The sequence below is a fragment of the Pseudopipra pipra genome, chromosome 5 (genome assembly GCF_036250125.1).
Source record: "Pseudopipra pipra isolate bDixPip1 chromosome 5, bDixPip1.hap1, whole genome shotgun sequence".
NCBI classification, from domain to species: Eukaryota; Metazoa; Chordata; class Aves; order Passeriformes; family Pipridae; genus Pseudopipra; species Pseudopipra pipra.
The window spans coordinates 1,844,890-1,984,888 of record NC_087553.1 but is presented as its reverse complement, the minus strand read 5'-3'; the positions used below and the strand labels follow the sequence as shown (position 1 = coordinate 1,984,888).

The following is a 139,999-nucleotide window of genomic DNA, read 5'->3' as shown; positions in this document are numbered from 1 at the left end:
GTTTGTGGTGCAGTGTGTTTGCCAAGCTGGGGCGTCCATGAATAGCGAGTGCTTTCTGTGCTGTCATCTTTGATGTGGGAGGAATCTTTGTTTATATGCAATTTTGGGAGTTGGGCTGGCAGTTGGGAGGCAGGTGTGAAAACAGGAAATGACAGCGCTTATCGGCAGGAAAGAAAGCCTGGAAGCTTTGGCTTTGTGGTGCTTTTGGTTTGACAGCCTGGAGACTCCATAGGGAGCAGGAGCTTTCTCTGCCTACATCTTCGCTGTGGGAGGAATCTTCCTTCGTATGCAATTTTGGGAGTTGGTCTGGCAATTGGGAGGCAGGTGTGAAAACATGAAATGACAGCGCTAATCGGCAGGACAGAAAGCCTGGAAGCTTTGGCTTTGTGGTGCTTTTGCTTTAACAGCCTGGAGACTCCATGCGGAGCCAGATCTTTCTGTGCTGTCATATTTGTTGTGGGAGGAATCTTTGTTTATATGCAATTTTCAGAGTTGGTCTGGCAGTTGGCAGGCAGGTGTGAAAACAGGAAACAATAGCCCTTATCCCCCGGAAAGAAAGCCTGGAAACTTGGGTTTGTGGTGCAGTGTGTTTGCCAAGCTGGGGCGTCCATGAAAAGCGAGTGCTTTCTGGGCTGTCATCTTTGCTGTGGGAGGAATCTTTGTTTATATGCAATTTTGGGAGTCGGTCTGGCAGTTGGGAGGCAGGTGTAAAACCAGGAAACAATAGGCATTTTTCCCCAGGAAAGAAAGCCTGGAAACTTGGGTTTGTGGTGCAGTGTGTTTGCCAAGCTGGGGCGTCCATGAATAGCGAGTGCTTTCTGGGCTGTCATCTTTGATGTGGGAGGAATCTTTGTTTATATGCAATTTTTGGAGTTGGGCTTGCAGTTGGGAGGCAGGTGTGAAAATAGGAAATGACAGCGCTAATCGGCAGGAAAGAAAGCCTGGAAACTTGGGTTTGTGGTGCAGTGTGTTTGCCAAGCTGGGGTGTCCATGAACAGCGAGTGCTTTCTGTGCTGTCATCTTTGCTGTTGACGGAATCTTTGTTTATATGCAATTTTGGGAGTCGGTCTGGCAGTTGGGAGGCAGCTGTGAAAACAGGAAATGACAGTGCTTATCGGCAGGAAAGAATGTTTGGAAGCTTTGGCTTTGTGGTGCTTTTGGTTTGACAGCCTGGAGACTCCATGCGGAGCAAGATCTTTCTGTGCTGTCATCTTTGATGTTGGCGGAAACTTTGTTTATATGCAATTTTGGGAGTCGGTCTGGCAGTTGGGAGTCAGGTGTGAAAACAGGAAACAATAGCCCTTATCCCCAGGAAAGAAAGCCTGGAAACTTGGGTTTGTGGTGCAGTGTGTTTGCCAAGCTGGGGCGTCCATGAACAGCGAGTGCTTTCTGTGCTGTCATCTTTGCAGTGGGAGGAATCTTTGTTTATATGCAATTTTGGGAGTTGGGCTTGCAGTTGGGAGGCAGGTGTGAAAACAGGAAATGACAGCGCTTATCGGCAGGAAAGAAAGCCTGGAAACTTGGGATTGTGGTGCAGTGTGTTTGCCAAGCTGGGGCGTCCATGAAGAGCGAGTGCCTTCTGTGCTGTCATCTTTGTTGTGGGATTAATCCTTGTTTATATGCAATTTTGGGAGTCGGTCTGGCAGTTGGGAGGCAGGTGTAAAACCAGGAAACAATAGCCCTTTTCCCCAGGAAAGAAAGCCTGGAAACTTGGGTTTGTGGTGCAGTGTGTTTGCCAAGCTGGGGCGTCCATGAATAGCGAGTGCTTTCTGTGCTGTCATCTTTGATGTGGGAGGAATCTTTGTTTATATGCAATTTTGGGAGTTGGGCTGGCAGTTGGGAGGCAGGTGTGAAAACAGGAAATGACAGCGCTTATCGGCAGGAAAGAAAGCCTGGAAGCTTTGGCTTTGTGGTGCTTTTGGTTTGTCAGCCTGGAGACTCCATAGGGAGCAGGAGCTTTCTCTGCCTACATCTTCGCTGTGGGAGGAATCTTCCTTCGTATGCAATTTTGGGAGTTGGTCTGGCAATTGGGAGGCAGGTGTGAAAACATGAAATGACAGCGCTAATCGGCAGGACAGAAAGCCTGGAAGCTTTGGCTTTGTGGTGCTTTTGCTTTAACAGCCTGGAGACTCCATGCGGAGCCAGATCTTTCTGTGCTGTCATATTTGTTGTGGGAGGAATCTTTGTTTATATGCAATTTTCAGAGTTGGTCTGGCAGTTGGCAGGCAGGTGTGAAAACAGGAAACAATAGCCCTTATCCCCCGGAAAGAAAGCCTGGAAACTTGGGTTTGTGGTGCAGTGTGTTTGCCAAGCTGGGGCGTCCATGAAAAGCGAGTGCTTTCTGGGCTGTCATCTTTGCTGTGGGAGGAATCTTTGTTTATATGCAATTTTGGGAGTCGGTCTGGCAGTTGGGAGGCAGGTGTAAAACCAGGAAACAATAGGCATTTTTCCCCAGGAAAGAAAGCCTGGAAACTTGGGTTTGTGGTGCAGTGTGTTTGCCAAGCTGGGGCGTCCATGAATAGCGAGTGCTTTCTGGGCTGTCATCTTTGATGTGGGAGGAATCTTTGTTTATATGCAATTTTTGGAGTTGGGCTTGCAGTTGGGAGGCAGGTGTGAAAATAGGAAATGACAGCGCTAATCGGCAGGAAAGAAAGCCTGGAAACTTGGGTTTGTGGTGCAGTGTGTTTGCCAAGCTGGGGTGTCCATGAACAGCGAGTGCTTTCTGTGCTGTCATCTTTGCTGTTGACGGAATCTTTGTTTATATGCAATTTTGGGAGTCGGTCTGGCAGTTGGGAGGCAGCTGTGAAAACAGGAAATGACAGTGCTTATCGGCAGGAAAGAATGTTTGGAAGCTTTGGCTTTGTGGTGCTTTTGGTTTGACAGCCTGGAGACTCCATGCGGAGCAAGATCTTTCTGTGCTGTCATCTTTGTTGTGGGAGGAATCTTTGTTTATATGCAATTTTGGGAGTCGGTCTGGCAGTTGGGAGTCAGGTGTGAAAACAGGAAACAATAGCCCTTATCCCCAGGAAAGAAAGCCTGGAAACTTGGGTTTGTGGTGCAGTGTGTTTGCCAAGCTGGGGCGTCCATGAACAGCGAGTGCTTTCTGTGCTGTCATCTTTGCAGTGGGAGGAATCTTTGTTTATATGCAATTTTGGGAGTTGGGCTTGCAGTTGGGAGGCAGGTGTGAAAACAGGAAATGACAGCGCTTATCGGCAGGAAAGAAAGCCTGGAAACTTGGGATTGTGGTGCAGTGTGTTTGCCAAGCTGGGGCGTCCATGAAGAGCGAGTGCCTTCTGTGCTGTCATCTTTGTTGTGGGATTAATCGTTGTTTATATGCAATTTTGGGAGTCGGTCTGGCAGTTGGGAGGCAGGTGTAAAACCAGGAAACAATAGCCCTTTTCCCCAGGAAAGAAAGCCTGGAAACTTGGGTTTGTGGTGCAGTGTGTTTGCCAAGCTGGGGCGTCCATGAATAGCGAGTGCTTTCTGTGCTGTCATCTTTGATGTGGGAGGAATCTTTGTTTATATGCAATTTTGGGAGTTGGGCTGGCAGTTGGGAGGCAGGTGTGAAAACAGGAAATGACAGCGCTTATCGGCAGGAAAGAAAGCCTGGAAGCTTTGGCTTTGTGGTGCTTTTGGTTTGACAGCCTGGAGACTCCATAGGGAGCAGGAGCTTTCTCTGCCTACATCTTCGCTGTGGGAGGAATCTTCCTTCGTATGCAATTTTGGGAGTTGGTCTGGCAATTGGGAGGCAGGTGTGAAAACATGAAATGACAGCGCTAATCGGCAGGACAGAAAGCCTGGAAGCTTTGGCTTTGTGGTGCTTTTGCTTTAACAGCCTGGAGACTCCATGCGGAGCCAGATCTTTCTGTGCTGTCATATTTGTTGTGGGAGGAATCTTTGTTTATATGCAATTTTCAGAGTTGGTCTGGCAGTTGGCAGGCAGGTGTGAAAACAGGAAACAATAGCCCTTATCCCCCGGAAAGAAAGCCTGGAAACTTGGGTTTGTGGTGCAGTGTGTTTGCCAAGCTGGGGCGTCCATGAAAAGCGAGTGCTTTCTGGGCTGTCATCTTTGCTGTGGGAGGAATCTTTGTTTATATGCAATTTTGGGAGTCGGTCTGGCAGTTGGGAGGCAGGTGTGAAAACAGGAAACAATAGCCATTATCCCCAGGACCGAAAACCTGGAAACTTGGGATTGTGGTGCAGTGTGTTTGCCAAGCTGGGGCGTCCATGAACAGCGAGTGCTTTCTATGCTGTCATCTTTGTTGTGGGAGGAATCTTTGTTTATATGCAATTTTGGGAGTCGGGCTGGCAGTTGGGAGGCAGGTGTGAAAACAGGAAACAATAGCCATTATCCCCAGGAAAGAAAGCCTGGAAACCTGGGTTTGTGGTGCAGTGTGTTTGCCAAGCTGGGGCGTCCATGAACAGCGAGTGCTTTCTGTGCTGTCATCTTTGTTGTCGGAGGAATCTTTGTTTATATGCAATTTTGGGAGTCGATCTGGCAGTTGTATGCAGGTGTGAAAACAGGAAATGACAGCGCTTATCGGCAGGAAAGAAAGACTGGAAGCTTTGGCTTTGTGGTGCTTTTGGTTTGTCAGCCTGGAGACTCCATGGGGAGCCGGAGCTTTCTCTGCCTACATCTTCGCTGTGGGAGGAATCTTCCTTCGTATGCAATTTTGAGAGTTGGGCAGGCAGTTGGGAGGCAGGTGTGAAAACAGGAAATGACAGCGCTTATCGGCAGGAAAGAAAGCCTGGAAGCTTTGGTTTTGTGGTGCTTTTGGTTTGTCAGCCTGGAGACTCCATGCGGAGCAAGATCTTTCTGTGCTGTCATCTTTGATGTGGGAGGAATCTTTGTTTATATGCAATTTTGGGAGTTGGGCTTGCAGTTGGGAGGCAGGTGTGAAAACAGGACATGACAGCGGTTATCGGCAGGAAAGAAAGCCTGGAAACTTGGGTTTGTGGTGCAGTGTGTTTGCCAAGCTGGGGCGTCCATGAACAGTGAGTGCTTTCTGTGCTGTCATCTTTGTTGTGGGAGGAATCCTTGTTTATATGCAATTTTGGGAGTCGGTCTGGCAGCTGGGAGGCAGGTGTGAAAACAGGAAACAATAGCCATTATCCCCAGGAAAGAAAGCCTGGAAACTTGGGTTTGTGGTGCAGTGTGTTTGCCAAGCTGGGGCGTCCATGAACAGCGAGTGCTTTCTGGGCTGTCCTCTTTGTTGTGGGAGGAATCTTTGTTTATATGCAGTTTTGGGATTTGGGCAGGCAGTTGGGAGGCAGGTGTGAAAACAGGAAATGACAGCGCTTATCGGCAGGAAAGAAAGCCTGGAAGCTTTGGCTTTGTGGTGCTTTTGGTTTGACAGCCTGGAGACTCCATGCGGAGCAAGATCTTTCTGTGCTGTCATCTTTGATGTGGGAGGAATCTTTGTTTATATGCAATTTTGGGAGCTGGGCTTGCAGTTGGGAGGCAGGTGTGAAAACAGGAAATGACAGCGCTTATCGGCAGGAAAGAAAGCCTGGAAACTTGGGTTTGTGGTGCAGTGTGTTTGCCAAGCTGGGGCGTCCATGAAGAGCAAGTGCTTTCTGTGCTGTCATCTTTGTTGTGGGAGGAATCCTTGTTTATATGCAATTTTGGGAGTCGGTCTGGCAGTTGGGAGGCAGGTGTAAAACCAGGAAACAATAGGCATTTTTCCCCAGGAAAGAAAGCCTGGAAACTTGGGTTTGTGGTGCAGTGTGTTTGCCAAGCTGGGGCGTCCATGAATAGCGAGTGCTTTCTATGCTGTCATCTTTGCTGTGGGAGGAATCTTTTTTTATATGCAATTTTGGGAGTTGGGCTGGCAGTTGGGAGGCAGGTGTGAAAACAGGAAATGACAGCGCTTATCGGCAGGAAAGAAAGCCTGGAAGCTTTGGCTTTGTGGTGCTTTTGGTTTGTCAGCCTGGAGACTCCATGGGGAGCAGGAGCTTTCTCTGCCTACATCTTCGCTGTGGGGGGAATCTTCCTTCGTATGCAATTTTGGGAGTTGGTCTGGCAGTTGGGAGGTAGGTGTGAAAACATGAAATGACAGCGCTAATCGGCAGGACAGAAAGCCTGGAAGCTTTGGCTTTGTGGTGCTTTTGCTTTAACAGCCTGGAGACTCCATGCGGAGCAAGATCTTTCTGTGCTGTCATCTTTGTTGTGGGAGGAATCTTTGTTTATATGCAATTTTCAGAGTTGGTGTGGCAGTTGGCAGGCAGGTGTGAAAACCAGGAAACAATAGCCCTTATCCCCAGGAAAGAAAGCCTGGAAACTTGGGTTTGTGGTGCCGTGTGTTTGCCAAGCTGGGGCGTCCATGAACAGCGAGTGCTTTCTGGGCTGTCATCTTTGTTGTGGGAGGAGTCTTTGTTTATATGCAATTTTGGGAGTTGGGCTGGCAGTTGGGAGGCAGGTGTGAAAACAGGAAACAATAGCCGTTATCCCCAGGAAAGAAAGCCTGGAAACTTGGGTTTGTGGTGCAGTGTGTTTGCCAAGCTGGGGCGTCCATGAACAGCGAGTGCTTTCTGGGCTGTCATCTTTGTTGTGGGAGGAATCTTTGTTTATATGCAGTTTTGGGATTTGGGCAGGCAGTTGGGAGGCAGGTGTGAAAACAGGAAATGACAGCGCTTATTGGCAGGAAAGAAAGCCTGGAAGCTTTGGCTTTGTGGTGCTTTTGGTTTGTCAGCCTGGAGACTCCATGGGGAGCAGGAGCTTTCTCTGCCTACATCTTCGCTGTGGGAGGAATGTTCCTTCGTATGCAATTTTGAGAGTTGGGCTGGCAGTTGGGAGGCAGGGCTGAAAACAGGAAATGACAGCGCTTATCGGCAGGAAAGAAAGCCTGGAAGCTTTGGCTTTGTGGTGCTTTTGGTTTGGCAGCCTGGAGACTCCATGCGGAGCAAGATCTTTCTGTGCTGTCATCTTTGTTGTGGGAGGAATCCTTGTTTATATGCAATTTTGGGAGTCGGGCTGGCAGTTGGGAGGCAGGTGTGAAAACAGGAAACAATAGCCATTATCCCCAGGAAAGAAAGCCTGGAAACTTGGGTTTGTGGTGCAGTGTGTTTGCCAAGCTGGGGCGTCCATGAACAGCGAGTGCTTTCTGGGCTGTCATCTTTGTTGTGGGAGGAGTCTTTGTTTATATGCAATTTTGGGAGTCGGGCTGGCAGTTGGGAGGCAGGTGTGAAAACTGGAAACAATAGCCATTATCCCCAGGAAAGAAAGCCTGGAAACTTGGGTTTGTGGTGCAGTGTGTTTGCCAAGCTGGGGCGTCCATGAACAGCGAGTGCTTTCTGTGCTGTCATCTTTGTTGTGGGAGGAATCTTCCTTCGTATGCAATTTTGGGATTTGAGCAGGCAGTTGGGAGGCAGGTGTGAAAACAGGAAATGACAGCGCTTATCGGCAGGAAAGAAAGCCTGGAAACTTGGGTTTGTGGTGCAGTGTGTTTGCCAAGCTGGGGCGTCCATGAACAGCGAGTGCTTTCTGTGCTGTCATCTTTGTTGTGGGAGGAATCCTTGTTTATATGCAATTTTGGGAGTTGGTCTGGCAGCTGGGAGGCAGGTGTGAAAACAGGAAACAATAGCCATTTTCCCCAGGACTGAAAACCTGGAAACTTGGGATTGTGGTGCAGTGTGTTTGCCAAGCTGAGGCGTCCATGAACAGCAAGTGCTTTCTGTGCTGTCATCTTTGTTGTGGGAGGAATCCTTGTTTATATGCAATTTTGGGAGTCGGTCTGGCATTTTGGAGGCAGGTGTAAAACCAGGAAACAATAGCCCTTTTCCCCAGGAAAGAAAGCCTGGAAACTTGGGTTTGTGGTGCAGTGTGTTTGCCAAGCTGGGGCGTCCATGAACAGCGAGTGCTTTCTGGGCTGTCATCTTTGTTGTGGGAGGAGTCTTTGTTTATATGCAATTTTGGGAGTCGGGCTGGCAGTTGGGAGGCAGGTATGAAAACAGGAAACAATAGCCATTATCCCCAGGAAAGAAAGCCTGGAAACTTGGGTTTGTGGTGCAGTGTGTTTGCCAAGCTGGGGCGTCCATGAACAGCGAGTGCTTTCTGTGCTGTCCTCTTTGTTGTGGGAGGAATCTTTGTTTATATGCAGTTTTGGGATTTGGGCAGGCAGTTGGGAGGCAGGTGTGAAAACAGGAAATGACAGCGCTTATCGGCAGGAAAGAAAGCCTGGAAGCTTTGGCTTTGTGGTGCTTTTGGTTTGTCAGCCTGGAGACTCCATGCGGAGCAGGAGCTTTCTCTGCCTACATTTTCGCTGTGGGAGGAATCTTCCCTCGTATGCAATTTTGAGAGTTGGGCAGGCAGTTGGGAGTCAGGTGTGAAAACAGGAAATGACAGCGCTTATCGGCAGGACAGAAAGCCTGGAAGCTTTGTCTTTGTGGTGCTTTTGGTTTGACAGCCTGGAGACTCCATGTGGAGCAAGATCTTTCTGTGCTGTCATCTTTGATGTTGGCGGAAGCTTTGTTTATATGCAATTTTGGGAGTTGGGCTTGCAGTTGGGAGGCAGTTGTGAAAACAGGAAATGACAGCGGTTATCGGCAGGAAAGAAAGCCTGGAAACTTGGGTTTGTGGTGCAGTGTGTTTGCCAAGCTGGGGCGTCCATGAACGGCGAGTGCTTTCTGTGCTGTCATCTTTGCTGTGGGAGGAATCTTTGTTTATATGCAATTTTGGGAGTTGGGCTGGCAGTTGGGAGGCAGGGCTGAAAACAGGAAATGGCAGCGCTTATCAGCAAAACAGAAAGCCTGGAAGCTTTGGTTTTGTGGAGCTTTTGGTTTGTCAGCCTGGAGACTCCATGGGGAGCAGGAGCTTTCTCTGCCTACATCTTCGCTGTGGGAGGAATCTTCCTTCGTATGCAATTTTAAGAGTTGGGCTGGCAGTTGGGAGGCAGGTGTGAAAACAGGAAATGACAGCGCTTATCGGCAGGAAAGAAAGCCTGGAAACTTGGGTTTGTGGTGCAGTGTGTTTGCCAAGCTGGGGCGTCCATGAACAGCGAGTGCTTTCTGTGCTGTCATCTTTGTTGTGGGAGGAATCCTTGTTTATATGCAATTTTGGGAGTCGGTCTGGCAGCTGGGAGGCAGGTGTGAAAACAGGAAACAATAGCCATTTTCCCCAGGACTGAAAACCTGGAAACTTGGGATTGTGGTGCAGTGTGTTTGCCAAGCTGAGGCGTCCATGAACAGCAAGTGCTTTCTGTGCTGTCATCTTTGTTGTGGGAGGAATCCTTGTTTATATGCAATTTTGGGAGTCGGTCTGGCATTTTGGAGGCAGGTGTAAAACCAGGAAACAATAGCCCTTTTCCCCAGGAAAGAAAGCCTGGAAACTTGGGTTTGTGGTGCAGTGTGTTTGCCAAGCTGGGGCGTCCATGAACAGCGAGTGCTTTCTGGGCTGTCATCTTTGTTGTGGGAGGAGTCTTTGTTTATATGCAATTTTGGGAGTCGGGCTGGCAGTTGGGAGGCAGGTATGAAAAGAGGAAACAATAGCCATTATCCCCAGGAAAGAAAGCCTGGAAACTTGGGTTTGTGGTGCAGTGTGTTTGCCAAGCTGGGGCGTCCATGAACAGCGAGTGCTTTCTGTGCTGTCCTCTTTGTTGTGGGAGGAATCTTTGTTTATATGCAGTTTTGGGATTTGGGCAGGCAGTTGGGAGGCAGGTGTGAAAACAGGAAATGACAGCGCTTATCGGCAGGAAAGAAAGCCTGGAAGCTTTGGCTTTGTGGTGCTTTTGGTTTGTCAGCCTGGAGACTCCATGCGGAGCAGGAGCTTTCTCTGCCTACATTTTCGCTGTGGGAGGAATCTTCCCTCGTATGCAATTTTGAGAGTTGGGCAGGCAGTTGGGAGTCAGGTGTGAAAACAGGAAATGACAGCGCTTATCGGCAGGACAGAAAGCCTGGAAGCTTTGTCTTTGTGGTGATTTTGGTTTGACAGCCTGGAGACTCCATGCGGAGCAAGATCTTTCTGTGCTGTCATCTTTGATGTTGGCGGAAGCTTTGTTTATATGCAATTTTGGGAGTTGGGCTTGCAGTTGGGAGGCAGTTGTGAAAACAGGAAATGACAGCGGTTATCGGCAGGAAAGAAAGCCTGGAAACTTGGGTTTGTGGTGCAGTGTGTTTGCCAAGCTGGGGCGTCCATGAACGGCGAGTGCTTTCTGTGCTGTCATCTTTGCTGTGGGAGGAATCTTTGTTTATATGCAATTTTGGGAGTTGGGCTGGCAGTTGGGAGGCAGGGCTGAAAACAGGAAATGGCAGCGCTTATCAGCAAAACAGAAAGCCTGGAAGCTTTGGTTTTGTGGAGCTTTTGGTTTGTCAGCCTGGAGACTCCATGGGGAGCAGGAGCTTTCTCTGCCTACATCTTCGCTGTGGGAGGAATCTTCCTTCGTATGCAATTTTGGGAGTTGGGCTGGCAGTTGGGAGGCAGGTGTGAAAACAGGAAATGACAGCGCTTATCGGCAGGAAAGAAAGCCTGGAAACTTGGGTTTGTGGTGCAGTGTGTTTGCCAAGCTGGGGCGTCCATGAACAGCGAGTGCTTTCTGTGCTGTCATCTTTGTTGTGGGAGGAATCCTTGTTTATATGCAATTTTGGGAGTCGGTCTGGCAGCTGGGAGGCAGGTGTGAAAACAGGAAACAATAGCCATTTTCCCCAGGACTGAAAACCTGGAAACTTGGGATTGTGGTGCAGTGTGTTTGCCAAGCTGAGGCGTCCATGAACAGCAAGTGCTTTCTGTGCTGTCATCTTTGTTGTGGGAGGAATCCTTGTTTATATGCAATTTTGGGAGTCGGTCTGGCAGTTGGGAGGCAGGTGTAAAACCAGGAAACAATAGCCCTTTTCCCCAGGAAAGAAAGCCTGGAAACTTGGGTTTGTGGTGCAGTGTGTTTGCCAAGCTGGGGCGTCCATGAACAGCGAGTGCTTTCTGGGCTGTCATCTTTGTTGTGGGAGGAGTCTTTGTTGATATGCAATTTTGGGAGTCGGGCTGGCGGTTGGGAGGCAGGTATGAAAACAGGAAACAATAGCCATTATCCCCAGGAAAGAAAGCCTGGAAACTTGGGTTTGTGGTGCAGTGTGTTTGCCAAGCTGGGGCGTCCATGAACAGCGAGTGCTTTCTGTGCTGTCCTCTTTGTTGTGGGAGGAATCTTTGTTTATATGCAGTTTTGGGATTTGGGCAGGCAGTTGGGAGGCAGGTGTGAAAACAGGAAATGACAGCGCTTATCGGCAGGAAAGATAGCCTGGAAGCTTTGGCTTTGTGGTGCTTTTGGTTTGTGAGCCTGGAGACTCCATGAGGAGCAGGAGCTTTCTCTGCCTACATTTTCGCTGTGGGAGGAATCTTCCCTCGTATGCAATTTTGAGAGTTGGGCAGGCAGTTGGGAGTCAGGTGTGAAAACAGGAAATGACAGCGCTTATCGGCACGACAGAAAGCCTGGAAGCTTTGGCTTTGTGGTGCTTTTGGTTTGACAGCCTGGAGACTCCATGCGGAGCAAGATCTTTCTGTGCTGTCATCTTTGATGTTGGTGGAAGCTTTGTTTATATGCAATTTTGGGAGTTGGGCTTGCAGTTGGGAGGCAGGTGTGAAAACAGGAAATGACAGCGCTTTTCGGCAGGAAAGAAAGCCTGGAAACTTGGGTTTGTGGTGCAGTGTGTTTGCCAAGCTGGGGCGTCCATGAACAGCGAGTGCTTTCTGTGCTGTCATCTTTGTTGTGGGAGGAATCCTTGTTTATCTGCAATTTTGGGAGTCGGTCTGGCAGCTGGGAGGCAGGTGTGAAAACAGGAAACAATAGCCATTTTCCCCAGGACTGAAAACCTGGAAACTTGGGTTTGTGGTGCAGTGTGTTTGCCAAGCTGGGGCGTCCATGAAGAGCGAGTGCTTTCTGTGCAGTCATCTTTGTTGTGGGAGGAATCCTTGTTTATAAGCAATTTTTGGAGTCGGGCTGGCAGTTGGGAGGCAGGTGTAAAACCAGGAAACAATAGCCCTTTTCCCCAGGAAAGAAAGCCTGGAAACTTGGGTTTGTGGTGCAGTGTGTTTGCCAAGCTGGGGCGTCCATGAATAGTGAGTGCTTTCTATGCTGTCATCTTTGATGTGGGAGGAATCTTTGTTTATATGCAATTTTGGGATTTGGGCTGGCAGTTGGGAGGCAGGTGTGAAAACAGGAAATGACAGCGCTAATCGGCAGGACAGAAAGCCTGGAAGCTTTGGCTTTGTGGTGCTTTTGGTTTGACAGCCTGGAGACTCCATGCGGAGCCTGATCTTTCAGTGCTGTCATCTTTGTTGTGGGAGGAATCTTTGTTTATATGCAATTTTCAGAGTTGGTGTGGCAGTTGGGAGGCAGGTGTGAAAACAGGAAATGACAGCGCTTATCGGCAGGAAAGAAAGCCTGGAAGCTTTGGCTTTGTGGTGCTTTTGGTTTGTCAGTCTGGAGACTCCATGGGGAGCAGGAGCTTTCTCTGCCTACATCTTCGCTGTGGGAGGAATCTTCCTTCGTATGCAATTTTGGGAGTTGGGCTGGCAATTGGGAGGCAGGTGTGAAAACAGGAAATGACAGCGCTTATCGGCACGACAGAAAGCCTGGAAGCTTTGGCTTTGTGGTGCTTTTGGTTTGACAGCCTGGAGACTCCATGCGGAGCAAGATCTTTCTGTGCTGTCATCTTTGATGTTGGCGGAAGCTTTGTTTATATGCAATTTTGGGAGTTGGGCTGGCAGTTGGGAGGCAGGGCTGAAAACAGGAAATGGCAGCGCTTATCAGCAAAACAGAAAGCCTGGAAGCTTTGGCTTTGTGGAGCTTTTGGTTTGTCAGCCTGGAGACTCCATGGGGAGCAGGAGCTTTCTCTGCCTACATCTTCGCTGTGGGAGGAATCTTCCTTCGTATGCAATTTTGGGAGTTGGGCTGGCAGTTGGGAGGCAGGTGTGAAAACAGGAAATGACAGCGCTTCTCGGCGGGAAGGAAAGCCTGGAAACTTGGGTTTGTGGTGCCGTGTGTTTGCCAAGCTGGGGCGTCCATGAACAGCGAGTGCTTTCTGTGCTGTCATCTTTGCTGTGGGAGGAATCTTTGTTTATATGCAATTTTGGGAGTCGGTCTGGCAGTTGGGAGGCAGGTGTGAAAACAGGAAACAATAGCCATTATCCCCAGGACCGAAAACCTGGAAACTTGGGATTGTGGTGCAGTGTGTTTGCCAAGCTGGGGCGTCCATGAACAGCGAGTGCTTTCTATGCTGTCATCTTTGTTGTGGGAGGAATCTTTGTTTATATGCAATTTTGGGAGTCGGGCTGGCAGTTGGGAGGCAGGTATGAAAACAGGAAACAATAGCCATTATCCCCAGGAAAGAAAGCCTGGAAACTTGGGTTTGTGGTGCAGTGTGTTTGCCGAGCTGGGGCGTCCATGAACAGCGAGTGCTTTCTGTGCTGTCCTCTTTGTTGTGGGAGGAATCTTTGTTTATATGCAGTTTTGGGATTTGGGCAGGCAGTTGGGAGGCAGGTGTGAAAACAGGAAATGACAGCGCTTATCGGCAGGAAAGAAAGCCTGGAAGCTTTGGCTTTGTGGTGCTTTTGGTTTGTCAGCCTGGAGACTCCACCCGGAGCAGGAGCTTTCTCTGCCTACATTTTCGCTGCGGGAGGAATCTTCCCTCGTATGCAATTTTGAGAGTTGGGCAGGCAGTTGGGAGTCAGGTGTGAAAACAGGAAATGACAGCGCTTATCGGCACGACAGAAAGCCTGGAAGCTTTGGCTTTGTGGTGCTTTTGGTTTGACAGCCTGGAGACTCCATGCGGAGCAAGATCTTTCTGTGCTGTCATCTTTGATGTTGGTGGAAGCTTTGTTTATATGCAATTTTGGGAGTTGGGCTTGCAGTTGGGAGGCAGGTGTGAAAACAGGAAATGACAGCGCTTATCCCCAGGAAAGAAAGCCTGGAAACTTGGGTTTGTGGTGCAGTGTGTTTGCCAAGCTGGGGCGTCCATGAACAGCGAGTGCTTTCTGTGCTGTCATCTTTGTTGTGGGAGGAATCTTTGTTTATCTGCAATTTTGGGAGTCGGTCTGGCAGCTGGGAGGCAGGTGTGAAAACAGGAAACAATAGCCATTTTCCCCAGGACTGAAAACCTGGAAACTTGGGTTTGTGGTGCAGTGTGTTTGCCAAGCTGGGGCGTCCATGAACAGCGAGTGCTTTCTGTGCAGTCATCTTTGTTGTGGGAGGAATCCTTTTTTATAAGCAATTTTTGGAGTCGGGCTGGCAGTTGGGAGGCAGGTGTAAAACCAGGAAACAATAGCCCTTTTCCCCAGGAAAGAAAGCCTGGAAACTTGGGTTTGTGGTGCAGTGTGTTTGCCAAGCTGGGGCGTCCATGAATAGCGAGTGCTTTCTATGCTGTCATCTTTGATGTGGGAGGAATCTTTGTTTATATGCAATTTTGGGATTTGGGCTGGCAGTTGGGAGGCAGGTGTGAAAACAGGAAATGACAGCGCTAATCGGCAGGACAGAAAGCCTGGAAGCTTTGGCTTTGTGGTGCTTTTGGTTTGACAGCCTGGAGACTCCATGCGGAGCCTGATCTTTCTGTGCTGTCATCTTTGTTGTGGGAGGAATCTTTGTTTATATGCAATTTTCAGAGTTGGTGTGGCAGTTGGGAGGCAGGTGTGAAAACAGGAAATGACAGCGCTTATCGGCAGGAAAGAAAGCCTGGAAGCTTTGGCTTTGTGGTGCTTTTGGTTTGTCAGTCTGGAGACTCCATGGGGAGCAGGAGCTTTCTCTGCCTACATCTTCGCTGTGGGAGGAATCTTCCTTCGTATGCAATTTTGGGAGTTGGGCTGGCAATTGGGAGGCAGGTGTGAAAACAGGAAATGACAGCGCTTATCGGTACGACAGAAAGCCTGGAAGCTTTGGCTTTGTGGTGCTTTTGGTTTGACAGCCTGGAGACTCCATGCGGAGCAAGATCTTTCTGTGCTGTCATCTTTGATGTTGGCGGAAGCTTTGTTTATATGCAATTTTGGGAGTTGGGCTGGCAGTTGGGAGGCAGGGCTGAAAACAGGAAATGGCAGCGCTTATCAGCAGGAAAGAAAGCCTGGAAACTCGGGTTTGTGGTGCAGTGTGTTTGCCAAGCTGGGGCGTCCATGAACAGCGAGTGCTTTCTGTGCTGTCATCTTTTTTGTGGGAGGAATCCTTGTTTATATGCAATTTTGCGAGTCGGTCTGGCAGCTGGGAGGCAGGTGTGAAAACAGGAAACAATAGCCATTATCCCCAGGACCGAAAACCTGGAAACTTGCGATTGTGGTGCAGTGTGTTTGCCAAGCTGGGGCGTCCATGAAGAGCGAGTGCTTTCTGTGCTGTCATCTTTGTTGTGGGAGGAGTCTTTGTTTATATGCAATTTTGAGAGTCGGGCTGGCAGTTGGGAGGCAGGTGTAAAACCAGGAAACAATAGCCATTATCCCCAGGAAAGAAAGCCTGGAAACTTGGGTTTGTGGTGCAGTGTGTTTGCCAAGCTGGGGCGTCCATGAATAGCGAGTGCTTTCTATGCTGTCATCTTTGATGTGGGAGGAATCTTTGTTTGTATGCAATTTTGTGCTTTGGGCAGGCAGTTGGGAGGCAGGTGTGAAAACAGGAAATGACAGTGCTTATCGGCAGGAAAGAAAGCCTGGAAGCTTTGGCTTTGTGGTGCTTTTGGTTTGTCAGCCTGGAGACTCCATGGGGAGCAGGAGCTTTCTCTGCCTACATCTTTGTTGTGGGAGGAATCTTCCTTCGTATGCAAGTTTGGGAGTTGGTCTGGCAGTTGGGAGACAGGTGTGAAAACATGAAATGACAGCGCTAATCGGCAGGAAAGAAAGCCTGGAAGCTTGGGCTTTGTGGTGCTTTTGGTTTGACAGCCTGGAGGCTCCATGCGGAGCCAGATCTTTCTGTGCTGTCATCTTTGTTGTGGGAGGAATCTTTGTTTATATGCAATTTTCAGAGTTGGTGTGGCAGTTGGGAGGCAGGTGTGAAAACAGGAAGCAATAGCCCTTATCCCCAGGAAAGAAAGCCTGGAAACTTGGGTTTGTGGTGCAGTGCGTTTGCCAAGCTGGGGCGTCCATGAATAGCGAGTGCTTTCTGTGCTGTCATCTTTGATGTTGGCGGAAGCTTTGTTTATATGCAATTTTGGGAGTTGGGCTTGCAGTTGGGAGGCAGGTGTGAAAACAGGAAATGACAGCGCTTATCGGCAGGAAAGAAAGCCTGGAAACTTGGGTTTGTGGTGCAGTGTGTTTGCCAAGCTGGGGCGTCCATGAACAGCGAGTGCTTTCTGTGCTGTCATCTTTGTTGTGGGAGGAATCTTTGTTTATATGCAGTTTTGGGAGTTGGGCTGGCAGTTGGGAGGCAGGTGTGAAAACAGGAAATGACAGCGCTTATCGGCAGGAAAGAAAGCCTGGAAGCTTTGGCTTTGTGGTGCTTTTGGTTTGTCAGCCTGGAGACTCCATGGGGAGCAGGAGCTTTCTCTGCCTACATCTTCGCTGTGGGAGGAATCTTCCTTCGTATGCAATTTTGGGAGTTGGGCTGGCAATTGGGAGGCAGGTGTGAAAACAGGAAATGACAGCGCTTATCGGCACGACAGAAAGCCTGGAAGCTTTGTCTTTGTGGTGCTTTTGGTTTGACAGCCTGGAGACTCCATGCGGAGCAAGATCTTTCTGTGCTGTCATCTTTGATGTTGGCGGAAGCTTTGTTTATATGAAATTTTGGGAGTTGGGCTTGCAGTTGGGAGGCAGGTGTGAAAACAGGAAATGACAGCGCTTATCGGCAGGAAAGAAAGCCTGGAAACTTGGGTTTGTGGTGCAGTGTGTTTGCCAAGCTGGGGCGTCCATGAACAACGAGTGCTTTCTATGCTGTCATCTTTGCTGTGGGAGGAATCTTTGTTTATATGCAATTTTGGGAGTTGGGCTGGCAGTTGGGAGGCAGGTGTGAAAACAGGAAATGACAGTGCTTATCGGCAGGAAAGAAAGCCTGGAAGCTTTGGCTTTGTGGTGCTTTTGGTTTGTCAGCCTGGAGACTCCATGCGGAGCAGGAGCTTTCTCTGCCTACATCTTTGTTGTGGGAGGAATCTTCCTTCGTATGCAATTTTGGGAGTTGGTCTGGCAGTTGGGAGACAGGTGTGAAAACAGGAAATGACAGCGCTAATCGGCAGGAAAGAAAGCCTGGAAGCTTGGGCTTTGTGGTGCTTCTGGTTTGACAGCCTGGAGGCTCCATGCGGAGCCAGATCTTTCTGTGCTGTCATCTTTGTTGTGGGAGGAATCTTTGTTTATATGCAATTTTCAGAGTTGGTGTGGCAGTTGGGAGGCAGGTGTGAAAACAGGAAACAATTGCCTTTATCCCCAGGAAAGAAAGCCTGGAAACTTGGGTTTGTGGTGCAGTGTGTTTGCCAAGCTGGGGCGTCCATGAATAGCGAGTGCTTTCTGTGCTGTCATCTTTGATGTTGGCGGAAGCTTTGTTTATATGCAATTTTGGGAGTTGGGCTTGCAGTTGGGAGGCAGGTGTGAAAACAGGAAATGGCAGCGCTTATCGGCAGGAAAGAAAGCCTGGAAACTTGGGTTTGTGGTGCAGTGTGTTTGCCAAGCTGGGGCGTCCATGAACAGCGAGTGCTTTCTATGCTGTCATCTTTGCTGTGGGAGGAATCTTTGTTTATATGCAATTTTGGGAGTTGGGCTGGCAGTTGGGAGGCAGGGCTGAAAACAGGAAATGGCAGCGCTTATCAGCAAAACAGAAAGCCTGGAAGCTTTGGTTTTGTGGTGCTTTTGGTTTGTCAGCCTGGAGACTCCATGGGGAGCAGGAGCTTTCTCTGCCTACATCTTCGCTGTGGGAGGAATCTTCCTTCGTATGCAATTTTGGGAGTTGGGCTGGCAGTTGGGAGGCAGGTGTGAAAACAGGAAATGACAGCGCTTATCGGCAGGAAAGAAAGCGTGGAAGCTTTGGCTTTGTGGTGCTTTTGGTTTGTCAGCCTGGAGACTCCATGGGGAGCAGGAGCTTTCTCTGCCTACATCTTTGTTGTGGGAGGAATCTTCCTTCGTATGCAATTTTGGGAGTTGGGCTGGCAGTTAGGAGGCAGGTGTGAAAACATGAAATGACAGCGCTAATCGGCAGGACAGAAAGCCTGGAAGCTTTGGCTTTGTGGTGCTTTTAGTTTGACAGCCTGGCGGCTCCATGCGGAGCCAGATCTTTCTGTGCTGTCATCTTTGTTGTGGGAGGAATCTTTGTTTACATGCAATTTTCAGAGTTGGTGTGGCAGTTGGGAGGCAGGTGTGAAAACAGGAAACAATAGTCCTTATCCCCAGGAAAGAAAGCCTGGAAACTTGGGTTTGTGGTGCAGTGTGTTTGCCAAGCTGGGGCGTCCATGAACAGCGAGTGCTTTCTGGGCTGTCATCTTTGCTGTGGGAGGAATCTTTGTTTATATGCAATTTTGGGATTTGGGCTGGCAGTTGGGAGGCAGGGCTGAAAACAGGAAATGACAGCGCTTATCAGCAGGATAGAAAGACTGGAAGCTCTGACTTTGTGGTGCTTTTGGTTTGTTAGCCTGGAGACTCCATGGGGAGCAGGAGCATTCTCTGCCTACATCTTCGCTGTGGGAGGAATCTTCCTTCGTATGCAATTTTGGGAGTTGGTCTGGCAGTTGGGAGGCAGGTGTGAAAACAGGAAACAATAGCCCTTATCCCCAGGAAAGAAAGCCTGGAAACTTGGGTTTGTGGTGTAGTGTGTTTGCCAAGCTGGGGCGTCCATGAACAGCGAGTGCTTTCTGTGCTGTCATCTTTGCTGTGGGAGGAATCTTTGTTTATATGCAATTTTGGGATTTGGGCTGGCAGTTGGGAGGCAGGGCTGAAAACAGGAAATGGCAGCGCTTATCAGCAGGATAGAAAGCCTGGAAGCTTTGACTTTGTGGTGCTTTTGGTTTGTTAGCCTGGAGACTCCATGGGGAACAGGAGCTTTCTCTGCCTACATCTTCGCTGTGGGAGGAATCTTCCTTCGTATGCAACATTGGGAGTTGTTCTGGCAGTTGGGAGGCAGGTGTGAAAACAGGAAATGACAGCGCTTATTGGCAGGAAAGAAAGCCTGGAAACTTGGGTTTGTGGTGCAGTGTGTTTGCCAAGCTGGGGCGTCCATGAACAGCGAGTGTTTTCTGGGCTGTCATCTTTGTTGTGGGAGGAATCTTTGTTTATATGCAATTTTGGGAGTCGGGCTGGCAGTTGGGAGGCAGGTGTGAAAACAGGAAACAATAGCCATTATCCCCAGGAAAGAAAGCCTGGAAACTTGGGTTTGTGGTGCAGTGTGTTTGCCAAGCTGGGGCGTCCATGAATAGCGAGTGCTTTCTATGCTGTCATCTTTGATGTGGGAGGAATCTTTGTTTATATGCAATTTTGGGATTTGGGCTGGCAGTTGGGAGGCAGGTGTGAAAACAGGAAATGACAGCGCTTATCGGCAGGACAGAAAGCCTGGAAGCTTTGGCTTTGTGGTGCTTTTGGTTTGACAGCCTGGAGACTCCATGCGGAGCCAGATCTTTCTGTGCTGTCATCTTTGTTGTGGGAGGAATCTTTGTTTATATGCAATTTTCAGAGTTGGTGTGGCAGTTGGGAGGCAGGTGTGAAAACAGGAAACAATAGCCTTTATCCCCAGGAATGAAAGCCTGGAAACTTGGGATTGTGGTGCAGTGTGTTTGCCACGCTGGGGCGTCCATGAACAGCGAGTGCTTTCTGGGCTGTCATCTTTGTTGTGGGAGGAATCTTTGTTTATATGCAATTTTGGGATTTGAGCAGGCAGTTGGGAGGTAGGTGTGAAAACAGGAAATGACAGCGCTTATCGGCAGGAAAGAAAACCTGGAAGCTTTGGCTTTGTGGTGCTTTTGGTTTGTCAGCCTGGAGACTCCATGGGGAGCAGGAGCTTTCTCTGCCTACATCTTCGCTGTGGGAGGAATCTTCCTTCGTATGCAATTTTGGGAGTTGGGCTGGCAATTGGGAGGCAGGTGTGAAAACAGGAAATGACAGCGCTTATCCCCAGGAAAGAAAGCCTGGAAACTTGGGTTTGTGGTGCAGTGTGTTTGCCAAGCTGGGGCGTCCATGAACAGCGAGTGCTTTCTGTGCTGTCATCTTTGTTGTGGGAGGAATCTTTGTTTATCTGCAATATTGGGAGTCGGTCTGGCAGCTGGGAGGCAGGTGTGAAAACAGGAAACAATAGCAATTTTCCCCAGGACTGAAAACCTGGAAACTTGGGTTTGTGGTGCAGTGTGTTTGCCAAGCTGGGGCGTCCATGAACAGCGAGTGCTTTCTGTGCAGTCATCTTTGTTGTGGGAGGAATCCTTGTTTATAAGCAATTTTGGGAGTCGGGCTGGCAGTTGGGAGGCAGGTGTAAAACCAGGAAACAATAGCCCTTTTCCCCAGGAAAGAAAGCCTGGAAACTTGGGTTTGTGGTGCAGTGTTTTTGCCAAGCTGGGGCGTCCATGAATAGCGAGTGCTTTCTATGCTGTTATCTTTGATGTGGGAGGAATCTTTGTTTATATGCAATTTTGGGATTTGGGCTGGCAGTTGGGAGGCAGGTGTGAAAACAGGAAATGACAGCGCTTATCGGCAGGACAGAAAGCCTGGAAGCTTTGGCTTTGTGGTGCTTTTGGTTTGACAGCCTGGAGACTCCATGCGGAGCCAGATCTTTCTGTGCTGTCATCTTTGTTGTGGGAGGAATCTTTGTTTATATGCAATTTTCAGAGTTGGTGTGGCAGTTGGGAGGCAGGTGTGAAAACAGGAAACAATAGCCTTTATCCCCAGGAATGAAAGCCTGGAAACTTGGGATTGTGGTGCAGTGTGTTTGCCACGCTGGGGCGTCCATGAACAGCGAGTGCTTTCTGGGCTGTCATCTTTGTTGTGTGAGGAGTCTTTGTTTATATGCAATTTTGGGAGTCGGGCTGGCAGTTGGGAGGCAGGTGTGAAAACAGGAAATGACAGCGCTTATCGGCAGGAAAGAAAGCCTGGAAACTTGGGTTTGTGGTGCAGTGTGTTTGCCAAGCTGGGGGGTCCATGAACAGCGAGTGCTTTCTGTGCTGTCATCTTTGTTGTGGGAGGAATCTTTGTTTATATGCAGTTTTGGGAGTTGGGCTGGCAGTTGGGAGGCAGGTGTGAAAACAGGAAATGACAGCGCTTATCGGCAGGAAAGAAAGCCTGGAAGCTTTGGCTTTGTGGTGCTTTTGGTTTGTCAGCCTGGAGACTCCATGCGGAGCAGGAGCTTTCTCTGCCTACATCTTCGCTGTGGGAGGAATCTTCCTTCGTATGCAATTTTGAGAGTTGGGCAGGCAGTTGGGAGTCAGGTGTGAAAACAGGAAATGACAGCGCTTATCGGCACGACAGAAAGTCTGGAAGCTTTGGCTTTGTGGTGCTTTTGGTTTGACAGTCTGGAGACTCCATGCGGAGCAAGATCTTTCTGTGCTGTCATCTTTGATGTTGGCGGAATCTTTGTTTATATGCAATTTTGGGAGTTGGGCTTGCAGTTGGAAGGCAGGTGTGAAAACAGGAAATGACAGTGCTTATCGGCAGGAAAGAAAGCCTGGAAACTTGGGTTTGTGGTGCAGTGTGTTTGCCAAGCTGGGGCGTCCATGAACAGCGAGTGCTTTCTGTGCTGTCATCTTTGTTGTGGGAGGAATCTTTGTTTATATGCAATTTTGGGAGTTGGGCTGGCAGTTGGGAGGCAGGGCTGAAAACAGGAAATGGCAGCGCTTATCAGCAAAACAGAAAGCCTGGAAGCTTTGGTTTTGTGGAGCTTTTGGTTTGTCAGCCTGGAGACTCCATGGGGAGCAGGAGCTTTCTCTGCCTACATCTTCTCTGTGGGAGGAATCTTCCTTCGTATGCAATTTTGGGTGTTGGGCTGGCAGTTGGGATGCAGGTGTGAAAACAGGAAATGACAGCGCTTCTCGGCGGGAAAGAAAGCCTGGAAACTTGGGTTTGTGGTGCAGTGTGTTTGCCAAGCTGAGGCGTCCATGAACAGCGAGTGCTTTCTGGGCTGTCATCTTTGTTGTGGGAGGAGTCTTCGTTTATATGCAATTTTGGGAGTCGGGCTGGCAGTTGGGAGGCAGGTGTGAAAACTGGAGACAATAGCCATTATCCCCAGGAAAGAAAGCCTGGAAACTTGGGTTTGTGGTGCAGTGTGTTTGCCAAGCTGGGGCGTCCATGAACAGCGAGTGCTTTCTGTGCTGTCATCTTTGTTGTGCGAGGAATCTTTGTTTATATGCAATTTTAGGATTTGAGCAGGCAGTTGGGAGGCAGGTGTGAAAACAGGAAATGACAGCGCTTATCGGCAGGAAAGAAAGCGTGGAAGCTTTGGCTTTGTGGTGCTTTTGGTTTGTCAGCCTGGAGACTCCATGGGGAGCAGGAGCTTTCTCTGCCTACATCTTTGTTGTGGGAGGAATCTTCCTTCGTATGCAATTTTGGGAGTTGGGCTGGCAGTTAGGAGGCAGGTGTGAAAACATGAAATGACAGCGCTAATCGGCAGGACAGAAAGCCTGGAAGCTTTGGCTTTGTGGTGCTTTTGGTTTGACAGCCTGGCGGCTCCATGCGGAGCCAGATCTTTCTGTGCTGTCATCTTTGTTGTGGGAGGAATCTTTGTTTACATGCAATTTTCAGAGTTGGTGTGGCAGTTGGGAGGCAGGTGTGAAAACAGGAAACAATAGTCCTTATCCCTAGGAAAGAAAGCCTGGAAACTTGGGTTTGTGGTGCAGTGTGTTTGCCAAGCTGGGGCGTCCATGAACAGCGAGTGCTTTCTGGGCTGTCATCTTTGCTGTGGGAGGAATCTTTGTTTATATGCAATTTTGGGATTTGGGCTGGCAGTTGGGAGGCAGGGCTGAAAACAGGAAATGACAGCGCTTATCAGCAGGATAGAAAGACTGGAAGCTCTGACTTTGTGGTGCTTTTGGTTTGTTAGCCTGGAGACTCCATGGGGAGCAGGAGCATTCTCTGCCTACATCTTCGCTGTGGGAGGAATCTTCCTTCGTATGCAATTTTGGGAGTTGGTCTGGCAGTTGGGAGGCAGGTGTGAAAACAGGAAACAATAGCCCTTATCCCCAGGAAAGAAAGCCTGGAAACTTGGGTTTGTGGTGTAGTGTGTTTGCCAAGCTGGGGCGTCCATGAAGAGCGAGTGCTTTCTGTGCTGTCATCTTTGCTGTGGGAGGAATCTTTGTTTATATGCAATTTTGGGATTTGGGCTGGCAGTTGGGAGGCAGGGCTGAAAACAGGAAATGGCAGCGCTTATCAGCAGGATAGAAAGCCTGGAAGCTTTGACTTTGTGGTGCTTTTGGTTTGTTAGCCTGGAGACTCCATGGGGAACAGGAGCTTTCTCTGCCTACATCTTCGCTGTGGGAGGAATCTTCCTTCGTATGCAATTTTGGGAGTTGTTCTGGCAGTTGGGAGGCAGGTGTGAAAACAGGAAATGACAGTGCTTATTGGCAGGAAAGAAAGCCTGGAAACTTGGGTTTGTGGTGCAGTGTGTTTGCCAAGCTGGGGCGTCCATGAACAGCGAGTGTTTTCTGGGCTGTCATCTTTGTTGTGGGAGGAATCTTTGTTTATATGCAATTTTGGGAGTCGGGCTGGCAGTTGGGAGGCAGGTGTGAAAACAGGAAACAATAGCCATTATCCCCAGGAAAGAAAGCCTGGAAACTTGGGTTTGTGGTGCTGTGTGTTTGCCAAGCTGGGGCGTCCATGAATAGCGAGTGCTTTCTGTGCTGTCATCTTTGTTGTGGGAGGAATCTTTGTTTATATGCAATTTTGAGAGTCGGGCTGGCAGTTGGGAGGCAGGTGTAAAACCAGGAAACAATAGCCATTATCCCCAGGAAAGAAAACCTGGAAACTTGGGTTTGTGGTGCAGTGTGTTTGCCAAGCTGGGGCGTCCATGAATAGCGAGTGCTTTCTATGCTGTCATCTTTGATGTGGGAGGAATCTTTGTTTATATGCAAGTTTGGGATTTGGGCTGGCAGTTGGGAGGCAGGTGTGAAAACAGGAAATGACAGCGCTTATCGGCAGGACAGAAAGCCTGGAAGCTTTGGCTTTGTGGTGCTTTTGGTTTGACAGCCTGGAGACTCCATGCGGAGCCAGATCTTTCTGTGCTGTCATCTTTGTTGTGGGAGGAATCTTTGTTTATATGCAATTTTCAGAGTTGGTGTGGCAGTTGGGAGGCAGGTGTGAAAACAGGAAACAATAGCCTTTATCCCCAGGAATGAAAGCCTGGAAACTTGGGATTGTGGTGCAGTGTGTTTGCCACGCTGGGGCGTCCATGAACAGCGAGTGCTTTCTGGGCTGTCATCTTTGTTGTGGGAGGAATCTTTGTTTATATGCAATTTTGGGATTTGAGCAGGCAGTTGGGAGGTAGGTGTGAAAACAGGAAATGACAGCGCTTATCGGCAGGAAAGAAAGCCTGGAAGCTTTGGCTTTGTGGTGCTTTTGGTTTGTCAGCCTGGAGACTCCATGGGGAGCAGGAGCTTTCTCTGCCTACATCTTCGCTGTGGGAGGAATCTTCCTTCGTATGCAATTTTGGGAGTTGGGCTGGCAATTGGGAGGCAGGTGTGAAAACAGGAAATGACAGCGCTTATCGGCACGACAGAAAGCCTGGAAGCTTTGTCTTTGTGGTGCTTTTGGTTTGACAGCCTGGAGACTCCATGCGGAGCAAGATCTTTCTGTGCTGTCATCTTTGATGTTGGCGGAAACTTTGTTTATATGCAATTTTGGGAGTTGGGCTTGCAGTTGGGAGGCAGGTGTGAAAACAGGAAATGACAGCGCTTATCGGCAGGAAAGAAAGCCTGGAAACTTGGGTTTGTGGTGCAGTGTGTTTGCCAAGCTGGGGCGTCCATGAACAGCGAGTGCTTTCTGTGCTGTCATCTTTGTTGTGGGAGGAATCTTTGTTTATATGCAATTTTGGGAGTCGGGCTGGCAGTTGGGAGGCAGGTGTAAAACCAGGAAACAATAGCCCTTTTCCCCAGGAAAGAAAGCCTGGAAACTTGGGTTTGTGGTGCAGTGTGTTTGCCAAGCTGGGGCGTCCATGAACAGCGAGTGCTTTCTGGGCTGTCATCTTTGTTGTGGGAGGAGTCTTTGTTTATATGCAATTTTGGGAGTCGGGCTGGCAGTTGGGAGGCAGGTGTGAAAACTGGAAACAATAGCCATTATCCCCAGGAAAGAAAGCCTGGAAACTTGGGTTTGTGGTGCAGTGTGTTTGCCAAGCTGGGGCGTCCATGAACAGCGAGTGCTTTCTGTGCTGTCATCTTTGTTGTGGGAGGAATCTTTGTTTATATGCAATTTTGGGATTTGAGCAGGCAGTTGGGAGGCAGGTGTGAAAACAGGAAATGACAGCGCTTATCGGCAGGAAAGAAAGCCTGGAAGCTTTGGCTTTGTGGTGCTTTTGGTTTGTCAGCCTGGAGACTCCATGGGGAGCAGGAGCTTTCTCTGCCTACATCTTCGCTGTGGGAGGAATCTTCCTTTGTATGCAATTTTGGGAGTTGGGCTGGCAATTGGGAGGCAGCTGTGAAAACATGAAATGACAGCGCTAATCGGCAGGACAGAAAGCCTGGAAGCTTTGTCTTTGTGGTGCTTTTGGTTTGACAGCCTGGAGACTCCATGCGGAGCAAGATCTTTCTGTGCTGTCATCTTTGATGTTGGCGGAAGCTTTGTTTATATGCAATTTTGGGAGTTGGGCTTGCAGTTGGGAGGCAGGTGTGAAAACAGGAAATGACAGCGCTTATCGGCAGGAAAGAAAGCCTGGAAACTTGGGTTTGTGGTGCAGTGTGTTTGCCAAGCTGGGGCGTCCATGAACAGCGAGTGCTTTCTATGCTGTCATCTTTGTTGTGGGAGGAATCTTTGTTTATATGCAATTTTGGGAGTTGGGCTGGCAGTTGGGAGGCAGGGCTGAAAACAGGAAATGGCAGCGCTTATCAGCAAAACAGAAAGCCTGGAAGCTTTGGTTTTGTGGAGCTTTTGGTTTGTCAGCCTGGAGACTCCATGGGGAGCAGGAGCTTTCTCTGCCTACATCTTCGCTGTGGGAGGAATCTTCCTTCGTATGCAATTTTGGGAGTTGGTCTGGCAGTTGGGAGGCAGGTGTGAAAACAGGAAATGACAGCGCTTCTCGGCGGGAAAGAAAGCCTGGAAACTTGGGTTTGTGGTGCAGTGTGTTTGCCAAGCTGAGGCGTCCATGAACAGCGAGTGCTTTCTGGGCTGTCATCTTTGTTGTGGGAGGAGTCTTCGTTTATATGCAATTTTGGGAGTCGGGCTGGCAGTTGGGAGGCAGGTGTGAAAACTGGAGACAATAGCCATTATCCCCAGGAAAGAAAGCCTGGAAACTTGGGTTTGTGGTGCAGTGTGTTTGCCAAGCTGGGGCGTCCATGAACAGCGAGTGCTTTCTGTGCTGTCATCTTTGTTGTGCGAGGAATCTTTGTTTATATGCAATTTTAGGATTTGAGCAGGCAGTTGGGAGGCAGGTGTGAAAACAGGAAATGACAGCGCTTATCGGCAGGACAGAAAGCCTGGAAGCTTTGGCTTTGTGGTGCTTTTGGTTTGTCAGCCTGGAGACTCCATGGGGAGCAGGAGCTTTCTCTGCCTACATGTTCGCTGTGGGAGGAATCTTCCTTCGTATGCAATTTTGGGAGTTGGGCTGGCAATTGGGTGGCAGGTGTGAAAACAGGAAATGACAGCGCTTATCGGCAGGACAGAAAGCCTGGAAGCTTTGGCTTTGTGGTGCTTTTGGTTTGACAGCCTGGAGACTCCATGCGGAGCAAGATCTTTCTGTGCTGTCATCTTTGATGATGGCGGAAGCTTTGTTTATATGCAATTTTGGGAGTTGGGCTTGCAGTTGGGAGGCAGGTGTGAAAACAGGAAATGACAGCGGTTATCGGCAGGTAAGAAAGCCTGGAAACTTGGGTTTGTGGTGCAGTGTGTTTGCCAAGCTGGGGCGTCCATGAACAGCGAGTGCTTTCTGTGCTGTCATCTTTGTTGTGGGAGGAATCTTTGTTTATATGCAATTTTGGGAGTTGGGCTGGCAGTTGGGAGGCAGGGCTGAAAACAGGAAATGGCAGCGCTTATCGGCAGGAAAGAAAGCCTGGAAGCTTTGGCTTTGTGGTGCTTTTGGTTTGTCAGCCTGGAGACTCCATGGGGAGCAGGAGCTTTCTCTGCCTACATCTTCGCTGTGGGAGGAATCTTCCTTCGTATGCAATTTTGGGAGTTGGTCTGGCAGTTTGGAGGCAGGTGTGAAAACAGGAAATGACAGCGCTTATCGGCAGGAAAGAAAGCCTGGAAACTTGGGTTTGTGGTGCAGTGTGTTTGCCAAGCTGGGGCGTCCATGAACAGCGAGTGCTTTCTGGGCTGTCATCTTTGTTGTGGGAGGAATCTTTGTTTATATGCAATTTTGGGAGTCGGGCTGGCAGTTGGGAGGCAGGTGTGAAAACAGGAAACAATAGCTATTATCCCCAGGAAAGAAAGCCTGGAAACTTGGGATTGTGGTGCAGTGTGTTTGCCAAGCTGGGGCGTCCATGAACAGCGAGTGCTTTCTGGGCTGTCATCTTTGTTGTGGGAGGAGTCTCTGTTTATATGCAATTTTGGGAGTTGGGCTGGCATTTGGGAGGCAGGTGTGAAAACAGGAAACAATAGCCATTATCCCCAGGAAAGAAAGCCTGGAAACTTGGGTTTGTGGTGCAGTGTGTTTGCCAAGCTGGGGGGTCCATGAACAGCGAGTGCTTTCTGTGCTGTCATCTTTGTTGTGGGAGGAATCTTTGTTTATATGCAGTTTTGGAATTTGGGCAGGCAGTTGGGAGGCAGGTGTGAAAACAGGAAATGACAGCGCTTATCGGCAGGAAAGAAAGCCTGGAAGGTTTGGCTTTGTGGTGCTTTTGGTTTGACAGCCTGGAGACTCCATGGGGAGCAGGAGCTTTCTCTGCCTACATCTTTGTTGTGGGAGGAATCTTCCTTCGTATGCAATTTTGGGAGTTGGTCTGGCAGTTAGGAGGCAGGTGTGAAAACATGAAATGACAGCGCTAATCGGCAGGACAGAAAGCCTGGAAGCTTTGGCTTTGTGGTGCTTTTGGTTTGACAGCCTGGAGACTCCATGCGGAGCCAGATCTTTCTGTGCTGTCATCTTTGTTGTGGGAGGAATCTTTGTTTATATGCAATTTTCAGAGTTGATGTGGCAGTTGGGAGGCAGGTGTGAAAACAGGAAACAATAGCCCATAGTCCCAGGAAAGAAAGCCTGGAAACTTGGGATTGTGGTGCAGTGTGTTTGCCAAGCTGGGGCGTCCATGAACAGCGAGTGCTTTCTGTGCTGTCATCTTTGCTGTGGGAGGAATCTTTGTTTATATGCAATTTTGGGATTCGGGCTGGCAGTTGGGAGGCAGGTGTGAAAACAGGAAACAATAGCCATTATCCCCAGGAAAGAAAGCCTGGAAACTTGGGTTTGTGGTGCAGTGTGTTTGCCAAGCTGGGGCGTCCATGAACAGCGAGTGCTTTCTGTGCTGTCATCTTTGCTGTGGGAGGAATCTTTGTTTATATGCAATTTTGGGATTTGGGCAGGCAGTTGGGAGGCAGGTGTGAAAACAGGAAATGACAGCGCTTATCGGCAGGAAAGAAAGCCTGGAAGCTTTGGCTTTGTGGTGCTTTTGGTTTGACAGCCTGGCGGCTCCATGCGGAGCCAGATCTTTCTGTGCTGTCATCTTTGTTGTGGGAGGAATCTTTGTTTACATGCAATTTTCAGAGTTGGTGTGGCAGTTGGGAGGCAGGTGTGAAAACAGGAAACAATAGTCCTTATCCCCAGGAAAGAAAGCCTGGAAACTTGGGTTTGTGGTGCAGTGTGTTTGCCAAGCTGGGGCGTCCATGAACAGCGAGTGCTTTCTGGGCTGTCATCTTTGCTGTGGGAGGAATCTTTGTTTATATGCAATTTTGGGAGTCGGTCTGGCAGCTGGGAGGCAGGTGTGAAAACAGGAAACAATAGCCATTATCCCCAGGACTGAAAACCTGGAAACTTGGGATTGTGGTGCAGTGTGTTTGCCAAGCTGGGGCGTCCATTTAGAGCGAGTGCTTTCTGTGCTGTCATCTTTGTTGTGGGAGGAATCCTTGTTTATATGCAATTTTGGGAGTCGGGCTGGCAGTTGGGAGGCAGGTGTAAAACCAGGAAACAATAGCCCTTTTCCCCAGGAAAGAAAGCCTGGAAACTTGGGTTTGTGGTGCAGTGTGTTTGCCAAGCTGGGGCGTCCATGAACAGCGAGTGCTTTCTGGGCTGTCATCTTTGTTGTGCGAGGAATCTTTGTTTATATGCAATTTTAGGATTTGAGCAGGCAGTTGGGAGGCAGGTGTGAAAACAGGAAATGACAGCGCTTATCGGCAGGACAGAAAGCCTGGAAGCTTTGGCTTTGTGGTGCTTTTGGTTTGTCAGCCTGGAGACTCCATGGGGAGCAGGAGCTTTCTCTGCCTACATCTTCGCTGTGGGAGGAATCTTCCTTCGTATGCAATTTTGGGAGTTGGGCTGGCAATTGGGTGGCAGGTGTGAAAACAGGAAATGACAGCGCTTATCGGCAGGACAGAAAGCCTAAAAGCTTTGGCTTTGTGGTGCTTTTGGTTTGACAGCCTGGAGACTCCATGCGGAGCAAGATCTTTCTGTGCTGTCATCTTTGATGATGGCGGAAGCTTTGTTTATATGCAATTTTGGGAGTTGGGCTTGCAGTTGGGAGGCAGGTGTGAAAACAGGAAATGACAGCGCTTATCGGCAGGAAAGAAAGCCTGGAAACTTGGGTTTGTGGTGCAGTGTGTTTGCCAAGCTGGGGCGTCCATGAACAGCGAGTGCTTTCTGTGCTGTCATCTTTGCTGTGGGAGGAATCTTTGTTTATATGCAATTTTGGGAGTTGGGCTGGCAGTTGGGAGGCAGGGCTGAAAACAGGAAATGGCAGCGCTTATCGGCAGGACAGAAAGCCTGGAAGCTTTGGCTTTGTGGTGCTTTTGGTTTGTCAGCCTGGAGACTCCATGGGGAGCAGGAGCTTTCTCTGCCTACATCTTCGCTGTGGGAGGAATCTTCCTTCGTATGTAATTTTGAGAGTTGGTCTGGCAGTTGTGAGGCAAGTGTGAAAACAGGAAATGACAGTGATTATCGGCAGGAAAGAAAGCCTGGAAACTTGGGTTTGTGGTGCAGTGTGTTTGCCAAGCTGGGGCGTCCATGAACAGCGAGTGCTTTCTGGGCTGTCATCTTTGTTGTGGGAGGAATCTTTGTTTATATGCAATTTTGGGAGTCGGGCTGGCAGTTGGGAGGCAGGTGTGAAAACAGGAAACAATAGCTATTATCCCCAGGAAAGAAAGCCTGGAAACTTGGGTTTGTGGTGCAGTGTGTTTGCCAAGCTGGGGCGTCCATGAACAGCGAGTGCTTTCTGGGCTGTCATCTTTGTTGTGGGAGGAGTCTTTGTTTATATGCAATTTTGGGAGTTGGGCTGGCATTTGGGAGGCAGGTGTGAAAACAGGAAACAATAGCCCTTTTCCCCAGGAAAGAAAGCCTGGAAACTTGGGTTTGTGGTGCAGTGTGTTTGCCAAGCTGGGGGGTCCATGAACAGCGAGTGCTTTCTGTGCTGTCATCTTTGTTGTGGGAGGAATCTTTGTTTATATGCAGTTTTGGGATTTGGGCAGGCAGTTGGGAGGCAGGTGTGAAAACAGGAAATGACAGCGCTTATCGGTAGGAAAGAAAGCCTGGAAGCTTTGGCTTTGTGGTGCTTTTGGTTTGTCAGCCTGGAGACTCCATGGGGAGCAGGAGCTTTCTCTGCCTACATCTTTGTTGTGGGAGGAATCTTCCTTCGTATGCAATTTTGGGAGTTGGTCTGGCAGTTGGGAGGCAGGTGTGAAAACATGAAATGACAGCGCTAATCGGCAGGACAGAAAGCCTGGAAGGTTTGGCTTTGTGGTGCTTTTGGTTTGACAGCCTGGAGACTCCATGCGGAGCCAGATCTTTCTGTGCTGTCATCTTTGTTGTGGGAGGAATCTTTGTTTATATGCAATTTTCAGAGTTGGTGTGGCAGTTGGGAGGCAGGTGTGAAAACAGGAAACAATAGCCCTTATCCCCAGGAAAGAAAGCCTGGAAACTTGGGATTGTGGTGCAGTGTGTTTGCCATGCTGGGGCGTCCATGAACAGCGAGTGCTTTCTGGGCTGTCATCTTTGTTGTGGGAGAAGTCTTTGTTTATATGCAATTTTGGGATTCGGGCTGGCAGTTGGGAGGCAGGTGTGAAAACAGGAAACAATAGCCATTATCCCCAGGAAAGAAAGCCTGGAAACTTGGGTTTGTGGTGCAGTGTGTTTGCCAAGCTGGGGCGTCCATGAACAGCGAGTGCTTTCTGTGCTGTCATCTTTGCTGTGGGAGGAATCTTTGTTTATATGCAATTTTGGGATTTGGTCAGGCAGTTGGGAGGCAGGTGTGAAAACAGGAAATGACAGCGCTTATCGGCAGGAAAGAAAGCCTGGAAGCTTTGGCTTTGTGGTGCTTTTGGTTTGTCAGCCTGGAGACTCCATGGGGAGCAGGAGCTTTCTCTGCCTACATCTTCGCTGTGGGAGGAATCTTCCTTCGTATGCAATTTTGGGAGTTGGGCTGGCAATTGGGAGTCAGGTGTGAAAACAGGAAATGACAGCGCTTATCGGCAATACAGAAAGCCTGGAAGCTTTGGCTTTGTGGTGCTTTTGGTTTGACAGCCTGGAGACTCCATGCGGAGCAAGATCTTTCTGTGCTGTCATCTTTGATGTGGGAGGAAGCTTTGTTTATATGCAATTTTGGGAGTTGGGCTTGCAGTTGGGAGGCAGGTGTGAAAACAGGAAATGACAGCGCTTATCGGCAGGAAAGAAAGCCTGGAAACTTGGGTTTGTGGTGCAGTGTGTTTGCCAAGCTGGGGGGTCCATGAACAGCGAGTGCTTTCTGTGCTGTCATCTTTGTTGTGGGAGGAATCTTTGTTTATATGCAGTTTTGGGATTTGGGCAGGCAGTTGGGAGGCAGGTGTGAAAACAGGAAATGACAGCGCTTATCGGCAGGAAAGAAAGCCTGGAAGCTTTGGCTTTGTGGTGCTTTTGGTTTGTCAGCCTGGAGACTCCATGCGGAGCAGGAGCTTTCTCTGCCTACATCTTCGCTGTGGGAGGAATCTTCCTTCGTATGCAATTTTGAGAGTTGGGCAGGCAGTTGGGAGTCAGGTGTGAAAACAGGAAATGACAGCGCTTATCGGCACGACAGAAAGCCTGGAAGCTTTGTCTTTGTGGTGCTTTTGGTTTGACAGCCTGGAGACTCCATGCGGAGCAAGATCTTTCTGTGCTGTCATCTTTGATGTTGGCGGAAGCTTTGTTTATATGCAATTTTGGGAGTTGGGCTTGCAGTTGGGAGGCAGGTGTGAAAACAGGAAATGACAGCGCTTATCGGCAGGAAAGAAAGCCTGGAAACTTGGGTTTGTGGTGCAGTGTGTTTGCCAAGCTGGGGCGTCCATGAACAGCGAGTGCTTTCTGTGCTGTCATCTTTGTTGTGGGAGGAACATTTGTTTATATGCAATTTTGGGATTTGGCCAGGCAGTTGGGAGGCAGGTGTGAAAACAGGAAATGACAGCGCTTATCGGCAGGAAAGAAAGCCTGGAAGCTTTGGCTTTGTGGTGCTTTTGGTTTGTCAGCCTGGAGACTCCATGGGGAGCAGGAGCTTTCTTTTCCTACATCTTCGCTGTGGGAGGAATCTTCCTTCGTATGCAATTTTGGGAGTTGGGCTGGCAATTGGGAGGCAGGTGTGAAAACAGGAAATGACAGCGCTTATCGGCAATACAGAAAGCCTGGAAGCTTTGGCTTTGTGGTGCTTTTGGTTTGACAGCCTGGAGACTCCATGCGGAGCAAGATCTTTCTGTGCTGTCATCTTTGATGTTGGCGGAAGCTTTGTTTATATGCAATTTTGGGAGTTGGGCTTGCAGTTGGGAGGCAGGTGTGAAAACAGGAAATGACAGCGCTTATCGGCAGGAAAGAAAGCCTGGAAACTTGGGTTTGTGGTGCAGTGTGTTTGCCAAGCTGGGGGGTCCATGAACAGCGAGTGCTTTCTGTGCTGTCATCTTTGTTGTGGGAGGAATCTTTGTTTATATGCAGTTTTGGGATTTGGGCAGGCAGTTGGGAGGCAGGTGTGAAAACAGGAAATGACAGCGCTTATCGGCAGGAAAGAAAGCCTGGAAGCTTTGGCTTTGTGGTGCTTTTGGTTTGTCAGCCTGGAGACTCCATGCGGAGCAGGAGCTTTCTCTGCCTACATCTTCGCTGTGGGAGGAATCTTCCTTCGTATGCAATTTTGAGAGTTGGGCAGGCAGTTGGGAGTCAGGTGTGAAAACAGGAAATGACAGCGCTTATCGGCACGACAGAAAGCCTGGAAGGTTTGGCTTTGTGGTGCTTTTGGTTTGACAGCCTGGAGACTCCATGCGGAGCAAGATCTTTCTGTGCTGTCATCTTTGATGCTGGCGGAAACTTTGTTTATATGCAATTTTGGGAGTTGGGCTTGCAGTTGGAAGGCAGGTGTGAAAACAGGAAATGACAGCGCTTATCGGCAGGAAAGAAAGCCTGGAAACTTGGGTTTGTGGTGCAGTGTGTTTGCCAAGCTGGGGCGTCCATGAACAGCGAGTGCTTTCTGGGCTGTCATCTTTGTTGTGGGAGGAATCTTTGTTTATATGCAATTTTGGGAGTCGGGCTGGCAGTTGGGAGGCAGGTGTGAAAACTGGAAACAATAGCTATTATCCCCAGGAAAGAAAGCCTGGAAACTTGGGATTGTGGTGCAGTGTGTTTGCCAAGCTGGGGCGTCCATGAACAGCGAGTGCTTTCTGGGCTGTCATCTTTGTTGTGGGAGGAGTCTCTGTTTATATGCAATTTTCAGAGTTGGGCTGGCATTTAGGAGGCAGGTGTGAAAACAGGAAACAATAGCCATTATCCCCAGGAAAGAAAGCCTGGAAACTTGGGTTTGTGGTGCAGTGTGTTTGCCAAGCTGGGGGGTCCATGAACAGCGAGTGCTTTCTGTGCTGTCATCTTTGTTGTGGGAGGAATCTTTGTTTATATGCAGTTTTGGGATTTGGGCAGGCAGTTGGGAGGCAGGGCTGAAAACAGGGAATGACAGCGCTTATCGGCAGGAAAGAAAGCCTGGAAGCTTTGGCTTTGTGGTGCTTTTGGTTTGTCAGCCTGGAGACTCCATGCGGAGCAGGAGCTTTCTCTGCCTACATCTTCGCTGTGGGAGGAATCTTCCTTCGTATGCAATTTTGAGAGTTGGGCAGGCAGTTGGGAGTCAGGTGTGAAAACAGGAAATGACAGCGCTTATCGGCACGACAGAAAGCCTGGAAGGTTTGGCTTTGTGGTGCTTTTGGTTTGACAGCCTGGAGACTCCATGCGGAGCAAGATCTTTCTGTGCTGTCATCTTTGATGTTGGCGGAAACTTTGTTTATATGCAATTTTGGGAGTTGGGCTGGCAGTTGGAAGGCAGGTGTGAAAACAGGAAATGACAGCGCTTATCGGCAGGAAAGAAAGCCTGGAAACTTGGGTTTGTGGTGCAGTGTGTTTGCCAAGCTGGGGCGTCCATGAACAGCGAGTGCTTTCTGTGCTGTCATCTTTGTTGTGGGAGGAATCTTTGTTTATCTGCAATTTTGGGAGTCGGTCTGGCAACTGGGAGGCAGGTGTGAAAACAGGAAACAATAGCCATTTTCCCCAGGACTGAAAACCTGGAAACTTGGGATTGTGGTGCAGTGTGTTTGCCAAGCTGGGGCGTCCATGAACAGCGAGTGCTTTCTGTGCTGTCATCTTTGTTGTGGGAGGAATCCTTGTTTATATGCAATTTTGGGAGTCGGGCTGGCAGTTGGGAGGCAGGTGTAAAACCAGGAAACAATAGCCCTTTTCCCCAGGAAAGAAAGCCTGGAAACTTGGGTTTGTGGTGCAGTGTGTTTGCCAAGCTGGGGCGTCCATGAACAGCGAGTGCTTTCTGTGCTGTCATCTTTGTTGTGCGAGGAATCTTTGTTTATATGCAATTTTAGGATTTGAGCAGGCAGTTGGGAGGCAGGTGTGAAAACATGAAATGACAGCGCTAATCGGCAGGACAGAAAGCCTGGAAGCTTTGGCTTTGTGGTGCTTTTGGTTTGTCAGCCTGGAGACTCCATGGGGGGCAGGAGCTTTCTCTGCCTACATCTTCGCTGTGGGAGGAATCTTCCTTCGTATGCAATTTTGGGAGTTGGGCTGGCAATTGGGTGGCAGGTGTGAAAACAGGAAATGACAGCGCTTATCGGCAGGACAGAAAGCCTGGAAGGTTTGGCTTTGTGGTGCTTTTGGTTTGACAGCCTGGAGACTCCATGCGGAGCAAGATCTTTCTGTGCTGTCATCTTTGATGAAGGCGGAAGCTTTGTTTATATGCAATTTTGGGAGTTGGGCTTGCAGTTGGGAGGCAGGTGTGAAAACAGGAAATGACAGCGCTTATCGGCAGGAAAGAAAGCCTGGAAACTTGGGTTTGTGGTGCAGTGTGTTTGCCAAGCTGGGGCGTCCATGAACAGCGAGTGCTTTCTGTGCTGTCATCTTTGCTGTGGGAGGAATCTTTGTTTATATGCAATTTTGGGAGTTGGGCTGGCAGTTGGGAGGCAGGGCTGAAAACAGGAAATGGCAGCGCTTATCCGCAGGACAGAAAGCCTGGAAGCTTTGGCTTTGTGGTGCTTTTGGTTTGTCAGCCTGGAGACTGCATGGGGAGCAGGAGCTTTCTCTGCCTACATCTTCGCTGTGGGAGGAATCTTCCTTCGTATGCAATTTTGGGAGTTGGGCTGGCAGTTGGGAGGCAGGTGTGAAAACAGGAAATGACAGCGCTTATCGGCAGGAAAGAAAGCTTGGAAACTTGGGTTTGTGGTGCAGTGTGTTTGCCAAGCTGGGGCGTCCATGAATAGCGAGTGCTTTCTGTGCTGTCATCTTTGTTGTGGAAGGAATTTTTGTTTATATGCATATTTGGGAGTCGGTCTGGCAGCTGGGAGGCAGGTGTGAAAACAGGAAACAATAGCCATTATCCCCAGGACCGAAAACCTGGAAACTTGGGATTGTGGTGCAGTGTGTTTGCCAAGCTGGGGCTTCCATGGAGAGCGAGTGCTTTCTGTTCTGTCATCTTTGTTTGGGAGGAATCCTTGTTTATATGCATATTTGGGAGTCGGGCTGGCAGTTGGGAGGCAAGTGTAAAACCAGGAAACAATAGCCCTTTTCCCCAGGAAAGAAAGCCTGGAAACTTGGCTTTGTGGTGCAGTGTGTTTGCCAAGCTGGGGCGTCCATGAATAGCGAGTGCTTTCTGTGCTGTCATCTTTGATGTGGGAGGAATCTTTGTTTATCTGCAATTTTGGGAGTCGGGCTGGCAGTTGGGAGGCATGTGTTAAAACAGGAAATGACAGCGCTTATCGGCAGGAAAGAAAGCCTGGAAGCTTTGGCTTTGTGGTGCTTTTGGTTTGTCAGCCTGGAGACTGCATGGGGAGCAGGAGCTTTCTCTGCCTACATCTTCGCTGTGGGTGGAGTCGTCCTTCGTATGCAATTTTGGGAGTTGGGCTGGCAGTTGGAGGCAGGTGTGAAAACAGGAAACAGTAACCATTATCGCCAGGACAGAAAGCCTGGAAACTTGGGTTTGTGGTGCAGTGTGTTTGCCAAGCTGGGGCGTCCATGAACAGCGAGTGCTTTCTGTGCTGTCATCTTTGTTGTGGGAGGAATCTTTGTTTATATGCAATTTTGGGAGTTGGGCTGGCAGTTGGGAGGCAGGTGTGAAAACAGGAAACAATAGCCATTATCCCCAGGACCGAAAACCTGGAAACTTGGGATTGTGGTGCAGTGTGTTTGCCAAGCTGGGGCGTCCATGAATAGCGAGTGCTTTCTGTGCTGTCATTTTTGTTGTGGGAAGAATCTTTTTTTATATGCAATTTTGGGATTTAAGCTTGCAGTTGGGAGGCAGGTGTGAAAACAGGAAATGACAGCGCTTATCGGAAGGAAAGAAAACCTGGAAGCTTTGGCATTGTGGTGCTTTTGGTTTGGCAGCCTGGAGACTCCATGCGGAGCAAGATCTTTCTGTGCTGTCATCTTTGATGTGGGAGAAATCTTTGTTTATATGCAATTTTGGTAGTCGGTCTGGCAGTTGGGAGGCAGGTGTGAAAACTGGAAATGACAGCGCTTATCGGCAGGAAAGAAAGCCTGGAAACTTGGGTTTGTGGTGCAGTGTGTTTGCCAAGCAGGGGCGTCCATGAATATCGGATGCTTTCTGTGCTGTCATCTTTGCTGTGGGAGGAATCTTTGTTTATATGCAATTTTTGGAGTCGGTCTGGCAGTTGTATGCAGGTGTGAAAACAGGAAACAATAGCCCTTATCCTCAGGAAAGAAAGCCTGGAAACTTGGGTTTGTGGTGCAGTGTGTTTGCCAAGCTGGGGCGTCCATGAACAGCGAGTGCTTTCTGTGTGTTCATCTTTGATGTGGGCGGAATCTTTGTTTATATGCAATTTTGGGAGTTGGGCTGGCAGTTGGGAGGCAGGTGTGAAAACAGGAAATGACAGTGCTTATCAGCAGGGCAGAAAGCCTGGAAGCTTTGGCTTTGTGGTGCTTTTGGTTTGACAGCCTGGAGACTCCATGCGGAGCAAGATCTTTCTGTGCTGTCATCTTTGTTGTGGGAGGAATCTTTGTTTATATGCAATTTTCAGAGTTGATGTGGCAGTTGGGAGGCAGGTGTGAAAACAGGAAACAATAGCCCTTATCCCCTAGAAAGAAAGCCTGGAAACTTGGGTTTGTGGTGCAGTGTGTTTGCCAAGCTGGGGCGTCCATGAACCGCGAGTGCTTTCTGTGCTGTCATCTTTGTTGTGGGAGGAATCTTTGTTTATATGCAATTTTGGGAGTCGGTCTGGCAGCTGGGAGGCAGGTGTGAAAACAGGAAACAATAGCCATTATCCCCAGGACCGAAAACCTGGAAACTTGGGTTTGTGGTGCAGTGTGTTTGCCAAGCTGGGGCGTCCATGAAGAGCGAGTGCTTTCTGTGCTGTCATCTTTGATGATGGCGGAAGCTTTGTTTATATGCAATTTTGGGAGTTGGGCTGGCAGTTGGGAGGCAGGTGTGAAAACAGGAAATGACAGCGGTTATCGGCAGGTAAGAAAGCCTGGAAACTTGGGTTTGTGGTGCAGTGTGTTTGCCAAGCTGGGGCGTCCATGAATAGCGAGTGCTTTCTGTGCTGTCATCTTTGCTGTGGGAGGAATCTTTGTTTATATGCAATTTTGGGAGTTGGGCTGGCAGTTGGGAGGCAGGTGTGAAAACAGGAAATGACAGCGCTTATCGGCAGGAAAGAAAGCCTGGAAGCTTTGGCTTTGTGATGCTTTTGGTTTGTCAGCCTGGAGACTCCATGGGGAGCAGGAGCTTTCTCTGCCTACATCTTCGCTGTGGGAGGAATCTTCCTTCGTATGCAATTTTGGGAGTTGTTCTGGCAGTTGGGAGGCAGGTGTGAAAACATGAAATGACAGCGCTTATCGGCAGGACAGAAAGCCTGGAAGCTTTGGCTTTGTGGTGCTTTTGGTTTGACAGCCTGGAGACTCCATGCGGAGCCAGATCTTTCTGTGCTGTCATCTTTGTTGTGGGAGGAATCCTTGTTTATATGCAATTTTCAGAGTTGATGTGGCAGTTGGGAGGCAGGTGTGAAAACAGGAAACAATAGCCCTTTTCCCCAGGAAAGAGAGCCTGGAAACTTGGGTTTGTGGTGCAGTGTGTTTGCCAAGCTGGGGCGTCCATGAACAGCGAGTGCTTTCTGTGCTGTCATCTTTGATGTGGGAGGAATCTTTGTTTATATGCAATTTTGGGAGTTGGGCTGGCAGTTGGGAGGCAGGTGTGAAAACAGGAAATGGCAGCGCTTATCAGCAGGACAGAAAGCCTGGAAGCATTGGCTTTGTGGTGCTTTTGGTTTGTCAGCCTGGAGACTCCATGGGGAGCAGGAGCTTTCTCTGCCTACATCTTCGCTGTGGGAGGAATCTTCCTTCGTATGCAATTTTGGGAGTTGGGCAGGCAGTTGGGTGGCAGGAGTGAAAACAGGAAATGACAGCGCTTATCGGCAGGAAAGAAAGCCTGGAAACTTGGGTTTGTGGTGCAGTGTGTTTGCCAAGCTGGGACGTCCATGAACAGCGAGTGCTTTCTCTGCTGTCATCTTTGTTGTGGGAGGAATCTCTGTTTATATGCAATTTTGGGAGTCGGTCTGGCAGCTGGGAGGTAGGTGTGAAAACAGGAAACAATAGCCATTATCCCCAGGAAAGAAAGCCTGGAAACTTGGGTTTGTGGTGCAGTGTGTTTGCCAAGCTGGGGCGTCCATGAACAGCGAGTGCTTTCTGGGCTGTCATCTTTGTTGTGGGAGGAGTCTTTGTTTATATGCAATTTTGGGAGTCAGGCTGGCAGTTGTATGCAGGTGTGAAAACAGGAAACAATAGCCATTATCCCCAGGAAAGAAAGCCTGGAAACTTGGGTTTGTGGTGCAGTGTTTTTGCCAAGCTGGGGGGTCCATGAACAGCGAGTGCTTTCTGTGCTGTCATCTTTGCTGTGGGAGGAATCTTTGTTTATATGCAATTTTGGGAGTTGGGCTGGCAGTTGGGAGGCAGGGCTGAAAACAGGAAATGACAGCGCTTATCGGCAGGAATGAAAGCCTGGAAACTTGGGTTTGTGGTGCAGTGTGTTTGCCAAGCTGGGGCGTCCATGAACAGCGAGTGCTTTCTGTGCTGTCATGTTTGTTGTGGGAGGAATCTTTGTTTATATGCAATTTTGGGAGTCGGTCTGGCAGCTGGGAGGCAGGTGTGAAAACAGGAAACAATAGCCATTATCCCCAGGACCGAAAACCTGGAAACTTGGGATTGTGGTGCAGTGTGTTTGCCAAGCTGGGGCTTCCATGAAGAGCGAGTGCTTTCTGTGCTGTCATCTTTGTTGTGGGAGGAATCCTTGTTTATATGCATATTTGGGAGTCGGTCTGGCAGTTGGGAGTCAGGTGTGAAACCAGGAAAAAATAGCCCTTTTCCCCAGGAAAGAAAGCCTGGAAACTTGGGGTTGTGGTGCAGTGTGTTTGCCAAGCTGGGGACTCCATGAATACCGAGTGCTTTCTGTGCTGTCATCTTTGATGTGGGAGGAATCTTTGTTTATATGCAATTTTGGGAGTTGTGCTGGCAGTTGGGAGGCAGGTGTGGAAACAGGAAATGACAGCGCTTATCGGCAGGAAAGAAAGCCTGGAAGCTTTGGCTTTGTGGTGCTTTTGGTTTGTCAGCCTGGAGACTCCATAGGGAGCAGGAGCTTTCTCTGCCTACATCTTCGCTGTGGGAGGAATCTTTGTTTATATGCAATTTTAGGTGTTGGTCTGGCAGTTGGGATGCAGGTGTGAAAACATGAAATGACAGTGCTAATCGGCAGGAAAGAAAGCCTGGAAGCTTTGGCTTTGTGGTGCTTTTGGTTTGTCAGCCTGGAGACTCCATGCGGAGCCAGATCTTTCTGTGCTGTCATCTTTGATGTGGGAGGAATCTTTGTTTATATGCAATTTTGGGAGTTGGGCTGGCAGTTGGGAGGCAGGTGTGAAAACAGGAAATGACAGCGCTTATCGGCAGGAAAGAAAGCCTGGAAGCATTGGCTTTGTGGTGCTTTTGGTTTGACAGCCTGGAGACTCCATGCGGAGCAAGATCTTTCTGTGCTGTCATCTTCGTTGTGGGAGGAATCTTTGTTTATATGCAATTTTGGGAGTCGGTCTGGTAGTTGGGAGGCAGGTGTGAAAACAGGAAACAATAGCGATTATCCCCAGGAAAGAAAGCCTGGAAACTTGGGTTTGTGGTGCAGTGTGTTTGCCAAGCTGGGGCGACCATGAACAGCGAGTGCTTTCTGTGCTGTCATCTTTGATGTGGGAGGAATCTTTGTTTATATGCATATTTGGGAGTTGTGCTAGCAGTTGGGAGGCAGGGCTGAAAACAGGAAATGGCAGCGCTAACTAGCAGGACAGAAAGCCTGGACGCTTTGGCTTTGTGGTGCTTTTGGTTTGTCAGCCTGGAGACTCCATGGGGAGCAGGAGCTTTCTCTGCCTACATCTTCGCTGTGGGAGGAATCTTCCTTCGTATGCAATTTTGGGAGTTGGTCTGGCAGTTGGGAGGCAGGTGTGAAAACAGGAAATGACAGCGCTTATTGGCAGGAAAGAAAGCCTGGAAACTTGGGTTTGTGGTGCAGTGTGTTTGCCAAGCTGGGGCGTCCATGAACAGCGAGTGCTTTCTGTGCTGTCATCTTTGTTGTGGGAGGAATCTTTGTTTATATGCAATTTTGGGAGTCGGTCTGGCAGCTGGGAGGCAGGTGTGAAAACAGGAAACAATAGCCATTATCCACAGGACCGAAAGCCTGGAAACTTGGGATTGTGGTGCAGTGTGTTTGCCAAGCTGGGGCTTCCATGAAGAGCGAGTGCTTTCTGTGCTGTCATCTTTGTTGTGGGAGGAATCCTTGTTTATATGCAATTTTGGGATTTGGGCTGGCAGTCGGGAGGCAGGTGTAAAACCAGGAAACAATAGCCCTTTTCCCCAGGAAAGAAAGCCTGGAAACTTGGGTTTGTGGTGCAGTGTGTTTGCCAAGCTGGGGCGTCCATGAATAGCGAGTGCTTTCTGCGCTGTCATCTTTGATGTGGGAGGAATCTTTGTTTATATGCAATTTTGGGAGTTGGGCTTGCAGTTGGGAGGCAGGTGTGAAAACAGGAAATGACAGCGCTTATCGGCAGGAAAGAAAGCCTGGAAGCTTTGGCTTTGTGGTGCTTTTGGTTTGACAGCCTGGAGACTCCATGGGGAGCCGGAGCTTTCTCTGCCTACATCTTCGCTGTGGGAGGAATCTTCCTTTGTATGCAATTTTGGGAGTTGGGCTGGCAGTTGGAGGCAGGTGTGAAAACAGGAAACATTAACCATTATCGCCAGGACAGAAAACCTGGAAACTTGGGTTTGTGGTGCAGTGTTTTTGCCAAGCTGGGGCGTCCATGAATAGCGAGTGCTTTCTGTGCTGTCATCTTTGTTGTTGGCGGAATCTTTGTTTATATGCAATTTTGGGATTTGGGCTGGCAGTTGGGCGGCAGGTGTGAAAACAGGAAATGACAGCGCTTATCGGCAGGAAGGAAAACCTGGAAGTTTTGGCATTGTGGTGCTTTTGGTTTGTCAGACTGGAGACTCCATGCGGAGCAAGATCTTTCTGTACTGTCATCTTTGATGTGGGAGGAATCTTTGTTTATATGCAATTTTGGGAGTTGGGCTGGCAGTTGGGAGGCAGGTGTAAAAACAGGAAATGGCAGCGCTTATCAGCAGGACAGAAAGCCTGGAAGCATTGACTTTGTGGTGCTTTTGGTTTGTCAGCCTGGAGACTCCACGGGGAGCAGGAGCTTTCTCTGCCTACATCTTCGCTGTGGGAGGAATCTTCCTTCGTATGCAATTTTGGGACTTGGGCAGGCAGTTGGGAGGCAGGTGTGAAAACAGGAAATGACAGCGCTTATCGGAAGGAAAGAAAACCTGGAAACTTGGGTTTGTGGTGCAGTGTGTTTGCCAAGCTGGGACGTTCATGAACAGCGAGTGCTTTCTCTGCTGTCATCTTTGTTGTTGGCGGAATCTCTGTTTATATGCAATTTTGGGAGTTGGGCTGGCAGTTGGGTGGCAGGTGTGAAAGCAGGAAACAATAGCCCTTATCCCCAAGAAAGAAAGCCTGGAAACTTGGGTTTGTGGTGCAGTGTGTTTGCCAAGCTGGGGCGTCCATGAACAGCGAGTGCTTTCTGTGCTGTCATCTTTGTTGTGGGAGGAGTCTTTGTTTATATGCAATTTTGGGAGTCAGGCTGGCAGTTGGGAGGCAGGTGTGAAAGCAGGAAACAATAGCGATTATCCCCAGGAAAGAAAGCCTGGAAACTTGGGTTTGTGGTGCAGTGTGTTTGCCAAGCTGGGGCGTCCATGAACAGCGAGTGCTTTCTGTGCTGTCATCTTTGCTGTGGGAGGAATCTTTGTTTATATGCATATTTGGGAGTTGTGCTGGCAGTTGGGAGGCAGGGCTGAAAACAGGAAATGGCAGCGCTTATCATCAGGACAGAAAGCCTGGAAGCTTTGGCTTTGTGGTGCTTTTGGTTTGGCAGCCTGGAGACTCCATGCGGAGCAAGATCTTTCTGTGCTGTCATCTTTGTTGTGGGAGGAATCTTTGTTTATATGCAATTTGCAGAGTCGGTCTGGCAGTTGGGAGGGAGGTGTGAAAACCGGAAACAATAGCCCTTATCCCCAAGAAAGAAAGCCTGGAAACTTGGGTTTGTGGTGCAGTGTGTTTGCCAAGCTGAGACGTCCATGAACAGTGAGTGTTTTCTGTGCTGTCATCTTTGTTGTGGGAGGAATCTTTGTTTATATGCAATTTTGGGAGTCGGTCTGGCAGCTGGGAGGCAGGTGTGAAAACAGGAAACAATAGCCATTTTCCCCAGAACCGAAAACCTGGAAACTTGGGACTGTGGTGCAGTGTGTTTGCCAAGCTGGGGCGTCCATGAAGAGCGAGTGCTTTCTGTGCTGTCATCTTTGTTGTGGGAGGAATCCTTGTTTGTATGCAATTTTGGGAGTCGGGCTGGCAGTTGGGAGGCAGGTGTAAAACCAGGAAACAATAACCGTTTTCCCCAGGAAAGGAAGTTTGGAAACTTGGGTTTGTGGTGCAGTGTGTTTGCCAAGCTGGGGCGTCCATGAACAGCGAGTGCTTTCTGTGCTGTCATCTTTGCTGTGGGAGGAATCTTTGTTTATATGCAAATTTGGGAGTTGGGCTGGCAGTTGGGAGGCAGGTGTGAAAACAGGAAATGACAGCGCTTATCGGCAGGAAAGAAAGCCTGGAAGCTTTGGCTTTGTGGTGCTTTTAGTTTGTCAGCCTGCAGACTCCATAGGGAGCAGGAGCTTTCTCTGCCTACATCTTCGCTGTGGGAGGAATCTTCCTTCGTATGCAATTTTGGGAGTTGTTCTGGCAGTGGGGAGGCAGGTGTGAAAACATGAAATGACAGCGCTAATCGGCAGGACAGAAAGCCTGGAAGCTTTGGCTTTGTGGTGCTTTTGGTTTGACAGCCTGGAGACTCCATGCGGCGCCAGATCTTTCTGTGCTGTCATCTTTGTTGTGGGAGGAATCTTTGTTTATATGCAATTTTCAGAGTTGGTGTGGCAGTTGGGAGGCAGGTGTGAAAACAGGAAACAATAGCCCTTATCCCCAGGAAAGAAAGCCTGGAAACTTGGGTTTGTGGTGCAGTGTGTTTGCCAAGCTGGGGTGTCCATGAACAGCGAGTGCTTTCTGTGCTGTCATCTTTGCTGTGGGAGGAATCTTTGTTTATATGCAATTTTGGGAGTTAGGCTGGCAGTTGGGCGGCAGGTGTAAAAACAGGAAATGGCAGCGCTTATCATCAGGACAGAAAGCCTGGAAGCATTGGCTTTGAGGTGCTTTTGGTTTGTCAGCCTGGAGACTCCATGGGGAGCAGGAGCTTTCTCTGCCTACATCTTCGCTGTGGGAGGAATCTTCCTTCGTATGCAATTGTAGAAGATATTGCAGAAACCTGGTTGGTAGAGAGAGGACACATTAAAGATTCTATACCGCTGGTCTCACGCTAAAGCAAGAAAACTATTAGAAGGTCACTGATCAGTGTGTTTGTGAAACTGCTTTGTTTAAGAAACTGCAAGGCTGCATTGTCTGCTGTGAAGCTGTATTGTTTAAGAAACTGCATACGTGATAGAAAAATTAGAGCAACAGGATGGGAAAGGTAGAGAAAGTAGCAAATAGTAAATAAAGTAACTATAGCCATGAGAAAGAGGCAGCATTTGCGCAAATATAACTTAGGTAATTAGGAGCCAATGATGAGCTTGTATTTGGAATATTAATGAGCCTAATTATTAACCTTTATAAGCATGGAGCTTACAGCAATAAAGTTGGATTAGTCATGATCAATACTGTGATCGTGTGATACTTTCCCGTCGTCCGCAACAAATGGTGACCTCCGACGTGATAATTTAAAGAAACGGGGGAATCCACGGTTGGGATGGCATAGTGTCGGAGCCTTAGCAGCGAAGGCTGGTCAAAAAGTCAAATTGAGGAGTGACTTGGACCTGGAACTGGTCAAAAAGTCGGCAGAATTTGCGACTTCGGACCCGGATCAAAAAGTGGGCAACTGCAACTTCGGATCCTTAAAGCGTCACTTGGGACGAGTTCCACCGTACGTGCTGCCGGACCCTGGAGGCTGCAAGAGCGCGCTAAAAATAGGTAAAGAATGGAAAGGGAAGCAGCATATAGTTTATTTTCTGAATTTTTGCAGAAAAAGGGTATTAAAGATATAGATTTAAAAAAGGAATTACCAGGATTGCTTGCTTTTGGGTATGCAAAAGGGTGTTTTATCAACCCGCATACCGTGCATTCTTTAGAAGAGTGGCGAAAGTTTGGAGATAAAATATGTGAGGCCATTCTAGAAGAGGATAAAGTTGCAAAAAAGCTGGGAAAGTTTTGGAAAGTTGTGAATGATACATTGTTACAACATGAGGCAGAGAAACGAGCTGCTGAGCAAGCTCGAGGTATGCAGGAACACAACAGAGATTGGTTCTCTATTTCCCCGACCCCCCCTGCATTTCAATCAGTTATGCTCCCAGCACAGCCGTCTGCCCCCCCTCCTAATGAAAATACAGCTCCCCCTTCTGCAACCCCTCCTGACCCTCCTGCCCCTGCAGAACCTTTAAGCAATAACGCTGATCCATTGCTGGAGCCACCAGCACCCCCTCCTCCTGCTTTAGATGCTGTGATGCCTGTCCCTGGGGCAAGCACTGACCCGGCGGGGGCCATAGCCAAGGAGAGGAGAGATACATGGGCAGCGATTGCTAAACATTGCCTGTCAGAAGAATTGCAGGGGGCAGAGGGCATGGCATTTCCAGTTATTTATAATCAAATGCCAGGGGGAGGGCTAAATGCCACTATAACTCCATTAGATTGGAAACTTTTGGCACAACTGCGGAGCACTGTAAGTGAATTTGGTTTGCATGGAGAACCTGTTAAACAAATGTTAGATTATTTCTGGGCCACTCGACTTTTACTACCCTCAGATCTCCGTTCCATTTCGAGAATGATACTTACAGAACATCAGCAGCTTTTGTTTAATGCTTATTGGCAAGCATATGTTAATGAAAGTGTTGCTGTGATCAGGCAACCGGGGGATCCTTTACACGGCGTTACAGCAGATGAACTAATGGGAACAGGTCCATATTCACGAACCGAAGCACAAGTACACATTGGGGCAGATAAAATTAGAGAGGCCATGGACCTTGTAAGGAAAGCATTAAATAGGGTTAAGGAGCCTGGGGGAGTGCCATTATATATGAGCTTAAAACAGGGAAGGAATGAATCTTTTGGTGAATATGTTGACAAGTTAACAGCTGCTATCACAAAAGCTGGGGTCCCAGATTATATGAAGGGAACCATGCTAAAGCAGTGTGTTTTGCAAAATGCTAACTCAATGGTTAAACAAGTAATAAATACATTGGGTCCTTATTGGACTATAGAAGAATTATTAGACAAAGTATTGCAAATACCAACAGGAGAGAATGCATTTTTAGTCAATGCTATTCAGGATTTTACTAAAGGGCTTAAAGAACAGACTCAGGACTTAGTTAAGGAGCTTAAAGAACAGGCTCAAAATTCCCAAATTCAAGTGTTAGCAGCTCTTGCACCCCTCCAGGGAAAGGCTAATAACTCCACAGATGGAAAAACTCGATCAAAGTGTTATCGATGCAGAGCTACTGGACACTTCAGAAGGGAGTGCCGAGCAACAGGAATTTGGTGCCAGCAGTGTCAGAACTCCACCCACAACACTTCTGTTTGTCGGAGCCGTTCGGGAAACTCACGGCGGAGCGCGAGATACAGCAGTGGCCGCGCCAAGACACAAGTCGTCGCTGCAGCACAGATAACCCCAGCCAGCAACTTTTCACCGAACAATCCATTCCACGGACAGGAGAACAGCTGCAACCTGCAGCAACCACAGCCTCAGCCAATGCTTTCGGATTACAACCTGCCACAGCCGGCAGCCTCGGATTGGATTTGGCAACAGCAGTAGAAGTTACTTTGTTATCCACCCAACCTCAAAAGATTCCCACCGGAATTTATGGACCTTTAATAATAAACAAACAAGTGTTTGGGGCATTGTTGATTGGCAGATCGTCGGCTAGCCTTGCTGGATTATTTGTGCTGCCTGGATTAATTGATGCTGACTACACTGGACAGATAATGGTTATGGCATATACTATTTTTCCACCTTTAAGGATTCCTAAAGGACAACGTATTGCTCAATTAATACCCCTGCCACAGTTAGCAAAACCTTTAACCAATGACCGACAACTGATGCAACGTGGAGATCGTGGATTTGGTTCTACAAGGGGACTTACCTTACTGACACTGGATTTAAGTGAGAGGCCAAAACATAAAGTTACAATTATATGGAAAGATCAAACAAAAACACTGGATGCTTTACTAGATTCAGGAGCTGATTCCAGTATAATAGCTCCTCATTGTTGGCCTAGACACTGGCCTCTGCAACCTGCTACTACAACTGTGACTGGCATTGGGGGTGCCTCAATTGCTATGCGGACTCCTACTGTGAACATCGAGGTGGAAGGTCGTGTGGCCAGTGCTGTCCTGTCTGTTGTGCAGCTTCCACCAACAGTACAATGCTTAATCGGGAGAGATGTTTTGACACAAATTGGGATGAAACTCTCCAATGATTACCCTTTGGGGGAATAGCCATTGCTTGGTCTTTCCCAATTCCTATTACTTGGATTGTTGATACTCCAGTATGGGTTAAGCAATGGCCTTTAAAACGGGAAAGCTTGGAAGCTGCTCATGAATTAGTACAAGAACAAATTGATCAAGGACACTTAAAACTTTCTACTAGTCCCTGGAATACACCTATATTTGTAATAAAGAAAAAGTCTGGAAAATATCGATTATTGCATGATCTAAGAGCAGTTAACTCACAAATGGAAGCCATGGGAGCTTTACAGCCTGGACTACCAAATCCTGCAATGCTTCCCATGGATTGGTCCTTACTGATTGTAGACTTAAAGGATTGTTTCTTTACAATTCAATTGCACCCTCGGGATACTAAACGTTTTGCTTTTACATTACCTGCTATTAACAGAGAAAGACCTGACCAACGATTTGAATGGACAGTATTACCACAAGGGATGAGGAACAGTCCTACCTTATGTCAACTATATGTGGATACTGCCTTACAAGCCTTGCGAAGAAGATGGCCTGACTGCATAATCTATCACTATATGGATGATATTTTGTTTTGCCAGCCTGAGGAGTTTGTACCCGAACAAATACAAATAATTCGCAGACATTTGGAACAATATAAGTTAATAATAGCAGATGAAAAAATTCAAACGACAGAACCATGGAGATATTTGGGGTGGACTATCTCTCGACATGCTGTTATCCCACAGAAATTGGTATTTCAATCAAAATTGCGCACTGTGAATGATGCACAAAAACTTCTTGGGGATTTACAGTGGTTACGCCCTGTTGTGGGAATCCCTGCTGACCTTTTAGCTGAATTGCGACCCCTATTAAAAGGAACAGACCCAACAACCAAAATTACTGTCACAAAGCACCAACAACTCATACTCCAACAAATTTTAGATTGTGTCACTCAGGGCCGTGTTCGGAGAAGACAATGGGAATTACCTTTAGAACTTACCTTTTGGGCTGACAAACGATACATTTTAGGTGCTATTACACAATCACAAACAGAAACGGGGGAGGATATAGGGGTTTTAGAATGGTTATCAACTAGCATACAACAGCCTAAAACACTTTTACAAAAAATTGAAATGTTGGCAGCCCTGATAAAAAAGGGTCGAGAGCGTGTGTTACAAATTGATGCTCAAGAGCCTGCACGTATACGATTACCAATGCAGAAAAATGATCTTGATTGGTACCTATGTACTAATGAGGGTCTTCAAGAAGCATTATTAGGACTGACATGTCCCATAATTACCAGTAGACTGCACAATGTCCCTACAGCATGGATTGGTTCTTGGCAATGGATACTGAAACCTAAAAAACAGGAACAACCAATTCCACATGCACGAACAGTTTACACAGACGCTGGCAAAAAATCTCACACTGCTGCCCTAACCTGGTTAGAGAAAGGAGAATGGAAGCATGAAATTTTAACAGGAGAACCTACAGATTCATTACAAACTTTAGAGTTATTAGCAGTGGTCAGAGCACTAGCTAGCATGGATAGACCCCTTAATATTGTTACTGACTCATTCTATGTAGCAGGAGTAGTTAATCGGATAGAAGGGGCCCTAATTAAAGAAGTCCCGAATAAGAGGTTCTTTCAGTTATTTTGTCAATTATGGTTGGCAGTAACAAACAGAGATCATGACTATGCTGTCATACATGTACGAAGCCATAAATGGGACATTGGTTTGGGTGAAGGAAATGCTAGGGCGGACAGATTAGTTTCTATGGCTACAGAGGATGAGGAAGAATTTACCAAAGCACAGAAAGATCATGAACAATATCATCAAAATGCCAGAGGACTAAAAAGAATGTATGACATCACCTTAAATGATGCTAAAAATATTGTTCGATCCTGTCCAACATGTAGCAATCATAATGGTGGTGTAGGATTGGGTATGGGAGTAAATCCCAGAGGGTTAAAGAGTAATGAAATCTGGCAAATGGATGTTACACATTATGCACCTTTTGGAAGATTTAAATATATACATGTGTGTATTGACACATATAGTCATTTTATGTGGGCTACAGCTCAAACAGGAGAAAAAGCTTTACAAGTAGAAAGACATTTGTGTGAATGTTTTGCTGTGATGGGGAAACCACAACAGATAAAAACAGACAATGGACCTGCCTATGTGGGTACTAGAGTAGGCCAATTTTTGAAAAAGTGGAAAATCACTCACCGCACAGGTATTGCTCACTCTCCCACAGGACAAGCAATCATAGAAAGGGCTCATTACACACTAAAAACGTATCTTGAAAAACATAAAAACATTATTGATATTAAGAAAAAGTTAAGCAAGGTACTGTTTGTCCTGAATCATTTATGCATTTTTGGAAATCAAAAAGATCCTCCTGTAACAATTCATTATACATTAAAACAGGATGCAGAGAAACCTGAAGAGGTGTGGGTCAGATTTAAAGATCCACGTACAGGAATTTGGCAAGATCCAGCAAAAGTACTCTATTGGGGAAGAGGTTATCTTTGTGTTTCTTCACCACAGGGACCTCTTTGGATACCTGCCAAGTGGACTTGAGCTGCTGTGAATGTCTCGAGCCCTGCTAATGCAAAGTCACCTGAATGACTTTGAAGTTCAAAAAGATCCCATTAGGGGATGGCTAGCAAAATTAGGTTTAGGACCATGGCTTGCGGAGATCACTAAACAAGCAATTTCGCTTTTACTAATACTGCTGGCTGCTTTATGCATTGTTCCTTGTGCTTTTAAATGCATTCAAAGCATGCTAACAAAGGCAATGAGTGACGTGTTTTTAACATTGTCTAAACAGAGCGGGGGAAGTGTAGAAGATATTGCAGAAACCTGGTTGGTAGAGAGAGGACACATTAAAGATTCTATACCGCTGGTCTCACGCTAAAACAAGAAAACTATTAGAAGGTCACTGATCAGTGTGTTTGTGAAACTGCTTTGTCTAAGAAACTGCAAGGCTGCATTGTCTGCTGTGAAGCTGTATTGTTTAAGAAACTGCATACGTGATAGAAAAATTAGAGCAACAGGATGGGAAAGGTAGAGAAAGTAGCAAATAGTAAATAAAGTAACTATAGCCATGAGAAAGAGGCAGCATTTGCGCAAATATAACTTAGGTAATTAGGAGCCAATGATGAGCTTGTATTTGGAATATTAATGAGCCTAATTATTAACCTTTATAAGCATGGAGCTTACAGCAATAAAGTTGGATTAGTCATGATCAATACTGTGATCGTGTGATACTTTCCCGTCGTCCGCAACATGCAATTTTGGTAGTTGGGCAGGCAGTTGGGAGGCAGGTGTGAAAACAGGAAATGACAGCACTTATCGGCAGGAAAGAAAGCCTGGAAACTTGGGTTTGTGGTGCAGTGTGTTTGCCAAGCTGGGACGTCCATGAACAGCGAGTGCTTTCTCTGCTGTCATCTTTGTTGTGGGAGGAATCTCTGTTTATATGCAATTTTGGGAGTCGGGCTGGCAGTTGGGAGGCAGGTGTGAAAACAGGAAACAATAGCCATTATCCCCAAGAAAGAAAGCCTGGAAACTTGGGTTTGTGGTGCAGTGTGTTTGCCAAGCTGGGGCGTCCATGAACAGCGAGTGCTTTCTGGGCTGTCATCTTTGTTGTGGGAGGAGTCTTTGTTTATATGCAATTTTGGGAGTCGGGCTGGCAGTTGGGAGGCAGGTGTGAAAACAGGAAACAATAGCCATTATCCCCAGGAAAGAAAGCCTGGAAACTTGGGTTTGTGGTGCAGTGTGTTTGCCAAGCTGGGGCGTCCATGAACAGCGAGTGCTTTCTGTGCTGTCATCTTTGTTGTAGGAGGAATCTTTTTTTATATGCAATTTTGGGATTTGGGCAGGCAGTTGGGAGGCAGGTGTGAAAACAGGAAATGACAGCGCTTATCGCCAGGAAAGAAAGCCTGGAAGCTTTGGCTTTGTGGTGCTTTTGGTTTGTCAGCCTGGAGACTCCATGGGGAGCAGGAGCTTTCTCTGCCTACATCTTCGCTGTGGGAGGAATCTTCCTTCGTATGCAATTTTGGGAGTTGGTCTGGCAGTTGGGAGGCAGGTGTGAAAGCAGGAAATGACAGCGCTTATCGGCAGGAAAGAAAGCCTGGAAGCTTTGGCTTTGTGGTGCTTTTGGTTTGACAGCCTGGAGACTCCATGCGGAGCAAGATCTTTCTGTGCTGTCATCTTTGATGTTGGCGGAAGGTTTGTTTATATGCAATTTTGGGAGTTGGGCTGGCAGTTGGGAGGCAGGTGTGAAAACAGGAAATGACAGTGCTTATCGGCAGGAAAGAAAGCCTGGAAACTTGGGTTTGTGGTGCAGTGTGTTTGCCAAGCTGGGACGTCCATGAACAGCGAGTGCTTTCTCTGCTGTCATCTTTGTTGTGGGAGGAATCTTTGTTTATATGCAATTTTTGGAGTCGGTCTGGCAGTTGTATGCAGGTGTGAAAACAGGAAACAATAGCCCTTATCCCCAGGAAAGAAAGCCTGGAAACTTGGGTTTGTGGTGCAGTGTGTTTGCCAAGCTGGCGCGTCCATGAACAGCGAGTGCTTTCTGTGTGTTCATCTTTGATGTGGGCGGAATCTATGTTTATATGCAATTTTGGGAGTTGGGCTGGCAGTTGGGAGGCAGGTGTGAAAACAGGTAATGACAGTGCTTATCAGCAGGGCAGAAAGCCTGGAAGCTTTGGCTTTGTGGTGCTTTTGGTTTGACAGCCTGGAGACTCCATGCGGAGCAAGATCTTTCTGTGCTGTCATCTTTGTTGTGGGAGGAATCTTTGTTTATATGCAATTTTCAGAGTTGGTGTGGCAGTTGGGAGGGAGGTGTGAAAACAGGAAACAATAGCCCTTATCCCCAAGAAAGAAAGCCTGGAAACTTGGGTTTGTGGTACAGTGTGTTTGCCAAGCTGGGGCGTCCATGAACAGCGAGTGCTTTCTGGGCTGTCATCTTTGTTGTGGGAGGAATCTTTGTTTATATGCAATTTTGGGAGTCGGTCTGGCAGCTGGGAGGCAGGTGTGAAAACAGGAAACGATAGCCATTATCCCCAGGACCGAAAACCTGGAAACTTGGGATTGTGGTGCAGTGTGTTTGCCAAGCTGGGGCGTCCATGAAGAGCGAGTGCTTTCTATGCTGTCATCTTTGTTGTGGGAGGAATCCTTGTTTATATGCAATTTTGGGAGTTGGGCTGGCAGTTAGGAGGCAGGTGTAAAACCAGGAAACAATAGCCCTTTTCCCCAGGAAAGAAAGCCTGGAAACTTGGGTTTGTGGTGCAGTGTGTTTGCCAAGCTGGGGCGTCCATGAATAGCGAGTGCTTTCTGTGCTGTCATCTTTGTTGTGGGAGGAATCTTTGTTTATATGCAAATTTTGGAGTTGGGCAGGCAGTTGGGAGGCAGGTGTGAAAACAGGAAATGACAGCGCTTATCGGCAGGAAAGAAAGCCTGGAAGCTTTGGCTTTGTGGTGCTTTTGGTTTGTCAGCCTGGAGACTCCATGGGGAGCAGGAGCTTTCTCTCCCTACATCTTTGTTGTGGGAGGAATCTTCCTTCGTATGCAATTTTGGGAGTTGGTCTGGCAGTTGGGAGGCAGGTGTGAAAACATGAAATGACAGCGCTAATCGGCAGGACAGAAAGCCTGGTAGCTTTGGCTTTGTGGTGCTTTTGGTCTGACAGCCTGGAGGCTCCATGCGGAGCCAGATCTTTCTGTGCTGTCATGTTTGTTGTGGGAGGAATCTTTGTTTATATGCAATTTTCAGAGTTGGTGTGGCAGTTGGGAGGCAGGTGTGAAAACAGGAAACAATAGCCCTTATCCCCAGGAAAGAAAGCCTGGAAACTTGGGTTTGTGGTGCAGTGTGTTTGCCAAGCTGGGGCGTCCATGAACAGCGAGTGCTTTCTGGGCAGTCATCTTTGTTGTGGGAGGAGTCTTTGTTTATATGCAATTTTGGGAGTCGGGCTGGCAGTTGGGAGGCAGGTGTGAAAACTGGAAACAATAGCCATTATCCCCAGGAAAGAAAGCCTGGAAACTTGGGTTTGTGGTGCAGTGTGTTTGCCAAGCTGGCGCGTCCATGAACAGCGAGTGCTTTCTGGGCAGTCATCTTTGTTGTGGGAGGAGTCTTTGTTTATATGCAATTTTGGGAGTTGGGCTGGCAGTTGGGAGGCGGGGCTGAAAACAGGAAATGGCAGCGCTTATCAGCAAAACAGAAAGGCTGGAAGCTTTGGTTTTGTGGAGCTTTTGGTTTGTCAGCCTGGAGACTCCATGGGGAGCAGGAGCTTTCTCTGCCTACATCTTCGCTGTGGGAGGAATCTTTGTTTATATGCAATTTTGGGAGTTGGGCTGGCAGTTGGGAGGCAGGTGTGAAAACAGGAAATGACAGCGCTTATCGGCGGGAAAGAAAGCCTGGAAACTTGGGTTTGTGGTGCAGTGTGTTTGCCAAGCTGGGGCGTCCATGAACAGCGAGTGCTTTCTGTGCTGTCATCTTTGTTGTGGGAGGAATCCTTGTTTATATGCAATTTTGGGAGTCGGTCTGGCAGTTGGGAGGCAGGTGTAAAACCAGGAAACAATACCCCTTTTCCCCAGGAAAGAAAGCCTGGAAACTTGGGTTTGTGGTGCAGTGTGTTTGCCAAGCTGGGGAGTCCATGAACAGCGAGTGCTTTCTGGGCTGTCATCTTTGTTGTGGGAGGAGTCTTTGTTTATATGCAATTTTGGGAGTCGGGCTGGCAGTTGGGAGGCAGGTATGAAAACAGGAAACAATAGCCATTATCCCCAGGAAAGAAAGCCTGGAAACTTGGGTTTGTGGTGCAGTGTGTTTGCCAAGCTGGGGGGTCCATGAACAGCGAGTGCTTTCTGGGCTGTCATCTTTGTTGTGGGAGGAATCTTTGTTTATATGCAGTTTTGGGATTTGGGCTGGCAGTTGGGAGGCAGGTGTGAAAACAGGAAATGACAGCGCTTATCGGCAGGAAAGAAAGCCTGGAAGCTTTGGCTTTGTGGTGCTTTTGGTTTGTCAGCCTGGAGACTCCATGCGGAGCAGGAGCTTTCTCTGCCTACATTTTCGCTGTGGGAGGAATCTTCCTTCGTATGCAATTTTGAGAGTTGGGCAGGCAGTTGGGAGTCAGGTGTGAAAACAGGAAATGACAGCGCTTATCGGCACGACAGAAAGCCTGGAAGCTTTGGCTTTGTGGTGCTTTTGGTTTGACAGCCTGGAGACTCCATGCGGAGCAAGATCTTTCTGTGCTGTCATCTTTGATGTTGGCGGAAGGTTTGTTTATATGCAATTTTGGGAGTTGGGCTGGCAGTTGGGAGGCAGGTGTGAAAACAGGAAATGACAGTGCTTATCGGCAGGAAAGAAAGCCTGGAAACTTGGGTTTGTGGTGCAGTGTGTTTGCCAAGCTGGGACGTCCATGAACAGCGAGTGCTTTCTCTGCTGTCATCTTTGTTGTGGGAGGAATCTTTGTTTATATGCAATTTTTGGAGTCGGTCTGGCAGTTGTATGCAGGTGTGAAAACAGGAAACAATAGCCCTTATCCCCAGGAAAGAAAGCCTGGAAACTTGGGTTTGTGGTGCAGTGTGTTTGCCAAGCTGGCGCGTCCATGAACAGCGAGTGCTTTCTGTGTGTTCATCTTTGATGTGGGCGGAATCTATGTTTATATGCAATTTTGGGAGTTGGGCTGGCAGTTGGGAGGCAGGTGTGAAAACAGGTAATGACAGTGCTTATCAGCAGGGCAGAAAGCCTGGAAGCTTTGGCTTTGTGGTGCTTTTGGTTTGACAGCCTGGAGACTCCATGCGGAGCAAGATCTTTCTGTGCTGTCATCTTTGTTGTGGGAGGAATCTTTGTTTATATGCAATTTTCAGAGTTGGTGTGGCAGTTGGGAGGGAGGTGTGAAAACAGGAAACAATAGCCCTTATCCCCAAGAAAGAAAGCCTGGAAACTTGGGTTTGTGGTACAGTGTGTTTGCCAAGCTGGGGCGTCCATGAACAGCGAGTGCTTTCTGGGCTGTCATCTTTGTTGTGGGAGGAATCTTTGTTTATATGCAATTTTGGGAGTCGGTCTGGCAGCTGGGAGGCAGGTGTGAAAACAGGAAACGATAGCCATTATCCCCAGGACCGAAAACCTGGAAACTTGGGATTGTGGTGCAGTGTGTTTGCCAAGCTGGGGCGTCCATGAAGAGCGAGTGCTTTCTATGCTGTCATCTTTGTTGTGGGAGGAATCCTTGTTTATATGCAATTTTGGGAGTTGGGCTGGCAGTTAGGAGGCAGGTGTAAAACCAGGAAACAATAGCCCTTTTCCCCAGGAAAGAAAGCCTGGAAACTTGGGTTTGTGGTGCAGTGTGTTTGCCAAGCTGGGGCGTCCATGAATAGCGAGTGCTTTCTGTGCTGTCATCTTTGTTGTGGGAGGAATCTTTGTTTATATGCAAATTTTGGAGTTGGGCAGGCAGTTGGGAGGCAGGTGTGAAAACAGGAAATGACAGCGCTTATCGGCAGGAAAGAAAGCCTGGAAGCTTTGGCTTTGTGGTGCTTTTGGTTTGTCAGCCTGGAGACTCCATGGGGAGCAGGAGCTTTCTCTCCCTACATCTTTGTTGTGGGAGGAATCTTCCTTCGTATGCAATTTTGGGAGTTGGTCTGGCAGTTGGGAGGCAGGTGTGAAAACATGAAATGACAGCGCTAATCGGCAGGACAGAAAGCCTGGTAGCTTTGGCTTTGTGGTGCTTTTGGTCTGACAGCCTGGAGGCTCCATGCGGAGCCAGATCTTTCTGTGCTGTCATGTTTGTTGTGGGAGGAATCTTTGTTTATATGCAATTTTCAGAGTTGGTGTGGCAGTTGGGAGGCAGGTGTGAAAACAGGAAACAATAGCCCTTATCCCCAGGAAAGAAAGCCTGGAAACTTGGGTTTGTGGTGCAGTGTGTTTGCCAAGCTGGGGCGTCCATGAACAGCGAGTGCTTTCTGGGCAGTCATCTTTGTTGTGGGAGGAGTCTTTGTTTATATGCAATTTTGGGAGTCGGGCTGGCAGTTGGGAGGCAGGTGTGAAAACTGGAAACAATAGCCATTATCCCCAGGAAAGAAAGCCTGGAAACTTGGGTTTGTGGTGCAGTGTGTTTGCCAAGCTGGCGCGTCCATGAACAGCGAGTGCTTTCTGGGCAGTCATCTTTGTTGTGGGAGGAGTCTTTGTTTATATGCAATTTTGGGAGTTGGGCTGGCAGTTGGGAGGCGGGGCTGAAAACAGGAAATGGCAGCGCTTATCAGCAAAACAGAAAGGCTGGAAGCTTTGGTTTTGTGGAGCTTTTGGTTTGTCAGCCTGGAGACTCCATGGGGAGCAGGAGCTTTCTCTGCCTACATCTTCGCTGTGGGAGGAATCTTTGTTTATATGCAATTTTGGGAGTTGGGCTGGCAGTTGGGAGGCAGGTGTGAAAACAGGAAATGACAGCGCTTATCGGCGGGAAAGAAAGCCTGGAAACTTGGGTTTGTGGTGCAGTGTGTTTGCCAAGCTGGGGCGTCCATGAACAGCGAGTGCTTTCTGTGCTGTCATCTTTGTTGTGGGAGGAATCCTTGTTTATATGCAATTTTGGGAGTCGGTCTGGCAGTTGGGAGGCAGGTGTAAAACCAGGAAACAATACCCCTTTTCCCCAGGAAAGAAAGCCTGGAAACTTGGGTTTGTGGTGCAGTGTGTTTGCCAAGCTGGGGAGTCCATGAACAGCGAGTGCTTTCTGGGCTGTCATCTTTGTTGTGGGAGGAGTCTTTGTTTATATGCAATTTTGGGAGTCGGGCTGGCAGTTGGGAGGCAGGTATGAAAACAGGAAACAATAGCCATTATCCCCAGGAAAGAAAGCCTGGAAACTTGGGTTTGTGGTGCAGTGTGTTTGCCAAGCTGGGGGGTCCATGAACAGCGAGTGCTTTCTGGGCTGTCATCTTTGTTGTGGGAGGAATCTTTGTTTATATGCAGTTTTGGGATTTGGGCTGGCAGTTGGGAGGCAGGTGTGAAAACAGGAAATGACAGCGCTTATCGGCAGGAAAGAAAGCCTGGAAGCTTTGGCTTTGTGGTGCTTTTGGTTTGTCAGCCTGGAGACTCCATGCGGAGCAGGAGCTTTCTCTGCCTACATTTTCGCTGTGGGAGGAATCTTCCTTCGTATGCAATTTTGAGAGTTGGGCAGGCAGTTGGGAGTCAGGTGTGAAAACAGGAAATGACAGCGCTTATCGGCACGACAGAAAGCCTGGAAGCTTTGGCTTTGTGGTGCTTTTGGTTTGACAGCCTGGAGACTCCATGCGGAGCAAGATCTTTCTGTGCTGTCATCTTTGATGTTGGCGGAAGCTTTGTTTATATGCAATTTTGGGAGTTGGGCTTGCAGTTGGAAGGCAGGTGTGAAAACAGGAAATGACAGCGGTTATCGGCAGGAAAGAAAGCCTGGAAACTTGGGTTTGTGGTGCAGTGTGTTTGCCAAGCTGGGGCGTCCATGAATAGCAAGTGCTTTCTATGCTGTCATCTTTGATGTGGGAGGAATCTTTGTTTATATGCAATTTTGGGATTTGGGCTGGCAGTTGGGAGGCAGGTGTGAAAACAGGAAATGACAGCGCTAATCGGCAGGACAGAAAGCCTGGAAGCTTTGGCTTTGTGGTGCTTTTGGTTTGACAGCCTGGAGACTCCATGCGGAGCCAGATCTTTCTGTGCTGTCATCAGTCCAATCTGGTCTGGGGGCTGGACCCTCTGGAAGCTGGGAAATGAGCAGCAGGTTATGTTAAAATCCACAGTATATATTCTTTTGTGAGATACTTAAATGATGTGGTAACACATAATGTAATGGGGCTGGAGGAAATTATGGATGTGGAAATTCTGCTCACTAATCTGATGAGGAAACCCTTATCCAAGTTCCTTGCAGTGCAGGACTTCTGAGATGTAGAAAGCACCTCCTGGTTCTTGGTTACTTTCTCCAGAGGAATGTTTATAAACTTCAGATCTAAAGGCAAATATTTAAAGTAGCTGCGGGTCCTACTCCAAACCTGTCATTACCCCTCAGTTTATTTGCCATTCTCCTGTTGATTTGCAAAACACAACAGAAATAGACTCTGCAACCAAACCTATGGTTCAAATGCAGAAGGAAAACCAAGCTGAAAAACAGGTGAGCAAGCAGTGTTTTCTTGAATCTTTCTTTAGCTGTTGTGTTAAATATTGCTTTCAATAGGGAAAAGAGGTTCCCAGAAGCCATTTGGAAGGGTCTTTCCAGCCCTAGTCATGTGTGCCCTGCACTTCCCTCCTGCTGGCACGTGCCCTGGGGTGACTTTGTGCCCAGTCACACTGGAAAGCTTGTGCTGGCTGATTTTGGGTTGGGTTTGTTGGGTTGGGTTTTTTTATTAGCTGCCAAAGTGCCCGTAGAAAAGCAATGAGCAGCTGGAGGTGAGAGACAAGGGTGGGCCTTGGTGAGAGAGGGGATGAGCTCGGGTTAAGTCTCATGAAACTCCACTCTCAGAACAGTGTCTCTGCCATCTTCTGCTCGGGACATGTCCTGTAGTGCTACTTCTGTGTCAGGTCAGGCGTGAAAATGTGTCCTGTGAGCTGGGTGTGCAGATCCTGAGCCAGGCTGGGTGTGCAGATCCCGAGCCAAGCTGTGCTGGTTTGAATGTGGCTCTTTGTTGGGATGAGGGCTGCTGACAGGGGAGCTGCTTGTGGGAGCACGGCCAAGGGTTGTGCCTGGCTTTTAGGGACCCAGGAGCCTCATTAAAATAACTGGGACCACTTCAGGGGCTTAAACTTAAGGTTTCACAGGATCAGAGCCTAACGGTATAAACTCTTCAGGAGCTGTTTTTAATGTGTATTCCACAAAACCCTTATCGTGTTCCCGGGTGCTGTAAAATGATAAGTAATAAATTCTCGCTGTGGGATGAAGCCCAAGTTTCTGTTTTTGGCTGTTTCTGTGCACACACCATGCTGGTTGGCAGCATGGGAGGAGGTGACAATCCCCCTGTGACCTCAGTACCTGTGAGCTTGGCAAACACGGAGCCCATGGCCCCCCTTCTCCTCGACCTTTCCGCCAAGGAGATGCCAAACCTGCCTGGCAACATGCCAGGAAGAGGAGGCAGGCTAGTCCCGCAGAAGGAGCACATGGCTGCGAAATTAGGAGGCAAATCTGAATGTAGCCAGCAAGGACCTGCCACAGTGTGCCCTGGCACATGGCACACGCTGGGCGCTTGCCCTCACCTGCGTCCAACTGTCGCAAAACGTGGAAGGTGTGTAAAAACTTGCTTAAGAAAGGATGTCCTTTGATGTTTGATCTTACTTTCAAAGGCTGAGAACTGGCTGTGACGAGACATGAGGCTTTGCTTTGCTTCGATGTTGGTTGTTTTTTTGTTGTTTTTTTTTTTTTTTTTTCTTTCTACCCACTTTCTCTCGGCGCGGTCGCTGCGGTCGCGGCGGTGCCCCGCAGGAGGGCGATGCTCCAGGAGATGCTCCAGGCGACGCTCCAGGTGATGCTCCAGCGGGGTGCCTGCTCTCGGGTGGGTGTGTGTGTGTGCTCGGGCATCTCCCCGCCCCCGGCCCCTGGCGGGGTGTCCCTTGTCTGGAAGTGCCTCCCTCGCACTTCCCGGCCGTGGCAGGGCGCTGTGGCCGCCGGCAGCGCTCCCGGTCCGCCCCCAGCTCCGGCTGCTCTCCCCCGCCTCTGCTGCTCGGCGATCCCCGCTCCGGGCTGTGCTGGGGCCCGGCAGCCCCCGGCGGGTCGGGCAGGGCAGGGAGGGCTCCCCGAGAGCCGCAGGCACGGCCCCATGTCCGCACAGCCCCTGCGATCCCCGACGCTGCGGCCGCACAGGATGAAGAAAGAGGAGTCGTTCCTGGGCAAGCTCGGCGGGACCCTGGCCAGGAAGAAGAAAGCCAAGGAGGGTGAGCTCGGCGGAGGGGAGGGAGGGAGGGACGCGCTTCCCTGTCCCGTCCCGGAGCCCTGCTTTGTTCGGGGCACCGCAGCCCCACCGGGACCGGGGCCTGGCCGGGGGGTCCCGGCGATGGGGACCGGGATGCCCGGGCGATCCCGGCGCCTGGAAGTGCCCGGTGTGGAGCGGCCATTCATCGGGCTCGGCCGCTCCCACCGTCGCTGCCCGGCCCCCCTTGCACATCCCGCTGGGAAAGGGAACCCCAGCACCCGCTGCCGGATAAACTCCCGCTGATCGGGGACACCGCCGGCGTCGTTTTTTTCCCTGGACCGAGAGTTGAAGGAACGATGAAGTCCCACCTGTGCGTCGTGGCAGGTCCGCTTCATCCGTGGGCTTTGTGCTGGTTCTTTGCCCGGAGCTGATTTTCATAACCAGGCACATCCAGCCGAGCCACCCCGCTCTCGAGGGCCGGGATTCCTCACGGGAATTCCTCGCTTACACCGTGCGTTGTCAGGGAGATGCTCCCCCAGCCCCACGGGCAGCACCCACATCGGGGGGCTCAGCTCGGCTCCCACTGAGCACCCTCCTCAATTGTGCCCTGGCACAGCCTGGCGTGGGCACAGCGAGGTGTCCCCGGAGCCACCCGCTCTCCCAGGGGCTGGGCAGGGATAGCACCGCGTGCCTCGACCTACACGACTTTGGTGCTGCTGGTGTAGACAGGGGGTCCTCTGGCCGCCAGGCTGGATAACGATGGTGCAGCCCCGAATACACAGAGTGGACCTTTCTCCTCCGAGGAGGGTGTGCACTATGCTCCTCAGCTTCCCCGACTGGCCACATACTGGCTTCTGCTGAGAAACTCTTCCTCTCTGTTATCCCCAGGCTCCTGCCATCTGCTAGCTGGAAATCTGGGTGTCCCAGCTGGAAATCTGGGTGTCCTTGCCTCATGGCTTAATGCATTTTTGACTTGCCGGCTTGGTTTTGTTCTCATGTTTGATGGGTGTAGTGTAGGGATGTAATTCAAGTTTCAGCCTCCTTCCAGCTGGCTGCTGAGCACATATTTTGCCCAGATTGAGTCCATGAACTGCCAGCAGCGTTTATGAGGCAGCTTTTTAATATTTAATAATAAAATATTAGGCCTTGAGACCTGTGAGTTGCTTCCCTTTCCTTCTGCTGGCTGTTTTGGTGTGGCTTACTGGTATTTCCTTCATTATCTATTTCTAATGGAGTTTCTCTGACGTGGCTCTGCTGAGGGGCAGCAGAAGCAGCTGTGCCTTGCTGAGATGATCTCATTTGCTTTTGAAGAAAGATGGTGGAAAAAACTCATCTCCAGCTGGGATGCTGAGCACATGATCTGAAAGAGAGGATTTCGTTCAGAGGTGGCTTCTGAGCTGAAGCAGGTTGGCAATGTCCCTTAAATGAGACATTTCAGCATCACTAGGTGGTGTTTTTGAGGTGACTGCTTTCAGTGGGGCCAACCAGACTTTTTGCTGAGTTTGCCTGTTATTTTACCTGCTGGTGTGGCCACGGCTCCTGTTGGCAGTGGAAGGGCTCATTTTGGTTGCTTAGTGGGGAACCACCTCTGTGGTGATGAAAAGCGTGACAGTCACACTCGTGTCAGGGCGGTGGGCAGGAAACTGAAACGTGTGAGGCAGCTTTTAGTTTGAGTTTTCCTTCCAGTATGAAAACGTGAAGGGAGGAGAGACTCTCTGCAAGCCCGAGGAGCCACTGCTTGGTTGGGTGTGACATCCTGTGGTGTCGCAGGTGGCTGAGCCCCTTCGTTGTGAGGGAAAACGGCTTTTTACCCTCTGTGGGGCAGCTCTCAGACTGAAGGTGCCCAGGGAATGGCTGTGGAACTGGAGAGGGCCAAAGGATAAGCAGTGATGAGCTGCCGGGTCCAGAAGAGGACCGTGGCTCATGGCAGGACCTGGGCAGCCACAGGAGCAAATTTCAGGGCTAGAAAATGAACCTTTTTATGTTATGTTTAAGCTCATCCGAGTGAGATGACAGACCACGTAGGAGCCCTGTGGTCGGTGTGTCCCGCGTGCTTGGGAACCGCCCTGCCCTTGGGAATTCCCCGCCTCCCTCCAGGTTTCTGCTGGTTTTCCCCGAGGGAACCGGCAGAGGTCAGAGCGATCTTCCCAGAGTAAATCCTGCCGTCTCCATATCAGATGGGAATGCTGCCTGCTCGTTTGCCACAGCCCGGAACGCTTCTCGCCTCCTCTGCCTCCAAAGCAAACCCGCCCCAGGGCTCTTTGTGCGTTCTGTTTGCTTTCCCCCTTGCGCTGCAGCTCTCACCGTCCCAGCTGTATCCACACAAAGACCTTTAACCTGGTCTGTGCAAGAGCTAAACCCCACTTACATTAATCCTTTTTGTGCACAACTTGTGAGCCGTGCAGCTCTCAGGCCCTGACGTTTTCCTTTGCCACTTAGCGTGGTTTCCATTGCTTTAATCACAGGTAGGAGCCATGCAATAAATATCCATAATATGGGATTACTAACCCATGAGCAACTAAATTTAAGTTTGGGGGTTTTTTTGGCTAACATGCTGCCATGTATTTTTAGAGAGGCTGTGTTGGGAGAGGAGGGTTCATTAGGCTTATCAAAGCAGCCAGTGTGAACTCCTACCCTTGCTTTATGATGGGAGGGTAAGTAAAGTTCAGAAGTACTGGTGATAGACACTGTGGCAGCCTTTGAAATATGTATTTCAGTGTGTAAACAGCTCTTGCTTTAGCAGGATGATATGGCAGCAGGCTGTGTGGGTGTCAGTAGCTGGGGTAGGGTCTGGTCAAATTCATCAGTGTTTTAAGTCAAATTCTATACATTGCTTAATTGTTTGAGGAAGACTTTGAATTTCTACCTCAAACCTCTGCTTTACACTATCACACCTTAATCTTCTGTTTCTGAATTTTTATGGCTGAACAGACTTTTTAGGCAGCCGTGACTCAACAGAAGGAGCAGCCCCCGTTGCTCCTGGGGAGGCTGTTTTTACCCTGGTTTCCTATGGAAGTGGGAGTGAGTGATCTCACTGTCTGTTTGGCTCCTCCCTTCCTCTTCCTTCCCAGGAATACTTTTAACCCGTAGTTTGGCTAAAAATGCCCCTGAGAGAAAAGTCTTGGTGGTCATTAATGGCTGCAGGTTGTGTCAAAGTGAGTCACAAGTGAGTATAGAACAAATCTATACTATATATATGCAGGACCTTAGTGGAGTCCTGCAGCAGGAAAAGGGGGAGATGAGCTCAACCCTTCTGTGCTACTGGAGAGCCCACATGGGAGGGATTTGGCCAGAGAAAGGCCAGGGGAGAGCACTGCATGGAGATGTGTGTTCTTAACCTTGTAATCAGTCATGACACACATCCTTAGAAAAGTGGGATGTGTCAGTTCCAGTGCTCTGCGACCACTTGGCTTTTCCTTCTCCTCCTTCTCCCCCTGTGGGAAAATCTGCAAAAATCTAACTTTGCCTGATGTTAGTGTTACATGGCTCTGTCTTGGTGTATCTGAGGTTTACAGTAGGTATTAGGAAGAAATTCCTCCCTGTGAGGGTGGGAGGGCCTTGGGCAACAAGCTGTGGCTGCCCCATCTCTGGAAATGTCCAAGGCCAGGCTGGACGGGGCTTGGATCAACCTGGGCAAGTGGAAGGTGTCCTTGCCCATTGCAGGGGTGTTGGAACAAGATGATCTTAAGTTCCTTTCCAACCCAAACCATTCTGTGATTCTATGATCTTGAGCTTTCAGTGTGTGCCACCTGTTCTCCAAAATCTGCTTTAAACACCGTAGGAAAATTTAGGGGTGTTAGCAGGTTACAGTTTGTAAGCTGGATGATCCCTTGGCTTCTTTTCAGACCTTGTGAAGGGCAGTGCTGTGTTTCATCTTCATCTACAAAAGGAAATTGAAAAAATCTGCCCTTTCCTGTCGGTCAGAGCGATGCTGCTGTGCTGAAATAAAGGAGAGGGTTTGCTGCTTCACTCCCAGCCTACTCGAAAGGCTTTGTTTTCCTGTGTGAAAGATCTGGGCAGCAGGTGTTTGGCTAAATAAGCTTTCTATTATTGTATTTATATGTGTGTGGGTATGTATATATATAGCCTCTATGAAGGAGTCAGTGGAATAGAACAGACTCAGTTGCTTCGTGTTGTGTCCCAGTGACATGACTGAGGGTGGGCACAGGGGTGAGGAAACTGCTCCAGGGAAGAGCCATATACTTGTGCCTGAGGAAATCAATAGGAGAGGGGAACAAGGGACAGAGAGATGACAGTGCTGCTGGGGGCAGGATTATTGCAACAGCAGCTGAATAATGGGAAAGTTTTGCCCATACCAGGGGAGGTTACAGAGCTGTTCTCGGGGTGTGTGGGTCAGTGTATCAGTGAGATGTTGTGGCTGCACAACGTTCACTGCTGCAGTTGCCTGTGGGCACAACCAGCTCGGTAAATGGCTTGATAGGGGTGTGTTTCACAGGGTTTTCCTCCCAGAGAAAGGTGGCAGGTGCTGCCTCTATTTTGCAGGGAGAAGAGGGGGGTGGTGAGGAAGTGATTTGTTCAAGGTCATCTGGCAACTGTTGGCAAAACCAGGGAAAGAATCCATACATCTCCTGGGTTGTCTCTGGTGCCACATCCTTAGGCAAAGGTGCTGCGTAATCTGCCTGTTTCCCACAGCTCTGCACACTCTAAAACCCACCTCCAGATTGTTCAGGTGGGGCTGCTTGTACTACTGCCTGAGTCACTTGGGCTTTCTGGAGGGCAGAACACGGGGAATGAGATCAACAGCAGGATTAAACTGGAGGAGACTTCATGTCAAACCTGTCTCTCGCAGACCCTTGAGGTGCAACCTGAAATAAGCTTCAGCTGGTTGCTTCTCACTGTCTCCTGACCTGACACTCAGTGTATTTGTAAGGCTCTTCCTTTTAATAGACTGGTGTCAGTGCTCACCCTCTTCTTAATTTACTTTCCACACTCATGGTGCGTGGCAGTGAATTCTTAGTCAGATGGAGAGACAAATACAAATTATGTCAGGTGTAATTCTGTGGTCCTGCTTCACACAAGTACCTTTGCTGCAGTCTGAGAGGATACTGGACTGAGGAGGTGTGTTTGTCCATTGTGATGTGCTACTGCTGGTGAAATACCCAAACAGAAGATGAAGTGGGTGCTGGTTAAGCAGAATTACTTGCCCTTTAAGAAAGGAATTTGCATGTAATTACATTGAAGCTACATGCTGCCCCAGATATGTGCATGTATCCGTAGAAAGTCTGTGCAAACATATGCAGATTCATATTTCAAGTTCAGTTTGTTATCCTTTCTACCACTAACTTAAACAGACCTAAATTTCCAGTTGGAACTGTACAGCCTAATTGCTGTTTCCACTGAAGGGCTCAGGTCCCTCTGACCAGGTCTGGTTTCAGTCTTGCTAGAGCAGTGCCAGCTTTGGTTCTGACTGTTCCCAGCTGTCCTGGGAATATAGTTTGTGTCAGGGTCTCAAGTGAAAGGAACTTCACATGCACAGGAATGATCCTTTTAACAGAATAATAGACCCCACATTTTCCTCCTGTAGCTGCAGCTAGGCTGGGCTGGTTCAGCCAGCACAGCTTTAGGCACAATCTCCTGGTGAGACAGGAGACTTTTGAATTACAGCTGGAAGTTTTCCTCCAGACAGGATGCAGCAAGACCCATAAAATAGCTCCATGGCTCTTCAGCAGTGCATTGAGGAAAGTGACCTACTTTCATTTAAGAAAAACAGACATTCAAAAGTTGTTTTATTTCCAGAGTTGCAATCATTAAAATAAGAGTCACTGTAAGAACAGTTATGTTCCATCATAAAACCTTAGCGAGGTGGTTATCAACAACTCCAGTTTTCCAAAACCAGATTTCCAGTCCTTTTCTCCTTAAAGTCTACCCTTATTTCAAAGCAGTTGTTCAGTGATACATGTGTTAATTTCTTTTAGAGGGTTTATTAATTATGATACCTTGGGAGGGACTTCTAGAAGCAGGCAGCTGGCTGGTTCTGCTTCAGGGAGTGTGTGGGTGAGCCCTGTGAGACTCTGGAGAGCTGCACATGGATGTGGTAGGAGTGGGGGGAGCTGCAAAGTCACAGCTCATGGAAAGTTATGAAGGAGGGATTCTTGATCTCACTGGTGGATCTGTGCAGGGAGATCAGTCTGTGTTCTGCAGTGCATTGTCATTAATACATTAATCACACTGATTAACGTGCTTGTGTTTGTAAGAGTTGGGATATTTAGATCACTTCGTTAATAGAAATAAATGCATCCTGCTGGTTTGCACATTGGCAATACAGAGGTACAGAAGATTGGGTACAGTTATGCATAACAGTGCTAAATGCCTTTTTATGTACTTCAAGAGCTGTTACAGGCCAGCTGATCTGAGAACAGATGAAGCTGTTGGAGTTTTGAGCTTTGATGTTCATAGATTTGGGAGATTAGCTGGCAAGCTCCTTCCATTGCAAAAGCGTGTCAGAACAACTTGCTGCTGAGGGATCCAGGGCTATGTGGTCTGAGGCAAACCCAGCACCAGGCAGAGTCTGCTGGTTGCAGGAGTTGGTGTTTCAGCAGCTCCAGCTTTGCTGTTCAGCTGGGAAGGAAATTGTGCCTTGTGCATACGAGTGTCATGGCCACAGATTCCAGTTTGGGGCTGTGGAAGTGCCAGCATGGCTGGTACTTCAGAGCTGCCCATGTGGGATTTGGATGCCAAATGACACATGTCATAAGGAGAAGGAGTTTCCTACCTCACCTGTAACATCCCCTCTCTGTGATTCTTGTCCCCCTTGCTGCTGCTGGCAATGCAGGACACTCTGGGTGTGCCTTCTCAACCCTGAGTCTTGTTCTCTTCTCAGCCCTCGAGCTCCTCTCAGTCATTTCAGGAGACCTGGAGGACAGCAAGGAAGGAGGAAGGGAAACCCTGTTTCCCAAAGGCTTCTCCTTGTGCTGACCTCTGCTCATTAGAGCAATCATGACTTCAGCACACCTCCAGGTTCTATGAGCTAACAGGATCTGGGTATTTTTGTTGCAGGAGCCAACCACTTGAAGGTCATCCAGGTTGGATCTCAGGAAAAGGTTCTTCCCCCAGAGGGTGGTTGGGCACTGACCAGGCTCCCCAGGGCAGTGGGCACAGCCCCAAGGCTGCCAGAGCTCCAGGAGGGTTTGGACAGCACTCTCAGGGACAGGGTGGGATTGTTGGGGATAGTCCTGTGCAAGGCCAGGAGTTGGACCTGGATGATCTTTGTGGGTCCCTTCCAGCTCAGGATATTCTGTGGTTCTGTGGTGGCTGTGGTGCACCTGCCCCTGGTGGTTGTCACAGGATGCCTTGGCACCTCTGCCCTGGGCTGAGGGAGGTGTGGTGAGAGCAGGGAAGAAGGGAAGGAGGGGCACTGTGATCAGTGGCAGAGCACTGCTCTTCAAGGGGTTCTTCCAGGCTGCCTTCAGGAAGAGTTCCTGGCTCTGGATCTGCAGGACAGGCTGCTTGGTGGTGGGGAATTCCATCCCCACCAGCACAGGAGAGGGGGATCTAAACCAGCAGTTCTGTGTGAGCAGCAGTGACCCCCATTTGTCTTTGGTGGGGGGCAGAGCATGGAGGGGGTGGGAACAGGAGCCTCTGTGTTGCACAGCTGATGGGCCAAGGGATCTCTCCAGGTGAGGAATGTTCTGCCCAGGTACAGATTTCCTAATTTGTACTGTTCTGTTGGCCAAATAGAAAGCTGCAGCCCAAAACTGGTGGCTTCTATTGTGCATGTCTGGTTTAGCTGGGAAGGTATTGTGGCTGACACGTGTGGATTTGTAATTTGAATCCGCTCAAGTCTTGCTCTGAAAAGCTGATGTGGAGAGAACAAGCACACCTGGCAGCACGTGCTGGCTGAGAGCAGTGGCTCTGTGCACTTTGGACCCTTCAATCACTGTCACTTCATACATTGTCACAATGAAGTTCTAATTATAACCCCTGTACCCGTGATTTGTTTCCATGCACTCTCTGCAGACCCCTCTCCAGAGCCCTTAGGCTGAGAGGGGAGGCCATGGGATGGGATTCTGCTTTTGGCTTTGCTAGTGGTGAGCAAACTGGGAATTGAGTTTTGCCTCTCCAAGTCAGAAGAGGTTTCTTTACAGTCCCCAAGACCTGTCTGGCAAACAGATAAAGCTCTTATAAAATCTCTTTCCAATGTGTGCTGCGTTTTGGTTATAAAACTCCTGGAATTCCAGTTCCTTCTTTAGGACTTCTTTGATTGCGTGGTTGAACCATAATGAAATCCACTGAAAAAAAGAAATAGTGCATTTTCCATTATAGCTGCCATATGGTCTTATTGCTAATTTTTAATTAGCTGAGGTGGTTTCATGCACATTTTATTTGCAGTGAGGAAGGAGACTGAGAACTGGCTGAGGAGATGTCTGTATGGAGGCATGGTGTCTTTTTTACTGTCTCTAAATAGAAAAATGTGTAATCCTCAGAAAGTGTTGTCCCACTAGGTCTGTTTGGCAGATGTATGTATGTGTGCCATTAAACGGAGGCAGACACTTCTGTCATGTTAAAATAGAATAGTGTTGTTTGCTCTCTGGCTTTCCTAGTCCAGCAGATGGATTTGGAGGCTTTGCAAAACTGACTGGATTTTCTTCAGAAATTATAGAATAGGAGAAAGTACCAGGACATCCAGGCTTGTATTTGCTGCTTAACATTCTCCCTCAGGAATAGGGTTACAGAACTGTACCTCGGGATTACTGTTTGCCTTCTTCCCTGTGCATGGCTCCCAGTGCTGTTACGGGGAATTGGTTCCATTGGAAAATTAGGCAGGGTGCAAGAAATGGCTTATTTGCCTCAGTCTTTAGTGATGGACTTAGCAGTGCTGGGTTAATGGTTGGACTCGATGATTTTAGAGGTCTTTTCAAACCTAAAAGGTTCCATTATTCTAAGTGGAGAGTCAAGATCCCTGGCAGACCAAATCTGTAGTGTTAATATTCTACTAAAGCCTGAGGCAAAGAAGGCATTAAGTACTTCAGCCTTTTCCTCAGGCTTGCCGTGTGTTTCATCCCATCCAGTAAAGGGTGAGGATTCTCCTCAGCCCTCCTTTTGTTGCTGATGCACTTACAGAAACACTTATTATTTACCTTCGCGGCAGTAGCCAGATGACATTCCAGTTGGGCTCTGGCCCTTCTGATTTTCTCCCTGCTTAACCTCATGGCATCCTTGCAGTCCTCCTGAGGTGCCTGCCCTGCTTCCAGCTCGCTGTTTTCACAAGCAGCAAGTCCAGCTTGGCACCTTCCCTAGTTGGCTCCCTCACCAGTTTTCTCCCGCACACCCCAGGAACCTCCTGGACTGTTTCCTCTCTGTTGTGTTTCCTGCAGACATCTGGTGAGTTGAAGTGCCCCACATGAACAAAGGCCAGTGGTTGGGAGACTTCTCCTAGAGGCTTATGGAATATTTCATCTGCCTCTTCATCCTGGCTGGGTGGTCCAAAACAGACTCCCACCAGGACATCTGCCTTGTTGGCCTTCCCCCTGAACCTTGCCCATGAACTTTGTCACCATCATTAAGCTCTACACAATCCAAACACTCCCTCACCTACAGGGCAACCTCACCACCTCTCCTTCCTTCCTCTTATCCCTCTCTCTTTCAGGGATCCTTGCTAACTCCTGTGCAAGGATCCTTTTCCCCCTTTGAGACAGGGGCACCCTACGTGTGTCACGTAAACTGACCCATGTTCAAAAAAAATCCAAAATTGTGCTTGTGACACCAGACTCAGAGCCAGGTATTGACCTACTGGCTCTTCCTGTTACTTCCCTCATCATTCTCTGCAACTGGAAGGATAGGTAATTAAATTAGCTAATTAAATAAGCACGTGTAATGGAGCCCTGGCATTGGGAAAGTGGATTTTAATTGTCATGCTCCAAATGGCCCTGCTGTGCCAGAAGCAAAGCAGATGCCTGTGTGGCAGATCTGACGCTGTCTGCCACACAAACTGATGTGGGTTTATTTTTGCATGTGGAAGGGAAGAAGCAATCATGACTCACCTTATCTAATGCAGCAAGCTGGACCTTGGTAGGGCCTTTCCACTGCTGCCTGAGAGAACTGGATGCTTGCTTTTCCTCTGCTCACGCAGGTTCAGACTAAGAAATTCCCTCTTAATTGCTTACAAATGTGCCTGAAGAGACTCCTGTCTTGAAAACACCCCCTTGTAGTGCAGCAGAGCAGCTGTAGCTGCATTAACACAGTGAGGGGCCATAGTTTAAACCATCTCCTTGGACCCTCGGTGTCATTGAGCTTTGTATCAGTTTAGGAAATTAAACTGTGGTGGGTATTGCTCTGCTGATATCTGTAATAAGAGGATTTAGAAGGCTAGGGAGCTCTGCTAGACCTGGGCATGACTCTTGACACTAAAGGTATTTGTTTTATGCTGCTTTTCCAGCTGTTTGTTTCTGACCCCTCAGTTCCTGTCATTTGCATGTTAACAAACACTTCACAGGTACCAACATTTACCAAGCAGAGGGAGAGAAAGCAGCTGGAAACTGAAACAAATGAGGTTCAGTCTGGGCAAAGGGGGGAATTTTTCATGCTGGGGACTGTGAGGCAGTGGGACAGGATGCCAAGAGCCTCCATTCTTAGAGGTTTTAAGATGTGATGCGATAAAACCCTGAGTAACTTGGTCTGATCTCAGGGCTGACCCTGCCATGAGGAGGAGGTTCAGCTGGAGACCCCCGAGGTCGTTTCCACACTGAATTGCCCCCTGATCTTTATGTGGCTCCCTGGCATCTTAGACCCTCCAAAGGCTGGAGTCAGGACATTTCTTAGACAGCGTGAAGTCTGTGGTTTGATGATTTACGAGCATGGGAATGCAGCATTGTGCAGTGGGACTGTGCTTCTCACCACAGCGCTTTGACTTGAGGTACTAGTAAGAGTATAGTATTTTTTTTTTCTGTCTTTTTTGCTTGTCTAACCTTTCAGTGAGGAGAGATTCCATGGATTCCACTGTGCTGCTGCTCTGGCTGCTTCTCTAGTGAGGGCAAGTCCCAGAGGCTGTGGAGTTAGAAAGCTGTTTTGGGATTCACCAATAACTGAGCTTGAAGGCCTTTGAGATGTCTAGCACCACTGAGACCCCACCTTTTCTAGCTCATAGGACCTGATATTACTAGTGCAAAGGCTTAAAAAGAGACCACAGAAAGGCAGGACTGCAAATCCTGTAAAACTCCGGGGTGCTGACTAAGTAAGGGAATAATAACACCTGCAGGGCTTTTTGATACTTGGTGAAATGTAACGTTTGCTCGTGCTTTGGACTTGTTTTGATTCGATTTTTGGCTGGCTGTTGTTTCATAATTGCATTTTGATAGCCCCTGAGGGCTGTGTTTGGGAGACTGGACTGGAATGGCATCTGGAGGCTTGGGCTCCATTCATCCCACACAGTGTTCAGCAGCTCCATTAGGACACGTTGGTGTCTACTTCTGACTTAAACCTGGCAGAGTTAAACATCAAAGTGCTTTTATGGCAGCCACTATCTTCCCTGTACCTTCCCCTCGTGGGCTGGCTTTTGTCTGACTGGGGGCTCTGAGTTCCAGACTTTCTTGTACTGTGAGGTCTGCAGTGCTTATCGCTGCAGTGCTTGTCTTGGCAGGCTCCTCTGGGGCTCAAAGCAGCTAGTGAAATAATTTTCCCCATATGACATGTCTGGAAAGCATTGAGAAAACTCCTTGCATGAGTAACTGCAGTGTATGGTCCATTGAAAACTGTTGAGTGTGTTTAGATTAAAGCTTCCAGTCTGGAGCATGGCCTATCCCTCCCTTGGTCCTGTGCTCAGCTGAACAGGAAAATAGTATTTACCAGCAAACCTTCAACTGCAAATACAGCTGCTATATGTGAGTGTTTTTCAGGGTGTTCCTTGTCTTTCTGGGTGACATTTGGGCCACTCCAGTGCCTGGGCACATGCACTTCTTGTGGTCTGCAGAATCACTTATCGCTGCTTTGTTCTTCCTGTAGAATCATGTTGCACAAGCAGAAAAGTTGCTTTCTTAGAAACTCAAGTCATAGCTGGTGGCCTCCTCTCCATTTGCCTGAAGTTTGCCTGCCAGGCTCTGCCCTGTCAGCTGGAGAAGACTTCCTATTACTGCTTGTGCTCACCTGCCATCACTGCCTTCAGAAGTGAGTCTCCTGCTGTCTCTGTCCCTTGGGGATTTGCTTGGACTGCACCCATTAAATATGGATACCTTAGGCAGTGAGTTGATTCTGGTTTCTGAAGTTGCTTTTAAAGGTCAAAGGAGTCTTGTTTGGTGCTTGGCACCTTGTGGAAATGAGCCTGCTTCATTTGGGATCCTAGACCGAGTTCCTGGGCATGGATGTGCTGTTCCCTGTCTGCTTGTGCCCATCAGCTTCAGATGTGGGAGTACACAAAAACCTTGAAGACTGTATATAGAATACAGTATTTCATGGAGAATTGATGGCAGTAAATTTAAAATGCCTTGCAGGTTTTCTACAGTGGGTGGATTCAGGCTTGAAGTCCCCTTCAGTCCTTTCCTTTTCTTGTCAGACCTTTTCTGTCCCTCTGTTCTCACACGTCAGATTTGACTCCACATCCTTCTTTCAGTTGGAAGTTGTCCTGGTGCTCGTGTGGTGTGTTTGGGAGAACATGAACGTCTACCATTGCTTTGTGGGAATAAATGACCCTTGCCTGGTGTGTTGGGAGGGAATTGTAACCAGGGGGAGGCTGAGAAAGTGTATTTTCTCCATTTTCAAGTAGAACTTGGGGGGCAGAGGGAGAAGTGCAGCTTTCCCTAGTTGCTTTTAGGGTTCTCTCAAGCTGCACTTCTTGCCTGGCTTTTCCCAGTCAAAAAACTTCAGGATTGAAGCAATCTGTTTACGAATTCAGGACAAAGCAAGTGCCAAAGGTACGCTCCGTTCATGTCCTGGAGTGTAAAAGCTGTAGAGTTGTGATGTGTGTTATGTCAGTGCTTGGGAGGGCTGGGTAAGGGGTGGATATCCCCACCTATCACTTTTGTAGGTGTAACATTATAAGTAGTTTGTGGACACTTATTTCTGCTGGTTGGGGGTGTTTGGGTTTTTTTTTGATGGCTTTTTTTTTCTTCCCCAACATCAGCGTTTGTGTGTCTACACAGTGAAAATTAACTTTCTACTGTTTTGCTTTCTTCCCTGGTTAGTTTTCAGGCACACTGTCTCCCCCACTCTGTGCCATAATGTGGCTTCTGCAACCACCAGTGCCAGCAAAAGGGAGGGGATGAGTGGCAGCTGGGGACTGAGGTGAAGTCTGGAGTGTCCCTTTGCTGGCAGCCTGGATCCCTCCCTACCTGATGACCAGCTATGGCCTGAGGCAATAATGAAAGAAATGAGAGACAGGGAATTACAGCAAAGTGATGAATCCCAAGTTTGACTTTTAGCTTTAGTTCCATAGCTCTCTGTATTACAGCCCTTTCCTAAAAGTTGCCTTTTGCTCTACTTTTCCCTTTTTTTAGGTATTTCTGTTTCTTCAGGTAATCATGAGTGCTTTGTCTGTCTACTGAGGCATATAAATAATTTCCTTTATTACCACAGTTCTGCTTTGAATGCAGTCCCTTGATACAGTGCCTTTATGTGGATTTGGTCAAGTCCTTGCCTTTGATCTGCCTGAGATTATTAATTCTCTATTATAATTAATGGAGGCTTTGTGTTTCTCCTGCAGTCTCTGTCAAAAGATCTCAGGGCCTTTCGTACATGTGATTAGTAATGCAGGAGCACACTGGTGACTTGTGTGTGTGTGGTTTGTCTCTAGAAAAGAATCTCAGTGTAGCAGGATATTTGGGGCTGGTTTTTCCTTTAAAAATGCCAGTTTTTGTAAAGCTTCTGTTTGTTAAGTGTTCCTGGAAGGCTTTTGAGTTTTGAAGATGACTTTTCCTGAAAGAGTTTTAGCTGTCAGATGGAAATTCTGGGTGTGTTGGTCCGTGGCAGGCAAACAGAGGAGCAGGTTAAGAAACACTGCAGGGTCTTTACTCACCAAGGACCTGTTGCCTTCTGGTCTGACACTTCCCATGGGAAGTGAGAGCTCCAGCTGATGTTTTGTGCAAGGTCTGGCTGCTTCCTGAGGGGGATTTGTCCTGTGTCCACATCTCTCCTGAGATGTGAGTGAAGGAGGGTCGTGTCACTGGTCTGAAAGGGGTAGGAAGGGTCTGGAGAATGGGCTTTCTATTTTGGGAATGCTTAGCTGAACTCTTAGGATATGAGCTGTAGGCAGGTGAGTCACTGTCTGGAAAAGTGCAGCTGGTCACGGTTTTGTCTCTGGGAATAGCAGGGAAACCTGGGAAGCAGTGAGACTTTGGGGGATGAAGAGAACTTCTGTGCAGGCACGTTTCCCATCTGTGCTGCTCCACCAAAGAGGGTGACAAACTTGCTTGAGCAAATCATCTGTAGTGGAGCCAAGGGTGACAAAGCAGTCTGATAGCTCCCAAAATTCAGGTTTAATCGTGAGATGAGAGTGCATCCTATAAAAGCTCGGCACTGGTTGAATGAGAAGGAGAGCACCATGTACAGAAGCTCATGATCATTGTCACAACAGCTGCTGCTTTCTGTGGGGTAGGATCCAGCCTTGCAGTCAGAAATAACCAGATCTAAAATTAAGTAGCATTTACCATCTGTTTTTGTGAGACACAGGGGCTTGAGGTCAGTTTTTTAATAACAAGGCAGTGGATGGCAAAGACTTAAGTGGACTCTACTGTTGTTGGTGTCTTTTAAAATTATACTAAGATTATTAATAGTGAAGGTAGGAAGGATCGAGCTTGATATCAGCTTGCTTTCTTTTAGAAAGGAGAAAACAGGGACGTCTTCTCTTTTTATAGCACTCCTGCTGACTTTAAAGGCCATTTCCTGACTTGGGGGAAGTCCTTGACAGCTCTGGTGGCGTTTCCAACTTTGTTCAGCTAATTCCTTCTGTTGTGTGCAGTTTGTGTGCAGTCCCATGGTCTGAGACAGCCTGCCTGGCTTACAGATGTAGTGCTTTATAGCATGTGTATGTGATCTGCTCGTTCTGGTAATTTGTTTGAAAGGCCAGCACAGCTTCCAGTGTGACTAAACCATGTCTGACTGCTGACACTGCCAGGAGATTGTCAAAACATCTGAGGGCTGCCAGGAGCCCTTGCTGCTTTCCTGGGGGCCGGTAGAGAAGCGACCTTTTCCATGTGAATTTAAATTTCTAGTTGAAAATGTAATTCTAGTGGAAAATGTGGGTTTTTTTCCGAAAGCCTTGGCCACTAGCCCGTCCCTTTGTTACATTTGGATTTTGGTAGTGCTGGCTGATGGGGTGCTGAAATGGCTCAGGGGGCTGGTGCTGCCTGGTGACTGAGGATCTGCTCAGAGAGGATATCTCCAGCCAGAAGGGAGGGAGGGTCTGCAGACACCCTGGAGAAATCATAGCTAATTCTGCCAGATACCTTTCCAAGGCATCATCTTTCAGTGCCTGTAGTTACACCTGACTTGCCCTGTGTGAGTTCCCAGCTCAGTCATTTAGATCATCAGCAAGTTTTACCTTAAGGCCGTGACCATTTTGTAGAGCGTGTGTTGTGGGTCATGGGCAGGAGAGCATTCCCTGGATGCTGGGGCTGCTCCTTTCAGTTCTGAGGGACTCCTCTGCCCTGACATTACTAGCAGGAGCAGACAAACCCACCAGGGGCAACAGATGCTTGGAAAGGTTCTGCTGGGGACCGTCCTTGACTAAGTGATGCTGCTTCAGCCTGTACTCACCTTCCTTCCCCTTCCTGCTTCCCTTTGCTGCAGGTTTCCTCTGACAGATCTGAGATGGAATGATCAAGCTTTAGAGAAAAGTGTTTTACACCAATCTCAGTCAGAGAGCAAGGGACTGTACCAGCATAACAGGGAAGATGTTCCCCGTGGGGAGGGGAAGGGGAAGAGAAGGAGCCCTGTGAATGGGCAGGTGGAGTGTGGGCAAGGAGCAGTAATAGCTCATGTGGGACCTGCCCTGACTAAAACCTGTTGAGCAAGCTTTGCTCTACCAGTCAAATGCCCTCTTGCATGGATAAACCTCACAGCAGAGCCACTGTTGCCAGTAAAAAGTCGAGGAGGAATAATGCCCATAGTATTTTACAGTACGTTTGGGTTGGTGAAAGCAGGGGCTGAAAGCCATTCTTTGTTGTAAATTTGCATTAAAATACTGATCAGGGTCTTCTCAGAAATGAACCTGTTACTCCATCCTGACCATTATTTTAACTGCCTCCCCTTGCTCCTTTGTGGGCTCTCTGGTTTTTTTTCCAGTGTTGTGGCTCAGTTTCCTTTTCCTGCTTCTGTTCCTTTGCTCAGCAGTGATAAGTGAATACTGGGGAGGGAGTGAGCAGGGAAAAAGCCCTCAACGTTGTTCAAGTGCAGAGTGAAAGAGAAGAGTTCTGGAGTGCTGCAGATGGGGAGTACCCTGGCAGGTTCACATCCCTGCTTGCACTTGCTTCTCTGTGTGCCGGTGTTGCTCTGTGAACCTGTGTGTTCCTGGGGCAACCTGTGGGAAACCCAACCCCAGAGGGTGGAAAGTACTCTCTTGGGAAGCTCCTTGCAGAGAAAACACCATCTTTGAGGTGCCTGCTTAAGAGCCAAGGCAGGTGCTTGGCTATCAGTGGGACAGGGAGGATTCCTGGCTGGCAGTCCGTGGCCAAGCGCCGTGTCCTGCTGGCCTCCCTTCCCCCAGCAGCTGGGAGCCTCTCTCAGTGCCTCCTCCTGTGTCACCGTGCCCAAATTAGCAGAGCTTTGGCACTCTGGGGGTGGCAGTCCCTGTTATCCAGTTGCTGCCATTCCATCAGTGTCCAGACATCCCGTGTGCTTCCCCTGTGACCTGCCTGTGCTGCCGGGGCCGGGATGGCCGGGCTGCTCTGCAAGAGGCGCAGAAAAGGAGGTAGGAAAGTTCCCTTTGTGGCAGGAATCTCTCCACGAGCTGTCTGTGCAGGCTCTGTGCAAGCAGCTCTCCCTGGGCAGCACGTTTTGGGAGGTTATTTCTGCTGAAAGAGCTCTGCTTTGCCAGCGACAACAGGAAAGGATGTTTTGGTCCTATGGGATCTGGCCCAACTTCGCTGGATCTGAAGGCAGCCACAGGGGTTATGTAGCTTATCCTGAGGGATAGGGGGCTTAATACACAAAATTGCATTCATGTTTTCTTTCAGTTCAGTAAATTGCTCAGAAACAAGGACTTCTTGTTAAGAGGAGTAGAGATAGTTTTTCTGTTAAGATGTAAGAGCAGGGGTATCACCTTGATTGAGCTTCTGTGAATAAAACTAGTTTAGCTGCATTTTGAAAGTATTCTGGCTTGAAATGAGTGCATCATTTTGTTCATATCCACATATCCACTGCCCAGAGGTACTTAGGAGCTCTCTTGTGCATTTGCACAGCATTAGGGATGATGATGCCCTGAACTTACTGTACACTTGGCATTCCCAGAATGACAGCCCTGCTGTAATAATGAAAAGAGAGTTTGTCTAGAAACAAGACTGATACTTCCAAAATAAGCCTGGGCATTTCTAGTCCTAGCAAGGTTTAAAAAAATCTTACTTATTCAGTTCCCACATGAATTTTCTTGTGCCTCGTGGTGACTGTGTCCCTGTTGGCATCACAATGTAGGAGCTGTTGGGGTGAGAAAGCTCTGGTTGGGTGTCCTGGGTAAGGCTGGTTTCATCTGTTGCATGAGGCCTCTTTGCTCCCTGACTGTTTTTTGCTTGTAGAGTTTTTCAAGAAAATGAGAATGAGTGCAGAAAAGGGGTAATTAAGAATTCTTTTAGTAACATCTTTAATCAGGAGGTTAAATAGCCTGCAGATGTTGCGTTCTATTTGTAATTGTTCTCACTGCAGAAGGTACAGCACAAAGAGCTGGCAGCCCCCTTTCCCTCATGAACCACGGTTCATAGACCATCAGCTCTCAAAATGTGAGGCTGGTGTTTGTTGCTTGCAGAACATGAGGACAAAATGCCATAATTGAGGATTTTAGTGATGCTCAGTGTCACGCTGCGAACCAGAACTAAGTAACCTCTTTGGGGCTGCAATTAAGAGACGTGGTAACTTGTTTTAAGCACCTGCTTCAGTTCTCTGTGAGAGAAGGAGTGGAGATTGCAGTGTGTTCTTCTTCCCTGTCCTCCTCTGTGGCAGTAGGATCCCTGTGTTTTCCAGGAAAAAAGTGAGTCCTCATGCAGGATTTTGTACCTTTGCAGGCTGCATGCCCGCGGTTTGATTTTCCAGGGGGAAAGGGGAATAATGACTGCTCTGGAAGGAAGAGCTTGCTGGGATACTGTCACTATTAGTTAACTGTTCCTCCTTTTTTTTTTTTTCCTGAGAAAAGTTTGTCTAGCAAACTGTATTTATTTGGAAGTCCTTGTTTTCCCTGAAGAGAGTTTGGGACTTGGCCCCTCCCAAAGGAGACTGCAATACCCCAAATGCTGCCACAAATGATTTTACCCCATCCTAACACAGAACTGTCTTTGTATCTCCTATTTCACATGCATCTATTTCAGTGTCCTGGCTTATAATAAATGTTATCTGGATTTAGGGGGAGATGTGCCTTGGAAAGTGTAAAAGTGTTCCAGCATTGCTGCTGCTTTTCTTACTGTCAAGCTCTGTGAAGATACTAAAGACCTATTCAGTTCTTGTCCTCAAGTTCATTTCCTCCCATGTGGCAGGATGTAGGGAAGTATTTTAACAGCCATTTTATTTATGAAGAGTACTTTCCTGACTTTCCCAAATGAGAGTTGCAGGTTTAGGATAAAAGCTTGAAATAAAAAGTTTCGGATTTGTGCTCACCAGATCGTGGTACATCTGTTTTTATCCTGTGGAAATCCTGGAATTAAATACATTTTCACCCTGATTTTGGTAGGTCTTCCTGGAAGCCTCTGAGGCTTTAATAGGGCCCCTTCCTTGGGGAGAAACAAGCACCCTGGGCTTGTTCTTACCACAGGATTGGGTTTCTTGCAAGAAGTTTCCAGCCAGTGGTGTGGTAGCTCTGTTTAATGGGAAGCTATAAAAGGATGTTCCTTTGATTTTATTTTCCACTGTGGCTGCAGTTCTTCATGCCATAAACTGTGGTCCTGTTTTGAAATGGATCTACCAGATGTTTTCTTTTACTATGAGTACTCCAGTCCACCAACTTTACGTTTATTACACTCTTTCTCTCTGTTTTTTTCCCCTCTGTTCAGTGAGTGACCTCCAAGAAGAAGGTAAAAATGCTATCAATGCACCAATGAACCCAAGCACCGTGGACATCCATCCAGAAGATACACTATTAGGTAAAGTTTTCATGCTGCAGACCTTGACTAAGGTAGTTTCTGGACTCTCTCCCGTGTCCATCCCCATCCCACCTCTCTGAGTCCCCACAAGAGCAACAGCATAATTTAACAGCAAAAAGCGTTTAAAACTTGTTGTCTCCCCTGGCCATATGTCTCTTGATCTACAGAATTAGTTGAAGCAAGCTGTCATGGAGACAAATAATTAAATTAAAACCAGGAAAGTGTTAGTCATTTGGATTTTCTGATTAGGAGAGTAGGAGGAAATGCAAAGTACTTTTCTTCTGAGACGTGGGCAAAGTGTTGACTGCTCTGTGTGTGTGTCTGTCTGTCTGTCAGGGGTGTCTCAGTGATTTCTTCTGGATGCCACTAGAGCTGTGTGTGAGTTTAGAAGATGAAGGACCACTGCTGAAGGCTTGTCATGCAGAGACATGATCACTGGTGAACCTCAGCCTGAGTTCTGTGGTGAATCATGTGTGGGTCAAACACTGTTCAGGGTTAACAGTATTTTGGGTGTGTAGTGGGTGTCACTTCCTTGTGATAGAATGCTTGACTCATCCTAGGCAATAATGGGGAAGTAAAGGAGCAGGGGGTAAAAAAGCAGCAATAGAGTTTTTCATAGGTTTAGGGAAATTTTTCATTGTTCAGATAGCAGGGCCTTGCTTTTTTAATAACTGTCAGGGGCCCTGGAAAATACTGAACCCAAATGTGTGGGTGAAGTCTGAGACAACCAGTTAGATGGTGTAGTCAGTCTGGAATGTCATGTTTCCCATGTTACAGCAGGAAACAGCCTGGCACTGCCATAGGAAGTCACTTCAGGCTGGTCATGGTCAGGATTTAAAGTGTGGCAATGGCCTGACCAGTGGTGATACCAACACCCTCCTTTATTGTCATGGTAGAAGGAGTTGAGAAATCAGTAGGAAAATACGACATCATATGGCCTGTCTACACTCAATTAAAGATAAATCCATGGGGTCCATCAATAATAATTTAGCTGAAGAGACGTGGATCTCCCTGGGAAGCTGTGCCACTGCCACCCATCCTTGTGTTCCTCTTGAGCAGTGCCACTGAAAGGAGCAGCTCTAACCTGGATCACAGCTCCCACTTGGCTACTCAGGGAGCTTCTTAAAAGGAAGGGCTCAGGGAGGCACCTGCAACTTAAAAGCAAGCAGCAGAATTTAAAACAAGAGGCTTGCTCCAGCTGCGTCCTAAATACTGGTACCCATATCTGCAGTAGCATAAAAACATGTCCATGAAGAATGAAAGTTTCAAAAGCTTCGCTGCTGGCTGTCATCCTAAACATAATTAGGGCAAACAAACTGTAGGAATGGAGTCACAGGCTTTGAAAACATACCTTAATGTTTCACAGAAGTGGCAGATTCCTCGGGGTTTCTCACGTGTCCGTGTGTGCTGTTGTGAAGGTAATTCTGCCAAAGGTTTGGTTTTTAGCCTTATTGAGCTCAAGTGGATTTTGCTACCAACATTTCATCCCTTTTAAAAATCACTCTTGGTGTTCATGCCTCTCACACTGGTCCTTCTGGCCACTGGAGAGCACTTGTCACATATCTTCATCTCAGCAGCAGAAGAAGTAGAAGACTTTACACCTGCAAAATCTTATTTTATGTTCTTCCCCCACACACAAGTACTGATAAAAAGTGGGGTAATTTTATTTTCCAAAGGTGAGGGAGTTCCTGCACTCAGGGCCACATCTGACCAAGTTTCAGGGAACCAGAGAACGGAGGCACAAACACTCAGCCCAGTTTCACTGGTTGTAGTGCCATAAACTCAGGTGCTGTCATTTGGGACAGGTGTTTTCAAACAGGAGTGAAATCCAAATCTAGGAGAAGGAGAAAAGTAGTTGACTGCACTTTGTGCTGTGCTGTTATTAACATGCCCCACATGAGGACAGTGATTTTTCTGAAGCATTCTGCACAGAGCAGGGGAGATCAGTGGAAACAATTTTATTTTAGGGAAGTAGGGCTGTGTTATCTTTCTGTGTGTCCCTAAAATTGCCTGTCACTGATCATCAGGCACTCCCTTGCTAAAATGACTGGGCACTGTCACTTGTCCATCAGCTGACAGGCCCCTCGATGAGTAGGAGTTGTTGCACTGTTTGTTTGGAGTTGATCCCACTGATGTTTCCCATTTTCCTTGGGCAGAGGAGAACGAGGAGCGCACCATGATTGATCCCAACTCAAAGGAAGACCCCAAGTTCAAAGAGCTGATCAAGGTAGGAGATCAAAGTTTTGTCCTCCTTCAAATCTTTAACGAGTGAGCTGGAGTGATTTGCAGTTAAAAACCTTTAAAATCAGAACCACAATAAACAGCAGCTTGTTACTGCAAAAAACTGAGGTAAAGGTCATTGACAAGGGAAGGCTGAAAGCAACAGTGAGAGAGACACAAACATGTCAGAGTGCCCTGTGTTGTGGCCTCAGTTTACTTCCCACTACACTTTCTCTTTATTGTTTTGAAGTAATTATAAAAATTATTTTTGTTAGAAACAACAACACACCTGTATCTGGGTGGGACTGAAAATTTGGGGTAGTGTATTCTGTTCTCCACACAGGGGTTGAGCTGTGGCATATTCCCCTCTGGAGTCCTTGTGCACCCTGACTGCACACACGTGGCTCACAGAACGCCTCAGCAAACTGCTCATCTCTAAAACAAGCCCAGTGATCTCTTATTATCACTGCAATAACATCTTTAGGGTTACAAAACCACATCAAACCGACTTCAGCAAGGAGCCATGCTCAGATTTTGTGGTTATCCTAATTCACCTGGATTACATTGTGGTTTTAAATGAAGTGAATTTGCACATTCTTTCTTTGTTAGCACCTAAATCCATTAATTCTCTCAAAAGGTGCAGTGGTCTTGCATCACTCTTCCCACATGTAATGTGGTTTCTTTGCAAGTGGAACAGTGATATTATCTTGGATAATACAGCTGAACAGGAGTTGTTGCAGTGAAGGAACCAGATGCTCTCTGTGGTGCAGGAGACTTAATGCTGAGATCACAATTGCTTCTAAATCAGGAATTTTCCTGTTTTTAATGAGAGTTGGTGAGTCCTACCCAGATGTCATAGTCCAGCAAGGTTATATTTCTCAGATTAAAAGCCTGAAAAGCTCCAGGAGCAGAGAAATCCATGGCTAGAGCAGCACTTGAGAACGTGTCTTGAGTGCTTACAGCACGTTGCAGAGCCAGGCTCTGGGTCACCAGGCCAGTTTGCACTTGCACAAAGAGAGAGGCCGTGGAACTGGAGATTGTTTCCTTGGGATCCTCCTCAAAGGAGAGATGTGTCCTGTAGAGAGCCTGTGTAATTTAGGTAATTGCTAATTATCAGTGTACCTCTCAGCAATTAAGAGTTTTTGCAGAGATTCAGCTGTGTTGGTGTGAATTCACACTGTGCTGGTGGGAATCTCCAAGGCAGGCAGAGGTCTGAATTATGTTTGCAGAACTTATTTGAGGGTACAGAGTTTGGATAATGCAAAAAAATGAGCAATTTGTTCCTTGTTTTCTGTTCTTCCGTGGCTAATGGCGTTTTCCAAGAGCCCCAAGTAAGTAATTTGCTGTCCAGAGCCAGCAGGAAAGGCTGCCTGCCCCACAGAGCTTGAAATGAAAGATCTCCACGGACTGGAGAGGAGCGAGAACTTGAATAGAGGGATGTTGTTACAGTTCAGAGTGGCTCCCTCTGTGTTTTCCCCTCAGAGAAGAATGTGTCAATAGCAGCCACAGAGCCCTCATGCCTTTGGAAATTTGGCAGCCTGGCTTGGTTTGGTTGGTGCCAGCCCAAATCCCTGTCAGCACCAGAGTCAGACGTGCCAGTGCTTTGCCATCCCTGACTCTGAGTGTGTCTGCTCTGGCAGTTGGGTGAGAGGATCCCAGAGCAAGGAAGCAGCAGAGAGATCTGCTGCTGGTGCTGCTTCAGCGCCCCTTTGTCTCCACCAAATGTTGGTTTAATTCCCACTGACCTCACGCCACAGGAATTATGTGCGTTGTGGATCGGGCCTTGGGAAGGGATTCTGACTGGGACACAGGTTGTGGAGCAGTGTGGTAACGTGGAGGGAGCAGCAGAAGAAAAACACAACCAAAAGCCTCATTCCTCACTCTTATTATTATTATTAAAGCAAATATACGGCGAATCCCCTTGCTGAAGGCTGCTTAGTTGAGGATGCAAAAGTGCCTGCTTTAAGTCTTCTTGCACATATGAAAAACATTATGCCTGGAAGTGTTGTTTGTTACCATCATGCACAATATTCTAAAAACAGACACGGTGTTCAACTAAGTTCCCTCTGTGGCCAGCAGCCTTTTCTTCCTCACTCCATTTGCTCTGTGTGTAGTCAAAAGTTTGGTACGTGGCTGAACAGACCTAAAGGTGAAAATACAGATGAGGGAAAGGCATGAGTTATTGGTTTTATTTATATATATATGTGTGTATAAATATTTTATTCACAAAATAGTCTATTTCTGGTGTCTGAAATGTGTGACTTCATGTCCTCATTGCCCAGTATTTGCCGAATGCACAACTAACTTAAAGTAAGCATTTCAATTATAAGTTTGGGCTGTTTTGTGATTAGAGATGTCCTGTGATATGTTGTTTCTTCTTTTATACTTCAGAGTCAGGGTTTTATTCCATATATTATTGTTAATCTGATTAAAATTCAGTTTCCATTAATATATCAAGTTCCTCTGGCTGGTCCATGTCACTAATTGTAAAGAGTGCTTGAGGATTCTTCTAGCTCTCTTTTGAATACTTCAAAAAAAAGTTGCTAATCTACGTGTGCTTTCCTTGGTGTGTGTTTCTCTGTGTGTGTTTCTTTGTGTATTGTGTATAAAGGTGGAGGGAATCTTTTTTCCTCCTCCTGGTTCAGATATGGCTGAAGAGTAAAAGTTCCAAAAAGCTTCATTGCTGGTTGCCATCCTAAACGTAATTGGGTTAACAAACTGTAGGAATTGAGTCACAGGCTTTGAAAAGATACTTCAGCATTTCACAAAAGTGGCAGATTTCCTAGATGTTTCTCATTTGCAGTGTTTCAGTAGGAAAAATACAAAAAAAAAGAGCTTCTACTGATTGAATACAAAATTTAAGAGCAGCAGCCTGCAAGAGTTGGGTCCTGTCTGAAAGTGCCTTGACAAAAGGCAGCAAGTCACAGTTGCAAGATGTTTTCCCTCCCTGCAAAGTCTTCTGTGAGATTGGCTGATACTGCTACAACTTTTGGCCTCTAAAGCCTCATCTAAACTTCATACAGATCCAAACACTGCTGCTCTACATGCTGCCTGAAATGAGTAAACATTCCCACTTGTGGTAAAATATTCGGTGTCCTAGAGGATACTACCTTTCTCCATGTCTTAATTTTATGGCTTTTTGAGATTTGCTGAGGTGAAGAGAAAAGCAAAAAGGTGCCACTGTCCTTTTGGGAGGGTTTCACATGTGCCCAGATCAAACTGTGCTTTCTAAGTGCTCTTTTGGAAGGAAGCAGCCTTCTCTTGGTTTCCAGGCTGCCAGTGCTTTGTGGTTAGTCCACAGGCATAAAAATATGAATTTTTAGTAGTAATTTCCCTGCTCAACCCTGAAGCCAGTCGAGCTTCCACAGCTTTGATCTCTGCTTCCTGATTCCCCCAGAAGGTGAGGGGAAGAGGGTCACTGAAACCAAGGTTTTCCTTCTTTGCTGTTTTTGGTGACTGGGCTTCCTGTTTTCCCGTTGTGCCAGATGTGTTCATGTGTTTTGTGGTGTTTTTCCTCTTGTCCATGTGTGCAGTGGTGACTGGGGGGGTCCTTCTGCCCTTGAACTCCCCTCAGTGCCGGGGGAGCAGCCAGCCTGCAGAACAAAACCTGGTGGAGTTTGATGGAAAAAACCCCTCTTTCATCAGCTAAACAAACAAGTTGTCCTAGCCAGGCTCGTTTTTCCTGCTGGAGTTCCAGCCCTCCTTTGTTTCAGCTGTCTGCCTCGTGGCCAGTTCCAGTCTCCAGCCCACTAATGCGACGTGGCTGGTGTGAGCAGACACTTGGATTCGTCTGGAAAGCGAGGCAATAAAGAGATGTGTGAGAATTGAAAGCACTGTTGGACATTTTATTACAAACATATGTGTCTGAGCACTTGACACGGGTCAGAAGTGATTTGTGGGAGCGTGGATGTGCGTGACATCTCAGTCATGGTTATTGTGTTTATAAAACCACGCTGCTAATCCCAAACACTATGGAAAAGCAGCTTTTTTGTGAAGTAAAATTAAGTGACCTAACAAACGTTTCTGTGTACTGAAAAAGAAGATGAGTCTCAGGTGCATTGAAAATCATGTGGGATGTTGGAGTGGCTTCTCCAGGAGGAAGGAGAGGTGCAGTTAAACATATTTTCATGCATAGGAAAAATTCTCTCTCTGCTCCCCACCAATTTCTCTGGGCCTGTATCAAGCTGTTTAAATTTTTAGACATTCAGTTTATTGACTGTTTTTCTACTCTTGCATGAAGGAGGCACTACAAAGAGACTTTCTGGGAGCAGAGTCGCAAAGTATTTCTGCATGTCCTTCATTTCAGTAAGCAACTTGGTGCTTTATTTCCTTTGTAAAAGTTAAAAAAATCTGTGCAGAAAGATCTTTCCAGGCTCCTAATGAAACATAATCCAGAAATCATGAGGTGGAGCAGCAAATCTTGGGGGTTTGTTTGGGATTTTTTTAATTATAGCACTTACCGGTCTTCAATGGCTGTTACAAAACAAAAAAAAGGATTTTTTTTCCTTAAATATAAATTGAAAATTCATTTTTTGTAGTGGAGCTGGAGTTGTACTCTGTGTACTGAAGAAGTTAGAATGTTCTTTGGGATATTTTTCTTACATTCGTGTGCTGAAATAGTAAAAGAATAAAATAACCATGGCTAGACCTTGTTTAATTTGTATCTCTTTTATGTACTTTTTTTTATCTAAAGTTTTCAGTGCTAAATTTTTGTGAAACATTTAATTAGCACATAGTGTAAGTATTTCCCTTTTTTAACACCCTCTGTCCAAAGCCACTTCATGATTTCTTTGTGCCTACACTCTTGTAAATGGGATGTTGGGCCCCATATTAGAAGGTACTTCCAGAGTTTTATTCTTTTATTTTTAATTCCTTGGCATTTTCTGGATTCTGGCTTCAATACCATTTAGCATGAGACAGACAAAATAAAATGTTAATTAATGGTTTCAAGTAGTTCAGCATCCTGAGCCTTCCTTTAACAAGGCTTTTGAGGACTTCTTGAATTCCAGCCTCTTCTTACAGGAACTGTAATGAGATCTCATTATCAAATGATAATTTCAGCTGGACTTCAGGTAATTTTGAGAAGTAAATGTCACGGCAGACCTAAGTCTTTTGGGATTTTGATTTCTTCAGTTGTTTTCCTGTGGATGTGTATGTGTGTCAAACTTGTATCATTTTGGAATGGGGACGAGAAACTGCCTTGTTATTTAGGACTCGTTTTTCTGGCGAACTTTTTGAGGTGAAAATGTTACTGTGCTTCTCACTGTCTTCCAGCTGTGGTAATCCTAACTTGGGTCATGTCTCTCTCCAACCCTTTACCACAGGTGTCCTCCTATCCCTTGGAAAAGGTTGAAAAATACAGGAGTAGCTGATTGGAGTTTTCTCTGCTAACGTGGTCGTGGTTCCCCACCTGCAGAGCAGAGCTCTGCCAACTCTTTTATTTTAGGCTGCATCTTCTTGCATTTCTTTTGCTGATACTGAATAGGGAATAACTTACCAGAAAACCTTTTATTTGCAGTGAAAGCTCTTTGGAGGAGTCATTTTTATTACTGAGATTTTTAGAGGGCCAAAGTGATTTACACACATGAGCACTGATGCTGATCAGTGAATTGATTGATTGCCACATCTCCCAGCTAAAATTTGCCACTTACATACTGTTGCTTACTGTTTTTAGAGCTGACTTTCATCCCTGCAGGTTTTCAGAGTGTTTTTGAAGTACTAAAGATATGGCATTAGTATTTCACGTTGGGATTGTAAACTTCTTTGTGGACACTTTGTGGACACAGTTTTTCTGTTCCTAGAAAAACTTCCTTGAGGTTTGTAGACTGAATGAACATCAGTAGCCAGCCTGATTTACTTAAATGTCCTGGTGACCAATATATTCAAATACAGGATTCCCAAGATGGGTGTTTTCCAGTGCAAGACTGTCTACTGCTTTGTTTTGCAATTTTTTTGTATGTTAGACCCCCACATTTTCTTTGTGATCATGGCTGCCAAGAAGAGGCAAAGTGTGGTGTCTAGTCAGAAAATGAATTTAGATAGTCCTCAATTTTATATGAAGCAAATTAAAAACTGCAGAATTTTTAAATGAAGCTCATTGTTTTAGGTGGCTCTGGTTAATGGCTTTGTCATGTCTGTGGTTGGCAATATTCTCCTCCTCCTATAGAACCAAGGAATTAGCAGGAATTAACACCGTGTCTCTTCCCACAGAACTATATTATTTTTGCAGAAGCAATTTAATTTTCCACCTAATAAGTTGGAGGAAAGCACTACTGCCAGCGTCAAACAGAGGCTATTTTTCCTCTGACTGTTTGGAAATTATTATCTTTGGCACCTGCAAAACTTAACTCAGTTCCTTTGCTTTTTAAAGGTTCTCTGTCTTCATTCCTGTTTTGCAGGTGATTGAATGGTTATCACAGCTATGGTATTCAGCATATTGGGACTGTTATAGGTTGTGGGATGGTTATTGGACCAGTCTGACCAAGATTTTAGTCCTGGACTTCTGTATTCTGCACCAGCCTAAGATAAAAAATGCCTTGTCCTCTTGCTAAGGACAGAGATCCAGCTACTGGGCCTCCTGAGCTGTTGTTTGTAAAAGTGGTCACTCTGTCCCTTCTGAAGCTCTTCTTTCTGGCACATTATTCACATTTATTCAGGGAGATAAATAACAGTAGGAGCATGGGACTGTTGGCATCTCTTGCCAGGTCTGCTGTTCACAGAGAAACAGGTTTTTGGGACCTGAAGAACACAGACTCCAGTAAAGGCTGTTGCTGCAGAGCTGCCTGTTGTTATTTGCTGTGGAATTGGTGCCATAAGGAGATGTTCTACTGAGGACAAATAGAGGGCACTAAAATTGCCATGCTGTCAAGACCTGAGTTAAAAATCATAAGGGACAAAGAGATGCTTTTACTCCATTGTTTTTATCTCGGGTCTTATTTGGAAACAGAAAAGCTTATGGTTACTTTTGCTGTGTTTTATATTCCTGATGATATGAAAGTATTTCAGTCATTATTTTTAGACATTTGCCTCCTTCTTCTGTCCTTCCAGGTTCTGATTGACTGGATTAATGATGTGCTGGTGGAGGAGAGGATCATTGTCAAGCAGCTCGAGGAGGACCTTTATGATGGGCAGGTGCTGCAGAAGCTGCTGGGTGAGTTCACACAGGAGAAGGTGCCCCCCAAAAACTGGAAGGGGCCCAAAATTAATCTCTTCCAAAGCTGCAGGGAGCAGCAGGGCTGTGCAGTAATGCACCACCCCACCAGGGATGCACCTTCTTTCAGTGATAGCTGCAGTGTCAGCTTCTCCATCTGCTGGGAAGGCAGGAAATCCAGAGAATTCCCAGGTTTCATGGACTAACAGAAAAACATCTGAAATAATTTAAAATAATATTTGCGTGTTTTGGTAGTCGGTTTAGAAAAGATTAAAAGGCATCTTGGCTAAGCAACATTTTTCCCATTAATATTATTCAGATATTGATAAAAAATTCCTACTTTAGCTTCATAGAAACAGTCAAAATGTTCGAAGTATTTGTGAGTTGATAACCTCCAAGTCTTTTCTGTCTGGGCTGATAGAGTGCTTTTGTTTTTCTGTCACTTTAAAAGAAATAAATATTGATCTTCAGCTAGGAGAAATGCCCAGAAGAAACATACTCTTGAACTTGAGAGCAGAAACACTTCCATTATTGGAACAGTAGGTTTTGATAACTCTGAGAGGTTTCTGAGGTCATCTTTAGAGTTGAAGGCCATCCCATTTTGTGAAAACAGTTTTGGTGAAGTATGTTTTTTGTTTTCAAGAGTGGAATAGGGATATAACTGGAATATGTCCAACCAGTCCTGACCTCCCAGAGAGATGACTTTTCCTCAGGGTGGAGGGAGAACAGAAATCAGCTGTTCCCATTGCTCTGATGGCTGGAAGAACACCCACACCCCCACACCCCCCCCTTCCTCAGCCCCCTTCTTTTCTTTTTTACAAAAATTCAACTCCTGTGTCGTTGCAGCTCCACAGTGCAGAGGAAGAGAAGAATGACTTTTCTGTGACTTTGGCCACAAATAATTATGTTACAGAAACAAAATAGAAATTTTACTGGTGTCATTTTTACAGATTTTCCTGCATTAGTTTGTTTTTGGAAGTAATCAACCATGAAGTGACAACGACATGACAAGACTGTACCAATTTACTCCCTTGAATTAGTTCCCCTAGGGCAGCACAAATCTGTGGCTCAGATGAGTCCATAACTCTTGAGGGTTTGAGGGTGCAAAGTGTGCTTCAGCTTAAATTCACACCTTTGGCTAACTTGAAACAAAGCTTAGCAAGCTGCAGTAAATATTCACACAGTATTTCCCATTTTTTTGTCGTAATTAACAAGTCCATTAAACTTGTACAGATTCCTTGTTTAGTGAAGGCTGTGCTGTGCCAAATGCTTTTCAGCAGTGAGAGGAACTGGGAGGTACAATTAAAACTATTACTTACTTGATGCCTGGCTGAAAGTTGTTGTATCTTTTGACACCTGATTGATGAGCATTTTGTCCCATTTTTGTTGGAACCGACACGCTTTTGATGAAAGTTTTGCTTTCAGCTGTTTTTCTTTCCGAGGAAAATAATTCCCTTAGAAAACTTGTAGCGGAGTCCTGCCCTGCCCAGTGCTCTGTGCTTGTTATTTCCACCCAGGACCTTGTTTAATCTGGTTTTGCCTGTTCTTTTTGGGTTTTTTCAAACGCAGAAAAATTGGCTGACCGTAAACTGAACGTGGCAGAAGTGACACAGTCTGAAATTGGTCAGAAACAGAAGCTGCAGACGGTCTTGGAAGCTGTCCATGATTTACTCCGACCCCATGGCTGGACAATCAAGTGGAATGTTGACTGTAAGGACTCTCTTGTGTTTTCTGTCTCAGCTTCCCAGGCAAGGAGAGGGATGACAATCGATAGGCTGATCATACTCTCTGTGATGCAGTGTGCTTTTAAAAATTATTTCCTTATTTGTGGTTGTAACTTTGACCTTCTTCTTTGGCCTTTAAGGGCAGACAGGCGTGTTTGTAGGATAATTGAGGTAACTTGTTCAAGCCCTCTGTTCCAGCATGGCCTGTTACAACCCAAAAGTGAGGATGGAAGTTGAGCAGCCCCTTTACCCACGTGGTGAAAGAGTTTCGTCTCTTACAGACATCAGAGCTTGTGTTAACACTTCAAAGTCTGCAAAAAGCAGTTTTCTCCAGTATCCTCCAGTACAGTGACGGAGGCTGCCTGTCTTCACTGACAGAGAGGGAGCTGAAGGGTCTGGACTTGTAAGTTAGGCATGTAGCTTAAAGGAAGGGCTGAATCTAGGCTTTGCTACCTTCAGAATTGTATTTCAGGTATTACCAATTTAGGGAAAAGGGGAAGAAGCATAAAAAGAAAAAAGACTTTTCACCAAAGGCATTTTTCACTGCCTTTTTTCCCCAGAGCTGTTTGTTTAAAATAAGGCCTCAGCATTCTTTTATTTGCTCCATTTTCCTTGTTCCCTGCAGCAATCCATGGCAAGAACCTGATTTCCATTCTTCACCTGCTGGTGGCTTTGGCGATGCATTTCCGGGCTCCCATCCGACTGCCCGAACACGTGTCTGTGCAAGTGGTGGTTGTGAGGGTGAGTATGGAAAAACTGATGGGAAAAACCATCATTTATCACTCTGGTTTTGCAGGCCTGGGCTGCTCCCATCCATTGCCCCTCATCTCTTGCCATTTAGCAAACATGTGTCCCAGTTGTTTGTCCTGGGAATGCATTTTTGCGCTGCGTGTGCTTACACGTGACCCCGAGAACATCACTCTTTGACATGCTTGGGACCACCATTTGCTATTGCAGCAGCAGGGGAAAAATGGGATTTTGTGTAAGAGAGCCTCGTGCCTGTAATTTCTGTCTCTTGAATGGATTTTTTTTGCCATGCATTTTTTGTAGAGGAGGCACTGGAACACAAGCAGCACAGGAAGGAGTTCCAGCACGTAGGATCCCCCCAGCCTGGGGAGCCTGTTGCTGGTGTTGTTTTCCCCCAATGACTTCATGTGCAGACTTAGACATGCTGTTTTCCTTGGCATGCCTGACAGACTTTCATCATTCCTCTCACAGCCTTTGTGTTTTTGTTAGCTTTCCTTAGATATGGAGGAGAGATCTGACCTAGGCAACCCTGACTTCCTCCCTCCTGCCCTAGATACTCCTCTAGTTATTCCTTTCTCTGCCATGGCACTCAGTCCTCTGGTCCCAAGGCAGGCTCAGCCACTGGCAGCAGGCTCTGCAAGTGCCATTCCTTCGAAGAATAAAGAAGATAAAGTGATCTCAGACTCTGCTCTGCCAGTGTGGGTCCCCTCACAGGGATGGTTGATTAGGCAAGAGCCTCATTTTGTTTTACATTTAAATAATGGCATTTTCCAGGCTGCCTGCCTGAATGCTCTAGAGGGACAGGGTGTCTTGTAAATGAGGAACTGATGGATGCTCCCTGGCTCACAATAAATGTGTGTGTTATCTTGAAGAAGTGATTTTGAACTGCTTTCAGGCTGCTGTAGTAGTTCTTTCCTGTTAAGAACGGGTGAGTTAGTTATAAAGTAACACGAATGTAAATAGGAGACTGATTTCTTTTCAAATTTCTTTTGGCTGCCTTGGAAAGATAAGGAGGAACATGTAAATATAAGCTGGTTTTTCAAACCCTGCGAAGTGGCTTCTGCAACTGCAAAGTCAGAGCAAACCCCTCAGTTAGAGAGGTAAAGCCTCCCTAGTTCAGGCTTCAGACCCCTCCACCTGTGCAGCAGAGGGAAGGCTGTGGAGAAGGTGGTGTCACCTCTTTTCCTGTCTGGGGACATAGGGGAGACACCTCCTGGGAGCATCTGGTTCACCAGAGTCCCTGCCCTTGAGACTGGGGAGGGCTGAGGTGAAGACAGGATGAGGTAAGGACTGACAAAAAGTGGGGAAGAGGGAAAGAGCAACACCTGAGTCCCCAGGGGAGTGCCTGGAGGGGTCAGGGCACTGGTACACTGAGAGTTAATTTAAAGCCAAGAGGCTGTGAGCTCTTGCTCTTGGACCTCAGAGCCTGGGGATGGTTTTGGCAACACTGGCTGTGAGCCTTGCTCAGCTGGCCCTGTGCAAGAGGAGGCTTGTTTCAGCCCCCTAACCCACTGCTAGGGAAAGCTTACAGCTCCTCAGCTTTGTTTATTTAAATGCAAAGCAAGGCACACTGAAGCATGTTTCTTCTGGAACAATAGCTTTTATCCTACATTCGGTAAATTGAAATATATGCTGGTTCAGTAGCGTGGATCTCTTGAAATGGATTTTATTTAGCCTTTGTTATACTAATGGCAAACAGAATGGTAATGAGGAAGAAAATTGAGATTCTTACTTTTATTATCAATTTATTGTCAGATGATCTCTTATTACATATCCTAATAGTGATTAAGGTTCTGTCAAACTAGATCACAGTTAACATAAGGTGTCTGCTCCAAGAGGTTGTCATTTAGGTGCCTCTTCTTGCTTGAAGATGCACTTGAGGGGACTAATAAATGGTCTAAGTGATTTCTTTGTAAGCCTTGCAGAACTGACCCCACAGCAAGAACACCATGCAAGATGTGGGAGTGTTGGGCAAGAACACACCCACACTGAAACTCAACTAGTTAAGTCTCATTTTCATGGGGAACTTTGACATTAAGGATTATCAGTATCAGCTTTGCTGAGCCCTCCTCACACTGTGCAGATCCCTGAGGTGCTTCTTGCCCTGGAGGACTGTGCTGGCACTACAAAAAGAAGAGTCATTCTGGTTTAGCAGAACGTGCATTTCCACGTCCCAGAGCAGTGCAGAACACCTTAGGACCTTGTGGGCTTTTTCTTCTCTTATTTTTACTGTCCCTCTCCATAAAATGAGATAATATTATGGCACCACTGTCCAACATGGAAAGTGTTTATCCAGATCTCCACAGTTTGGTGGTGATTCTACCCTTCTTTCAAATTCTCTTAGGATCTTGAGGTGACAGACTGAGACTTTCCTAAGGTGCTGTATTTCCTTTTTAATGAAAAATAGTTGATTTGGAGTCTGGGAACCCACAGGCATTTTGGAGAGGACTTTCTGTTTTACCTTCCCTTGCCAGGAAAAACCTTTCCCTACCTGTCTGTCTTTCAATATCACACAGAGCAACTACAAGACTAAACCAGGAGAAAAACACTTTTGTTCTTATTATTTTATAATGGGCACCATGATGTAGCAAGACTCAAGAGCAGAGTTCCTGAAACGTGGTTACTTTCAAGCCTTTTTGAAGTCAACCTCCAGAATTAGTTATCTTGCTGTTTTATTGTGTGAAATACAAAACTGTGTGACCATGGCAATGTATGCAGAAGTTACACAAGAAGTGTCCCAGCAAAACAAGGGTGTAAGTGGGCCTTCAGGACTTAAAATCCTCTTAAAATCCACTCTCAGTGCTGAGTTAAGAGTCTAAGATGACACATGTTTTAATATTGGTGTCACTCAGCATATGCCTGTAATTCCAGCCTTCCTCAGTGAGGGTGGGAGAAAACTTTGTGGTTTCAGTGTGTGCTCCCAGTGAGAACCGAGAATCCTGAGGTTTTTTCCTTCCAGCTGATTCTGCTGCCTGATATTTGAAACGGTGAAAAAATTACCCTAATTCAGAAAAACAGAAAAGTCCACAGAAGTAAGTGTAGAAATTGTCCTTCAGGCTAAATGTAGAAATTGTCCTTCGGGCTCACTGTGTGGGTTATTTTTACAAGGCTCAGGAATCGCTGCCTTTTGCACTTGCCTTTCCTCATCATCATTTTTAGAACTGCAGCATGGCCCACCTTGGTGCTGCTGGGAGATCCGAGGTATTTTTACAGTAATTCCCTTTGAGTCTTGAGTTGCAGGCTGAAAGGTCAGAGGCGAGGCAGGAGGAAGGATAAATGTGTCTGGTGCCGGTGGCATGAGGAATCAAACTTTTATCTAGGAATGACATTTGCTTTTCGATTGCAAGGCCAGGGGACCAGGCTTGCTGTGTGGGCAGCTGCCTCAGAGGGGGCTCCACAGAAATGCTGCCTTTTCCACCAGCTGGGAAGTCGATGTTGGCATCCATTCCTCTTCCTTATCCAGCATTTGGAGGAGTTACTCTCTGCTCACCGGTTGCTGAGCTTTTGTTCACAGGTTGCAGCATCTTCTGCCTGGGTTTGTGGTGCCTGGAAGGTCCAGAGCCCTGTGTTCATGAAGTGGTGGGATGGAACAAAGACAACATTGTTCTGTGTGCGAGAAAACTCTGCCCTGTCAGGAGCTCCCTCGTTTTTCCATCCATGGTGTCATCCTGGCTTGTTCCACCAGCCCTCCTGGCACCATTCCCAGGATGAGATATATGGATGATAGGGAAGTGAGGGGCTGTGGAGACATGGCCAGCTGGCAGCATCCAGCCCAGGGCCCAGTCAGGCACAGAGCTGGAACAGCAGAGCAACAGGAGAGCACAGCTCCCCCCGTGCTGCCAGCCAGGCTCCCCGAGAGAGCAGCCCTGCCTTCATCTTGAGGGCAGGAGTTCTTCTCACGGGCTTTTTGGATTTCGGTTTTTATTTCTTAGATTGCTTCTGGGGAAGGATGTGTTCCTCTTCAAAGCTGTTCCCCTTGATAAGTTCTCGCTTGGGGTTCAGCTGGTGAAAAGGATTGAGGTGGAAAACGTGCGCGGAGCTCGTGCCTGGGGGGGGTTGGTTTCCCTGCTTACCTGAGCTCTCAAGCTTTATTAACCCTGCCATAAGTCATTCTGACAGCCCTGGTTCCTAGATGGCTGCTGAGATTTGAGCTCTTTTGAGTCAGCTTTTTGAGTGTAGGGAAGGGAAGGGAGGAAAGAAATGCCTTCATCCAGGCATAAAGCTGTATCCCATGGTTTTGAAAGGAACCCACAGAGGTGTTAAGCAAGTTTCTCACTCGGGTGAAAGCACTTCCAGCCTCTGAGCTGTTCTGAAACTCATTCTCACCACCTGCTAACTCTCACTTGGGTAGGAGGCCCCTTGTTCATGCAGAAAATTATCCCAAGGAGAGAAGACCAAGTGTCAGGGAAATACAATTTGCTGTAAAATGAAACTGGTTGAGCTTTGTGTGCTCCCTGCGTTTCCTTGGAGGATGTGTTCCTGTCAGGTGTGTGAGAGCCACCCTCATGCCTGGGGAGCTTTGCCAGCACACCCCTGCTCTGGGGGCAGCCAGCCCTGTGATTTCAGCCCCTCTTTGGAGAGCCAGGCTGCCAGTTGTGTCAGGTTGCTGGTTACCACCGTGACCTGAACGTTCAAATCCCTCGGGGGATTTGAGATGGGGCTGACAAACTCCTCGGACTGTGTTCCAGGCACAGTGTTCACTCTGGTCTCTGGAGGAGGATTGTTAGTGAGTTAGCTGGCTGCACATACAGGTGGATATATGCATTTCCCAAACATCCATCTGGCTGCCAGCCTGAGAAATGCCACTGTGCTGGGAGTGAGTCCTCCTGTGGCAGCGGTCTCACCTCTCCCTCTGCAGAGCTTTTAGGGAGTGTGCTTCATCCAGTTTTCTCCTCGGGCATTCTGAACGCTGCAGGGCCCCTAAGGAGCTTCTCCTTTCCTAAATTCTCAAGTTTCTAACTCCGTCTTCCTTTCCAGAAACGTGAAGGCCTCCTGCAGACCACTCATGTTTCAGAGGAGCTGACGACCACGACAGAGTAAGCACGAAGCACTTTGGTGTGTCGGTGGTGCCTGATGTGAGACCAAATTTATAAAGATTAAATTTAATCTTCCCCTCCGTCCTTGCTAAATTAACAAAGTCCCTTAACGTGGTGCTTTTTTAACTACCTAGAAATGACTTGGTCTCTGGAAATACGTTACAAAGGAGAAGTGTCCTCTGGAAATTCCTGTGTCATGGAAGCTTTTAATGGAAAAGTGACCTTTGAGAGCTGTTTTTTCCCCCCCTGCCTTCTGCAGGCAGATATATATATATATAACTGATTTCTGCCCAGTACTGTTTTCTCTCTCAGGTGAAGGGCTAGTGTAGATATTTTGGGGAAGAATTAGTTTGACAAAAGGCAATTTTTTGACCAGTCTCTCAAAACTGAAGTGACACCCCATGAAAACTGTAAGGGTGTTTTAAACAGGGTATCACTTCAGTCTTGAGAGGTACATCAGAGATCTCTGTTTTCAGCTCAGGACTAGAGCTCAGCAAAACCAAACTGAATAAATAAACCCCATTCCCTCCCCATTTTTTTTGCACCAGAGTGCTTTGCTTTATGTTTTTACAGTCCTTTTTTGTAAGGAGAAGGCTAGACACGCATTTTGGCTGCAAATGAAAGCTGAGATTTTCCCTCACGTGGCCTGAAGGCAACTCATCTAAGAGGGGCTTACATGAGCCCTCCCTCAGATTATCAGAGTATTGGCTCCCTGTAGAGTTGGCTCAGCTTCCCCTGGCTTTGAAGATAAATGAAGTACCATGTGGCTGAGCTCAGGGGGGGAAGATCTTTCAGATGGAAACGCTCAAAAATGAGATCATAACGTCTCGCGTGGACATTAAAGGTCTCATAGTGGGGGTTTTTTGTAGGATCAGAGCTCTGCCTCGGGTTTGTGGGCCAGAATTCCTCCCCTCACTCCTGTGCTCTTGAACAATGGGGCTTGGCTTGTCCTCTCCCTCAGATGTGGTTTGCAAGATGTAATCTGCAGACTGGGGCTTAGGCACTTTTTTTAGCAAGATGTTTACACATTTGCATGTGTGTTTATACATATATTTTGTGAAGCTATTTAATATTACACAGTATTAAGAGGTTTGCTGTTTAATGTGTTGCATGCCCAGATACAAGAATAGCCGTGGAAAATGCAGTGATCAGCAAAATCCAGCATTCACTGCACGCTTTCAGATTCCTCTGTGCAAATCAGGGCCTGATTCTCAGCTGATAAACATCTGCACATGTCTGCTGATGTCACTGGCTGTGTAAATATTTCAGATTTGGCAGTTTTATCTGCATAGTATCCACATATGGTGTATGTTTTCTTTCTTCAGAGAAAACAGGTTAAAGTGGGACAGATAACTGCTTCTGAGCTGTGTAGGTTAGTGACTGATGCCTGTATTTGTGGGAAATGTGCACAGAAACACATTTATTCATTCACCCTCCGTCATCAAAATTGTTACGGATAAGAAATCACAATTATGTGTAAAATATAATTGTGTAAAATATAATTATTTGTAAAATATAATTACAAATTTCCATTCATTTCAAATGTGCCCCCCTGGCATCACTGGTGTTCTGGGGACGTTCCTGCAGCACGTTGGGTCTGGTCTGTGACATGCTCAGCCTCCTGGCTTTGGTAGGAGTGGTTGGCCCTTGGGAGAAGCAGAAAAAGTCTTGCAGGAAAGGGCCTGTTGAGCCCGTGCTCTTGTCTTTTCAAAGTGATTATTCATGAACTAACCTGATGTTTCTGAATGCTCTGACTTGCAGGATGATGATGGGAAGATTTGGTGAGTAACAAAGTTGACTCTGAATATTTATTTATTATTATTATTATTAGTGTCAGGCACAGACATCTGGTCTGGTTTCTTTCAGCAGATCAAGGCAATGGGTTGAGCAATTCCATGGGGGTTGGAATGTGTTGAGGGGGCAGGTTTTGTTTCTCCACATGGATGTGGGGCATAATGGGTGGAACCAGACCCTCCAGGATACTGTTTGTGCCCTTTACACTGGTCTCTGCTCTGTTTAATTTGTGAGTAATGAGCAGGAGCCCCTCACTACAGGAAAGACACTCAGGTCTGGAGTCTGGAGTGCCATGTACAGCTCCTCTGTATTCACTAGAACTTAGAATTTAGGCCTGACCAACTGTAGGTCTGGTCTTCTAAACGAAAAACAGGGGTTTTTTTGGTGTTGCTGCCAAGAGATTGCATTTAGGTTTTTTTCATGGCATTAAGTCACTTCTCAGCTAAGGGATGTGGGCTCATGTAAAGGACTGTGTGTGATGAAAAATAAGTAATCAGTTTTCTTTATTCACTCATTATAACATGTGAACACGACCATTCCCCTCTTGCAGAGTATTGCCATAAATCACTAATAAAGCATTTGGAAAATAAGTAAAGTCAAGGGGCTTTGGGGGTAAATATCTTAATAAACCAAAGAGATTTGAATAATAAATATGTTTGTTTATTTAATGGCAGAAAACTATTAAAATATGGGCTGTAAATAAAAAGAAGTGGATCTTGGAAAAGCTGTTAAAAACTATGCTGAAAACATAGATTGGGTTAGATATTATTTTACAATGTTTGGAAGGTCTAAAAATAATTTAAATCTTCATGGTGAGCTTTGCTCTTCATACACTGTTCAGTCGAGTTCAGTCTTAAGCTTTACTAAATTCACAGGTACCACCAGTAATTTTTAATTAACCAAATTAATACCCCACTTTGACACTGAGTGGTGGGTGCAGCCATAGCTATTGTTTAAGTCAGGATTGGGGCATAGTCAAAATTTGTGTTTCATTTTAATTTTTCTTTTCACCTCAATATTTTGTGTTCCAATTACAAATGGCAAAAAAAAGGGAAATCAGTGAATGATACGTTTATTTTCAGTTGCCTCTAAAATTCCCAGCGTAGTTTGCTCTGGCATTTAGCTAAACACCAGAACAGGGTGGTAACTTTTAGCTTGGGTCTCTTGTTATGTGGCTTTCTCAGGAGAACCTTTAAGCTTTAGACACATAACCTGCTTCCCACACTTGGCTGTTGGGGTTGTACTGATTTTAATTCTCTTTTTCCCCTCAAACCAGAGCGTGATGCCTTTGACACACTCTTTGATCACGCACCAGACAAACTCAGCGTGGTCAAAAAGGTAAGAAATAAAATCCCAGTTTTATTTTCCACGTTGCCTTTTTTTTTTTTCTGAAAGATATTCAGAAACATCCAGCAAGTAACAGAAGGGGGAATCTGGAGTAGTGAAGAGTTACCCCCAAAGGGCACTGTTTCAAAGCCAGCTGGTGTTTTCCACAGCACCCTGAGATGTGATTCACCCATAAATAAGTTTGCTAAATGCAAAGCTTTTAGAGAAGAGTTGTTTTTGTCCCAGGGCTCTTCTGCTGAGCACTAATTCATCTGGTCCCCTGGTTTGTCCCCCAGGGCTGAGCATCATCTCACAGCACACCCACCCAGACTTGGTTTTGACATGGCTCTTGGTGTCAGACAGAGCAGAGGGGTCATGGAGCTCTTTATCTCTCTCTGCCAGCCCTTGTTTTAGGGAAGACATGAGGAAGAGGCTCCATGTTGATCCATCAGATAGTTCCAGCATGGCTTTTTATTAGAACTGTGCAGAGATCAGCATTGTAAATTGTCCCTTCCCTTTGTATGAAGTAGAGGATGTGTGCATTTACAGTAATGCTTTGATGTCTCTGGAAGATTTTATCTTTCCAGTCTGAAGTGTCTTCTAGAAAAGTGTTTTTAAGTTGATAGAGAGCTGAGTTAACTCTTTCAAGTGCTCACCCCCAGCTCTGTGTCCCTTTGGAAGGGGTGTGAGCAGGGTGGCAGATCTCAGTGCTTCAGTCCATCAGCACAGAACTGCCTTGGAGGAGCAGGATGTTGTATCTGGAATAGAAATCCCATCCTGACTGTAATTTGCTCACTGATCTGCACACATCCCCCCAGGAACCAGAGCTGTGTGCTGTTGGCATCTTCTCAGGCCACTTTTAGCTCAGTGCTGCTCATGCCTTGCTCCCAGCTGGTGGAGCTTCTCCTGGAACCTGAAAAGATTAGTGTGGACAGGGAATGCTCCTGCTTGCTTCATCTCCGAGCACTGATGTCATCTCAGCTTTTTTTCTGTCACTGGAGTTTGCTCTGTGTGCTCAGAAAGCTCATACAGTGAGCTGTGTGTGATAGCACCATCTGGTGAGTTCTGGCACGTGGTGCAACAAAAATGACTCTCTGACTGAGTTGTTTTCAGTTTTATGTACTTATTTGTGCAAAAGCAAACAGCCCACACCCGTATTTATCATATTTATCATTAAAAAAAGAGTCTGAAAAGGTCACATGTTAACCCTTTCACGTGGTGTGGTGTCTGAATCACTGCCTCTGGTGTTTTCTTTCATAGTCTCTGATCACCTTCGTGAACAAACACTTGAATAAACTGAATTTGGAAGTAACAGAGCTGGAAACCCAGGTAGGAGACTTTTTGTGTGTAATCTGTAAGTTGCAAATCTAGACCTTGTTATGGAGCTGTTTCTCTTTGGGCATGTTCAGGTGTGGAATCTTGGAGCAGCAATGACGTGCTTGGAAACTTGAAGTAAATGTGGATTTCAGTGTCAGTGGGGTAGTTCTCACTCTAAACATAAAATTAAGCAATTTTTCAGGCTAAGCAGAAGCAGATCTTCTCTCCAGAGTTCACTGAACTGTGGAGAGATGGTTATCTTATTGTCTCAGCAAAAAAGCACAGCATCTAAAGAATTATACCAAGGGTGTGGGTAATTGGTTTGAGCTTGGCTTGGTATAATACCAGTTATTCATTCACTGCTGGTTTTTAGCTTTGCTGAAATAAGGGGGTGACTGGATCTGATCTGTCACAACAAATAGTTCCTTAAGGGTACCCAGCAATTTATTTTTGAAAAGATTAGAGGATGTCACATGTGCCATATCAGGATCAGAAGTGAGAAATCTGTTAGAAATACGTAACATTTCCCCCCTTAGCCAGTCAGGAGTCATCCTGTCTGGTATGAGCACTGAATTGTATTGCCCAAGTATGCAGGATATTATTTAATATTTGCTGAAACTCTAAACAACCTATTTTAGGGGGAAAAAGATTCTTTTTTGAAGTTAAACTTCCTACCTGTGACAGGGGAGACTTAATTTGAAGTTCTGATTAAGGGCAAAGACTCGAATGTCCAACACACACAATTTAAGAGGGATTGTTGTTCCAATTACCAGGTACTGTGGTAGTAGGACTTGGGAGTATTTAATCTGAAAACATGTTTTCCCAGGACATTTTTTTTTTTAATATAAAAAAACTTTCTTAAATACTGTAGAGAAGTTGGCAAGATTCCTCAAGCAAATGAAATGAATGTGAAGAAAGCAAGAACAGACAGACATACATAACCCCACCCTAAAATATTCAGTAGCTCAGTAAATAGATAACTGGCTGAAGAGAAAGATCTTTTTTTCAGTCCCTGCCTATTCAGACCAGATATTCTGCACAACTAAGGAATACAAATTGTAGATCACTCCCAGGTGAATTGCTTTTAATTTTTTTCTGCTTAGAGCTATTTACTGTATGTAAGTAATTATAATAAAATATGGTCTTGCAGGGGTTAATGCTCTAACAATTGCTGATGGGCTTCCTTGTTTTGCTCAGGAAACGAGAGGAGGGGAAATTGTGCTACCAGATGTAGGGAGAAAGCCTCCTGTGGTTTATTTTCCTTTTCTTTAGAGAACAGACAAGAGAGCAGCTCTGTCAACAGGCTCTTGAGAAATTAAAAGTGATTTCTCTTGCTCAGCTGCACTGGTGATTTCACCCTGGACAGGTGAATCCAGGGAGCAGAGGAAACAAAGCCCTAAATGCTTGTTACCATTCCCTGCTGGGACTGAAAGGATCACTTGGTGACTCCTGAACCACCTCACACCTTTGTGCCAGCAAAAAAACAGGGGTAGAAATCAAAATAAACAATTTGGGCCAAGCATTCTTCGTTCTCCTTGTTATTTACAGACAGCTTCTTTCTCCTGGGAATGTCAGCAATATTCCTCTTTAGTTTGCAGATGGTGTTTACTTGGTCTTGCTCATGGGTCTCCTTGAAGACTATTTTGTTCCACTTCACAACTTCTACCTAACACCTGAAAGTTTTGATCAGAAGGTGGGTAGAAACTCCATTGTTTCCATGTTCTTTTTGCATTGTTATCACGTGCTGTTTTCCAGTTGCTGCATCTTTTCCCTCTGTGCCAGGTAAATCAGAATAACTTGGTATATTCTCTCCAGGAGCTGTGGCAAAGAGGCCCTGGCTGTGACACTTGATAGTTAAAACCACTAAAAGTTGTTTGTGAAATGAATGGGCAAATTCCCAGTAGCTGAGGAAGAAAGCTGTTCTGTCACTAGCATCAAACAACACATAATAAATAAATAAATGAATAATCAGGAATGAATAAATCAGTAATGAGCACTTTGTACTGGAGAGTACTTTGCATAACCAAAGTGATTTTTTTTTTAGCTTGTAGTACTGCCTGAAGTGGTTTTGTGTGCCAGACAGCAGAGTTGATGCCTGGCCTTGTATGTTCTGTGTAAACAGGCAAGAGAGAGAAAAGATGAGATATGGGAAGCTCAGCTTTAGCTGCATCCTGGGATTGACACGGAGATAAAGCTTCTTCCCAAAGTCACAGGATGTCACTCCTTAAAACTGCCCCCTCATCTCATCAGGATCAGTTCCCTAATACCTGTTCTTTTCCTGTAGTTTATTGAATGAAATAACATATATAACGTTATAAAACAACATAGTATTATGTGATAGTTTGTTGAATGCTCCTACAAACCAGATGAATAAATGTCATTATTTGCTATGTAAATGTGTGAAGTCGAAGAGGTGAAACCTGGGCTGTGATCTTTGGTTGTTGTGGGGTGAGAAACTGGATGTTGAGTGCTCACAGGTGACATGTTTTGAAGCTGACCTGAACCCAAAAGTTTGTCTGCAGTTGTTCCTTGGACATAAATGTGCATCTGTGTGTGTCTGGTGCCTGGTATCAGAATACTGATTCATTCTGAATGTTGTATGCTGCACAGGAACTGGGTAGAGCAAGTGGGAAAATTATTATCTATTACATCTTACACAAGCTCTCCCTTATAGCTTTCTCTTGCTTTTTTTTTTTTTATCTCAGTATCTTGAATTTTTGCCCCTGTAGAAGTGCAGGGTGCTGAGTTGCAGCCAGCACCTGTTCAGTTACAATTTTGTTATTAGTGGTTTAAATTCACAAAGATTAGCAAGTACTCCTGAAGTGATGTTGTGGCTTTGGGTGGAGACTCTGCCTTGAGGGATGGGGATTTGTAAATCAAAGGAGAGGCAGGTGCTGTGGTTTTGGGAAAGAATAAAGTACTTTCACACTGAAAGGGATTGGTTTTGTCACAATGAAAGAGGAGGACCTGCAGCAGGTAAAAAGAGATTAATAAAGTCCTGAACAATAAGTGTGAGTGAAAGTGGCCTTTCTTCCTTGTTGTAGGGGAGCTTTGTGTGCATAACTCCCTGATTTTCAAGATGAGTGGCTGTAATTAAATCTCCTCCTCCCTTGCTCTGTATCTCCAAAACTGTCACTTGCAGTAACAAAACTGCACAGAATTCATAATGCAAATTGCCTTGGTTGAATTTCAGTGAGCGTGGACAAGAAATCTGCTGTGCAAATCTCTTTAAATCCTGTTTGTCCCTCAAATGAGAGGTTCAAAGAAGACACCTACTTTCTTTCATTTTTTCCTTGTTGTCCCTATCTTTTAATAGTTATTGGGAGCTCTCTGGCCTCTGCCATGGAGACTGAGCTCGGGGCTTAACGGGGTTTCTCAGTTCCTCTGGGACCCATCACATTTCTACACTTGAATTTGGAAATCTGAAATTACTTTCTTTCTATCAAAAGTGAATATTTACCCTACAAGCTTTCATTTCTTAGTCACTCATATGTACTTTCTATGAAACATATCAGTGTTTAATATTGAGTTAAACAGAATTACCATTGTCTACGTGAAATTATAGAGAGAATAAAACATTTTAAAAAATTGAGGAAAGGTTTTTAATGCCTCTATGACTGTGAGATTCTAAACACTTTACCTCTTTCAGGTCCATAATGTTTCCTTTGCTTTTGAGCTGATGCAGGATGGAGGACTGAAGAAACCAAAGGCTCGCCCTGAAGGTATGGACATGCTTTAAACTGTGTGGGAAGACAGAATAGCATTTAAAGTGCATTTGAAGACAGGAGCAGTGGTACCACAAAGTGGAGCTGTAAATGGAGCCCCTGACAGTTTTCCAAAGGATTCCTGGCCTGTGTCTGGGGTATATCCTTACCCGTGTTCCTTGTCTGGAATGGATTCACTGACGTGTCCAAATCTGGCTTTAGTGAATCATTCAGGAGCTGTTCAGTGTTATATTATAAATTCAGATGGTGTTCTGCAAAAGAGTCCAAGCAGAAAGCTTTGTATGGTCTAATTCTCATAATTCTTACAGCCAGTGCAGGTTTGGACTCCTGTGATCAGATTTCCATGACAGGTAACTGAAAGGCCTTTGAGGGGGTTTTTTTGGAGAACCAGGAGCAAACTGTCTCCTTGGTTTATGTGGACGTGGGAGTCAGATCTGAAACATGTAAAAAACTGAGTTTTGCCTTTAAAGTCTCTGAACCTTGAAATGAATTAATGATGAGGTCTGCACTGTTGCTTGCACTAGGGATGAAAAGAGGAATTAAAACTTTATGACTGCTAAATGAGCGATTCTTGTGCCTGCTGTTACAAACTGGGTGTGTTTTAGAAGCTTCCTCAGAACAAAGGAAAACAAGGAGCCCCCAAGAAATGTTTGCTCTGACTTAAAATGAGGCAAAGTGGTGATAATAAATCGATTAACAAATAGTGGAACTGCTTATAGTGAGGGACAAAAGACAACATTAAATGCCTGTGTGTCCTGTTTTAAATCTGGGGATGAAAGGTGCTGCTGAAGAATATTGTGAAACAAGACACTAACTTGGGAAAGTAAAGGTGTGCTCTGACTCTTGGAGCTCAGTGGGTGTGTGAGGACAACAAGGAAGCTGGAGAAATAGGAATACACGGGCAGGGATGGCAGTTTGTTGAGTGGGAGGGTTAAGGAGATGAAGCAGGAGACCAGGTAAGCTGGACAAGCCTGTTTTTAGAGAGAGAAAATGTTAAAAACCTCGGAGAAGACTGACTTAGTTGAAAGCTTGTCCTTTTTTGTTTCATTTTGTTTTGTTGTCATCATTTGACCCAGCAGAGGAGGCCACCTTCCCATAAGGCTTTCCTGTATCCTTACACTATCAGGAATGGCAGAACACTACAGATCTTTTGTTTGCTCAGGATGAGGTGTGCAGATTCAATAAGCAGCAGACTATGTTTAAGTGCTTTACTGATTGAAGATTTAATAATTAATAGAAGCTGGAGAGCTAAATTAGCTCCCAGAACATTCCTTTTTGCTGCTGCAGGATGTACAGTCTCCTGTGTGTTTTCCTTCCCCTTTGGTGTGTCCCCATTCCCAGTGATTCCCAGCTCTTGGAGTGAGTGTGCTCTGGGATGTCTGTGTGGCTGGAACTGCCTGTAAAACTGACTGTTGCTCTTGGAAAACTGCTCCTGTGGAGAGGACAGGGTATGGCTTGCCACCAGAGTTTCATGGAATCCTGTGTAAGGTCTTGACAGTCAGCACTGCCATGTAATTTGTGTTTCCTAAAACAGTAACTCAGTTTGGCAGATACTCTGAGGCTCTGCAAAGTATTCTGTGTGTGGTGTGCTTTGTTAATGCCATGCTCTGATCCATTGTTTGTTCTGCAATGGCCTGGAAAACCTGTCAGGTGCATCCATGTCCTTCAGCATGAACTGGGCAGTGAATGGCTCTTGAATTAGAATCGCTGCTTTCTGCAGTGCTTGCAAGAAAGAGGCCTTGTTAAATATTTGAGTGTGTCTTTGTACAGGTGTAAATAGAAATAGGAGCATGCACATCATCTCCCAGTCTCTGGTTTTCCAGCAAAATTCAGTAGATTGGGCCAGGAGCAGGACTTGATGCTGAATTATTGCAGCAGGACTTGATGCTGAATTATTGCAGCAGAACTATGTTCTAGTGGATTAATTTATTAGCCTCTAATGAGGTTGTTAGGGAGTGTGAAAGTTTTAAATTAATGGAATATTTTAAACTGTTCTTATGATTTATGGCCACTTTCAGTTAACATTTTATTCGTTGTTGTTGGCAGTGTTATGACTGTGCATGTTTTATCCTAAAATAAGAAACAAGAGGCTGGGAATATGCTTATTTTTGGGAATGCCTGTTAGACACTGATCAATAAGGAACACTGTAATAGCCCACACAGGGAGGATGCATCTCATGCTCTGTACTCTTTAATGCAGGAAACAAAATCATAACAAGGTCTGAAAGTTGGGAAAGTGGCAAACTAGAATTACTACAGCGAAGGTAATTAACCTTCAGTCTGCATTGCAAAGGAATGGAGGTGGAATTTTCCCCACTGGAAGATGCATAAAAAGAAAAAGAAAATAAGAAAACGTGCAATGTGCTCTTTCCTATGGCTAAATTTACATTTTAAATGCATCTCTGAGGGAACTGGGTCTTGGTGCTGAGAATGCTGTGGTAGTGAGCAACTTTCTGTTGTTCTTGGAAAAATTAGATTTATGTTTCATTTTCAGTTATCCAGGTAGGACCTTTCTTTTTTTCAGGGTGTGTGACTTCACAGCAGTTAGGATCTTTCTTTGGGGCAGGGGAAGATTCTCTTACAAATGCAAACTAAAACTCATAAATGAAGTATGTAAAATAGTGTAGGAAAAAAGGTAGAGAGAAAGTCTGAGAGGTTACTGAAAATCTCAGATGAAATGTGGGAGTTAGAGTGTTATCCAGTTTTCCCCCTTTCTCTGCCTTTTCTCCCCTTTTTCTCCCCTTCTCCCTCTTTTCTCCCCTCTTTCTCCTCCTCCTTTCTCACATATTGTATCCAGCCTTTCCTTCTACTCCTTCAGCCTTCTCTGTGCTGTGCCTCCCCCATAGTCCCTGGATTACATGTCTCTGGTATTTCTTGGGCATTTATTACAGTAATAGGATGGAACCTGTTCCCTGGCCTAGTGTGGTAAGAAAGGATATTAAATAATAGAAAGCTTTGAGTCTGCTGGGAACTCCTGCTTTGTTTGTTCATGGTTTATACCCCTGCAGAGCTGTGGGGGTGTGAGGTTTGGTACCTCAGGAGGTGTGTGACTACTCGGTCACTCCTCCTGTGGCCAGGGAAGTCATTGGTCATTTCCCAAAGCCTTAAATCCAGGTCTCTGACAGAATTAGACCTTCTCTGTAAACCAGTTTTAGATGGGGAAGGGATTTACCTTCCTTCTGTTTCCCAGAGAAGCTCGCTGTGGCTGTGAGAACATCGTTTGGGACATTGGAAAGGCTTGACTTGGGGAAATCAGAACTCGGGGGGGGGGCTGATCCCTCCAGCTCAGAGGTTTGGGGGCTTCTGTTCCTTTCAGGACAAATGAGGGAAAACAAAATGCAGGTTAAGGATTTCTCTCCTTTCCTCCCACAGATGTTGTCAACTTGGACCTGAAGTCTACCCTCAGGGTTCTGTACAACCTGTTCACCAAGTACAAGAACGTCGAGTGATCCTGGAAGTGATCCTGCTTGGGGTCTCTTCATCCTTCAAGGCAGAAATGACCATGAACACGCCCTCTGCACACCCCCCTTGTGCCTTATGCTCCACTTCATGCATTCTTTCTGCACTTGGTGTGGTCTGTCTGTCGCTCTTTGTATGACAACTCCACTAAAAATAGTGCATGTGTATTCTCTATGTCACTTGAAAATGTGTAGGTGTGTCACACTTTTACCAGAAGATTGGATCTGCTGTTTGTTGTAACCTACAAGTGTGCTTTTGATAAAGGAAATATACCACTAACTACTTTAATAAGCAGGGAAAACACAAGACCTTCCTCATGGCTGGAGACTCTTTGATTCTACACTAGGCTTTCTTTTGTACACTCCTTGGTTGCCACTGGCATTTGATGATTTTCCAGGCTTAAGTGTTGAAAATAGAAAATCAGCAGTGGGATTTATTTACAAACTGAGCCTTTTCTGTTGAATAGGGTTTCTCTTGGGTGGGTTGGGCTGAGGGGAATTACAGGCACTACCTGAAGCTCATGGCAAAAGCTTCAGTTTTTGGGTTTTTTTTCACCTCATTCTACTCAGTGTTATTTCCATTCAGTGTTTACACAGAATAAGTCTTGTAATGGGATGACCAACTAACTTTTTTATGCCTATTTTTATTTTATCTCTTTTCTAGGAGAAATTTGGTTGCTAGAGCCACTGTTACCCATTCAGCTTCAGTCAGGAGCTGGTCAGACAGGCACAGACTGGATTCATGCATTTTGCCCCCAGTCCTTTCTGAAATAATGAGCTTGGCAGTCTGAAGGTTGATTCTTCATTTCACATATAGGAGTTAAAGGGTCAGATTACTCCTGTTGGAGTTGTTGGCAGCTGTAGGGTTCTGGGGGGGTCAGGCTTTTATAAACAGGCAGGTTTGCTCTGCTCCATGAGCTCACTTGAATCCTGTCATAAGTAGGCATATTCTTCCCCTAAAAATGGATTTCTTACACCAAACATTATTTACCCTTGAACTCAGGTTCAAGAGGAACCACGATCTTTGAATGGTATAATTTTACAATTGGGATTTTCTCCTTCCCTCCTTAAACATTTTTTCATCTCAAAGGGAGAGAAATGGGCTTCTGCTGCTTTTGTTTCATATTTTTGGGTTCTGAGCTTTAGCATTTGAATTACTTGGGTCACCTCCCCTGAAACAAAGATGGAAGGAAGTTGCCCTTTCTTTGCATGAAAAATTCAGATCTCCTCTGCTGTGTAAGGTTCTCTGGGGGAATCATTGCTTGCCTGTGCTTCAGGAAGGAGCTGACCTCTCACTGTTTATACAAAGCCCAGAAAAATTGGACTTGGAGTTCAGATGGGGCCACTAAACTGCCATAGCACCAGCAGTTATTACAGAGGAGATTTACAGAGGTACCTGAGGCTCGTGGGTCAGCTCTCCTGGCAAGTTAAGGACATTGGTGTGAATTGTGTGCTGTGAAACAAGGGGATCACGGGGCTGGGAGGTGATTGAACTGAAAGGTCTCTCAAACTTTTAGTTTAATGCAGTGTTATCTGTGGGAAACAAGCCTGTTAAAGAGTTGTCATTCCACCCAGCTCCCTTCAGGTGATGTGGAAGGGCCAGTGCTGTTTCTGTTCTCTGAGCTGCTGGGAGAGACCTCCAGAGAGTCTAGTTTTTGAAATTGTGAGGAATATTAATATCAAAAGCAAACAGAAAATAACAAGAAGAGATTGATAAGAGGGATTTGGCTTTGGGGATGGTTCTTTCTGAGATGGGATTGTACAGCTGGCACCTTCATGGCATGTGAGCAGACGTGAATGTACTGACAGGTTTTAGGAGTTTGTTCAGTTCTGCATTTCTGGTCACTCTGCAGAACCCCGAGTCCCTCTGCTGCAGCCTGAGGCATTCCTTGTGTGAACATCCCTGTCAGCCAGGACTGCAGCCTTATGTTGATGTCCCAGCCAGGACTGCAGGCTGGATGCCCTGAGCAAGTTTGGGGGAGGTGTCAGACCACGTTCTGTTGTTTTTCAGTCTGTTTGTAAACATTGCACAGGGAAAACACTCGTTCCTTGGCTCCTTCCCACCCACTGTTCCTGCAGACACTGTATTTATTGTTAACAGGACTGTGAGCAGGGCAGATTTAATTGAACTGGAACCTCATCCCAATGAGTCCAGTTTCCAGGAAGAGCAATGTAGGTAAAGCTTCTCTGAGCACCTGCTTTTGTCCTGCCTCTTTGTTACGTGTCTGATGCTTCCTTTCCTCTCAAAAAGCCAAGTGGATGTTAAACGTGTTATTCACGATCTCTTTGTGTTACTGGGGTTTGACATTTGTTCCCTGGGTACCAGTGGGACAGATCTCAACCCTGTTGGGTTCACCAGGAGTGCTGGATGCTCTGCAGCTTCCACGTTTTGGAAGTACTTAATGAATATCTGTCTTTTCCAATCCATACAACTTGACTTTTAGGTGCATTTACTGGACATACTCAGTTCCACTGAGCTCTGTTACCACAGAAGAAGCTCAGACACTCAGCTGCATTCTGGTTTTCAAGATGAAAAACCAACAGTGGCAGATTTTTTTAATCACCTTAAACCTTAAAGGATTTCTTACCCCTCTTCTCCACGTCCCAGTGCTTTCAGTATTAATGTATTTTTTAAGAGTCTTTTCTACTGTTTTTAACAGTGTTTACTCTGGATTTCTAACTACTAAAAACCAGCCTTGCAGATAAAATTCTGGGCTTGTCACATGCTGGAGGCACCCAGTACAGTGATAAGAGTTGTGTACTGTAAGCAAGTTACAATGCAATGCTATGTTTGCTAAAATTCACAGCAGGAGTGTTATGCATGGTTTGTGACAGTTGTACTATTTATTCAAATAAACAAATAATGATCACTGTGTTTTCTCCATCTTTTATTTTTTGCTAATTGGACAAGTCTGTGGGAAGAACTTTTGAATGGTGAAGTTCAGCCATCAAGGATCTTAGACATAGGATGGTCTGTGCTCACCTGGAAAAGCAGTGATCTCTGTTTCTGGCCCTGGTACAGATGATGAGATGGTGTGGGCAGCACAAATACGTCTTCTGTAGGTTTCTTCAGCTTTTTTTTTTTTATTATTATTATTGCTCAGCTGCTGGATCTGATCAACTTGTTTACCTTTTTCCTTCCACAAGAGAAAAGCAACTGAATTACACTCTCTGATACCTGTTAGAAGGTTTGGGAGCCCGTTCTTGCACATCAGCACAGGAGGGAATCCTGGCATGCCAGTTTGTGCCTACAGAGCTCTTGGGAAGCTCAGGGAAGTCTGGAGTGACTCTGAAAATGTCTGTGTGCTTCCCTTTGCTCCGGTATGGAGAGAGCACAGAGTGGCTCTCCAGTACTGCAGGGCTGTGGGGAACCAGGAAAATGCATCATGAGAACTTGTGGGACTGCTGTTGGTTCCTTGAATTGTTCTTCAGTGGCTATTTTTAAGCGAGGGCCAGGTGTGTGTGTGGGGGTGTGTGCATGGGATGTGCTTTGGGAATGCACAGGAACACTCGGGGTGGGGGGAGACGGGCAAGGAATCAGCTGCAGCTCCAATGCAGGATTTACCAGTCCTGTTCTGGAGAAGACTGGATGCTCCATGCACTGCAGGCAACGTCAGGTTTTGGAGGAAAATAAGAGGGTTGTCCATCATGTGTTTTCCAGAATTATTTTTTTTTAGTACTGACATCCCATTGTGAACGAGGTTTTCAAGAAAGAAGTCCTTGGTGTTGCTGGTTGAAGTAGGGAGAGACCTGGAAATTACAGATGGATTTCCTGCTCCCTCTGCCTGCTGATGTGAAACTGGCTGTGGCCAAAGTTCCCAATAGCATCTCCAACAATACCTTCTTTCTGTTTTTCACTTCCTACATGTTTAGACTGCAGAATGCACTTCTGTATAGGTGAGAAGGTACTCTGAGTCTTTGTTAATTTGTATTGTTGTGCTTGTTTTCTGCTTAGGAAAGAGTTATGTTTGCCCCTTGCTTCAGGATTTTGGGTTAAGTTCTCAGTTACTAAGAATTCCTGGCAGCTGGAAATCTGTTTTCAGCCCACTTTCCTTTATCCCATTTTGTCCATTCTTGTCTTTGGCATGGAGCTCAACACAGGAGTCAGTCCCTTAAGGGAGTCAGTCCCTTAAGGGAGTTAAACCAGACCATCTTAGTGTGGCTGCCTGCTCTCTCATTTTGGGGGTTGGTGGAGGACTGCAGGGTTGCTTTTGCTTGCTGGGAGATTTAACAGATGTAGCTGGAACCTGCAGGAAATGTGCAGGGAAACTGGTCGCTGGAGGAAGCTTTTCCTGTTTAGTCAGTGATGGCAAAGGGGAGGAAGAGCAGCAGCACTGCCTAGTGGGGATAAATCTGCTCTCAGGGTTTTGGGCCCTGCTGTGGCTAATGGGCTCTCTAGGGCCAAATGAGTTAATCTCCTGCCTGGATGTCTCCTTCCACCAGGTGGGTAGAGTGGTGCTGATCTGCTTTACCAAATGCTTGAAGGACCATGAGTAAAAGCAGGATTTTGGCTGTTCTTGGCTGGTTTATGGTTACGTGCCAAGCCGAAGCGAGTCTCCCCGGAGGCAGGGCAGCAGAGCTGGGCAGTGCCATGCAGGAGTGCTCCTCTCTCTGCAGTGCTGTCTGGGGTTCCAGGAGCTGCATGTTTCCTGCATTTGTGTGCCTGTTTACTCTCTCCTGCAGCAGGGAGCAGGCACACAGACAATGAGGTTCCGGATGCAAGGCTGGTTTCGTTTTCAGGAGCAGTGAGCACCACACCACTTCCCCCTCACACACCCTGGGCTGCCCTGGGGCCAGTGTCCCCCTCCCTACAGATCCCATCGTGCCTGCTCGGAGAACATCTTGGAAGAGCTGCTGGAGAGCCACTGGAGGACAGAAGAGTAAGTTTGGGAAAAGGGGCTCCTTTTTTAACCGTGTGTCCACGTGGGTTGTTCTTGCTGAGGTAACGTCTGATGCTGATGGGCAAAAGATGGCTCTTGAAAGGTCTGGCACTAAACAGGGAAGTAGAAGTAAGTTTTAAGTAAAAGTAAGTTTTAAACTCGGTGCACAGTGCACATTCTCTTTTTCCCTCATTTATTTTTTTATTGCGGTTTTCTGAAGACAGAAATGTTAACATTAACATTCCCGCTTGGTGTTTGTTCCCTTCTCTGTGTGATCTAGACGAGTGTTCCCAGGAAAGTGAGCTATGCAGAGTAGGGCTTTTGTCTTTTCAAGGAGGAAGTAAAGCAGTTGAAACAGTTTGGTACCACTGGTAAGTGCTTTGTGTGTGTTCTACAGGTAGTTTGTAAGCCAGAGCCCACCACTCATTAGTGCTTTATCTCAGGGGTATCTGACAGCCACACTGTGAAGACTCAGGGAGGAAAAGTGAACTGCTCTGACCCAACTAGAGAACTAGTAGTGGCATTGCAAGGTTGTGCAACAGCCTAGTTCCTGACCTAAGAAAATTTCACTTGCAGGTCACGTTCATAGTCAATAATTAGACCTCAGTTTTATTTAAAAATGTCATCATGAAATGCCTTTACAATCAGTATTCAAGCAGTTGTCTCCTACAGTGATCTAGGACCAAGGCTCATGCCACAGGAAGGGCTGCTTGTGAATGCTAATTGTTAGCAACAAACCAGTCTAAGTGGTAAATAGCTGCAGTGCTCAGGCTCTGCAATGCCTGTGGGGAATCAATATTGAGAGACGAGAGGTGAAACACAACACTGGCTCTGCAGACAAATGATGGGCTCTGAGGGGTGTTGCTGCTTAGCAATAAGATCTTGGAGATATAATAAATAGCTCCATTAAAGTGTCAGCCTGATCAAAAATCAGACAGTGTCAGGAATTGGGAGGAGAGGAACATCAACATATTGACAGCTCCTGATGACCAGGACCCCAGTTTGGATCGAGAAGGCTGAACTGCAGCCCTGTTAAAGTGTTTTTTAGGGAAGTTTCTGTATATCCTTGCTCTGCTTGTGGGTTTTTGGGGTTCTTTTTTTCCCTCCAAGCTTCTGCTTCTGGGGAAGTGCTGTCAGGGACTGGGTAATGGACAAGTCAGTCTTACCCAGAGCAGCAGTTTTAACGCTGACTGAATAGGACACAGGACTGAGGCCTTAGAGGAGATGACATTACATTACAGCAAATTCTGAATTTCAGGCCTTTCCTTACAGGTTTCCAAATTTTAGAGTGGCTTCTGATGTTTGGGCCATGCAGAGCCCAAGGGTGTGGCAGGCACAACACATCCCTCTGAGGGGCAGATAGTCGAGGGAAATAAGAGAGACACAAGCTGAGTTTTGCAGCAAAGCTGAGTGAGTGTGAGCTGTGGTTTACACAGATAATTACCATTATGAGCAGGACTTCCCAAGGCATAACAGCTGTCAGAAACCTAATTTAAAAGTAAGTAGTGCTCAGGTTGCTCTGTATTAATTAACTTTTCTCTCTCAGGGCAGTCTTATCTCAGATAGTTCAGTTGTTCCTCAGGCACTACATGACTCAATTTCTCCTATTTTATTTTATCAAGGACGTTTTTAGAGATAGCACTCAGTTTTGCAGCCACCATAATGAAATTAAGTCCCTTGTAACCCTCTCTCCTAGTGCCTTGCTGGCAATTTTAAACCAACTTGAATTACCAGATTGATGTGCAAAAGCATCCAGTGGCTATTTTGTACCAATATCTTCGCCTTGGCAAAATCCCTGTTAAAAAAAATACATGTTCACAAAGCACTTTGACTGGAGCCTGTAATAAATATGTGAGGGAGAGCCTTCAGAGCTGCAGATTCCAATAACTCTAACTTTTTATTGAGTTTCAATCTTTGCCAAGCTAAAGCATCCTGGTTTTTTTAGTCTTGTGGACTTTAAGCAAGCACTTAAAACTGAACATTCCCTGCCATGTAAGCTGCCTGTAGAGCCTGGCTCTGTCTTTGGTCTTATCTGTGTAGGCAGCATGGTAATTTAACTACTGTGGTCTTGATTTAATAGTCTCTAAGTATTGGTAATTTTCAAATTTTCTAGCAGATACTTGTTAATACCTTGGGACTGAAAGGTTTTTTAATTTCAATTGAAATAGGATTTTACTCACCTATTAGAGGTAAAACAGAATTAGATGGAATTACAGCAAGTTTTAGTGCTTCAGGGCTTTTTCTCCTACATTTTGATGATTAACAGGAAAAATGAAAATTGTTTTTAGCTTCTTTTTCTTTACACACATTTAAATATATTTTCAGATTTTTTTTTTAAAACAATCCACTGATCATGAAACAGTAACTGATAAAACCCCCTTCAGTTTTTTTCTTCTTAGCACTAATTTTGATCTTTATGTGCCTTTACTAATGATCCTTTTCCCCCCATATTTTTTATCAGTTTACCAGGAGTGAGAAAAGACAATGGATTCAGACTATTTAAATGTGTTTACACAGCCTTCTACAGTTGATCAGTTCCTAAATGAGACCGTCATTGCTAAAGGTATGTACTTTATGAACCTGGAGAGAAAAAGGTCCAAAGAACCACCTGAAGAACCAAACAGAAAATGTGCAGTGCAGATGAATTGTATATTTTTCAGCAGTGATCCCATGGTTTTATCTGTGTGTAATTTGGCTGCTGACTCTTTGGAGGCAGATCATGAAGAAGCAACACAAATTCCAGCTGGTTATTTAAATGAAATTTAAATAATATAAGGTTCTGACCAGCTTTATTTTCCTCTTTCCAGAATTGTCCATCCAGATCTTACTGGTTTGAATTACACTGAAGCATCATTTCCAACAGCAGTTTTAATAGTCTGATGCACCATTTTTTCACTGATAAGGAATCAGTTAAAACAAAAAATGGCAGTGTTTCTACATAGGGCAATTAGTGATTATTAGGAATATCAAACTCGCAGCAGATTTTGCCACAAACTTGCAGTAGTCATATCTGACAACTGTAATGTTTGCTTCCTTCCACAGGTGAGAAGAGGAAACTCATAAAACCCACCTCAAGCAACAATCCCAAGTTGGAACAATTAAAACTGGTACCACTTCTTTCACTATAGTGTTTAACCCTCACCTCGGGTTGTTTTAACCTGTCGACTTAAAGGAACCAGAGAACCTGTTGTGTTCAGCCCAGTGCTTAGATCCCACTCTCTTCAAGTGGGAATGAGCTCTGAACCAGAGCTTTTGCCTCAGAACAATGTCAGGGTGGTTGGGGCCAAACAGGACCAAGCTTCAAATGCAGTGACCAGTGCTGGGTGTGAAGCTGAGTGCAGTTAAAAACCGAGTTGTTTCTTGTGTGACACCTCTCCTAGCCTGGGAGATGTGGGTGAGGCACACCAGAGACACCCAGCTGTTGCTTCATTGTGATGAGAATCCAACTGCACTGGTCCCATGATAACAAGTTTTAGGGTTGCTTGTTATCTCTCTTGTCTTCTGCCTCCACTCGATGGAGCCTGATGGGGATAGAGAGCAGAGGGAGAAGGGATGGAGAGCATGCATGCAACTCACCAGGAATCCAGGAGAAAAGCCTTCAGGTTGTTGTAGGGTACACTGCCTGCTTGAGGTGATGTGAGGGGTGAATCCTATTTCACAGGAAAGTGCTTTATTTCCCAGTAATTATGACACCCCCCACGCCCCGTGTGCTCAGTCACTGCCTTTCTCTAACGGCACAGCCCAGGGGAAGGCTCACACACTGCAATTCCCTGGAAGAAAAGTGGCACATCTCTCATGAGACCAGCACTTCTTGCATTACGGAGGTGCTGAAATTGTTATAAATATTATGAAAAGCAGCTCAAGCTGTGTGCTGATGTTTGTGTTATCTGGCATTTATAAACCCATGGATAGGTGCGTTCCTGTGTTATGTTTTCGGGCACATTTGATCAAAAAGATTTGATTTTTGTGTCAGGCTTTCACAATGTTTCTATACAGAAGAGAAAATCTGAAAGGTGGTGCTGCAAAATGCAATTATGTTGTCTACAGAAACACTGGATTTGTTCTTTCCAGATTGCCAAAAATGAAGAGTTTCGCTCAGTTTATTATCTCTGTGAGCTTCAGTGCTTAATCCATTTTCTGACAGGGATTCCTGAAAGAATGTTCTTCATTGTCTAATTTATTTTCTTTGCCTGATGTGGAGGTGGAAATTGAGTCCTGAGGGAGGCACAGCCCTCTGGGTGCCCATCAGTGCCACTTGATTGTCTTCTTAATCTAAAGAATTGATGCTTCTCTAGAGAAGGGGTTGGGATGGAGACAGGGACAGGGAGGTGTCTTCAAGGGAAGAACAAGGGAAGCAAGGAAACTCTCTTGGGAGAAAGATTTTTCACTGCATTTTCATTTTGAGGTGTCTTTGGAGAACTAAGGAATGAGAAGTGGCTCACTGTGGTTACTATAAATATCGAGCTGCATGTAAAATAGAAGATGGTTACACTGGGCAGCCAGCAGCAAACTTCTCCAAGTATTCCTTTCCTCCTTTCTCCTTTTTAGACACAAGGCTCTGCCCTGCAGCTGAGTGGGTCAGAAAGCAGAGCTGTGTGAGCTGCAGGCCGTGGATGTGGCTGGTTGGAGCTGAGATAGCAAGTGAGGGATGTGACAGGTCTGTCCTCAGCACTATGTGCTGCTTTTCTGACTTCCCTCTATATTTGAGGTACTGCTCTACCCCTCACACATCTGAAGCAAGCATTAGCTGAGGAGCACAGCTTTCTGCTCTGGAACACTCTTAGCACAGAATTTGTGTTACACTTTGGCAGGTTCTCAGTTCAGGCATTTGTCGTTCCTTGTGCAGTTTCAAGCAAGATATTTATATTTTTTTCAAACCCTTTTTACATTTTTGTTAATGTTGGATAACTCACAGGGACCTGCTATGAATTTTCTCCTCTGTTTACAGCAGACAAACTCCAGACACTCACTCAAACAGTGATACAAGCAATACCCCTCCTTCTTTCAAGAGGGATGTCCATGTTAGCAACCAGCTGGGGCTACTGCTTTTCTGTTCTGCTTCAGCCTTTCCATCAAAATATGTGGATAAAATACATGCTTGGGGAAGTGCTGAGGAGTAGGAGTGCTCTTCATGTAGGAGCACATGTGATTCCCTTCCAGTTGTAGCCAGCTCTCCTTGGCTTCCTGAGCAGCTGCCCCTTGCAAAGGCAGGAGGGATATTGGAAAGGCTGGTGGGAGGATTGCCACGTAAGAAAACCCCAAAAAGGTATTTGGGGACTGTGCAGTATAATAATGCAAAAAGGAAAAGGAAACAAAAGTAGGAGAGGAAAGGGAGGAGTGGGAGTAACGTGGATGAGTACAAGGAATAACCCACAGAATGAGTGAAACCTCTTTTCTTACAAACTTCTGCCTGGCAGCTGAATTTGTGTGAATTCTGTGATATATGATAAAGGCAGGGGGTGGGAAGTGTACTGTGCAACCTTTTCCTTGCTGGAAGTGGGAATGGGTCTCCCAACTCTATAACCATTCCACAGAATTCATAGGAATATAACTAGTGAGGTGTCTACCTCACTTGAAAAGCAGGAAGAACTAGCTGATACTTCCCTTTAAAAACCAAGCAAAAAGCACAAAGGAAGTGGAGGTTGAAAGCAAACCAAGATGTGATAAGGGACTACAGAGAAAGGTGAAGCACAGCCTAGTGCTATTCTGTCTAAACAACAGGAATATAAATGCAGCTGCTTTGTTTTCCTCTGCAGTTTTTGATTGACTGGATTAACAGAACTCTGCAAGAGGAACACATAGTAGTTAAAAGTCTGGAAGAAGACCTGTTTGATGGGCTGGTACTTCATCATCTCTTGGGTAAGCTATTCCTTTGAGTTTAGTTCCCAGACTGTAATATACATGTTTTCCTGCTTTTAAAAAAAATTAAAATTAAACAATTCTAGGTCTAAAAAACTGGGCTGGAACTGGAACTGATAAAAGTCTAAAAGAGGCTTTTGGTGCTGTGTGGTGCTTGTATAAAGGTGTGACCTCCTGGAGCAGCCTGTCATTTGTTTTGATTTCTCCATCTCTCCTCTCCCTACTATATTTTTCTTTCCCTTTTCACTCTCTTTGGGGATGTCTTTCAAATCATATCTCCTTTCCACCAAGGCTGAGAGCAGCAGCATGGACAGGATTGGCAGCATGAACATGGTTGCCTGAGCAATGAGCTGGGATTTCTTTGTACACCATCTACAGGAAGGATTCACTCGTAGGGTTTCTGTAGCATCCATTAAGAAAATAAGGAATGGAGAGTGTTGGGGGATGATCCTGCAAGGAATGACTTGAGTCCTCTCCCTTTTGCAGAGCTTCACTGGTTTTACTGAGGCTTTCAGAGAGCACAGGAGTTTAACAAGGCATAAAGGCCGTGGGGCTGTGGAAGCAATCAGACATCTAAAACAAGGCTTCGTGTGCTTTGCTGACATTTCGTGGTTCTGATTTATTTTTTTAATTTTTTTTTTTTTTGCCTTACACTTCCCGTGGACTGTCTCAAAGAAAAGCTGGGGTCCCTCAAGCTGGATGTCGACAAGATCGCGTTGACGGAGAAGAAACAGCGCCAGAAACTCTCTGTGATCCTGGAAGCTGTGGCCAAGTGCCTGCAACTGGAGGAGAGTCAGCTGAAGTGGAGCGTGGAATGTAGGTGCAGAAGTGAAACAGGAGGAAACTATCCATCACAGGGCTTCTGCTGTGAGGCAGAGGGCTGCCAGAACAGCAATTAAACAGCCTGTTTTCAACGCCTGGTTGAATCAAAAGTGAGACAGGAATCCCTGCCCCTGGCTGGCTCTGCCTCCCCTGAGTGTGTGGCTTGTGGGTCCCTTACCAGCCCTCAGTGTCCACGCACGTGTCTCCCAACAAGAACTTGAAGCTGTGCTATTGCTAAATCGTGATGTTGTACAAACCCCAGTCTGGTGTCCCACCTCTGTTATGGTCCCCCACGACTTTGGGATCCTCTGCACAGGGAGAATTCCCAATGCTGGAGGGAAGTTTACTCGTTTTGCACACTAAACAGTGTTTTCTTTCTTGCCACGGAACAGCTATCTTGACAAAGGACTTGCTGAGCACACTGCACCTCCTGGTTGCAATAGCAAAGCACTTCAATCCCAGCCTGGCCCTGCCTCCAAATGTTCAAGTGGAAACAATCACCATTGAGGTATTTCTAGTTCCAATAGGACCCAGAGTCCTTTCACAAGGCTAACTTGCTTGGAGTTGTATCAATATTTTCTGTGAGCCTTTTAATTTCTCAGCTTGTTGGATTAGATTTAGTTTTCAATTCAGCTCTACTTTTTATAGGGGAGAAACACTATGCTGTTTTTCTTCCTTGATCAAAAAAAAAAAAAAAAAAGGAATTATCCAAACTGAAAACAGCTTTTGGTGCCTGTAAGGAGGAAAAAGAAGATATTCTGCTGTTACTATCTCTAAATGTTTTAAAGTAGAAGCCTATACTCATAAATTATGACACTGATTTGTTGCTGAGGGTTTCTTTCTTTAGGGGAAGGGAGTTTTTACTGGCCTGTCTCTTCAGGCTGTCAGATGGGGGAAGCACTGGTTTTTTGATGCTATGTGGAGTACTGAGAACTATATAGAGGGGAAAAAAGGAACAAGGATGTAAGAAAAGCTCCCAAGGGGCTTTAGAAATAGTCCAGAATTGCCATCCTAAATTTAAGCATCCCAGAAAACTGAAGTCCTCTGCAGGGGGGATTTATCTGTGAGTGGCAGGCCATGGCACAAGGTTATTATAAGGCAGAGGTGACCACCTCCAGTGCTGCAAACAAGTCATGAAAGCCTTGTTACTGCTTTTGATTTCTGTGTGTGTGTGTGCCAAACTCCAGTTTTTTTATTGTCCTTTCAACAGAACACCTCCAGAGGATTAAAGGCATCAAATGCGGTGGAAAATATCACAGACAACAAGTAAGAGGGGATATATCTGGGTTTTTTAACACTGTCAACCAGAAAAGAACCATTGTGGGTGTGTTCCCCCTTGGAAAAAATAGCTGGGATCATGATGATGACAAAGGGTGCAAACCCAGGCTTGCATATGCATTTGAGCTGTTTCTCTGATTTCTTTCCTTTTTTTATCCCCCCCTTCAGATTTGGTATTATGACAGAAGACCTTTCTTTATTCCTTACCTAAACTTCTCTAAAATAATATGCATGATTATTTCTGAGGCTTAGTGTGGAATTTCATGGCAAATACAGTAATAAAATCCCAGTACTGTAAATCTACCTGTGCTAGACTAAACTAGAAATTTTCTAAAGCCACAAAGGTTTAAGTGTATTTTTAATTCGCTGCTGTTGTGTCATTAAATAAAGAGAAAGGAGGCAATTCCTTCCTTATTTTGCTGAGAAAGAAAGGTTTGTTGAGTTTATGAGGTACTGCCATTATCAAAGGAGTTAAGTAGTAAGATACCATTTATATACTGAGAAAATATGGATATCATTCCAAGAACTAGAAACAGATTTTCCTACTATCATTTTTATATGCCAAAACATCTTCAAACTCTAATATCATGAGCAGCTTATTGGAAGAGGATATTAAGGATTGTGCTTATAAAATTCATTGGTCTGTGGGCCAGTTAAAATCTCACAGGCTTCCAGGAGCTTATGCAGATATGAAGTGTACTTAAAAATGTCTCTTGGAAAGTCACTCTGACATGAAGTTAATGGCACTTGGAGCTCTATCTCCTCCTTTACAAGATAGCAGATAAGCTTTGCTTATGAATAAGATTGGCTCTGCTGAATGGTTTTTCTAATTCCTGCTTTTTATTGCACTTCCAGAGAGAGCACAGAAGCGCAGTCAAGTAAGTGCTGGCACTGCCAAGGGCAGTGTTCCATCATTGTGTGCTGTTATACACCCTGTCCTGAGCCATTTTTACCTCACCATGAAATCAGTGTGCTCCCACTAAAGTCAGTGGAGATTCAGGGATTTTTTTTTCCTGGTGTTTTTCTCCAAATGTTAATGTCTGTTCATATCATCACAATACAGTTTGGGAATTGGGTGCCCACTTTGCCCTTGGATTACAGGCAACAGGAAATGATGACCCAACAAAGCCTTGTCCGGGGGCAAACTATGTCGTGGATTTATGGAACTGTTTATGACCATAAAGCCTTCAGGGTTGTGCTTGTTGCTCCCAAAGTTCCAGTGCACTTTCCACAGTTTGCAAGTGAGATTTTGAAATCTACTGGTGGCAACTCAGTAAAACCAACATCCCCGTAGGTTTTACCCTTTAGTGCTTTTCAGGGCTGTGAAAGACTTCAGGGGAAAAATATCCACGTGCACAGAGCCTGCAGAAGGTCTGGGCACTGCTCAGGCTTCAGTGGGAGCTGCTCTTCCTTGTAAAGAAGGTAAAGGAGCACGTTGCATCCCCAGAGAACCAAGGCAACTGTTTCAACTCCCTGCTCTGCCCTTTATTTTAGTGTTTTCATGCTTTGCAGAGGTCCAAACTATGTCATCTAGTACGTATTTATCGCTTATTCCACTGGGTGTTCTCTAGCGTGGGCTGAAATTGTGAAAATAAAAACAGGAAAAAAAAACCAACCCAACCCATAACTAGGTGTTTCTTTCAGTGGGTTGGTTCTGCTGTGAAGAGAAATCTGCAATTCACTCTTCCAAATGCTCACTCTCTCTATTTTTGACACGGAGAGAAATCCCAAAGCGTGGCTCCAGGAGAGGGCTCTCCAGTTTGCACGGTGGCTGCAGGTTTCAGGCTGTTGCTCAGGGATTTGCTTGATGGATTCACCTTTTCCCTGGCACTGCTCCTGCAGCAGCCCCCCAACAGGGAGCACAGGGAAACGTGAGGAAACCCCTTCACAAAGGAGGCTTCCCTGTCTTTTGGGAGGAATGTTCCTTAAGCAGAGCTCCCTTTGCTTTCCTGCAAAAGGTGCTTCTCCATTTAAAAAAAAAACAAAAACACTGGTTTTCCCGTAGAAACTGGCTCTCCATTTAATTCTGCTGCCAGAGTGCTCTTCATTTTTAGGAGTGTTTCAGAGGCTTTGTTCATGCCTGAATCAGTGTGGTGGCTGAGTGAGGAGCTGGATCCTGCTCTCACTAAACCTGGGCTGAAAAGGGAGGTGAGGGTGGGCATTCCATGAATCTCCTTTCCTTAGAAATGAGCTGTGTGCCAGCTCAGTGCCAGCTTTAAACTGGTCATTTTTGAGGTCCCAGAGTTTCCAGAGGAAGGGCAATGTCTCCAAACTTGTGGTTTTTTGAAGGAAGGAGGCTGTTTTTTCTGCAGATTTGATGTACCTGATGTTTCTGTTGGGGCAGAGCAGTAAAATGGACAACTCCTCTTCTTCCAGTATTTCATCCCAGAGGTTCAGGGTTAAAAGAACCATAAGTGAAAAGAGCTAAACTTGGCCATTGCTCAGACTGGTGGCAGCACAAATCTTGAGAACCTCTGCAGGGAATTACCTTCAATAATTTCTTTATTGAATGATTTAATTCAATTCAATAATTTCATTATTGAATGAAATAAATTGTCTTCTCTGATGTAGTCAGGCCGAAGAGAAGCCTGTCACCCCGTCCTCTGATAAATACAAATAAAATAAAATAAATAAATACATAAATACAAAAGCAGGATCTCTCCCCACCCCCCTACAACTCTGTTCCTCCCTGGTTTTTAAGTTGCAAGTACCTTTCTCCTTCTGGAGCCACATTAAACCTCTGAGCTGACAGTTATTTAAAATAAAACCAATTAATGTTGTTTTGATACAGATGATGCCTTTGATGAATTATTTAGCCGTGCTCCAGATAAACTGGAGGCTGTCAAAAAGGTAATTTACTTTTTTTTAGTAGACGTCAAAATCTGTTAGGCAAAACATAAAAGTTAAATCTCCACTGAAAAAGTTATTTTTTTCTTTCCCCCTCCCTCTCTTCCCCTTCTGTTTTCTTTAGGTGTTTTTGCAATTTGTCAACCAGCACGTTGGAAAATTAGGATTAAGTGTGAAAGACATTGAATCTCAGGTAAACCAGGTTTTGTCAGTGTTTCCTCTCACCACCAGGAATCCTCCTTTTTGTTGTAGCAATTTAAAATCTGGCAACATAACAATGATTTCCAGGTTCAGGTTGAGATATCAAGCTTCAGCCTCTGAAGTTATTGAAAAAGTATTGAAAAAATACAGTCATTTATAGTTACCCATTTGTCACTTGTGTCTCTCTCCACACCTGGAATAGTTTGCTCTAATAGCTGTCCTTTTACAAGGTCATATCTTCACTAATATGAATTTGGGAGCCTTATCTATCTAAATATGAAGCTCACTGTGGAAAAGAGGTTGAGGGAGCTGAGTCATAAGACTGTGATTGCCAGAGTAACTAACATTTAAATTCCTTTACTGCTGCAATGGCATTTATTGGAATAATTTACTAAAGCCAAATAATTTTCAGATCCTTCTTCCTCTAGTTTTCAGATGGAGTTATCCTACTTATCTTAATTGGACAACTGGAGGGTTACTTTCTGAATTTGAGGAACTTCTTCCTGACTCCAGCCAGCACCACGGAGATGGTGGGTTGTTCTGTAACCACTCAGAGCTTGAGGCAGCAAACATCTCGTGTGTGCAGTGCCTTTGGTGTCAGTGCAGGGCTCTGCTGCTGCTGTGTGGGAAGTCAGACCCCCGCAGGCGTTGCAGGGTGGGCGTTTGGGGCTGCACAAACACACCTTTGGTGCTCTTACAAGACCCTGGTGTCTTCAAAATCAGCGTCTCGTGGGAGGCAAACAACTGTTCCTGGTGTTTGTTTGGCACCTCTGAGCTCCTGGAGCCTCCTGGTGAAATGCAGAGGGTCTGTGTGCTGGGGAATCAGGGGGCTATCCCCTACAAGCCTGTCCTGCAGATGTTTTTAAGTGGATGACACCTCTTGCATGGCAGAACTGGATCCCTCTGGGTTCTTCTACGCTGTCCTTAATCAAGACATGGCCAGAACATCTTGAAGGTCCCCTTTCTTGGAAAGCTCTGGAGAGTTGACATCCTTTCCTCCCTGGAGGCTGGGAGCTGTAACCTCCCCAGCCAGACCTGCTTGGCAGCTTTTGCAACCTGTAGCAGGCAGGTTTCATCTGTGCTTTAGAAGTAAAAGCTGTCATCAGCCAGAAGGTACCATGTGCTGGGCTGCCTCCTCCACAGGTCTGGAATGTTGATATGTTTTGAGATATTTGAGATATTTTCAGCTTGTCTCTGCTGTGGGCAGGGGTTTTTCATTTGGGTCACGGAATAGCTCTGAAAATCTTGACACTGGAGCTGTTTTGGCTGGGTTATACTCAGATTTCTGAAGGTGAAATGTGTCAGATCCTTTTCAGTTGAGAAGGAAATGTCTCCTCTGGTGTGGTTTGCATTACAGCTTCCCCACACAGATGAAGCTTTTGTCTGATTTCCAGCCTTAGCACAGTCAATGTCTTATTTGTAATGGAAATTCTCAGAGGTCCCATAATAATGAATAAATATTCCCATGGAGCTTTTCATCAAAACATTTAAAAGCACAGTTGTTTGAGACCTGTGTTCAAACACCAACATTTCATTGCTGTCAGCTGGGTAACTGTTTAAGCTATTAGGAAAATTAGATTTTTTTATTTTTTTTTTTAAATCTAAGAACAGGGAAAATATATTTTGAAGGGCATTTCCTTGGAGCAGTTTTTCTTCCTTTTCTCCTTCACCCAGTTTTCAGAATTGTTAGGCTTGGTCCACTGACTTGGAAAGAAATTTTTAACTTTTTCATTAACTTTATCCAGAGGAAGTCAATGAATATTTTCTTATTTAAAATTTCATAGATAACCATTTTGGTTTTGGTTCAGCACCATTCAAGCCTCACAGATTCCTCTCTAAAAATGAGATATCCCTACAATTCAGGTACAAATCAGAGCTCTGACTTCCCAGTTCTTACCCTGCACATCACTGGCATCAGAGAAGAATATAACAGGGTCGGGCACTGCTTCAGAACAGTTCTTTCCACTGGAGTAATTTCATTTTAGCAAAGCTCCTTCCGAGCACTGGGCTTGCTGTTGAACAGTTTGCCAAAGTGGTATTTAGCATTTGTTTCTCCTCTGATGTTCATTACAAGATGCACAGTGGGATGACACCATAACTAAAAATATTGATCCACCGTAGTTCAGCTGTCATTTGGACATAAAATATGTCTCTCAATTCCCCCGTGCTTTCTGACTCCCTGTCATTTTAGACATTAATTGGTGCAGCAAAGTGGGAAGATGTGACCTTTGCTGAGATTGAAAAGATCTCATTTGTGTTGTTCAAGTGATGACAACCACAGGCACTGTTCTGATCGACTTCCACTGCAGCTGAAGGGACAGCTGGGCATTCAGAGCTTCACTTCATGAGCTGCAGGGAGGGGAAATGAGGCTGGAAGGAGTGAGAATGAGGAGGAAATGGATACCAGAAATAGGGAGGGATGGGGGGATGAGGAAACCAGGAGCAGATGAGCCTTAAGGTCCCTTCTAACCCAAACCATCCCATGATAGAAATCGGGATGTGATCAACCTGCAGGTGCAAGAAGACAACTCTGTGTGTGTGGGGGGGGGTTGTTGCAGGGTTTTTGGGGTGTTTATTGCCAAAAAAAATGAGGTTTGCAGGTAACTGTAAAGAAGTCCACCTCTGGCTGCTCTTGTGCAGGGAAAGGTGTGCATTCTGTGACAAAGAATATGATCACAAGAGCGTTCAGGTTGAAATTAGGGGTGAGCTTGTAAAGTCAGGAGGTGAAGATGACGATGAAGGAGGGCCCCAGGGCTTCTCAAAACTGGGTGAACTCGATACTTTTGCCAAAACATGCCCAGAACTGAAACACTCCAAATGTCCTGATTCCTGTCCAGTTGTAAATCCTGGAGAATTGTCCAGCTGGAAGTGCAGCTGGATAAAACAATTTCCTTTTTCAAGCTTTCTTTTCTTTGGTAATTATCAGTTTTTCTGGCTGAAGATCCATTTTGAAATCTGCATGTTGTCATTCCTTGAAAATCTCACATGCATTCCAGAGAGGGAAATGTGGCCCTTTTACCTGTGCTGGTTCATTAAGGGAACAATTAAAAAAAACCATTCACAACTGCTGCTTATGTGTGTGATGCTGGTTTGATGTGGGAAGGGAGAGAAAAAACAGAGGAAAACTTTGAGAAAAAACTCCAGCCTTCATTCATAGATGTGTTTAGTTCCTCATGAGTATTATTAAGGATATCATTTATGCTCTTATTGTGTGTGGACACCCTTATGTGGTCCAGCAGAAACTTTTAGCTCACAAACACAGCTGATCCAGAGATTTCCCATCTGGAAATTCTGAATAAGACATGCAGAACTTTTTCCTTCTGTATTTTTTGTTTGTTCCAAGTGTGGTAGGCATGTGGGCATTGTTAAAAAACCCAGAAATAAACTCCATGCATCTATTAGATCCAGTTAAGAATCTGGCCTGTTTTCCCTATGGGAACATCCATTAACACAAGTCTTTCACTTGTGAAGGTCTGTTTTTGACTAGATGGATTCCTCTGCCCATCTCATGGGATACATTTTGCTGGAGATGGATTTTACATCTAATTTTATATTATAATTGGTAGAAATTCTGAAGAGCACTCCATGAAAACTGAGGAGATGAATATGAGTGCATATTTATGAATCAGTATCTTTAGCTACTAGAGAAATATTTTCTAAAGCCTTCTGGCCGCTGCACTGTCGGGGAGAAAATATTATTTTCTATTATATTAATCTCTCTCAAACAGCTCCACAACGTTAACCTTGCCTTGGACTTGCTGGCAGATGGAGGTCTTCTGAATTTTTCTGTGAACTCTGAAGGTGAGTCATGGCGTGCAAACTTGTCTGGAATAGAATTGCTAATATCCTGGCTTAGCAAAAATTAGATTAATTGCAGAGAGCAGGTTCTGCAATGTGACACATTTCATTATATGGCTGCCCCACAGCTCCTCTTTCAGAAATGAATAGTAGTGGTAAAATAAGACTTGTTTTGAACAATTGTTATTTCTCTACTAAAAAAAGTTGGATTGTTATAAGTTCAGTAACTTTACACTAAAACTGGTTGGTAATTCAGTATTTGTTAAAGATTTAAACCAGTGACAGCTCCCAGGGAAATTACAGCAGCTGAGCTGGAGGGAAAATTATTTTCCCATCTCATAAAAAAGTTTCAGTGCGTTAAAAGCAAGTTTGTTTCACGTGGGAAAAAACCTTGCAGAATATGTCTTGAAAATCAGAAACACTGATCACTCTATTTAAACCCAGCAGAGCTGGTGGGTCAGTCTCCTGAATATGAAAATCATAGGTTTTAAGCTTTTTTTATGCTTGGTTCAGACCTGGGAGCTGATCCAAGTGAGTGCTTTCATCACTGGATCAATACACAGGCATGTTCCACCACCAAAAAAAAAAAAACACAACCAAAAAAAAGCTTCATTTGGATGAGTTCCAATTTTCCAATTAACAAAAATATGGTTCAGAAATTCCACAGAGAATGTTTTAGCAGCTCCTGGTGGGATGAGGGATGTGGGTGCATCAATGGGTGGTGCTGGGACTGCACAACCTGACCCCTTGCAGGGCACAACCCCCATCCTTCCTCCACCAAGCCCAAAAGCCTGGAGTTGAATAAGAAAGGCAAATCTTTATTAAAAATGGAAAGGATTATCTCTGCCCCTGGTAATTACTTCTGAGATGGATGTGTGTGTTTGGTATGTGACACTTGGAATCATGGAGAGGGAAAGATGGAATTTGGGACTTTTGGTTTTTTCTTCTGTTCTCTTTCTTCCATGAATGATTTGGTGATGTCAGCAGTTTGCCTGTGGGCTTTTTGCTGTGTCACATAGAGCTGGGAGTCTGAAAAGCTAAATAGCCTTTATTTATGTTAATGTTAAAAGAGTGAGCTCAGGTCTCCATGCTGAGATCCACCTTCTGTGTGAAAGGAGATAAATCCATGCTTTCCTGCCTTCCCTCTGGCTGTTCTGCACTGCCTCAAACACAGAGTTGATCAGGATAAGAAATACTGGTGCCAACATCTCCAAGTCCTTTTTAGCTTCCCTGGGAAAACCTTCAGCTAGTGAGTAAATTTAATATGATTTAAGGGTACTTATTACAGCTAGGCTACTTAGGCTGCTCGAGGATCTCATTTACCAGTGTTTCATTGCTAATCTTGCTCCCAGTGATTTACAACGTTGTAAGAGGAACAGTAAACCCTCTAAATCAGTTGCCCTCTTCCACTGCAGTTATTAAATACAAGAGCAGTTTGTTTAGCCAAGAACACAGAAGCTGGAAAACTAAATGAAAACAAACAAACCAAAAGAAGAAAGCCGCCAATGGCAACGAAAGATGATGGAAATATTACAACAAAAAAAATAAAGTGTCAGGTAATTCCCAACATGGTTCCTGACATAGAAGAATCATAAACAACTAAGGCTAGAAAGCCCTATTAAATTATCTACTCAGTTCTCTGCTAGTGAAGCATTATTTCTTACTATGCATTATTTACCCTGTCTTACAGCAAGATAGGGCAGTGAAGGTCCCTTTTCCTCAAGTTCCTTTAATAAATAATTAGTTTTCTAGCTCTGTAGTTCCTATTTTGCTTCTTGTTGCAATTAGATTGTCTCAGTTCCCGTTCTAATTGGGGAAAGGTGGAAGATCCTTTGGCAGTTGCAGTCTCTTTCTGTTCCAGGCATTGCTAATACTTCCCATCTGCTTTTGTTGTCCCTGGTTTGTGTATCCACAGATATTGTGAAGGGAGATATGAAGACTACAATGAGGATTCTCTATTGCTTGTATTCCAAGTACAAGACCAAAGAAGCATGAAGGACAAGGCCAAAAGCTTGAGCTTTTATTTTTTTTTTTCTCCCCCAGCATGTCACGGCGTGATTTTTGGATTCCCAGCTCTGTTTGCCACTGCTTCTGTGCCTGAACTCGTGTTTGACACTTGCTGTGTTAACATTGTATGTGCAAGTCTGTTATACATGCAACCTTTCACATATACAGCCTGAATGACTTTAAATATTGTGTGTCCATGGCCAGTGTAATTCTGTGGCTGTAGCTCTTGTTCCAGATCCTGCCTTTTGTTTTCTCCAGTGCTGCAAAGAGGTGCAATGTGTGTTTTTTCTGGACTCTGAGTTCTTTGCTCCTTAAGGTGAATTTGGAAGTTGTTGTTGCAGCCTCCCCACTTTTCCTGCTTCTGAGTCGCTCTGGAAACTGGAGAGGTGAAGATTGAGACCCACTTGAAGCTCAGGTTCAAAACCTGCTTTGGAGAGGTGGCCAGAGCTTGTCAGACAAGAGGATATGGATTGGACACCAAGTGAATAGGCAGCAGAAAGGAAATCTGAACTTACTGAGTGATGAATGTTCCACTGCTCATGGAGAAGGAACTCAGATCAATGTGAGGCTGTGCAGTGACACAGGGCTGTCCTGCACAGCTGGAGGAAGATGCCCTTCTTTCCTTGCCAAGCCAGTGCCAAGCTGTGGCTGGCTCCAGCCTGCTGCAGCCCTACTGTAATCTTTGACTGGCAGGAATCCCAATTCCTGTGTCAAGCAAGAAAGACTCACATGTCCACACTTTCTCTCCAGTAAGAGGTGGATAGTTGCTGGCTTCCTCTGCAGCTGGGAGAGACCATCATGGGTGGGATTAGTGAAACTCAGCTTCCACCACTTCTGGCAGCTCAGTTGTGCTGCAGGGGCTCTCAAACTCCTCTGAGACTCTCCCAGCTGAATTATCCAGCCACCATCCCCAAGCATCCCAGCATCTCCCTCTGGATGTGTCAGTTTATGTCAGCTGTCACCCTTGGTCCTCCTTGGGGGTTTTAAATCACAACTCCTTCAAAACCTCCATCTACTCCCTTGACCTTAAAATTATGTCATGTTGCAGAAAACTAGAGATCTAATAATAAAGTTTTGGTGTTATTTTGGCTTCCATCTAAACTGATTTAATTTCCTGTCGTCAGTGCCTCTGACATTTGATCTCTGGTCTGATCCTCCGCCTGTGTGTTAACGGGAAAGCAGAGCTCGAGTGCTGACATTTACAGAGGAGAATTTGTTGTGTCTACCCCTGGACACAGAGCCCAAGGAAGATCCTTGGATAGCAATGCTGATAAGTCTTCACTGCCTTTGACAATGGTAATGCTGCCCAGCTGCTGGGGGACAGAGCTCTGCAAACTGCCCTGGGCCCAATCCTTTCTGCACCAAGAATGAGCCTGTTACAGAGAAAAATACAGTATGTGGTGCCAGTGACCAGCACATGCTAGTTGTGTGTGCTGTTCTGAATTATTTGAGTAAAGAATACTTGGGGTTTTTTTCATTTGCAAGTCTCCATCAGTACCTTGCTTTATTCCTTGATGGGCTTCTAACAGTCAGCTGGGGGACCTGAGAAGTTTGTTCTGTGGCATAAAATTTCTTGCAGGGGAAGTGTAGATCTTGATATTTAGTAAATGAAAGGGTCATATTCCCTTCCCAACACCAGCTTCCCTAAACCTGTTATAAACAAATCATTCTTTTGGAAACACACAGTGGAAAACAAACAGTTAATGTGCTTGAATCAAAGCCACAGAGAGACTAAAAATTAATGTTTTAATCTGGTTTTTTATGCTGAGAGCCAATTTATAACCTACTTGATGTGTCTGAGCATTTTGATAAAGAGGCTGTGTTTGATTCCTAAAACATGCTATGGAATTTTACTAATCCATCATAGACACCCACTCCATAAATTAGTGTTGAGTATACAAGTGCTCTGTTTACATTTGGGATGTAGTCACAGCCTTGGCATAGCTTTAGTAATAAATATAAAGTGTCAGGGCTACAAAGAATATTCCAACACCTAGTTTAGTGGAACATGTCCTTGCCCACAGCAGGGGAGTTGGAGCTAGATGATCTTTAAGGTCCCTTCCAACCCAAACCATCCTTTGATCTATGAAAACTAAAAATAAAGGTATAGATGTATAGATATTCAGATATATGACTGTTCTCAGATGTTACATCAAGCTGACCTGTTTCCTTTTTCTCTTACAAGCGTAAGCTCATGAAAAGCAAGACTCTTACTGTAATTACATAATTAAATTTGCAATTTTCATACTTGAATCCTAGATAGGAGGCCTTTTGGGATGGAAAAGTGTGGTGGACTACTAAGGTGTTGGGTTTTTAACTGTGCCCTGTAGCTGGGCTTGCAAGTTTAACTGCAATGACTCTTCAGTTTTCCACTGGAGTCACTGAGTGACTGGGTCATAATCCACTCCCAAGGAAGAAAATTCAGCATCTTTATCTTTTACATAACTGGTAAATGGTCCATGAGTTTCTGAGCCAAAAAGCACTACAGGAGCTTCTGTTGCTGTCCTTGTCGCACAGGGAAGTGGCAGCAGATCCGGGGCTATGGAACACATCTCCAAAGGCAAAGCTGGGAGGTTGGTTTTGGGACAATTACAGCACAGACAAGAGGACCCACACCAAGGCTCTTCCAAAGTAGTGTATTTTAGGTAAGAGAAATTTAAGCCTATAATTTCTGTACCCAAATACCTGTAAAGTTTGCATCCTGGTGGTGTTGCAGAACTTGAAGAGCCACAGTGCTTTCTTAGCCCTGAAAGTTAATCATGAGATCACCAGCAAGACTTTGAAAAGACTTTTAATTCTCCTGAGTCTGTCTGGAAGGGCAGTGAAGCACATGGGGAAAGGGATTTTCTTGGCTCTCGGACACGAAGCCAAAAGGGCAAGAGCTGTTGACAGAATTTCTTAGAGGGGATCCCCACTGCAGAAATGTTGACTCTGGCTCGCTGCTAAGTTTAGAAACCGTGTAAAACACGTCCCCTGCACTTTACACAGAGCAGATGGTACAACAGGCTTTACTGGTTGCAGTGTGTCAAATAACAGATTGTCTAGAAAAGTTTGCTTGCTTTTGGCAGACAATTTAATTCAGCTCATGGCATGTTACTGAAGTTCACCGTGCATCTCGGCAAAAGTAGGCAGCTAACACATTTTGTGTCATCTGCTGTACCAAAAGTTTCTTAAATAACAATAAAAAAATGTTAGAAGTTGTGTCCCTACTTGTTCTCTTGAGTGGAGGTGGAAAGAGGCATCTCGAGTGTGTGAGTAGGAAAAGCAATCTGAAATCCACAAGCTTGATTCATATTCCAAAGCCATTCCAAATCTCCTTCCAGTTGGGAAAAAAATGAACTGTATGTTCATTTTCTTTTTAATATACCTTTTGAAATAATTCCACCCTTTGTTTTGGAATGGGAGAAACATAAAAATCTCAGATTTTATTGCAAAAAAAAAGAGATTCTACAGACTTCTAACATCTAATAGGTTTGGTACCAGGACAATGTTTACAGGTGGTATCTGAGGAGGTTGAAGACCTGCAGACTGTGGTTGTATGTGATTCCAAGGGGTGGCAATGTCTTTAAAATGGACTTTTTCTCCATCAAATACCATATCTGGAGCTGTGAATCGCTGTGCACGTGTCACATTTCGTTCACATTTCGTTCACATCTTGCATGTGAACTCCCTCTGCCAAGGTGTGTTTCCTGTGAGCCCATCTGTGCCAGGCCCGGAGGGTGGGAGTCAGGAATGTCACCGAGTCCTTCAGTGTGAGCCCTAAAACCTCCTGGTTTTTGATTCTGCAGACCACTAACCCAGTCCCTGCCCTGGCCAAAGGGGAGGCCAGCACTGTGCCAGGCACTGGGACTTGTCTGGATGTGCTGGTTTAAAGGTAAACCTGCAGGGGAAATGAACCCAGCTCAAAGGAGAGATTATAAGTCAGAATAACAATTTAATAAAATAATACAGTAAGTACGATTATACAGACAAACAGTTGGGTTTAACCCACAAAACCCAAATGTATAACCCAGCACCCCGGGGCATGAACAGAGTGGTGTTTGTTGGGCCCCCTGAGTCCAAAGGAAAAGGAGAGGGGAAAACCTGTTGGTGAGAGTGCTGGTGCAGTCTGGGCAAGAGTGGTGGTTGCAGTCTGGTTGAGAGTGGTGGTCACAGTCCTTCTCTGGATCCCACGAGTGGTTAAAAAGGTCCCAAGACTCCAAGATTGTATATCCTCAGGTTCAGGCAGGAATGCCCAGTCCCTCCCTCAGGACGGGGAGTTCCACAATGGGTGTGAGGACAGGAGCACCCTCCTATCTCTCAGGTCTCTTAGCACCCAGTTTACAGCCTGAGGGGTCAGGGCTGCTCTGGGCAGAGGGTGTAAATGGTCTGTTGATAACAGTTTCAGGGAAATGGCAGGGAAGGCTGTAGAATACACAGTTCTGGGTTACACCCATCCAGTGATGAGCTGGTCCCAGCTGTTCTAACTAGGACACTGGAGGCGCAAGGTGAGGCTTTTGTTGACAAGGACAAGGGTTGAGTGGAGGAGGTGGAGTCCTCACCTTACACAATTCCTCCAGGCTCGAGTTTCCCAGGCCCAGACGCCAGCAGGCTCCCTCCCCACACACCCAGCCCGCTGACAGACCGTGCTGTTGCCAGCTGGCATGCTTTGATTATGACTTTATTATTAATCAGGATTTGTCAGTCCTCTCTTGCTCAGCCTGTCTGCCGTTCCCTGTTCTCACCAGTGGAGCTGCCAGTGCCCCCGGTGGGGTGAGGGGACTGGCATTTTCTCTGCCTCTTTTGCCACCTCTTGGGGAGAGCAAAACCTGCCCGGACTCTACAGCTCCGTGGGCGAGGGGAGGTGGTGTGACCTTTGTGAGGAATCCACCTGTGAGGAGCAGCAAAGACCCCCCTGGCAGCTGGGAGTCGTGGCAGGGCAAGGAGGGGATGGATTTGAGAGCTGCAAGGGGAATATTTTACCTGGAGGAGGAAAGAAAGAGGACACAGGGAGCCTGGAGGAGGAAGAAACTTGGCCGGTACTGCGGGGGGGGCTGGAAGGTGCAGAGGGAACATTTGTATTTTCTCAGCAGCCTCACAGATCTTCTCTCCTTTGAAGAGGATGGTGAGGGCAGGAGGACACAGTAATACAGGCAATAAACCTGCCCAAAACCTGACCCTGGGTGGTTGGGAACTTCAAGTTTGTGTCCCTCAGAGCAAAGAGCTCAGTGAGCAGTGGGCTGAGCATGATCTGCTTTAATATCAGCTGCTGCCACCTCTAAGATCCCAGCTTGCACTTCTGCTGCTGCCTGAGACAGGTGGCCTCAGAGCTGAGTCTTTTCTGGGGCCTGACTGTGTATAAGCTGTCACTTACCTTATATGTTCAGGACAGTATCACTTGGGGCAATGCTGGTGGGCTGACTGTGCTTCCAAGGGGAATTTTAGTGGCTTGGTTAATGGAGCATATCAAAATCCATCAGCAAACAATCTCACTGAGCGTGCTGGAAAATTCTCTGTTCTCTGACTCCTCACTGCCTTGCTCCTCCTGAGGTTATTCCTACAGAAAATGGGAATTAAATGCTGCCAGCACGTCACAGTGGTGATGCACGGGCAGCTTTAGTCACAGGAGTAAATGACCACACAGTACTGAGGGCAGAGGAGGAGAAGGTCTCTCAGAGGTGACGGTGTGTGAGGAGAGGTGGAGTGTGTGCCTCCCCTCCTGCCTCCTCTACCCCGAGGAGGCACTGGCACTGTCCAGAACTGGTGCTTTCTGTGTCCTGTGGGTGTTTCTTTTTTTTTTTTTTTTTTTTCCCCAGACACCCACCACTGACTTAACTGTGAATTCAGTGGGAGTCAAACCAAATTAGAGCATTTCGGAAAATCCTTTTCAAAATATGTAGTCTGCCATCCGTGGGGATGTTCATGGACGCCTTCCAGAGCAGCTCCAGACCAAGCAGGATGGTTGCTCAGTGCCTGGGAGAGCGACAGACTCCACCCGTGGGACACAAATGGAAGGAAGGGTGGGATGGGCGTGGGCAGTGGGTGCTGACCTGCTACGGGGTGTGTTGGGGGTGATCCCACCTCCTCCTCACAACCTTTCTCTGGAACAAAATTATAAACTTGGTGGCTCTAGAAAATCCTTTTTTTGGTTTTTTTTTATTTTGGTTTTTTTTCTGGCTTGGAGCCAGTCCAATCAAGAAACACTCCTTTGCAATCCCAGTAGCAGCATGAAATGTTCACTTCAATTTTGCTCATAAGCTATTTCTGATGAGCTGCAGACAATTGCAGTGACTGTTCAGCACCAGCCTCCTCTCATGTTTAACCATATTTCCATGTAGCAAAGAGTCTTGGAGCACGGACGGGGATATTTCCTTATTACATTCCGATATCTCGGATTTCCTCTCGTCCAAGCACGGAAGCAAATCCAGCATTAGTGGTTTAAGAATTAATTGCCTATCAGGGAGCTCAAGCAAGTGGTTTATGGAAATCCTGCTCACATTATCTTTGGAGAAATGGCTGTGGACGACCCAAGCAAGGGGTTTGGTTTTTAAACTGATTGCTAATCAAACATGGCAAAATCCATCAGCAAGTAGCCTGAATTAGTGTACTGGAAAATTAACTAATAGCTGGAGGTGTGCTCCCCCCCTGAAATTATTCTTTCTGTGATTTGACAGCTCTGGTAATCCAATTGCTGCGAGTTTAATTTCCTATTTGTATTTCTGTGAGGATGTGTTTTAATGCTTGCTTTGGCTTGCTGCCTTCTAATGAAGATTTTTATTAAAAAAAAATAAAAAAAATGAAAGAATGATTTTGCAGCAAGGAAAGCCAGTGTTTCTGGGGGAGGTGTTCCTCATGCCCTGAAGGGGAGCGGTGCCATGTGCTGCAAGCAGGTATGGCCAGGGGTGTGCATGTGCTCTCACCTGTCTGCAGGCTAAATTCTATATAGAATTCCTTTTCAAAGTGCCTAAATGAACATAATGACTAAATCTTGAATGATCCAGTAAATGAGACATTTCAGAAATCGGTTTCTGGTATGAGAAGTGAGAATGGGAACAAACACGTGCTAAATTAAAGAACTTTTTGTCAAGGGTGAGGGACAGATACCAAGTTTACCACAAAGATCATAGTTATTGCAAATCCACGTTTCTCCATGATTACGAATCAAGGCAGAGACACCTTTCTTATTGGCAAAGGAAGAAAAAAAAGCACTAATATAAAACAGTACCTCTGACAGAGTTGCTCTGCAGTGACTCTGTGTTAGACACTTGGAAGAGATTTCCTTGGGAAGAGCCATTGGGATGATGGTACCTTTGTATTCCCTTGGGGAGGAAGGGGAGGAAAAGCCTTTGAAGTGGTGACTGAATTGTATTTTTTTTAAATCTTCAACAATTGCCTCAAGTAGGTGAGAGAAAATCTCAGATAATGAGTCTAGAAAATAATAGCATTAAGGGTGTGCTCTCAATAATTCCTAATAGAAATATCCAGGCTCATCTGCTTTCAAAGGATATTCCACTGACTTGCTGGTTTTTTAAAAAGAAAAAAGAAAAAACAGAGGACAAAAGCTGCCAACCTTTCCTTCCCACTCAGACTCTAATGCCATTATCAAGTTATTTGTGTTCAATTTTTCCTCTTTCTCCTGGACTTTGGTTTTTTCTCCCCCCTTTAAGCTTTGAATCTAATCCTACACCATGTCAATAAATACCCTAAGATGCAGAATCTGGCTACAGATCTTTAAATTTTCCCTGGCTTTGCCTTGTCCTTCCCTCTCTGGTGCCGTGGGGAGACTGGGATGGGGGGAAGAAAGTGAAGTGGGGATGTGAAAAGTGGGACCTCTGACATTGCTGCTGCTGTTGTGAACTTTTCCCAGAGCTTTTGTGGGGCTGAAGAGATTCTGTCAGTATTTTAGAGGGAGAATCATCCCTCCTTCAGGGGTGTTTCAACCCCAGGTGCCACTAGAACAAGGATTTCTGTTCCTCTGCTTTCATCCTGTCTCTCTCTTAACATTCCTTTGCTTGGGGAAAGTGGGCTTGGTAAATGAAACAGCTTCATAAATAATCTGATGGTAATCAAAAAATCATGCAAGGGAATGGTTAAGGAAGACAATGGCAGCTGAGGGTTGAAAGACTGAAACAAAACACTGTGTTTTAGCACTCAACATGGGAGTGAAGTAACAGAGGAATATTCCCTGAATCAAGAAGAGCACAGTGAGGCCTTAGATAGTTTTTTGCAGAGCACCAGCCCAGCTTGATGCTCTGACAGCTCTGGGTGCCAGGTTTAGCCTCAGTGTGATAATACAAATGCTTCAGTATTGGAAACTGAGGCAGGTGCTGGAACGTGATGAGAAGGCATGAAAGGACCACCTGAGTGGTCTGGTCTGGTGGAGCCTGGCACTGGACAATGAGGCTTCACACAGGGAAAGGAGGCAGAGGCTTACTGTGGGTGATTCTTGTTGTTTCTACTGGACTTTCAGGCTTTTGCAGCTTGGCAGTATAAAAATCTGGTACTCCAGAAGGGAGGGGTGTTAGGAGAGGGATAAGCTGGCAGAATGTGCCTTGGTTGTGACTGTTCCTCATTGAAAAACCCTCAAAGCTCCTGGTAAGAAGCAGCTGTGTGGTGGAGGTGCCACATTCCTTCACATTCCCATGTGTGCAGGGCAGGCCCCGTGGTAACACAGGGAGTGCAAAGGGCCAGGTCATACTCCCAGTCCTGTTTTATCCTTGTCTGTCCCCACAGTCCCCAGAGTGACTGTTTGGTGTTGAAGCCCAGGCAGTGCTGGGGCACCACTTGTCCTGAGCCTCCCCTCCCAGCCTGGAAGGTGAACTGCTTTCTGGATGGATTAATAGTCCCAAAAGGCTCTAGTGTGGGCAAGAGACTATATTAGTGTTCCTCTTAATTTCCTTATAACCCAGGACTGAGGCATGAGGGCTGATTGCAGGGCACAGCAAAGCAGGGCCCCCTCAGCTGCAGCAGTGCCACTCTCCAGGACCATGGACAGGCCAACAGCTGATTTACCTGTGTCCCATGGAGGGGAAACACAGGCAAAATTATGGACTCAACACCTTGCTGGACAGAGGGGAAAATCCCAGAGAACAGTTACCTCCAGCAGGGGTCTTTTGGGACACTTTGCTGTCAGAGGACTGCTGGATTTCAAGGAGCTTCCCCCCCCCCAGCCCAAATCCTGCGTGTGGAATCCTCTAGTCATTACTCGGTGATATTCTCCTTTTTCTAGGGCCCACAGCAGCTCTGGAGAGGTGGTTCCTCCTGGCATGGTACCAGGCTGATTTTCCAGCAGTGCTGCGGCAGTGACCAAGCCTCACATCACTGCTCCCCTTGGCTTTCCTGAGGCTTCCCTGGCTCCTTACCCTGGGCTTTTTCCTCCTCTATTACAAGTGTGTTAATTTGCTCCCACTCAGTATCCAAATGGCAAGGATGTGCAGTGGTTAACCCCTGCCAAGCTCCCAAACACAAGCACTTTACATAACAAATCCCTTTTTTTTTTGCCTTTCCCAAGGCTCCCAAAGTGCTTCAGAAATGCCAGTTGACCAATCTGCACAGATTTTCTTGCTTTGGGCTGAGGTAGATTTGGTTTTCTTCACAGCAGGTTGTAAATGTGATGTCCATGTTATTTATTAGCAACCTTTTTGAAGACAGAGGGTTATTGTACCTCCTTCTCCCTCTACCTTTTATTCAAGTTACACTGAATTTGTACTCTACCCAAATGATATCCCCTACCTTCTACTCACTGATCTCATTCCAGGGCTTTTCCCCTCTGATTATGGCCTGGATTTCACCACACAATTATAATATATATCTGTGTACACATGTACATGCATATACATATATATATTTTATATATATATATATAAAAAAAATACCCTACTATGAGAGAATTGTTCCCTGACACAGTCATTCCATGGGACAAATTGCACCATTGCACTGGTTTAATTTTATATTTTATCAAAATTTTCTCTTGCTTGATTCCATTCCACCTCCTCCAGCGGTATTCCCATTTTGCAGTCCTCCAGTGTTTATCTTTAATATTTGACATGATTTCTGGTTTTCCTTGAGCTCAA

General features: G+C 46.2%; 2 protein-coding genes across 9 annotated transcripts; both read left to right on the top strand.

Moving 5' to 3' along the window:
• The first annotated feature begins 60,278 nt into the window (after nt 1-60,278).
• Nucleotides 60,279-111,125, top strand: PARVB (parvin beta). 3 transcript variants are annotated; one of them, XM_064654088.1, is made up of 13 exons: nt 60,279-60,554; nt 79,669-79,758; nt 81,915-81,985; nt 89,026-89,128; nt 90,698-90,838; nt 91,478-91,593; nt 96,577-96,635; nt 98,397-98,416; nt 99,706-99,767; nt 101,016-101,084; nt 102,664-102,765; nt 104,722-104,794; nt 108,170-111,125. In XM_064654088.1, exons 1-13 carry the CDS (start codon nt 60,440-60,442, stop codon nt 108,244-108,246), a joined length of 1,098 nt encoding a protein of 365 aa, XP_064510158.1. In that variant the 5' UTR covers nt 60,279-60,439; the 3' UTR covers nt 108,247-111,125. The 3 variants fall into 3 exon arrangements, with proteins under 3 accessions (XP_064510158.1, XP_064510160.1, XP_064510159.1); XM_064654090.1 differs by lacking the exon at nt 60,279-60,554 and adding an exon at nt 72,569-72,652; XM_064654089.1 differs by lacking the exon at nt 60,279-60,554 and adding an exon at nt 77,279-77,387.
• Nucleotides 111,126-112,915: 1,790 nt separating this feature from the next.
• PARVG (parvin gamma) lies at nt 112,916-131,048 on the top strand. Of its 6 annotated transcripts, none has more exons than XM_064654081.1 (13): nt 112,918-113,135; nt 115,597-115,698; nt 116,178-116,242; nt 118,892-118,994; nt 119,670-119,810; nt 120,209-120,324; nt 121,027-121,082; nt 121,950-121,972; nt 123,886-123,944; nt 124,066-124,134; nt 124,571-124,672; nt 127,871-127,943; nt 129,984-131,048. In XM_064654081.1, the coding sequence occupies exons 2-13, from the start codon at nt 115,620-115,622 to the stop codon at nt 130,118-130,120; spliced, it is 1,023 nt and encodes a 340-aa protein (XP_064510151.1). In that variant the 5' UTR covers nt 112,918-113,135; nt 115,597-115,619; the 3' UTR covers nt 130,121-131,048. The 6 variants fall into 6 exon arrangements, with proteins under 6 accessions (XP_064510155.1, XP_064510151.1, XP_064510156.1 ...); XM_064654084.1 differs by having other exon boundaries at nt 112,920-113,135; nt 129,856-130,106; XM_064654083.1 differs by lacking the exon at nt 112,918-113,135 and adding an exon at nt 113,286-113,506.
• The last annotated feature ends 8,951 nt before the right edge of the window (nt 131,049-139,999 follow it).

Bases quoted from the DNA above. Each gene is read 5' to 3' on its own strand.
- PARVB (XM_064654088.1), top strand. From the start codon at position 60,440: ATGTCCGCACAGCCCCTGCGATCCCCGACGCTGCGGCCGCACAGGATG. The intron at 60,555-79,668 runs GTGAGCTCGGCG...CCCTCTGTTCAG, and splicing joins GAAGAAGAAAGCCAAGGAGG to TGAGTGACCTCCAAGAAGAA. The intron at 89,129-90,697 runs GTGAGTTCACAC...TTTCAAACGCAG, and splicing joins GGTGCTGCAGAAGCTGCTGG to AAAAATTGGCTGACCGTAAA.
- PARVG (XM_064654081.1), top strand. From the start codon at position 115,620: ATGGATTCAGACTATTTAAATGTGTTTACACAGCCTTCTACAGTTGAT. The intron at 124,135-124,570 runs GTAAACCAGGTT...TTCTTCCTCTAG, and splicing joins TGAAAGACATTGAATCTCAG to TTTTCAGATGGAGTTATCCT. The intron at 127,944-129,983 runs GTGAGTCATGGC...TTTCTCCCCCAG, and splicing joins TTTTTCTGTGAACTCTGAAG to CATGTCACGGCGTGATTTTT.